Source organism: Lampetra fluviatilis, chromosome 3 (assembly GCF_964198595.1).
Source record: "Lampetra fluviatilis chromosome 3, kcLamFluv1.1, whole genome shotgun sequence".
Classification (NCBI taxonomy): Eukaryota; Metazoa; Chordata; class Hyperoartia; order Petromyzontiformes; family Petromyzontidae; genus Lampetra; species Lampetra fluviatilis.
Window position 1 is genome coordinate 15,197,747 of NC_136277.1, and position 127,500 is coordinate 15,325,246.

A 127,500-nucleotide genomic window follows, 5' to 3' on the forward strand; every position below is an offset into this window, starting at 1 on the left:
GAGAGAGGGGGGGTAGAGAGAGGGGGTAGAGAGAGGGGGGGGGGGTAGACAGAGGGGGTAGAGAGAGGGGGGGGGTAGAGAGAGGGGGTAGAGAGAGAGGGGGGGTAGAGAGAGGGGGGCGGGTAGAGAGAGGGGGTAGAGAGAGAGGGGGTAGAGAGAGGGGGTAGAGAGAGGGGGGGTAGACAGAGGGGGTAGAGAGAGGGGGGGGTAGAGAGAGGGGGTAGATAGAGGGGGGGGGGTAGACAGAGGGGGTAGAGAGAGGGGGGGGGGGGTAGAGAGAGGGGGTAGAGAGAGAGGGGGGGTAGAGAGAGGGGGGCGGGTAGAGAGAGGGGGGTAGAGAGAGAGGGGGTAGAGAGAGGGGGTAGAGAGAGGGGGGGGGGGGTAGACAGAGGGGGTAGAGAGAGGGGGGGTAGAGAGAGGGGGTAGAGAGAGGGGGGGGGTAGACAGAGGGGGTAGAGAGGGGGGGGGGTAGAGAGAGGGGGTAGAGAGAGAGGGGGGGTAGAGAGAGGGGGGCGGGTAGAGAGAGGGGGTAGAGAGAGAGGGGGTAGAGAGAGGGGGTAGAGAGAGGGGGGGGTAGACAGAGGGGGTAGAGAGAGGGGGGGTAGAGAGAGGGGGTAGAGAGAGGGGGGGGGTAGACAGAGGGGGTAGAGAGAGGGGGGGGGTAGAGAGAGGGGGTAGAGAGAGAGGGGGGGTAGAGAGAGGGGGGCGGGTAGAGAGAGGGGGTAGAGAGAGAGGGGGTAGAGAGAGGGGGGGGGTAGAGAGAGGGGGGTAGAGAGAGAGAGGGGGGTAGAGAGAGAGGGGGTAGAGAGAGAGGGGGGGGTAGAGAGAGGGGGGGTAGAGAGAGGGGGGTAGAGAGAGGGGGGGTAGAGAGAGGGGGTAGAGAGAGAGGGGGGGTAAGAGAGGGGGTAGAGAGAGAGGGTAGAGAGAGGGGGTAGAGAGAGAGGGGGGGGTAGAGAGAGGGGGTAGAGAGAGAGGGGTAGAGAGAGGGGGTAGAGAGAGAGGGGGTAGAGAGAGGGGGTAGAGAGAGAGGGGGGTAGAGAGAGAGGGGTAGAGAGAGGGGGTAGAGAGAGAGGGGGTAGAGAGAGGGGGTAGAGAGAGAGGGGGTAGAGAGAGGGGGTAGAGAGAGGGGGTAGAGAGAGAGGGGTAGAGAGAGGGGGTAGAGAGAGGGGGTAGAGAGAGAGGGGGTAGAGAGAGGGGGTAGAGAGAGAGGGGGTAGAGAGAGGGGGTAGAGAGAGAGGGGGGTAGAGAGAGGGGGTAGAGAGAGAGGGGGTAGAGAGAGAGGGGTAGAGAGAGGGGGGTAGAGAGAGAGGGGGTAGAGAGAGGGGGTAGAGAGAGAGGGGGTAGAGAGAGAGAGAGGGGGGGGGTAGAGAGAGAGGGGGTAGAGAGAGAGGGGTAGAGAGAGGGGGGTAGAGAGAGAGGGGGTAGAGAGAGGGGGTAGAGAGAGAGAGGGGGTAGAGAGAGAGGGGTAGAGAGAGGGGGTAGAGAGAGAGGGGGTAGAGAGAGGGGGTAGAGAGAGAGGGGGTAGAGAGAGGGGGTAGAGAGAGAGGGGGTAGAGAGAGAGGGGTAGAGAGAGGGGGGTAGAGAGAGGGGGTAGAGAGAGAGGGGGTAGAGAGAGGGGGTAGAGAGAGAGGGGGTAGAGAGAGGGGGTAGAGAGAGAGGGGGTAGAGAGAGGGGGTAGAGAGAGAGGGGGTAGAGAGAGAGGGGTAGAGAGAGGGGGTAGAGAGAGAGAGGGGGGGGTAGAGAGAGAGGGGGTAGAGAGAGGGGGGGGGAGTAGAGAGAGGGGGTAGAGAGAGAGAGGGGGTAGAGAGAGAGAGAGGGGGTAGAGAGAGAGGGGGGGTAGAGAGAGGGGGTAGAGAGGGGGGGGGTAGAGAGAGGGGGGGGTAGAGAGAGGGGGTAGAGAGAGAGGGGGTGGGGTAGAGAGAGGGGGTAGAGAGAGAGGGGGTAGATAGAGGGGGTAGAGAGAGGGGGTAGAGAGAGAGGGGGTAGATAGAGGGGGTAGAGAGAGGGGGTAGATAGAGGGGGTAGAGAGAGGGGGTAGAGAGAGAGGGGGTAGAGAGAGGGGGTAGTGAGAGAGAGAGGGGGTAGAGAGTGGGGGGGGGTAGAGAGAGATGGGGGGTAGAGAGAGGGGGTAGAGAGAGGGGGTAGAGAGGGAGGGTAGAGAGAGAGGGGGTAGAGAGAGAGGGGGTAGAGAGAGGGGGGTAGAGAGGGGGGGTAGAGAGAGAGGGGGTAGATAGAGGGGGTAGAGAGAGGGGGTAGAGAGGGGGGGTAGAGAGAGAGGGGGTAGATAGAGGGGGTAGAGAGAGGGGGTAGATAGAGGGGGTAGAGAGAGGGGGTAGAGAGAGAGGGGGGTAGAGAGAGGGGGTAGAGAGAGAGAGGGGGTAGAGAGTGGGGGGGGGGGGTAGAGAGAGATGGGGGGTAGAGAGAGGGGGGTAGAGAGAGGGGGTAGAGAGGGAGGGTAGAGAGAGAGAGGGGGTTGTAGAGAGAGAGGGGGTAGAGAGAGGGGGTAGAGAGGGAGGGTAGAGAGAGAGGGGGTAGAGAGAGAGGGGGTAGAGAGAGGGGGTAGAGAGAGGGGTAGAGAGAGGGGGGGTAGAGAGAGAGGGGGGGTAGAGAGAGGGGGTAGAGAGGGGGGGTAGAGAGAGAGGGGGTAGAGAGAGGGGGTAGAGAGAGGGGGTAGAGAGGGAGGGTAGAGAGAGAGGGGGTAGAGAGAGAGGGGGTAGAGAGAGGGGGTAGAGAGGGGGGGTAGAGAGAGAGAGGTAAGGGGTAAGAAGGAGGAGAGTAGAGCGTGAATCTTTTGTGAAATCTTTCATTTAAAAATGGAGGGAGGGGGGGGCACACAAAGCAAAGCATTGAAAAAAAACCGAAATGATGAACGAAGCAAAGTGCCGACTACACCGAGCATCTTCTTGTTTCCTCTGATCGTAATAAAAAATAAAGAAGAAAAGGAGAGGCAGGGAAGGAGAGGAGAGGAGATGGAGCAGAGGAGAGGGGCTTGCGCATGGCTGCTCGTGGCCGAGGGTTTTAAAGAGCTCCTCACGAAACATCCTCCGTGACACGAACCTTCTTGTCGCTGCGCTCGGTATCAAGTCGCGGAGGAGGTCGAAGCGATCATGAACAGTTGAGGTATGAGCGCGCGTTGTGTGTGTGTGTGTGAGTGTTGTGTGTGTGTGCGTGAGTGTTGTGTGTGTGCGAGAGTGAGCGTTGTTGTGTGTGTGAGGTTCCTATGGTGACCAGCGATGTGGCCAGTGGCGTTAGTAGCGCTACGAATCCGTCGATCCGAGTTCTATTCCCCGCTCAGAGGCCACCAAGACCCGTGGCGATTATCTGAACCGGTCCGGGGCCTCCCCTAGGTCGACTCAGCCTCAAATGAGTATACCTGGTGCGGTGTGTTAAAACGTCGCCACTGGGGAGACAAAGGCGGTCGGGCGTGGTTGCTGGCCACCCACCTTCTCGTGAGCCGTGGCGGCCTTCATAGGTGCTCGCTAACAGCACTTGCCCCTACAGTTTGTTAAGGCTATACGGGGATCTTTGTTTTTGTCTCATTCATAGGTGCTGCTGCTGCTACCCGCTCACAGCACTTGCCCCGACAGTCTGTTAGAGGCTACACGGGGGATCTTTGTCTTTGTCTCCTTCATAGGCGCTGCTGCTGCTACTCGCTAACAGCACTTGCCCCGACAGTCTGTTAGAGGCTACACGGGGGATCTTTGTCTTTGTCTCAATCATAGGCGCTGCTACTGCTACCCGCTCACAGCACTTGCCCCGACAGTCTGTTAGAGGCTACACGGGGGACCTTTGTCTTTGTCTCAATCATAGGCGCTGCTGCTGCTGCTACCCGCTCACAGCACTTGCCCCGACAGTCTGTTAGAGGCTACACGGGGGATCTTTGCCTTTGTCTCATTCATAGGCGCTGCTGCTGCTACCCGCTCACAGCACTTGCCCCGACAGTCTGTTAGAGGCTACACGGGGGACCTTTGTCTTTGTCTCAATCATAGGTGCTGCTACTGCTACCTGCTCACAGCACTTGCCCCGACAGTCTGTTAGAGGCTACACGGGGGATCTTTGCCTTTGTCTCAATCATAGGCGCTGCTGCTGCTACCCGCTCACAGCACTTGCCCCGACAGTCTGTTAGAGGCTACACGGGGGACCTTTGTCTTTGTCTCAATCATAGGTGCTGCTACTGCTACCTGCTCACAGCACTTGCCCCGACAGTCTGTTAGAGGCTACACGGGGGACCTTTGCCTTTGTCTCAATCATAGGCGCTGTTGCTGCTGCTACCCGCTCACAGCACTTGCCCCGACAGTCTGTTAGAGGCTACACGGGGGATCTTTGCCTTCGAGGTTGCTATGGCGACCAGGTGTTGGGTGTTTGGCTGCCCGTGGCCCAGTGCGACTTTAAAATCACCAGCAGGATGAAGGCCTCGTCTCGTGGTGAGCGCTGCGCTGCGCTACGAAGCCGGCGACCCGAGTTCGATTCCCGCTCAAGGCCACCACCGGTGACGATTATTTGAACCGGTCCTGGGCCTCCCCCTAGGTCGACTGAGCCTCAAACGAGTAACTGGTGTGGTGTGTGAACATCGCCACTGGGGAGACAAAGGCGGCCGGTGAATCCAAGTCCCCGGGCGAAGCCGGGTACTGAAGCTAGTGGAGGGATACATTTAACACGTTCATATTCACGCGATCTAACGCTCAAAAAAACCTTTATTATGGATAATATTGGTCGCCAAAGCCTCATAGCACGTGTTAAACTTCCTAACTTTGACCCGCGCTTTACCAACATAAACCCTCTTCTAAAAACACATCTTTACCCGAATTTAAATCTACCAAAAATAAACAAAATATTTTTGCAAAACATCTTTACCAAATCTTCTTGGTTCTTTCGGTAAAGTCACGTAGAAGGGAAGTAATAAAATAATAAAAATAAAACATAATAAAACAATTCTCACGACGTTTCGGCCACAACGCAAGCAGCCGTCCTCAGGCGAAGAATGAGAACATTATCAAGCTAGGAGCTTATATAGGTGTAGCGAGGAGGAGCGCCTTAACAAAAGAATGTGCATATGAAGAGGAATTTAGCATACCAATGGGCAATGAGTAGGAGGTGGGCGGAGGGGTTTCAAAGTCCCATTATGCCCATGCATTATGCAGGATCAACAGCACCACGGGGGGGCGCAAGGAACAGCGTTAATAAAGGAAAGGAATGTTAATGATATGTAACTGCATTTACCAAACAACCACGTAGAAAACCAAAGTAAAAACTACATAAAAAACTAAAATATAAACTGATACTTACTATACTCTACAATAAGCTGAGTTACTAACAACAAATAATAAATTACAATTCTACGTCGTAAGAAGTATATAATATACTTCCATCTAAACTTTATTCTCTTAGCATATACAGTACTATATACTGCCATAGATAATCTATAGATAACAGTACTATATACTGCCATAGATAATCTATAGATAATCTATGGCAGTATATAGTACTGTATATGCTAAGAGAATAAAGTTTAGATGGAAGTATATTATATACTTCTTACGACGTAGAATTGTAATTTATTATTTGTTGTTAGTAACTCAGCTTATTGTAGAGTATAGTAAGTATCAGTTTATATTTTAGTTTTTTATGTAGTTTTTACTTTGGTTTTCTACGTGGTTGTTTGGTAAATGCAGTTACATATCATTAACATTCCTTTCCTTTATTAACGCTGTTCCTTGCGCCCCCCCGTGGTGCTGTTGATCCTGCATAATGCATGGGCATAATGGGACTTTGAAACCCCTCCGCCCACCTCCTACTCATTGCCCATTGGTATGCTAAATTCCTCTTCATATGCACATTCTTTTGTTAAGGCGCTCCTCCTCGCTACACCTATATAAGCTCCTAGCTTGATAATGTTCTCATTCTTCGCCTGAGGACGGCTGCTTGCGTTGTGGCCGAAACGTCGTGAGAATTGTTTTATTATGTTTTATTTTTATTATTTTATTACTTCCCTTCTACGTGACTTTACCGAAAGAACCAAGAAGATGAATCCCTGCAGTCACGAAAGCTTTAAATCGAAATTTAAATCTTTACCAAAATAAACAAATTAAACCCTCTTATTCTGCCAAACCCATCCCCACCCGATAATCCCTTCGTGTTGCAAACTCACCCAACCTGCTTTTAAACAATAAGTGTAAGAAGTAAAACAAACTTTAAAGTCCTCGTTCAAGCCGCCATGAAGGAAGGACCTCCCGAAATCGTGAGTCTTCGAGAAGGAGTCGTTAGGTCAGAGGAGCATGGCCAGATATGACAACTGTAGTGCCGTAGATGGGCCACGCTTACCGGCAGTGATAGACGAGGTCCATCTGCAAGGGTGCCCCGTATCGTGATTGAAACCCAGGGTCACTGGGTTTCAATCACGAAGTGGGCTAACCACTGGCACCACCACTCATCCCACAACAGAAAATGATGCCCATGGTTTCAAGTTGCTTTGCATTAGCGTGTAATTCTTGACAATGACCGTCTGTGTTTTCTATTTGTGTCCAGGTCGCTTCTAAAAAAATAAAAGCTCATAGCTCAGTGGGGCTTTACCTGATAACATTTTAAAAGAGTTTAGTTTTGTGTGATTTCGATTTAAAGCTTTCGTGACTGCAGGGATTCATCTTCTCGGTTCTTTCGGTAAAGTCACGTAGAATGGAAATAAAATAAAACATAATAAAATAATTATTTTATTATGTTTTATTTGTGTGATTTGTTTACCCTTTCCTATAATTTGCACTCCGATCGTCTCTGTTGGCACTGCTTCTTGTCGTGACGTCCCGACAAGGAGGCCCCCTTTTCTGGACATCTGTGATATGTGGATTGCACTCTCATGGTGCCAATCTCTCATGAACACTGCTGATGTGCGCACGTGCGGGCATGATACTCTAATGCGACGACGGAAGCTCATTCATGCTAATCTCCCTCCCGAATCCCTCTCTCCCTAATCTCCCCCGTTAACACAACTGACCTGCTTGCGTCTGTGGAAGGAATTCCTTTCCAGCTCGGACCCCGCTTGCTTGCCAATCGCCACTAAATCACATCCTTGCTGTAACAGCTCTCTCGCTGGTTCGGCAGTTCCACTGCTGGATGATATTTTTTCAGCCCGAGGACGACCGCTTGTGTTGCGATGGAAACGTCGTGATTTATTTTATTTTATACCGACGTGACTTTACCGAATTAACCGTAGAGTATGATAAAAAAAAAAGAGCTTTACAGCTCTACGGATTTCTCCACGCCGTCCCGTCCCTCCCCTATGACCCTTCCGTGACCCCCCCCCCCCCCCCCACGTGCCCTCTTGTTACTGCCACTCATTCCTCGGCCCTTGCCGGTGCCCTTGCCGTCGAAATCACTCGGATCTCGATTTAGGTTTTTTTTCGGTCAGCGCTCTGAAAATTTTCGTTTCGTTATTTTGAGCGCCTCGAGTTGAGGCGCCCTCCAAAGACGCAATAAGTACAACCCGTAAAAACAAAGTTTTTCACTATAAATCCTTTATATGCGTGGCATCGGTTTTATTTTATTATTCATTTCTGTTTTTCTTGAGTAATCAGTTTCATTTTTATCACATTGGTATTTTAAATTAAATATGAAATTTTTTTTCCTAAAAAGTGGAAAATTTAGGAAAAAAAATTTCACGAAAATAAATTGTCACGCACAACGAGTCTGTGTGCAAAATGTCAGCTCGATCGGATCACGGGAAGTGGGTTACAAAACGACCGAAAGATTTGCACGGTCGTAAGCGCGCAAGCGAGCAAGCAAGCGAACTTAATATAAAGGATTTAAAAATAAGATTTGACGGCGTGGAACGGTGGCGCAACGCACTCAGCGGAGCGCTGCGCGCACACCCCTCTCGCTCGCACCACCTCGAACCTCCCACGCCCACGCACGCACATCAACAGCCCGCCCCCCCTACCCCACTCAAGGGCAGCTGTGGCTCAGGGAGGCTGGTGCCGTACTGCTGGCGGGGGAGCGGTGCCGGAGCGCGTGCGCTTCCAAACGCCGGCGACACGGCTACGGTGACAGCTCGTGGCCATCGCCGGTGACCGGTGACGATTACCCGGACCGGTGCCTGGCGCCTCCTCCCCTGGGTCGACTCGGGCCACAACATCCGAGCCACTGGGGAGACAAAGGCGGCCGAGGGGGCGCGGGGGCTGGCCACCCAACCCCCTCGTATAACCGTGCCGGCCTTCGTCGGCGCTGCTACTCGCTAGCAGCGCTTGCACCTCCAATTTAGCACGGCTGGCGACGTAGGGTACACGAAAGAAGTTCAACAAACACACGCGCGCATAGGGGCCGCACGGGGGCGGCTTTGTCTTTGCCACATTCACCGAAGGGTCAAGCGACGGAGGGGTGAATGAAACGAAGGGTCAAGCGACGGAGGGGTGAATGAAACGAAGGGTCAAGCGACGGAGGGGTGAATGAAACGAAGGGTCAAGCGACGGAGGGGTGAATGAAACGTAGGGTCAAGCGACGGAGGGGTGAATGAAACAAAGGGTCAAGCGACGGAGGGGCGAATGAAACGACGGGTCAAGCGACGGAGGGGCGAATGAAACGAAGGGTCAAGCGACGAATGGGTGAATGAAATGAAGGGTCAAGCGACGGAGGGGTGAATGAAACGAAGGGTCAAGCGACGGAGGGGCGAATGAAACGAAGGGTCAAGCGACGGAGGGGCGAATGAAACGAAGGGTCAAGCGACGGAGGGGCGAATGAAACGAAGGGTCAAGCGACGGAGGGGCGAATGAAACGAAGGGTCAAGCGACGAATGGGTGAATGAAATGAAGGGTCAAGCGACGGAGGGGCGAATGAAACGAAGGGTCAAGCGACGGAGGGGCGAATGAAACGAAGGGTCAGCGACGGAGGGGCGAATGAAACGAAGGGTCAAGCGACGGAGGGGCGAATGAAACGAAGGGTCAAGCGACGAATGGGTGAATGAAATGAAGGGTCAAGCGACGGAGGGGTGAATTAAACGAAGGGTCAAGCGACGGAGGGGTGAATGAAATGAAGGGTCAAGCGACGGAGGGGTGAATGAAACGAAGGGTCAAGCGACGGAGGGGTGAATGAAACAAAGGTCAAGCGACGAAGGGGTGAATGAAACGAAGGGTCAAGCGACGGAGGGGTGAATGAAACGAAGGGTCAAGCGACGAAGGGGTGAATGAAACGAAGGGTCAAGCGACGGAGGGGTGAATGAAACGAAGGGTCAAGCGACGGAGGGGTGAATGAAACGGAGGGTCAAGCGACGAATGGGTGAATGAAGCGAAGGGTCAAGCGACGGAGGGGTGAATGAAACGAAGGGTCAAGCGACGAAGGGGTGAATGAAACGAAGGGTCAAGCGACGAATGGGTGAATGAAACGAAGGGTCAAGCGACGGAGGGGTGAATGAAACGAAGGGTCAAGCGACGGAGGGGTGAATGAAACGAAGGGTCAAGCGACGGAGGGGTGAATGAAACGAAGGGTCAAGCGACGGAGGGGTGAATGAAACGAAGGGTCAAGCGACGGAGGGGTGAATGAAACGAAGGGTCAAGCGACGGAGGGGTGAATGAAACGAAGGGTCAAGCGACGAAGGGGTGAATGAAGCGAAGGGTCAAGCGACGAATGGGTGAATGAAACGAAGGGTCAAGCGACGGAGGGGTGAATGAAGCGAAGGGTCAAGCGACGGAGGGGTGAATGAAACGAAGGGCCAAGCGACGGAGGGGTGAATGAAACGAAGGGTCAAGCGACGGAGGGGTGAATGAAACGCGAGCGAGCGAACGGAATGAAGGAGGCGGGTGAGGCGCGAGCTGCAAATCCGGGATTTATTTCAACATCCATGAGCAGGGGTGGCGACACAAAAAAACTTCACATCACCCGAGCAATCTTCCGTGGTAAATAAAGCTTTTATCAAAATAACTTTTTCGTTTTTCAAATTAAATTCATTTTTTCTCTCTCTCTCGCCTCACCTTCCCCCCCCCCACCTCCCAAAAAAAAAAAACATCTTACGTATTAATTATTCTTCATTTCTCTCCCTCTCCGTCGGTCGCGATTTCCCCACGACCACCATCCTACACGGACAATTGCAGCCAGCTTAGGGGGGGGGGGGGGTGTTGTAGGGGGTAGATTTCTTCACGAGAAGCGTCCGGCCTGGCAGGAGACGAGCGGTTCGGCCGGCAGGAGGAGCGATGGAGGAGAGACGGGCGAGGTGGAGTACAGGAGGATGGAGAGAGATCGGTAGTCGTGGGGGGGGGGGGGGGGGGCACATCGACAACGCTTCCTCCTCTCCTGGCCTTCTCAAGCCGGACCCCCCCCCCCCACCCCGCTCGATCTCTCTCTCCGGCACGACGAGCACGCAGCACTTCGTATTTTCGGTCCCAAATGTTCGTCTCCACGCGCGAGATTCTTTTTCAAGGTAAAACGGGTTTTTTTTTCTTGTCGTCGTCGTCGATGACGATGACGGTTACTTTTGTTTAAATACGCCTCAAGAGAACGGGAGCGCGCTGGGGGATCGCAACGGGGCAAGTTGCGCGCCACGCGGCGAGTTCCGCTTTGTTGCGTTCCGTTTCTTTCTTGCGTCGTTTTTTTAAATGTTCTCCCCGCTTCAGTCTCCCACCCACCCACCACCTCTCCTCCTCCTCCTCCTCCGACGTCGTCTCTCGCTGGATCTCCCAGCTTTGTCGCCGTGTGAAGAGAGAGACGACAAAAACAATCAAGAACACCTCGCCGCCTCACCCCCCCCCCCACCGCTCTCCCACCTCCGACGCTTAAGTTCACATCCAAACCGATCGGGGGGGGGGGGGGGGGTGGGGGGGCATGCGGAGAGGGGGGCGAGTGGGTGAGAGAAAAAGTTGCGGACAGAAACTCGTCAATTCCCGTGCGCAAACAAAACGGTGGCCGGCGCGCGCGCAGGGCGGGGGGCGAGTAGCAGAAATCGATTTTTTTTTCGCGTTTTCAGTTTGATCATCCCGAGACTTTTGCGAGCGCAGAGACACGGCGCAGTGCGGACGAACGCACGCGCACGCGCAGAGATACCGGTGCAAAATTACACCGCGCCGCGGTGGTGGTGATGGTGGGGGGGGGTGGGGGTGCGGAGATGCAACACGCCACACAAAGAGCATCGATTTGACCAAGGCAGGGCTGGTGACTTTGTTTTATTAATTACACTTCCAATCGCAGCCAGGGGCGAGGGGAGCACGAAGAGATGGGAGGGGGGGGGAAGGGCAAGGGAGGGAGGAGTGGGGGGTGGGACGTGGGGCTTTGCGCCGGGGGAATCACCGGTGACCGCTGACAGATTTTTTTTTTGACACACGAAAACACTAAACTACCCCCCCCCCCCCCCGTAGAAGCGTCAAAATTTTTTTTAAATTTTGATTCCTCACGTTTTATTCGTTTAAAATCCGCAACGGTGAAAACTTTCTTGCATTCACGGCGATGCTGGGGATTTGAAACTCGGCGGGTGGGTGGAGGCGGGGATGAGGGCGGATGGGTGGAAGGAGGGATGGTGGTGGGTGAGTGGGTGGGAGGAGGGAGGGGGGGAGGAGGGGGATGGTGGTGGGTGAGTGAGTGGATGGGTGGACGGAGCGTCGCGACCGGATGATCGCGACCGAGTGACCCTCGCCCACGATAACATCGACACGACGTTTGCCCCACGGACCGTGCCCCCCCCGCCCCTCCCCCCCCAAGGTCCGTGCCCCCCACCCAGATCCCAACCCCCCCAAATCCTTCCTTCACCACCACCACCACAGTTACAGTCAAGTTCTCTGGGCCTATGCTGTGAAGGCGCGTCTGGTTCACAATTGGGGGTTAGCATTCGTGGGAAATATTTTCCGTCGTGGTTTTTTGTTGTTGTGCGTCGTCGTTTCCGTGGTCGTTTTTTTTTCCCGCGTCTCCGCGATGTTCCAGGACGATGCTAACGAGGCGCCCGTGGGCAGATTTGGTGGGCGGCGTTGCGTCCATCGCGGTTTTAGTAGCTCTGTGTTTGTTGGTCGTTTAATTCTTCCAATTCTCTAGGCTTTGTCTCGTGGTATTCTTCATCCGAACAAAATTCCTCTTTTTCTACTATTATTCCACTTCGTTTCAGTTTTCAAAGTTATTTTTGTTGATAGATTGTTTCCTTCTTCTCCTCCTCCTCTGATCTCGGTCTATCTCATTTTTTTTTTTTATCCTTTGCGCTTCCATTTCTCCTCGACGACAGACGCTTTCAACACCTTTGCTCGCGTTCCTGCCGCCCAGGGGGGGTGGGGCAGGGGTGGGGGGGGGGGGCAACGAAGAGAATTTAAAAAAAATTCAGAGAAAAGAGTTGGAAGAGGATGAGACAAACGTGGTGGGGGGGGGGGGGGGAGGGGGGGAGCAAGAAAATAATTGGGGGGCTGCATCGCCGGGGCCTTCGCGGTTGCAGGGGGTGAGGGGAAGGTGGGGGGGGGGAGAAGAGGCAGGGGGGGGGGGGAGGTCGCGGGGTCAAAGGTCGTCGTCGTCGGACGTGTCGGAGGAGGTGCTGTCGCCGTCCCCGCCGCCGCCGCCGCCGCCGTCGCGGGCGAGGAGGTGGTGCCCGTCGCCGTGGGCGACCGCAAGCAGCTCCGGCTCGCTCAGCAGCGCCGCGCCCCAACTCGGGAAACGGAATCCGGGCAAGGGGGCGGCCGACGGGCCGGGCGCCGCCACCTTGGTCACCGTCGCCGGAGCGGAGGAGGACGACGACAACAACGCGGGGGATGTGATGGTGACGGTGGCCGGCGCGTGCTTCAGCAGCCCGTTGCGGCGCAGTCCGTTGCTCTGCAGCTGCGGCGCGTCGTACCGGACGGGGCGGAGAGAGGGGGCGGGGGGCGGGAGCGATGAGACGGGAGTGGTGGTCTCCCCCGTGTCCGTGTCCCCCGCGTATCTCACAAGTGAAACCCCGTGTCTCCCCGCGGTGTCCGTCTCTCTCCCCTCCATGTGTCCGTATCTCCGCCATGTCTACGCATGTCCGTCTCCCCCAACATCCACCCGCGTCTCTGTATATCCCCACGTCTACCCACGTCTGCAATTCCCCCCCCACGTCTTCTCGTGTCATCTCTCCGTGTGCGTACCCCCCCACCCCCCCCCCCCCCACCATGTGCTACCCACGTCTCCCCACAACAGTCGTCTCCACCCGTACCTTCTCGCTGATGCGCTGGAATTCCTTCATCTCGTCCTCGGTGAGGGGCTCGAACGCCTCGTCCTGCTCGCACAGCTCTGTCCAGCCCATCTCCCTCAGGAGCCTGCAGCACGGGGAGGGAGGGGGACCCCCAATCATCAAAAACGCTCTTCCTTGCGAGATGACAAAGCCACTGGAGCTATGCACTTTTACATCTAGATTGACCAACTCTCTCTCTCACACTCCCCTCAGACTCCCTCGCACCCACCCACCTGTGTTCGGCCTCCAGCGAGCTGGACAGCATGTGATCGTCAGGCGATGACGACGCCTCCGGCGACCTCTGACCTCGGTGTTCTGGCCAATCGGATGCCAACTGCGATCCCGAGTCCACGGGCGACTCCGTCTCCTCCAGACGCGTGCCGTTGTTGTTGTTGTTGCTGCTGCCGCCGCCACCACCGTCGCCACCTCCGTTGTTGCTGCTGCTGCTGCTGCTGCTGCCGCCACTGCTGCTGCGTCGATTCTCGCCCTGAAGCCACAAGGCACGATGGCGATCGCAACAGACCTCCCCGACCGCGAGAGCTGACCCTCGAGTCTAAACTATTTTTTATTTCACCGTCTAGAGCTCCACTCGGCTATGTCGCCCTCTTTCAGAAGTGACCTGGCTATCACAAATGATAGCTCAATGAAGTGGCTTATTCATCACGTGGACGTCTATAACAGCGGCCAGACACTCTATAAACACATGACGCCGATTCTAAATGTGGAGGGGAACAAGCAGGGGACCTGGAGAAAAATCCACGTGACCACGGGGAGAGAGAGGGAGACACGTAACTCTAAAAATACAGCAGCGAGCGTCAGGGTTGGGCTCGATCCCACGACCTCCCGTATAGCAGGCGAGATCTTGATCCATGGAGGCATTAGATACACGTCGTAAATGATTGTCGTAAACCGGACGTCCTGGCGAGTCGTATATTTTTGTATCCTCTGGACAGTCGTCCGGTCAGCGAGGATGAGTATAGGTCAAGCACCCTCTTGAGGAGCTCCCGCCATCCCCCCCCTCCTCTCGTGAAGGCCTTTCCCGCCAGCAGTGGCCGGAGCAAGCAATTGCCGGGCTGCACCTTCACATTTTTGCACGCGGCTCATTCGCATAAACCCAGTCGGCATCCCCATTCCCCCACCGCATAAGCGCTAAGAATATTGAAACGCAGACCCCTCCTGTATTCTAATTGTTTTTAAATCCTTTATATTAAGTTCACTTGCTTGCGTGCTTGCTTGCTTAGGACCGTGCAAATCTTTCAGTCGTTTTTTAACCCACTTCCCGTGATCCAATCGAGCTGAAATTTTGCACACAGACTCGTTGTGCTTGACAATTAGTTTTCGTGAAAAAAAATTTCCAAAATTTTTCGGGAAAAAAAAAATGTAATTGCCAATTGCTTAATTGTGGCAGACAATCATCTGACCCATAGGTGGCAGCCATCTCAAGCCAGAGGACGAGAGGACTGTAGCCGCCCAATTCATGATGACGCAAATGTTGACTAACCACATGGCATGAAATCCCTGCCCCCACGCTGTACAATGGAGACTATTTATAGAGCAGTGAAATTGAAGCCGCCAGGTTCTTGAAAGTGGTAAAACGGGTCAACGCTAGTGCCCTCGGGAATATACGGGGCATGTCAAGAGGTGATCTTACATTTTTAGATCCTTTATATTAACTTCACTTGCTTGCTTGCTTACTCAAGAAAAACAGAAATGAATAATAAAATGAAACCGATGCCACGCATATAAAGGATTTATAGTGAAAAACTTTGTTTTTACGAGTTAATTTTTTTAACCGAACGCGCCAGACTACGAGCCCTTGCCGCCGTTGGCACCGGACCACACACCTGCTGAGCGTGGGTGGCGTTGGTGCTGCTGGCGGCGTGAGGACGCCCGCCGGGCTCGCCGTTCCTCGCCTCGCGCTTCAGCGTCTTGAGGAACTCGCTCTTGCCGTTGTTGCGAGCGCGGCCCAGCTTGGTGAGGCGCGGCGCCAGCGACGAACCGGCCACCTCCACCGGGGAGGTGGACGCCGGCCTCAGGGACGACGCCGCCACCACGGCGGCCGTCGTCGTCGCCGCCGCCGGGATCACCGTCGATCCCGGAGACGCCGGCGCCACCGCCCGCCGAGGCCGGCGCCGCCACCGCCGCCGCCGTCGATTCCTTGTGGTTGTGAGCAGGCGCCGACACCACGGAAGCAACGGGGAGCGGTGGAGGCGGCGCCGGCTTGGGGGAGAACGGCGAGTAGAGGCGGAAGGCCGAGTCGCGGGTGAACGAGCCCGACGATCGCGCGTCCTTGGCGCTGCCGGGGTTCTTCCACAGCGAGGGCTGCCGGGGGGTTGAGGGGGAAAGAGGACAGGGGTGGCCGGGAATGGAACTTAGGTCGTCGGGAGTTTAACAGCGGAATACGCCAACTACTACACGACCACCGCTCCAACAACAGCAGCAACCGCCAAGTGGCGGTGACATCACCACGGAGCTCGTGCCAGGCAAGGTGCACTTCGAGGCGACGTGAAATCATCTTCTCGGTTCTTTCGGTAAAGTCACGTAGAATGGAAATAATAAAAATAAGACAGCGTCTGACGCTGTCTTTCCGACAGCCCTGTTCTTCACCTGAGGACGGCTACTTGCGTTGTGGCCGAAACGTCGTGAGAATTGTATTTTATTATGTTTTATTTTTATTATTTTATTATTTCCCTTTTACGTGACTTTACCGAAAGAACCAAGAAGATGAATCCCTGCAGTCACGAAAGCTTTAAATCGCAACGTGAAGTGTCGAAGTGTCACTGGCAGGGGGTCACCGGACAGACCCAGGCACCACGGAGGAAAGGCGTCTAAGACGTCTCCTGGACAAACCCCATTTGGCGGAGCCTGGCGACTGAACCCGTACTTTTGGGCTTCATCAAAAAAGCCACGTGACCACTCCCCACACACACACATACACACCAACAGCACACCTGCATCACATCAACCTCAGGGAGGCCCAGGACCGGTTCAGATAATCGCCACTGGTGTTGGCCGTGAGCGGGAATGGAACTCGGGTGGCCGGGTTTGCAACGCAGCGTAGCGCTAACCGCTACACAACCAACCTCCGTCCCAAAACACACATTTCAACATCGCACGTGCATCACAGCAATACACAAAATAACATACAAAGGACCAACTGCACGCGCGCACATACACACAACACATACGCACACTCACCCCCATGCACAACAGGAACAACCCCCAGAAAACCTGTGCTATAAAAAAAGTCAACCTCTCTCAACTGGGTGAGATCCACACACCAGCAGCGGTGGCCGGCTGCACTTTGCCGAAAGCCACCGCTACAGACGTACGCCAAATCGCACCGATATATATTTTTGAAACCAATTCTCGCCACGGGAATCCTCCCCCTCCCCCGCGCCCACCTTGGCTGGCAGTGCCGCCGGCTTGGGCACCAGGATCTTGTAAATGCTGCTGGTGCCCACCCCAGGCACTCCGCTGCCCGCACCGCTGGAGCCCGCCACCTTCCCCGCTCCGGCCACGCCACCGCCGCTCACCCCCACAGCGCCTCCTCCGATGATCGTCGGAGGCACCACCGCCCCGACTCCCGGCCCCACCACGACGCCGCCGCCGCCGCCCGGCACCCCCGGCACGACAGGAGCGGCTGCTCCCGAAGAGACGGGGGCGGCCGCCACACCGTTGTGCGCGGAGGAGGCCGGGTGGTGGACCCGTGCGGCGGGGCCACCGCTGGCGCCGGAAGAGGCCGCCGCCGACGACGACGACGAGGAGGAGGAGGCGGATGAGGAGGAGGACGAGGGAGAGCAGAGCTGCAGCGGGGTGATGGCGCTGGCGCCCCCGCACGGCGGCGCCAGCGTGGAGGCGAAGGCGGCCGAGAAGCTCTCCTCGCGGCATGACTTCTTGATGACCAGCATCTTGGTGGAGCGCGGGCGGGGGTTCGGGGGGTTCTCTACGGGGGGGGGGCGGGGGGGGGGGGTACAGAGGTTAAGGAGGTCCACGGGAAGAGGTCAAGAGCGGTGGACGACGACGAAGAGGTTTGGTACCGGTAGTCGCTGTGCGCTCGGCGGGGGAGGGCGTTTGATCGGATCGGTGGTGCTGGTCAAGTGTGGTGTAGTGTGCGGTGTGGTTCTATGGAGGAGGCTCGTGAAGGACACACTCCTGGTCAGTTGGAAGCAATCGCACTCCAAAAACAATGGGAGGACAGAGGAGCAACGCTCACAACAATGAGCGGAGAGCCGGGCGGATAAAATGGAGTGTTGGCACAGTAGGGGGTACAGCCGGTGCATCTGCCAGTCATCTCGGTCGGTCAACCCCTGGCACCTGCTGGGTCTGTCCCGTGACCTCCTGCCAGCAGCGAGCCTTCGACACTTCACGTGACGGCCTCAAAGTGCACCTGGCCTGGCACAGGCACCGTGGTGAAGTCACCATCACTTAGTGGCGGGTATTGGTATTGGTTATGCGGTATGGTTTATACGGCAGAGTGCGATTGGCCGCGTGTGATGTGTGCCATGCGGTGCAGTGGTGTGCGGTGCGGTTTGGTTTGTGGCGCGGCGTTGTTTGGCGGTGGGGTGGTTGGGGGTTATGGTGTGCGGTTCGTGGTTTACGTTGAAGTGTGACACAAGCGCACGTTCACTGCAGAGAACGAAGCGATAAAATCGACTCGTGGCGTGCAGCTGCCTAGACAGATGGCTGGCACGCTACGCCAGGTGTTGTGCCGCGTGTAACGCCGCACGGTTGCGGCGGGCTCACCCCAAACGCCGGCCGGCACGTTGGCAGGCTTGCCCTGCCCTGGGTCTCGATCGGCATCTGGGTTCAACGATGGCTGCAACGAACGGAGAAGGAAAACATCCCACGTTGACAACCGCACCAAACGGCACAAAACGCAAATAACGCGAGACAGCCCAAAACGCGCGCCAATGGCGTGCACGCCACACACGCAGCCACGGACACAAAAGACCAAGATCCCCGACCACGTATAGCCTTAACAGACTGTGGGGGCAAGTGCCATTAGCTAGAAGCGCCTATGAAGGCTGGAACGGAAACACGAGGGGGTGGGATGGCCAGCACAACGCCCGGCCGCCTTTGTCTCCCCAGTGGCAATGTTTTTTATACACCACGCACCAGGCACTCATTTGAGGCTGTCGACCTAGGGAAGGCCCATGAACGGTTGAGATATCAACGAATTGACCGCTACACGACCGCTCCTATGGCGCGTACACACACACAACCACGAACACACACACACACACAACCACGAACACACACACTCAGGCAAACGCGGCACACAAAGTCCACAGTTTCAACGGTTTACAGTTTCACTCACAAAGTCCTCCACTTCAAACTGCTTCTCGTCCGTCTTGTCGTCTCCTCCCCGCCGCGGCCCGTCCTCCAGGCCGCCCGGCCCGCCGTCCTCCAGGCCGCCCCGTCGGCCCTTGTGCCCTCCGCCGTGGAATGCTCCATTCCGCGAACGGTGCCCACCCCCGTCCCGGTCCCGGTCCCGGTGGTCTCGATCCCGATCCCGATCCCGGTCGCGATCGCGATCGCGGTAGCCGCGCCGGGGGCCGTCCGAGTCCGGGTGGTACGGCCCGCCGCGCTGGCCGCCCCCTCCCCCGTCGCCGTGGTAGCTCCCGCGGTGGACCCCGCCCCCTCCGCCGCCTCCCCGCCCGTCCCCGTCGTGGTAGGGTCCGCCGCGTTGGCCGCCGCCGCCTTCCCAGTGGTAGGAGCCGCGCGACGCCCCACCGTCCGAGTGGAGGCGCCCGGGCGGGCGGCGGTTGCCGTGGTTACCAGTGCCGCGGACCGGCTCCGTTTCTAGGGAGTTCTGACGCGAGATGGGGCGCGTGCGGACATCTGTGTGTGCGGTGGGGGGGGGGGGGTGCAACGAGGGAGGGATGGAAGTACACAGAGTGTTATGAATAACATCAGCATTATTTTTCGATTTAAAGCTTTCGTGACTGCAGGGATTCATCTTCTTGATTCTTTCGGTAAAGTCACGTAGAAGGGAAGTAGTAAAATAATTAAAATAAAACATAATAAAATAATTATCACGACGTTTCGGCCACAACGCAAGCAGCCGTCCTCAGGTGAAAACCAGGTCTGTCGAGGCGACAGCGTCATTCAGATGCAGTCGCCTCGACAGACGGCTGTTTGCGTTGTGGCCGAAACGTCGTGAGAATTATTTTATTATGTTTTATTTTAATTATTTTATTACTTCCCTTCTACGTGACTTTACCGAAAGAACCAAGAAGATGAATCAGCATTATTGTGTATTCATGTAATTGCCAGATGCAGTTATTTTAGTTGCATGCCTGTAATTCAGCGCTTTCAAGGTGCAGGAGTTCAAAGGTGATACAAAGATCAAGGTATGATCATTGTACGCGAGTGTATGCGTGTGCTTGACTCGGCAATAAGCGAGTAACCTGGTGCCGTGCATAAACATCAGCACCAAGACCTCCGTAGGTGCTATTCGCCAACGGCGCTTGCCCCGAAAGTCTGTTACAGGCTACATCTGTGCGTTATTGTCGTCAAGTTCTCTCACCAGGGTTGCGCCCAAAGCCAGCGTCCAGGAAGGCATCGGACGAGTTGTGTCGGCGTCGGCTGGAGCCGGCACGACCATCGGGCCTCGACACGTGGTCCCCAGGGCGCTCTGGAGTTGGGGGGAGCTACCAGCACAACCACCAGCACCACCACCGTCAACATCGCCACCAACATCAACACTATCATCATCACCACCAACATCAACAACACCATCGGCGTCGTCACCGTCGTCGCCAACACCACCATAAACACCACCATCAACACCACCATCAACACCACCATCAACACCACCATCAACACCACCATCAACACCACCATCAACATCGCCACCAACACCACCGCCACCAACATCATCATCACTGCGACCATCATCACCACCAACACCACCGCCACCAACATCATCATCACTGCGACCATCATCACCACCAACACCACCGCCACCAACATCATCATCACTGCGACCATCATCACCACCAACACCACCGCCACCAACATCATCATCACTGCGACCATCATCACCACCAACACCACCGCCACCAACATCATCATCACTGTGACCATCATCACCACCAACACCACCGCCACCAACATCATCATCACTGCGACCATCATCACCACCAACACCACCGCCACCAACATCATCATCATCATCACTGTGACCATCATCACCACCAACACCACCGCCACCAACATCGCCAGCACCACTATCAACATCATCACCACCACCACCAATTAAAATATGTATGTTGAACTTATTTCGCACCCTATGTAGCCAACCGTGCTAAAACTAGACAATTTTTATTTTACTAGATAAGGCCCACTGACCAATATAACTTTTTCAAAAGTGACCTGGCCATAAATGACAGCTCAAATGAGTGGTTTATCACCTGTAAATGTATAGCGGCAGCCAAATCCTTCAAAAGCATGATTCTAAACGTGGAGGGGAAAACCGGAGAACCCGTAGAAAAATCCACGCGACCACCACGGGGAGAACAACGTAAACTCCAAACGTACAGCAGCAGGCGTCACAGGATCTACATTAAACCTACATTATCTGGATCGGCCACAACCAGGAGTCATACACGATGTCGACTCAGCCTCAAATGAGTACCTAGTGTGGTGTGTAAACATCGCCACCCACTCTTGTTGGCCACCCACCCCCTCATGTGCCGTGCCAGCTCGCTAACAGCACTTGCCCCAACTGTCTTCTATGGCTATACGGGGAATATTTATCTTTGTTGTCTTTCTCCGTGTAAAGTCTTCACTATATGGGAGGCCTCAATATTCTAGCAGGACCCCTGGTGACCCGCTAATAACGGCTTCTGCACAAACAGGGGGCGGTCCACCTTGCTGGAAGGGTCCCCCTTGCGAGGACACTCAAGGGGACCCCCGTCAAGAGGACAGGTGGTGTTCTTCAGTAAGGCAACTACCGCCACGTTAATTAGGCGAACAGACTTGTGCTTACCTTGGCGGTGGAAGGGGGCGGAGTAGGGAAGCTGAGCCAGGCTGGAGCAAAATCATGCTGCGCCATTTAGGTCGGGTGTCGTGCATTCACTGTAGCCAGGCATGAACTCTCATGGCTGGGACCCTGGGGAGGAGGGGGCACGGGTCGTGGGAACCAGAGACACGCACGCAGAGAGAACCGGCGGTGAATCGCGGCCGAGACCGTGTCGATCGTAACGTGGTGGATTGCAATCGAGACTTGGCGCATGCCGCCTTCGGATTGCCCCGGAAAAGTGAAACGCACCCAAAACTTTTTGGAGTTCGTTTTGAACAACAAGTGCTTCACAATCGGGGGGAAAAAATACCTAGCACTGTGATGTTGAACTTTTTTCGCACCGTATGTAGCCAACCATGCTAATCGGAGGTGCGGGGGAAGAACAACAACCTAAACACAACAAGCAGTTCTCAAGAAGTAAGTTATCAATGGAGGGAGGTAGGGATAGAGGGAGGGGAGGCGAGATATTCCCGGCCACTCACAACGCCGCACAAACGGATGCAAGAATCCCCCTTCCGTACTGCCAAGGCACGGCGCGCGAACGGCACGAACAAGCCCGATAGAAGGGAGAAACACAGGGGTAGCGCAGAGTAATTTCTTTACTTTTAGCTAAGAACGCTTCTGTAATTGTAACGAAAACTAACCCAAGTCTGGGAACATGAGACACTCAGGAACAAGTGCATCACACACGGGAACACAAGGGGATGGGAGTCGAAGCAAGGTAACACAAGAAAGACGGGCTGCCAAGCTAAGTTTTGATAAACTCTAGGGTTGCTTGAAGTATATCCTTCGGCGAAGCATATAACGGCACGCGCGTGTTCTGGCGGGTCACGTGACAGCGCGTAACCGATTTGCATGTACGTTGAACTTCTTTCACACCGTACGTGGCCGACCTTGCTAAACGGAGGTGTGGTGAAAGGGCAACCGACTAAATACAAAAAGCAGTGCTAAAGAAAAGAGATTTCAGTCTAGATTTAAAAGTGCTCAGCTCCAGTGGCTTCCTAATATCGGAAGAGCATTCCAGACGGCCGCAGTAGTGCATTTGAAAGCGCACGATGCAGTGACCATCTTTGTTCGATGGTCAGTTAAAAGGCGCCGCTGCTGCTGCTGCTGGTGATGCTGCTGCTGCTGGTGCTGCGAGGATGACCGAAGTTCGCGTGACAAGATCAGCGAAGTCTTGTGGTTCGTTTGTGGCAAGCACTTTATCGCTTTGTCTCAGCAGGGAATAGATCAGCAGGGCTAATCCGTCAGCTTTCGTGGGCTACAACTGTCCTGCGGGCCGCTCATTTAAGAAAAAAAGCTGCGCTAAACTGTTGAAGAAATCTGCTCGGAAGGGACAAGCCCCTGGGACACGCATCAGAGTTGGTATACCGAGGAGTTACTCAAGGTGACCTGCAATTATGCAGCAAAGCGGACAGGGGGAAGTTGCGAGTGCTTTCGGAAAACGGAATTGGATAATGAAAAGCGAGATACCCATGCACTTACATAAGGGGAAAAAAGAATTACTGCCGTAAATTACCTGCTGTGACACGATTACGAAACAAGATACCGACAAAGAAAACGCAAGGGCAGTAAACACGGAGAGAGGTGCAACGATTGGAATTACGTTTAGAAATCAGGAAATGGGGGAAAACCGTATAGACCGGTCGAAGCAAAAGGGGGTGGGGGACTTGGGCAAGAAGGTGTCACTGGAAGGGACGACTAGTTGAGGACAACGATGAGGGGGTGGCGGCCAAAGGAGGGAGCGAGTGGACGAAGAGGAGGTCAACCGCTTAGAGAGAGGCGAGAGGTCAGCTCGTGTGCAGGTGCGGCACGGATTGCAGCATCGCGAGACACCACGGGACAAGAAGTGGGTGGGGGGGGCGGCTTTCATTGAGGAGTGGATAGATCACGGGAAGAACAGATACCCATAATGGCATAAGGCAGGGGACAGCGACCAGCGGCTCTCTAAGTGACCCGCTTCGTGACGGTTTTTATGAACGACCGCCGTCTAGTATTCACATTGCATCGTGCAGCTCTTGAAAGGTTTTATTTGACCGAATTCGAACAAAAATGGCTCTTATTGTTACAAAAAATGTTTTACTAGCTGAGGCCTACGGAGCTGTACAGCTCTTTTTCAGAAACAACCTGGTCACAAATGACAGCTCAACGAAGTGGGCTTATCATCACCAGGTGGAAATTTCCAGCAGCAGCCAACTCAAATGCGTGATGTCGATTCTAAATGTGGAGGGGAAAAATCGGAGGACCCGGAGAAAAATCCACGCGACCAAGGGGAGAGAGTCACACGCAAACTCCAAATACGCAGCAGCAGGTGTCATCAGGGTTGGGATCGAACCCACGACCTCCTGTACACCAGGCGAGGTAGTTAACATCTCCTAGCCACCGTGATGATGATGAGAGAGAGAGACACGCAAACTCCAAATATAAAGCAGGCGTCTTCAGGGTCAGGATTGAACCCACGACCTCCTGAAGACCAGGCGAGGTAGTCAACATCTCCTAGCCACCGTGATGATGATGAGAGAGAGACACGCAAACTCCAAATATAAAGCAGGCGTCTTCAGGGTCAGGATTGAACCCACGACCTCCTGAAGACCAGGCGAGGTAGTCAACATCTCCTAGCCACCGTGATGATGATGAGAGAGAGACACGCAAACTCCAAATATACAGCAGCAGGCGCCGTCGGGATCCTACGCAGGACCTCCGAGTAGCCGGCGAGGGAGTTAACATCTCACCACCGTGGGTTGCCGACCCCACCCAGACGACATCAGGAAACGTGCAGCGTACACAAGCTAAATGCACAGCAACACCACGGAGAGAGTTACGTATCGACGCATGGGGGGGGGGGGGACAAGGGAGTTCGCGTTAGGGGCACAAACGCAGACGCACGCCGACGCAAGGTGACGGCACGGGGACGCACGAGGGGAGACACTACGAAACACGAGAGCACGGGTGAAGAGTGGGGGGGACGAGAAGCACAATGGAGCAACCTGTGCCAACACACACACGTGGACACAAAAGGTGCGCGGCGGTAACAAAGATGAACACAAATCGATACGGGGTGCGCGCACACGCACACTCGAGACAAAAATCCCCCCATATAGCCTTAACAGACCATTGGGACAAGTGCTGTTATAGCGAGTAGCATCTATGACGGCCGGCGGTACACGAGGGGGGTGGGTGGCCAGCACCACGGCCGACCGCCTTTGTCTCCCAAAATGGCGATGTTTACTACACACCGCACCGGGTACTCATTTGAGGCCGTGTCGACCGAGGGGAGGCCCAGGACGGGTTCAGATATTCGTCACCGGTGTTGGTGGCCGTGAGCAGGAATCTAACTTCGTAGCGCAGCACACTAACCGCTGCGCTAACGCTCCCCCCACACACAATCAACTCACGAGCAGAAGATTTCCATATTAAGACTTGACACTTCTGCAATTACAAGTCAAAGCTCGCGAAGGTAAAAATTCAAGGGTGCTTAGCTTTTTTTCCCCCTTTGTTATAACGTATTTGATACTCTTAGCTCTTTCGGTAAAGTCACGTAGGTAAAAAATGAAATTAAAATTAATAAAAATAAAACGATAAAATCACCACGTTTCGGAGGCAACACAAGTCTCCGTCATCAGGTGACTTGTGTTGCCTCCGAAACGTCGTCATATTATTGTTTTCTTTTTATTAATTTTAATTTCCTTTTTTACCTACGTGACTTCACCGAAAGAACTAAGAGTATGAATTCTTGCAGTCACGAAAGCTTCAAATCTAGAAATAACGTATTTGAGTTAAAATGTTAAGATGATATTTTATTTATTATGCTTGTTTACCCAGGAAAGCCTCAGTGGGTCTCGGGACACTTCTTCATTTTCTCTTTTGCAGAAGCGACCTGGCCGTCACAAATTAGAGCTCAACGAAGTGGCTTGTCATCACCGCGTGGAGATTTATAGCAGCAGCCAAATACTGTTAACGCATGGAGGGAAAAACCGGAGGACCCGGAGAAAAATCCACGCGACCATGGGGAGAGAGAGAAACACGCAAACTCCAAATATACAGCAGGCGTTGTCAGGATCGAACCCATGACCCTTCTGCATACCCAGCGAGGCAGATAACATCTCCTAGCCACCGCGGCAACAATGATTGCAATGAAAAGCCAAATTGAGTAATTTGCGGATCATTTTTTATTTTGGCAAACTTATATCGCCGAAGATGAAGTAGCAGAAAACCACAAACACTCCAAACTGTGTCAATACATTTTAGTTAGAATAACATTTTCTAGAATATTTTAAACATCTGCTGGCAACGTGCGCTGTGTGTCCGTGTTGCCAACTCCTCAAAGCGGGAAGAGAAGACGCCGAAGGAAAAGGGGGGAAAAAAAAAGCGGCAGGTAAATCTCGCTAGAAAAACCTTCTAAAAGTTGTCTCTAATTTTGATAGAAAAATGACGGCATTAGAAAGTAGATATGAAAATAAAGTCATCGGTTAAAACTCATACCAGGAGCTGCCGAGGACAAACTCACGTGAAGATAGTGCTTTTCGTTAATCAAGAGCTTTGACCGCATCATCAAACACAGCATTGCAATATTATCCATAATATTGATTAATTACTACCGCCACCTTTTACCGCCAGCGCCGCAGCAAACGCTACCGCCACCAACACCCGCTGGTGCCGTAGCCACCACAAACACACGACTGCTGCTACCAGGGCAAGATGAGATCGGACACCAGACACCCCGTGAGCTTGCCTAGGCAGAGGAGAACTCAAGAGACCAGAGGACAGCCTCATTGCAAGAGCGACCTAGCCAGTTAACGGAGCCAGCGGTTACTATTCTATTCTTACCAGGTAAGGCCCACCGAGCTATTTAACTCTTTTTTTATAAGCGACCTGGTTAGAATTGATAGCTTAACAAAGTGGCTTATCATTATGCGGAAATGTATAGAAGCCAAATACTCCACACGCGTAATGCTAATTCGAAATGTGGAGGGAAAAACCAAAGGGTCTGGAGAAAAATACATGCGACCACGGGGAGAGTGAGAGACGCACGCAAACTACCCCATATACAGCAAGCATCGTCAGGGTCAGCATTGAACCCACGACCTCCTGCATACCATGTGAGGTGGTCAACATCTCCCAGCCACCATGATGATGATGATGAGGACCACAAAGTAAAGCCACCGCCCCCCCCCCCCCCCCAATACTCACCACGGGCAGTGGGTAGGTCTGTCCGGGCTGAGTCGGCGAGGCCGGCGAGACGAAGGCCCTGCCAGCTCCTGCGCTGCTCCTCCGCCGACAGAGGGGGTCTGGCCGGGGCAAGGGAACGCAAGGGGGGCCACAGCGAGGGGAGGTCCCCCCCCCGGCTGGAGACAGCGGGGGGCGCCCTGGCCAGCAAAGATTCCCTTGGAAGGTGGGGGGAGGGCGGTAGATCCTGCGCAGCGTTTCAGTGCCCCGGGCCCGGGCAGCCGACGGTCGAGGTTGGAGGCGTAAGGGGGGCGGAGCTGCGCCGAGACCCCACAGGGTCACCCCGTCGGGCGCCTACTCTCCTCGGCAGCCGCGATGATGTGTCGTCCACCTTCAGTTGCCGATTCTAGTTTGGATTTTAGTCCTGCCGCTCCACCCCCCCCCCTTCCCCCCCCCCGACTCCGGGTGCGTGTGTGTGCGCACACGCACGCGTGTCCTGTTACTAATATGTACAATGTTCGTGTGCCGCTCAACACTTTGCCTGACTAAAACAAGCAAAATTACAAATAAAAAGCATCCAAGCTGCCAAGAGCTTCTCGTAACGATCGGTGATGCTGCTACCCGCTCATCGCGAAGTCATTCCTGAGCCCAGCGCAAATTGAAAAGTGAAAACCCAACCCACAGTATTTCAGTAATAACTACCTAACTTTTTTTGCCGTAATAAAAAAAATACAACACAACAAACAACTAGCACAGTAAGGGAATTACATACGCCTCGCGAATTCACCTCGATGCGCTCGCTCCCATCGTCTATTTACGTCGCAGCCTCATGAAAACAAACCGCGCGATCCGAGGCTACGGACTCCTTCAGCTTGAATCTTATTGCGTACCCACCCCCCCCCCCTCAACCGCTAAGAACGTGACACGAACGCTGGTCCACAACTACCTCATGTCTCCCGAGGAAGCGACTCTCGGGAAACAAATGCGACGGGTCAGCCTCTCGATTGTGCTCCTCCTCCTACTCGCCGTGGCGTCACACTCTAACCTCCACCGCGACCTGGATTGGATATCTCCTTAAATTAAGCGATGTGAGCACGCGACGCAAAATTTTACGAATTTCTCAACTTCTGCCGCGGGACGCGGCGCGTCGAGGGAGGGGTCCCAACTAAAAATGGTGAAAATAAGAAAAAAAATTAAGATTCTAAAAAAATATATGTACAGAAAATATGTATAATATGTACACGCGCCGGCAGCGATCAGATTCAGTAAGCGGGGGTGCGGCTGCCTGCACTTATCAGAAGCAGCAGGATTATTTTTTGTAGTTTTTTTCTTTTAATTAATCATGCATAGTGGGGGGGGGGGAGGGTGGCCGTCGTCATTTTGTCCACAATTCGGAGTCTGTGAAAACGGCCAGCGCTTAACAGGGAACGTGCGTGGAAAACTACTACACGGTGCCAAACGATGAATACTACGATTGTTGCCGTCACTATCGTACTTTATATTACTATGATTCTTCAGCATTGAAACATGCCTGCTTGCCGATGCAACCTATGACATGACCATCGACATTGTTGCTATTATTATTACAATAACATCGGCCAGACGCCGGGTGGTCGCGATACTAAACAGAAACTGAAAACCCTCAACAACGCCGAGACCAAAAGACGCAAGCGCTCCCAATTCCGAAGTAGCGCTCTCTCGATCAACGTGACAGGACTCCCTGGTACTCGCCTAAGAACCCGACCATCAACAACAACTCATCGGAGGCGGGGGGGGATTATGTTCGGTGTGTTTGTCTGCGTGCGCGAGGTCACCCCCGTTGTTTGTGTGTATGCGTGCACGTATGAGGTCGCCCCACTGCTGCCACAGCTGCTGCATTCACAAGATGCACATGGTTGAAGAGCCACACTCATGTGCTGTCATTTGCTACTGCTGCCGTGTTTCTCTGTCGCTCCTCCCGGAAACAGAGATCAGCCTCTTCGTCTCTTCACTCTGAAATCTAAGCGGGGCGCGCAAACACACACAAACAAAAAAACACGTACAACCACACACGGTTACCACAATTGTTAAAAAGTAAATCCGAGACAATTCAAGATGCCTCTGACTTTGCCTTTACGTCTACGACCAAACCAGTGCACCTAATCTGATCAAGAAGCCAAGCAAGTTGGAGTCTGGATCAGTGTTTAATGGGCAACCACCATCCATTACTTGAGCGACAGGCTGTGGGGCCCCAAGTTGTGGGAAGCGAAAGCAAGTGCAGCAAAATAATTCGTGCACTGCGCTTGTATTGCTCCCACTCTACGATTTTGGCAATTCACCGACCCGCACTGACCAGCGTGGTGAAGAACGGTTACAAAACCTCCGCACGACCTGTATGGCGGAGTCATTCATCCAGCAGTGGATGACCACGAGAGCTGAGCGCAAGTCTGCCATGTCTCACTTCGGAGGAAAAGGTTGGTGGATGGCACAGAGATGTGTAAGGTGATGAAAATAGCAGCAAGTGTCCTCCTAAAGCGGTCTTTATGGATAGTCGCAACCGTCATCCCCTCGTACGCATGAAGTAAGTTTTGTTCGGACACTTCTGGAATAAAATTTCCAACTGAATGAAATTTTTTTTACTTTTGGTTTGTAGAGATTTATAAATTATCCATAAGAGATTTTTGTTGGATTGGATCGCGTAAATATAAATGTGTCGTAAAACCCGCCACCACCCCACACAGCCAACTCGTAAGGTTTGTCACGTAAACAAAAACACGCCGATTTATAAACGAATGGAACCAAAATATTCAGATTTAAAAAGTCTTCCGACAGAGACATTTTTAAATTTCATCGTTGTATTCCTAGATAAATAAACGACATTAATGATTACTATTGAAATTCCACAATTCCAATAACGAGAACCGGTTATTTCACAAACAGTGCATCTCCATTGGACGAAAGCTATTACCGCACAATTGATATCATTATCATTAGCGATGTCATTGTGCGACTTAGCATTATAACACCTGCAGTAGTTACTGCTGTTGTGCCAAATACTGCCCAGTATTGTTAACCTTGCAACGTGGGGGTGGCCATGCAGTTCCGTGTGCCACAGCGTCAACCTGCCCGCGCAAACCAAAACTAATCCGCATTGCTGTTACCTTCACGAGCATCGCTATCCCAGTATTAATACTCGCATTACTACTAGTGTAGCAGTAGTAAATACTACAATCGCATCAGCATTATAGGCGCAAGTTAATGTAAGCATCTCAACGTGGGTGACATAGCGATCATTGTGCCATCCCCCCCCCCTCCCCCCGCAACTTCACAAATCAAAACTTTCAAGCGCTGCTGTTAACCCCATGAGCTGTATTACAATCAATACTGTGGTTGTCAGGAGCAGCAGTAGTAGCAGCAGCAGCAGTAGTATCGTTGCGTGAAGCAGCAGCAATCGTCGTCGTTGTTAACGTCGCGGCGCGGATTCGCGCCTGCCCAGTGCGTTTCCGTGATGCTCCCACAAAAAACCTGGCCAACTCTTCGAAGAAAAAAAAAGAAACATCTTCGCTTCGAAAACAAAACGGAACGCGGTCTATGCCTGCGTGCGATCTCGACGCAAACCCAAACACGACTCGACGAAGCGTTGACTTTATCGCATCTATTGTTATCTTACCTCGGCGAATTTAAACCGAGGTGGTGCTGGTGGTGGCGGTCCCACACGCAACCAAAACAAACCCAGCCGAGCCGAGCGACACACGAAGGCGTCGCTTTCGCCCTCCGTCGGCCGACACAACGAAGTCCCAGGCCGTCGTTTAGCCGCTTTATTGTAACAACGCGCTCCTTAGCGATCGAAATAAACAATTTAGCAGCGAGGTTAAGCAGCAGCAGCGTCGGTGGAGAGGGGTTGGGGGTGAGGGGGGGTCCCCACACTGAACTAGGCCCGAAGCCTGAGGCCTATCGACAACAGCAGCGCGCGCGCGTTCTCACCTCGTCTGTGTGGGGATATTCGCGCGTCTCTCTCTCCGCGTGAGATGGCGCCGTTGTGTGCGCGCGTGCGTGCGCCTGCCTGCTGCTGTTGTTGTTGTTTAGCCTGTGGTGGTGGTGGTGTTTGTTTGTTTGTTGTTGTTGTTGTTTGCTGGTAGCGAAACGCAGCTCAGGGGGGAGGGGGGGGCGGGTGTTCTTTTCAAAATGGCGGTCGCGGGGGATCCCGGCGTGCACCGCGCGCGCGCGCGCCCCCAACCCCCCACCCCCAACCCCCCCCCCCCACCTCTCGCGAGATTTGGGTTCATTGTTCGATATAATATTATACATTTATTTTATATTATTTCTATTGTAAATTCTCATTTTCGGCGACGCATTATTCCACGATTGAACAAGTAAATGTTTATTTTTTTGGTATTAGCCGTCGGTGTAAAAAAAAAAATACTTATTAAGATGTAAAAAAATCAACTTATGATGAATAAAATCACAATAAAGTCACATAATGTGTGTTGATGTCGTGGTTTATTTTTAACCGTGGGTGCTATTCAACAAAATTACGTTTGCAGATATTTTATTTAACCTCATGTTCGAGAAAGTAAACGTGGCTTGATGTCTCGACTTCGACAAGCGGCGGTGTTATATTTTTGATGGTGTTATTTTTTTATGGTGTTATATTTTTTATGGTGTTATTTTTTTATGGTGTTATATTTTTTTATGGTGTTATTTTTTTTATGATGTAATTTTTTTTTGCCAAGTGTGTCGATATACAGGTTTTCAAAATAAAGTAAACAATTACAGTCGCGTACTTATTAACCTAATGATTAATAATAAAATATATTTTGATGATATCCTTTGTGAGTTGCCTTTGTATTTACTCTACATAGTAAACCAAAATTATGTTTGCTTTATTTGTTCACACCGGTAAAGTTCTGCAGCACTATCATTCGTTATTGTTGAGATTTTAGTAGAAGTTAGTACACATTTTACCTCTTGATTAATACACTGGTAACACACCGCACGCTGTTTGTTGGTGCATGATCTGGTTGTTGATCAGAGGTTGTTGCTGCACAGAGGCAGCTGCCACTGGGGGTGCCCCTAGGCAAGACCGCGGAACGACATCGCCCCCCTTGTTTACCCCGCTACTGGTGAGATGTTAACTACCTCGCCTGGTGTACAGGAGGTCGTGGGTTCGATCCCAACTCTGACGACGCCTGCTGTTTATTTGGAGTTTGCGTGTCTCTCATCATTATCACGGTGGCTAGGAGATGTTAACTACCTCGCGTGGTGTACAGGAGGTCGTGGGTTCGATCCCGACACTGACGATGCCAGCTGTTGTATATTTGGAGTTTGCGTGTCTCTCTCTCTCATCATCATCACGGTGGCTAGGAGATGTTAATTACCTCGCCTGGTGTACAGGAGGTCGTGGGTTCGATCCCGACCCTGACGTCGCCTGCTGTTTATTTGGAGTTTGCGTCTCTCATCATCACGGTGGCTAGGAGATGTTGACTACCTCGCCTGGTGTACAGGAGGTCGTGGGTTCGATCCCGACCCTGGTGACGCCTGCTGCTGTATATTTGGAGTTTGCGTGTCTCCCCGCGGTCACTGCGTGGATTTTTCTCCGGGTCCCTCCCGTTTTTCCCCGTTGACATTTAGAATCAACGTCACGCGTTTAGAGTATTTGCTGCTATAAATGTCCACACAGCAAGCCACTTGAGTTATCATTTGTTACAATCAGGTCGGTTCTGGAAAAAAGCTTCATAGCTAAGTGGGGCCCTGTCCTGGTAAAATAAAAATAGTTTATTTGGGTCTTTAATACCCACTTGGCTCGGCTGCTGATGCATTGACATTGTTGCTGCACAGGGACAGCTGCCACTAGAAAGGGGGCCACTCCCCTAGGCTCAACATTGTCAAAAACGCGATCTGATAATCCTTAACTCGTGACCTGACATAAGAACGATTCAGACGGACAAAGACACACACACGCACGCAGGCGACTTATAAATGATGACATCTTGGGCAAAAAAAATCCATAATTTATTTTCATCACTGCAGTGATTCGATCACTTCACAGCTTAAAAAAACAACTTCATAACCCACGGATCGGCGCAGTCGTGATGCGTTGTGCGGTCTCCATTCTGGGGTGACGACTCCACAAGTCCACGCCACTACCGCAGAGTTTAACATTATCCATTTGTGCCCCAAGTAATCTGCCGCATCAGCTGCTGCCCTTTATATATAGTAGTAGCAAAATATAGTAGTAGGTTTTTACCCTTTAAACTGGTACAAAACTGACACCTTTATACAAGGCATCATGTTTGCAATAACCACAACACAAGTAGTCAAATGCAAACAAAAATAAACAACTCTGATAATGATAATAATATGCACTGTCCTTGAAGTTGATTGGTCCTCTGATAGTGCGCTGTTTTTGAGTTGTACGCCTTTTGGCGTCATCTGGTCCAAAACCAATGGAGACTAGGCTCTAAGGAAAGCTGTCTCAGGTGTGGACCAATCAACTTCAAGGACAGTGCATATCATTATCATCATCAGAGTTGTTTCTTTTTGTTTGCATTTTGACTACTTGTGTTGTGGTTATTGCAAACATGATGCCTTGTATAAAGGTGTCAGTTTTGTACCAGTTTAAAGGGTAAAAACCTACTACTACAACACAAGTTTCAAGTTTCATTTATTAGGTAGAGCCCTGTGAGCCATGCGGCTCTTGAGTCGGGTGCAACCGCAACAAACAAAATATGAACACAGAACATCTTAAAGCGACGACACGTAACAGAAACATCCTGGAAAAATTCTAGATTTGAAGCTTTCGTGACTGCAAGGATCCATATTCTTAGGTTTTTTCGGTAAAGTCACGTAGGTAAAAAATTAAAATTAATACAAGTAAAATAAAATAAAAAATAAAAATCACGACGTTTCGGAGGCAACACAAGCTTCCGTCTTCAGGTGGAACCGTCACAGCCACGACAGCTGTATCAAGTAAATAAGAGATTACAAGAGCTACCACTCCGTATATATATTAATATTAATAAAAAGTGTGCCGTACTTGGCCCTTCCCCTCTTCAACCATTATATATACGGAGTGGTAGCTCTTGTAATCTCTCATTTACTTGATACAGCTGTCGTGGCTGTGACGGTTCCGCCTGAAGACGGAAGCTTGTGTTGCCTCCGAAACGTCGTGATTTTTATTTTTTATTTTATTTTTATTGATTTTAATTTTTTACCTACGTGACTTTACCGAAAAAACCTAAGAATATGAATCCTAGAATAAACCAGCAAATATTACACTCAAAAAAACGTATTTAAACGCTGTGTGCAGAAATCCCAAATGCGGTGCAAGTCAACAATTACGCGGTGTGCCGTCGTACCGATTACTAACGAGGCATCAAGATCAGTGCCTTTAATTCTAGATTTGAAGCTTTCGTGACTGCAAGGAATCATCTTCTTAGGTTTTTTCGGTAAAGTCACGTAGAAAGTAAAATAAAATAAAAACAAAAATCACGACGTTTCGGAGGCAACACATCAGGTGGGACCGTCACAGCCAGATTAGCTGTATCACTTGATACAGCTAATCTGGCTGTGACGGTCCCACCTGATGACGGAGACTTGTGTTGCCTCCGAAACGTCGTGATTTTTATTTTTATTTTATTTTACTTTCTACGTGACTTTACCGAAAAAACCTAAGAAGAAGATCAGTGCCGGATAATTATCCCAGTAGATCTGAAGCTTTCGTGACTGCAAGGATTCATACTCTTAGGTTTCTTCGGTAAAGCCACGTAGGTAAAAATAAATAAATAATAAAGATTACTAATTTAAGTAATAAAATAAATAATAGGGGTACGGCCACTTTATTTCTATTATTTTTACTATTTATTTTTATTTATTTATTTATTTTTACCTACGTTACTTTACCGAAAAAAACCTTAGAGTATAATTATCCCAGTAGCACAAGTAGTAGCTACGCATGCTACGGGGACCCGCACTTTCAAGGCCCCCCTCCCGCGCTAAATGCTTTCAAGCTATCAATTTCGGTTCGGTGATTCTGCACTTGCTCTATCACTATAGTACTATACCGCCTTCGACTTTTACGAACGACCGTGCGTTTAAGGTGAACGATTTGTCGTATTATCTGGCTGTGTAGCAAATGAAAAAATACAATTACTTTACTGTGCAAGTTAAAAATGTGTGTTTTAATGTGTTTTTTTAAATTTAGGGACCATTTATAACATCTGCTACAGGCCCCGCACTAGCTTAGTTCCGGCACTGATAAAGATCCCCTTCCGACAGACAGCCCGCGGATGCCGTAGGGCAAAGTGCTGTTAGCGAGCACCTATTAGGGCCGGCACGACACACGAAGGGGGCGGAGGAGGGCGGTGAGCACCACGCCAGGCCGTCTTTGTCTTCCCTCCCCTCTCCCACAGCGCTGAAGTTGTACACACCGCACCAAGTGCTCATTTAAGGCTGAGTCGACCTAGGGGGGAGGCAAAGACTCAAGACCAGTTCGTACAACTGTTTTTATTTTTCTTCTTGGTTCTTTCGGTAAAGTCACGTAGAAGGGAAATAATAACATAATAAAAATAAAACAGAATAAAATAATTATTGTTTTTTTTTTCCCTTCTACGTGACTTTACCGAAAGAACCAAGATAATAAAATAATTAAAAAGTTTTATTTTTTTTATTTTATTATTTCCCTTCTACGTGACTTTACCGAAAGAACCAAGAAGATGAATCCCTGCAGTCACGAAAGCTTTAAATCGAAATGTTTTAATTTTTTGACAAAGTGTTTAAGTCCCCACTTAGGCGACGTATCTCTTTTGCGGAAGCGACCTGGCCACAAAAATGATAGCGCGACGAAGTGGGCTCATCGTCATCGTCGTCTTCGTCCTCGTGTCACGGAGAAAAATCCACGCGACCACGTGGAGAGAAAGAGAGATACGCAAGACTCCAAACAGGTCCCTGATGCGGGGTGGGCTGGTAGGAACGAACAAATGAATGGCTATAATAAAATGAAATGGCGGGGGTACGATACGAAGGGAGAGTTTGAGGCCTAGTTCTAGGCTTTAGGCCTAGCTGTAGGCTTTAGGGCGCTGTGAGTTAATTTTTAATTTAAATGTTTTAATTAAAAACTATCTCAGGGAATTATTATAAGGGAATGTTACACTTGTTTAGCCAGGAAAGCCTCACTGAGTCTAAAGGTTTTTGTAGGGTCCTGCCAAGTGTTTGCAGTAGGGGGCGATGTTGCTACACCTAATCGGACATCGGACGGACGGACGGACGATATAATCTATTGTAGGCTGGTTCACTTCGTTCCTACCAGTAATATATGTTGTGTCTATAACTAACGACACGGAGACGTCTGCTGGAGGCAACGCGTTTATTATAACAACTCTCTTCTTGGTTCTTTCGGTAAAGTCACGTAGAAGGTAAATAATAAAATAATTAAACATAATAAAATCATTCTCACGACGTTACGGCCACAACGCAAGCAGCCGTCCCTCAGGTGAAGAACAGGTCTGTCGGAAAGACAGCGTCTGAATACGTGACTTTACCGAAAGAACCAAGAAGATGAATCCCTGCAGTCACGAAAGCTTTCAATCGAAATATAACAACTCTGTTAATCGCAACCGTAACACGAAGGGGTACGGTCCCCCTTCAACCCGATAGCCTAAGGGAGGTAACAGCCTCCCTTCGAGCGCGTCCTACACACTCCGGGCTACTCTACACACCCAGGTCCCTTGCCACGGCGGCTAAGGGAAGACAGGACCGGCCCGTCCCAGGCAGGGTACGGGGCCTCACCTCTGGTCCGCTACACCCCGGCTCTCACCAGAGACTCTGGGAGGGTCCCAGGGGATTCGAGCTCACCCCTGGTCCGCTACACCCCGGCTCTGACCAGAGACTCTGGGAGGGTCTCAGGGGATTCGAGCTCACCCCTGGTCCGCTACACCCCGGCTCTGACCAGAGACTCTGGGAGGGTCTCAGGGGATTCGAGCTCACCCCTAGTCCGCTACACCTGGGCTCTGACCAGAGCCTCAGCTTGAGGGTTTCCCGGGTGCCGGTCCAGTCTTCAGATGTCTTCAAGCTTGAGTTGGCGAACACTGCCGGACCCATCTTCTTGGTTCTTTCGGTAAAGTCATGTAGAATGGAAATAATAAAATAATAAAAAGAAAAAATAATTCTCACGACGTTTCGGCCACAACGCAAGCATCCGTCGTCAGGTGGAGAACAGGTCTGTCGAGAAGACATGTTCTTCACCTGAGGACGGCTGCTTGCGTTGTGGCCGAAACGTCGTGAGAATAATTGTATTATGTTTAATTTTTATTATTTTATTATTTCCATTCTACGTGACTTTACCGAAAGAACCAATAAGATGAATCCCTGCAGTCACGAAAGTTTTAAATCGAAAAAAAACTGCCGGACAGGTTCAGAGGGTCGGCTTTTTATCACCAGGTCGGGCTTACCCCTCCCCCCTCATGACCCCCCCCCCCCCCTCCAGAACCTTCTGGAAGGTCTTAAATCTGAAGGGGTATTAGGAAGGGGTGGTGGAGGGGGGAGCCCACCCCCCTCAGCCCCCAGCTCCTGGGGGGTCTGGGGTGTCAACCTTCGGTCACGGGCCCCCCAGGGGGGCGGGGGTTTGACCTTCGGTGAACCCCGAAACACCTCGCTCGCTCTCGGCTGCCCCCTGTCGGCCCGTGAGCGTGGTGGCAGGTCAGCTGCTTACAGCGCCTTACTCTTTGGCTCTTTCGGTAAAGTCACGTAGGTATAAAATAAAAGAAAAACTTTTTAAATAAAACAATGTAAAAGAAAAAAAATAATCAAAAACATTTCAATCGCGACGTTTCGGAAGCAACACGAGCTTCCGTCATCAGGTGGGAAACCCACAGCAAGAAATAGCATTACTGTAGTGGACAATAGGCGTTCGTAACAAGATAATACTGGTAGGAACCTCCTGGTTACACCAGCCCACAGGGGATTATTGTGTCCGTCGTGCAAGGAGGGGCTGGGTGGGGACGGAGGGGCTGGGTGGGGAGGGTGGGGAGGGGCCGGGTGGGGAGGGGAGGGGCTGAGTGGGGAGGGTGGGGCTGGGTAGGAGAGGTGGGGCTGGGTGGGGGGTGGGAGGGGTGGGGCTGGGTGGGGAGGGGCTGGTCACCCCGTGGTGCCCTTATAAAACTCAACGTTTAACCTACTCACGCCGGCTTGTGCTCGCCCTCACAGTCGGCCATATTTGCGGAATACACCACGCCCTGGCCGTTGACTCTGGCCATTGACCGAGCAACCCAACGTTCCTACCAGCTCCCTCCGCAGGAATGTGTTTTATACGAAAAGAGGTGGGGGGGGGATAAGGAGGAGAAGCAGGGGGCGGGCGGGGGGTGCGGGGTGTGATGGTGGTAGAGGAGTGAATGTTCGACATTTCCAACGAGTGGACTGTGCGACTCACAGACGCTGGTATAGACCCAGTACCTGAGCTGGGCAATTTTTATTTTTATAAGAAAGTTATTTTATTTTATACCTACGCGACTTTACCGAAAGAACCAACGAGTATGAAACACTGCAGTCACGAAAACTTAAGATCTAAACTTACAGCGCCTTGTTATGGCGCAACATATACAACAGGCATCGTCAGGGGTCGGGATCGAACCCGCAACCTCCTGTACACCAGGCGAGGTAGTCAACATCTCCTAGCCACCGTGATAATGATGAGAGAGAGACACGCAAACTCCAAATATACAGCAGCAGGCATCGTCAGGGTTGGGATAGAAACCAGGACCTCCTGCATACCAGACGAGGTAGTTAACATCTCCTAGCCACCGTGATGATGATGAGAGAGAGAGACACGCAAACTCCAAATATACAGCAGCAGGCATCGTCAGGGTTGGGATAGAAACCAGGACCTCCTGCATACCAGACGAGGTAGTTAACATCTCCTAGCCACCGTGATGATGATGAGAGAGACACGCAGACTCCAAATATACAGCAGGCGGTCAGGGTCGGAATGAAACCCACGACCTCCTGCATACCAGGCGAGGTAGTTAACATCTCTTAGCCACCGCGATGATGATGAGAGAAAGAGAGGGAGACACGCAAACTCCAAATGTACAACAGGCATCGTAATTGACCGATCCGTTTCCAAGTTCACCATTCCAGTTGTGTTTCCCGCGAAAAGTAAAATATAGACACGTTTAAAAAACGTTTTTTAAAATATATACAGTCTTTGAAATGTAAATGAACGCGCCCATAACATCAGTCCCATGAACGGTGAGAGCCGCCAAAAAATTATCGACTTATCCCGCCGGGCCCCCGATTATATATATTTTAACTTTAAAATGTATTAATAACACTTCCCGTAAGCGTCGAGGGACTTTTTGTTGTTGTCTTTTGAAAAAAAAATCACCGATAATTCCCCCCGATTTTAAAGAATGAAAAAAAATCGCCGTTGACTCACGAACGTCAAAGCTCCCATCGTGTCACGGCAACTCTCCCCCCACCACCACCGCCGCCTCTCTTGAAAATGAACCATTCGCTCTCGGCACTGCTTGCTAGCCGAGTGGGCGGTGGGGTAAAGTGTGAGGTCGACTCAGCCTCAAACGACTACCCCTGGTGTGGTGTTAACATCGCCACTGGGGAGACAAAGGCGGCCGGGACGTGGTACAGGCCACCCACCCCCCTCGTGTGCCGTGCCGACCTTCATAGGTGCTCGCTAACAGCACTTGCCCCAACAGTCTGTTCAGACTATACGGGGGATCTTTGTCCTTGTGTGTGATTGTGTGGCACAGTTGGGGGTACAGCTGGTGGTGCATCATGCCCAGCCATCTCAGTCAGTCGACCCCATGGCACCTGCTGGGTCTGTCCCCTGATCTCATGCCAGCGGGCGCGTCGGCACTTCACGTGGCCTTAAAGTGCACCTAGCCTGGCACAAGCGCCGTGGTGACACCGCCGCCACTTAGTGGCGAATGGCGGTCGTTGTGTGTGTGTGTGCGCGCGCGAGTCTGCGAAACCCGGCGGCCCGAGTTCGATTCCCGCTCACGGTCACCAACAACCGGTGACGATCATCTGAACTGATCCTGGGCCTCCTCCTAGGTCGACTCAGCCTACAACTGAAGGAACCGGAGAGGAGAGAGGAAGGACCTCGACCAGAGAACGGCTTGACGACATCGTGAGAGAGAGAGATCGGTGCCAGACAAGATGTGGCCACTGATTGACGCATACTGACACTGCAAGATACAGAGAGAGAGTGGAAAAAAGAAATGTCAACATGTGCCGCGGACACCACCACCACCACCGCCGCCGCCTGCTACTAACTACGGTTCCATCTGCCCCACGGATCGTGGCGACGATGATTATAAGCAGGGTTGGCTACGTACGGTGCGAAAGAAGTTCAACATACATGCAGACATACATACAGACGTATACACAGACGCACAGACAGACACACAGACATACACACAGACAGACACACAGACATACAGACATACAGACACACAGACAGACATACATACAGACAGACACACAGACAGACATACATACAGACAGACACACAGACAGACAGACATACAGACATACACACAGACAGACAGACATACAGACATACACACAGACAGACAGACATACAGACATACACACAGACAGACAGACACACACAGACACACAGCCAGACACACAGACAGACATACACACAGACATAGACACAGACAGACACACAGACACACAGACACACACACAGACAGACAGACATACAGACAGACACACAGACAGACACACACACACAGACATATATACAGACATACATACAGACATACAGAAATACACACACACACAGACACACAGACATACACACACAGACATACACACAGACATAGACACACAGACAGACACACACAGACACACACACAGACACACACACAGACACAAAGAGGAAGACTCGAACAGACAACGGCTTGACGACATCGTGAGAGAGATCGGTGCCTGACAAGCAGTGGCCACTGCTTGACGCGCACTGGCACCGCAAGATACGGAGAGAGAGGGAAGTGGAAACTCCACGTGACGAAATGTGCAGCATGGCGCACACCCACCTACGACTCGGGTGCTATCTGATGATGACGACGATGACGACGATCGTGAAACTCCGCCGGCAACATCGCAGGGGCAACATCGCAGCGGCAACATCATCACAGCGGCAACATCATCGCAGCGGCCCGTTGCGTCAGCACGGTCACCCACACAGCCGCATCACCCGCGATCGACAGCAGGAACATTTGAAAAAAGTGGCGTTTTTTTCAAATTTAAAATTCTCACGACGTTTCGACTGCAACACAAGCAATCATCATCGAGCAATCCTTACCCGTACCCGTACCCGGCCGCACCAGGGTCGCAAATGGGTACCCGTACCCGGCCAGGTACGGGTAGCCGTTCCCTACCCGTACCCTACCCGAAATGAGTGACAAACGGTTACTCACCGGTGACTCACGGCCTACCCGTACCCGTACCCGTACACACCAGGGTCGCAAACGGCTACCCGTACCGGGTAGCCGGGTATCGGGTAGGGTACGGGTATCGGGTACCCGGTCGCGACCTCTGCCGCTCAGCTGTAAAAATAAAAACGAAAAATGTTTTTTTTTGCTTGAACACTTTTTCTTTTCTACTCCCCGCCGTGTAGGCCGAAAGCCTGCAGCGGGCACCCCCCGCGGAGGTGGCCCAGCAGGCGCTGGCGCAGGCGGCCCACGTGGGCGCGCAGCTCGCGGGCCTGGCCCGCCAGCCCCGAGTTGGCGGCCCGCAGCGACGCCGCCCGCTCCTGCAGGCGCCCGATGCGCTCCAGCTTGCGCCGGCGGCAACGCGACGCCGCCTGCCGGTTCCGCAGGCGCTTCCTCTCGGCGCGGTCCGCCTCCGAGTCTCCTTCCCTCTCCCCACCGTCCTCCTCCTCGTCCTCCTCCTCCACCTCCTCCGGCAGCGCCTCCGCCCGTGCCGACGACGGCGCCGCCGCCGCATTTCTCTTCCAACTCGTCACCGCCGCCATCACGTCATCGTCGTCGTCGTCATCGCGACCGTAGAATTCCCCTCCGCCGATGCCGCTGCCGCCACCGCCGCCGGTACCGCCGCCGCCACCGCCGGCGGTGACCCCTTCCGCCCTCGAGTCATCCCACGGCTCCGAGCGCCGGTGCTGCCGGAACGGAGTCGCGTGACCGGGATTGTGCACCACGTGGTAGCGGTGGAGGCTCTGCTGCAGCAGGAGGTCCATAATGGCTGGCTGCTGCTGCTGCTGTGTGACCAGGTGCTCTTGTTGGTACTGCTGCTGTTGCTGGTGGTATAGTTGCTGCTGCTGTTGTTGTTGTTGGTAGTGGTGGTGGTGCAGTGGTTGGTGGTGTGGTGGTAGTCCGAGGTGGTGGTGGTGCTGGGAGAGCTGAGCGGCGGTGAGGCGTGACGTCAGAGGGAGGTGGAGGAATCCGTGAGGGTCCCGGTAAGGGTCCCGGTGATGGTCCCGGTGATCGTCCCCATGAGGGTCCTCGTGAGGTTCTCGGTGATGGTCCCCATCCCGCTGTGAGGGACTGCAAGGGGACCGCCCCGGTCGTGCGGTAGCCGTCGCGAACGGTCCCCAGGGATCCTGGTAGAATATGGAGGCCTCCATAGAAGTGAACACTGCACACAGAGAGACAACAAAAGACAAAGATGCCCCGTGTGGCCTTTAACAGGACTGTTGGGGCAAGTGCTGTTAGCGAGGAGCAGCACCTATGAAGACCGGCACGGCTCCTGCCGCGTTATGTCATTATCTCTCTCTGGCTCTCTCTGGCTCATTTCCTGCGGTGCAAGGGAGGATCTGCCCCGCCGGTACTTACGCTGCCAGCGGCTCAAACCAATGTTCCGCCTTTTGGGGGACATCTTCAGGAAACTAGGGGTGCCCTTCTACAACAGCAGCTTCGTATATGGGGTGGTGCCTTACCTGGCTAACAAGCGCCATGACCTCGCCAACTTCGCCTGAGCACAGGCGAATAGGGCGGTGTACAGAACGAGGAAGAAGATGCTGCAAGGTGACACTGACGGCTGCTCTGTGCTGCTTCCAGTGTTCAGGGGCCTGCTCAAGGCGCGGCTCCGGCTGGAGCACGCCATGTACCACACGCATGTTGGTGATGTGCACGTCTTCTTCGAACGCTGGGGAGCCGGACAAGCCCCTCTCTGCACCAGCGTGGACGGCACCCTCGTGGTGTTCACCTTCTGAAGCGCTCGCTCGTCACTGTGGCGTGCGCGATGACCACCATCACCACCACCACGTGACTTTTCTTTCGTGTTGTGCACGTTGCATTTAGCGCCACAGCGCGTGGATTTATAGCGATTATTTGTGTTGCTGGTGACTTTGTGTTTCATATCAGAATCGCCTTCAGTGCTGTTGCTGCTGGCGGCAATAAAAGTTGTTTAAAAGTCACAAGTCTCTCTGGCTCTCTCTCTCTCTCTGGCTCCCTCTCTCTCTCTGGCTTTCCAGCGGCACGTTGGGTGCGTCTTACGGCATGCGCAAGGGGTCGGGTGCGGACCCACGGACCTCCTGTACACCAGGCGAGGGAGTTCACATCTCCTTTCCACCGTGATGATGATGAGAGAGAGAGACACGCAGACTCCAAATATACAGCAGCAGCAGCAGGCGTCGTCAGGGGTCAGGATCGAACCCACGGCCTCCTGTATACCAGGCGAGGGCGTTAACATCTCACCACCATATATAAAGATAAAGACCCCCCGTATAGCCTTTTACAGACGGTTAGGGCAAGTGCTGTTCGCGAGCACCTACGAAGGCCGGAACGGCACACGAAGGGGTGGTTGGCCAGCACCACGCCCTGCCGCCGTGGCAATGTTTACACACCACACCAGGTACTCATTTGAGGCCGAGTTGATCTAGAGGAGTCCCAGGACCGGTTCAGGTATCTCTCGCCACTGGCGTTCTGGTGTTCCGGCCCAGGTTTAAACAAAGTGAATGCACTAACACACACACACACACGCGCGCATACTTGCGTTCAAATTCATACGCATGCACACACACATGCAGTGTACATTAACACACGCGCAGCGAACACGCATTGCGGGTTCACTCCGTGTCCTCCGGATGATAAGACGCTCCGTAAAGTCGAAGGCACCCTGACAAATTCCGTAACCCCGTGTGTCAGGGAGATGTGGAGTCTCGCACGCAGATCACTCAAACGTTACGTGCTGGATTATAAGGCGCACTTACCGAACATTTGTTTAATACGTATAGCAGAAGTCCGGAGAATACGGTAATTATATGAACACGCAAATTATCACACACACACACACACGTGTGCTCTTTAGTCAGGATAATACGGTAATTACATTAACACGGAAATTATCTCACACGAGCATTCGTCAGGAGAATACGGTAATTATATTAACGCGCAAATTATATCACGCACGCACGCACACACACGTGCACACACACGTGTGCGTGCGTGCGTGCGCCCTGCAAGAGTAACGTTATCACACAGTGGCTTAATCTGACACACACACACGCACGCACATTGTGACGATACAAAGACAAAGATCCCCCGTGTAGCCCAGGCTGGTCCCGACGACAAGCAGCCCTGAGCAAAGTGGCGGAAATTCCACATTCCTATGAACGAGGCCGAGTCCCACGGGCCAGAGGGACTGCCGCCGTTCCCCCACAAAGCGGTAGCTATTTTACAGACCCCTCGACGACGGGATGATGATGATGGGCTGAGTCTAACTAACCAGGATTGGAACTCGCAAAGTACGAATCGTGCACCTTGATATCCCGCAGAATACTGTACCCTAAACAGTGCGGTGTTTGGACCGGTCCTGGGCTTCCCCTAGGTCGACTCAGCCTCAAACGAGTAACTGGTGTGGTGTGTGAACATCGCCACTGGGGAGACAAAGGCGGCCGGGCGTGGTGAATCTAAGTCCCGGGCGAAGCCGGGTAGTACAGCTAGTTAATAATAATAATATATAATAATAAATAACATTTCTGTTAATCTTAATTTGAAGCTTTCGTTACTGCAGAAAATCCATACTCCAAAGCGTATTTATGTTAATGTTGTGTTTTCCTAACGCGTGAACAAATAAGTAACTTATACGTGAGTATTATTATCATTCAGTAAATGTTTTATATATACACGGTATACATGTAAAAAGTGAAAGTTTTTCTTGGTTCTTTCGGTAAAGTCACGTAGAAAGGAAGCAATAAAATAATAAAACATAATAAAATAATTCTCACGACGTTTCGGCCACAACGCAAGCAGCATTATTTTTATTATTTTATTACTTCCCTTCTACGTGATGACTTTACCGAAAGAACCAAGAAGATGAATCCCTGCAGTCACGAAAGCTTTAAATCGAAATTTAAAGTGAAAGTTGTCGTTCAAATCAATAACTCACCCCACGGAGCCAGTGGCGAACGAACCCGTCAGAAGCGACCACGCGGATCGATGGACCGCGGTTTTATCCCGAAGGAGGCGGGGACTGTGAAATCGATTAATATTGATTAGCTTCCTCGAAGGGGGCGGTGACTGTGAAATCGATGAATATTCATGAGCTATTTTCTTGGTTCTTTCGGTAAAGTCACGTAGAAGGGAAGTAATAAAATAATAAAAATAAAACATAATAAAATACAATTCTCACGACGTTTCGGCCACAACGCAAGCAGCCGTCTTCAGACCTGGTCTTCACCTGAGGACGGCTGCTTGCGTTGTGGCCGAAACGTCGTGAGCATTGTATTTGATTATGTTATATTTTTATTATTTTACTATTTCCCTTTTACGTGACTTTACCGAAAGAACCAAGAAGATGAATCCCTGCAGTCACGAAAGCTTTAAATCGAAATTCATGAGCTTGCTCAAAGGGGGCGGGGACTGAAATCGCTAATTAATGTTCATGAGTTTCCACTAAAACCATCCACCCATCTAATAAATATTCATGAAAATTTACAGAAACCCCGCCTTACCCCCCCCCCATCGCGAATTAATGTTCATGAGTTTCCACTAAAACCATCCACCCATCTAATTAATATTCATGAAAATCTACAGAAACCCCGCCTTACCACCCCCATCGCTAATTCATATTCATGAGTTTCCACGAAAACCATCCACCCATCTAATAAATATTCATGAAAATTTACAGAAACCCCGCCTTACCCCCCCCCCCCCCCCCCCATCGCTAATTCATATTCATGATTTAAAGCTTTCGTGACTGCAGGGATTCATCTTCTTGGTTCTTTCGGTAAAGTCACGTAGAAGGGAAGTAATACAATAATAAATAGTGAGAATTGTTTTATTATGTTTTATTTTTATTATTTTATTACTTCCCTTCTACGTGACTTTACCGAAAGAACCAAGAAGATGATATTCATGAGTTTCCACTAAAACCATCCACCCATCTAATTAATATTCATGAGTTTCCACTAAAACCATCCACCCATCTAATTAATATTCATGCAAATTTACAGAAGCCCCGCCTTACCCCCCCCCCCCCCCTATCGCTAATTCATATTAATGAGATGATTTACAGGAAACCAGGGGGCACCCCCCCCCCCGCGTCCATCCTCAACTCATTAAATATTCATGACGCACGGCGGCCGGAAACGGAACGATGAATATTCATGAGCGGGTCGTGACGTCACCGCGTCGGAACACTCCGTTGGGGGGGGGGAGGGTGGAGAGGGTTTCCGGTGGCAGGGAAGTCGTCGTGCGTCACGACGTTGCGGCTCTCTGATTGGCTGAGCCCCCGAGATAATAAACACCCCGAGGTCCGACACCACGTGGCCCGCCATTGGAGTGGCAACCGATAAGAGGCCCCCCAAATTCGTGATTTCTCTGAAACGTTTTAAAGTGCCGAGTTTTTTTTTTGGTGTTCAACACCAAAACCCTCAGCGGTCTTTATTTTATTTTTTGACAGGCAAAGGACGTTGATCTTTTGGATTTATGAGAAATGCCAACGCATCGATCTCGTTTCCATTGCTCCTGTGAACGTGATTGTTTACAGTTTACGTATAAATTTTTTCCCATTCGCCAAAGCGAACGAGACTTCCCTGAAATTCTCACGTTTCAGATGCCCCTCCCCCCCCCACCCCCTAAATTGCTTTAATGTCGCGTGACCGTGGACACGTGATGAAAAAAGAGCTTTATATCTCATCGGATTCCTCCAACAAGCATTCCCATTTTACGATGCCCGGGTCTTGGCGCAGAGGTTTTCATTCAGCAGTAGATCGATCACGGTCGGACTACCGCTTACACCTCGCACTGTAGCTCGCCGCTGTTCTTTGGTCGTGAGCGGGAATCGAACTCGGGCCGCGGGGTTCGTAGGCGCAGCGCCTCCCTCACCCGTTACCCACCGCCACCACTCCCGGTGACACACATCGAGTCATGAGGAGGTCCCCCGGGTAGCCTTGCCAGACTGCTGGGGCAAGTGCCGTTCGCGAGTAAGTGGCACGGAATGAAGGGGACAAAGGTCCCCCGTGTAGCCTTGACAGACTGCTGGGGCAAGTGCTGTTGGTGAGCGCCTATGAAGGCCGGAACGGTCGACGAGGGGGTGGGTGGCCAGCACCACGCCCGACCGCCGTCGTCTCCCCAGTAGCGATGTTTACTACACACCACACCAGCTACTCATTTGAGGCTGAGCCGACCTAGGGGATGCCCAAGGACCGGCTCAAATAATCGCCACCGGTGTTGTCCGTGAGCGGGAATCGAATTCGGGCCGCAGAGTTCGTAGCGAAGCGCTAACCGCTACACCACCACTCCACACACACACCACTCCACACACACACAACAGACACACGGTGACACAAAAAGGCTTACAGCAAAGAATGTATTTCGTCACGGTTTTGTCTGGAAAATGTCTATCGCGCGTGAACTTTTATTTCCAAGGTCGTATCGTAGCTCGCCCTTGCAAGTGCCAAGTGGAATTAAGTTCGAGGTCGACACGAAGCTCGCCCTCGGAGCGAACGCCGTTTGCGTAAAAGAGAGATTTGTCGGGTTTACATGGCGGAGATAGAAATGCGTCTGTCAAACCCGCCACCAACGACCGACACAGACAATTTAAGGGAGTTTTGTTTACGTAAACAAAACGTGGCCCAATTCGTGACTAGTTCGGCACTCATCGGTTGTGTGTTGGAGAGTAAAATCCACTGCAACATCGACAATTGGAGTACTGTGACGTTTCGTCGGTAAAAATTTTTTTTGCATTATGACTGCAGGTATTGTGGTCTATGTAAACATGACTCCTTGTAAAAAAAGGTGTCAGTTTTGTTGCCAGATAGAAGGGTAAAAAAACCAATTATCAATTGCAACCAGCATCATCAGGCGACAGCCAATGCCAGTAATGACAACCAGCATCATCAGGCGACTGCCAACGCCGGTAATGACAACCAGCATCATCAGGCGACTGTCAACGCCGGTAATGACAACCAGCATCATCAGGCGACTGTCAACGCCGGTAATGACAACCAGCATCATCAGGCGACTGTCAACGCCGGTAATGACAACCAGCATCATCAGGCGACTGTCAACGCCGGTAATGACAACCAGCATCATCAGGCGACTGTCAACGCCGGTAATGACAACCAGCATCATCAGGCGACTGTCAACGCCAGTAATGACAACCAGCATCATCAGGCGACTGTCAATGCCGGTAATGACAACCAGCATCATCAGGCGACTGTCAACGCCGGTAATGACAACCAGCATCATCAGGCGACTGTCAACGCCGGTAATGACAACCAGCATCATCAGGCGACTGTCAACGCCGGTAATGACAACCAGCATCATCAGGCGACTGTCAACGCCGGTAATGACAACCAGCATCATCAGGCGACTGTCAACGCCGGTAATGACAACCAGCATCATCAGGCGACTGTCAACGCCGGTAATGACAACCAGCATCATCAGGCGACTGTCAACGCCGGTAATGACAACCAGCATCATCAGGCGACTGTCAACGCCGGTAATGACAACCAGCATCATCAGGCGACTGTCAACGCCGGTAATGACAACCAGCATCATCAGGCGACTGTCAACGCCGGTAATGACAACCAGCATCATCAGGCGACTGTCAACGCCGGCAATGACAACCAGCATCATCAGGCGACTGTCAACGCCGGTAATGACAACCAGCATCATCAGGCGACTGTCAACGCCAGTAATGACAACCAGCATCATCAGGCGACTGTCAACGCCGGTAATGACAACCAGCATCATCAGGCGACTGTCAACGCCGGCAATGACAACCAGCATCATCAGGCGACTGTCAACGCCGGTAATGACAACCAGCATCATCAGGCGACTGTCAACGCCGGCAATGACAACCAGCATCATCAGGCGACTGTCAACGCCGGTAATGACAACCAGCATCATCAGGCGACTGTCAACGCCGGCAATGACAACCAGCATCATCAGGCGACTGTCAACGCCGGTAATGACAACCAGCATCATCAGGCGACTGTCAACGCCAGTAATGACAACCAGCATCATCAGGCGACTGTCAACGCCGGTAATGACAACCAGCTGTAATTGCCGGTGAAACGTCACGCCAACTCAAATTGTAAATGTTGTAGCGGCTTTACTCTCGAACACACAAGCGGTGCTGTGCCGACCTCGTAACGAATTGTGTCACGCTTTGTTTACGCGACAAACTCCCTTACTAATTGGCCACGTCTTCTTGGTTCTTTCGGTAAAGTCACGTAGAAAGGAAATAAAATAATAAAACAATAAAAATACAATTAGTTGTATTTTTTATTATTTTATTACTTCCCTTCTACGTGACTTTACCGAAAGAACCAAGGAGCTGAATCCCTGCAGTCACGAAAGCTTTAAATCGAAATTTAATTGGCCACGGTCGGGTGGTGCGGGACACGTTTGACGACACACTGTTACACAAAACCCAGAAAGCTCTCTTGGTGACAGCGTTGGTCGTGAACGCCTCCTGCGTGTTAAAAATGAACACGCCGTTCGGGAAGTGGGGGGAGGGGGCACTTTTAATTTGAAGGTTCGGACCGCTGGCTGCAGTATACAACACACGTGGTTATTTTCGCTCAAATGTCAAAGGTACATTTTTTTGTTGCCGAGGGTCGTTAAGATTACTTTGCCCTTATCCAAAAAACAAAAACAACGACAAGATACTTTTTCTTCTTAAACGGACCCGAAACGGGCCCTTGTTATTAAGACGCTCGCGAATAATTGCACAGATATTGTGGACATTGCGGAGGCTACGTAATCGCACAAATAATAACGACCGAATGATGATGACGACATGGTTATCGTGGTGGTGGTGGTGATAATAACAACTCTATAATAAATGGTACAACTAAATATAACGAAAACTCACACGCACACACTCGCACTTAACACTGGCGCGGTTCGGGTTAATGCAACCGATTAAAAATCAAATTCTAAAATAAAAGCTCAAATAGATGTCGATGAAGATTAAGCTTTTTTTTTTCTAAACAAAATATAATAACGGAAAATATGTTGTGACAACACGCAGCGCTCTTTGCTCCATCTGCCCTCCCTCTGCCAAGGAAACGTGTTCAATCACCAAAAATGTTTTGGAAAATCCTTGATAATATTGATAAAGGGGTGCGCGCGACTGAAAATGTTTGCTTGTTTACACCAACTGCCCGGAAGTGATTGGCGTCTTCATCATCATCCTCCTCCACCAACAAAGAGAGAGGAGAGAGACGGCTACCTATACCGTAGAGCAGGGATGGGGAAACTTGTTTCTGCCAAGGGCCATTTGGATATTTACAACATCATTCGCGGGCCATACAAAATGATCAACTTAAAAAATTAGCCTGCTATATTTGGTCAAACATTTAATTAACTCGCCCCTAATGCGATGGGCTGGAACCGCTTCTCTTCGGCGAGGCGTGGTGATGATGTTAGCTGCTGCTATTGATGATGTTGCTGCTGCTATTGATGATGTTAGCTGCTGCTATTGATGATGTTAGCTGCTGCTATTGATGATGTTAGCTGCTGCTATTGATGATGTTAGCTGCTGCTATTGATGATGTTGCTGCTGCTACTCGCAACTGCTTTGCCAGGTTAGCTCCTGAGATTTATTGAATTTCCAGTCCCGCCTGCGGTTGCCTTGGCAGGGCCAGACCCAAATGATGTCGCGGGCCTCATACGGCCCGCGGGCCGGTCGTTCCCCACCCCTGCCGAAGACGCACCGTTCTTCACTGCCTTAGCCCCCCTCCCCCCGGTGCCCCCCCCCACCCTCTCAGACAATACACAAATGTAAAAACCCAGCCCCCCATAATCATCGTCATCGTCGTGCTGCTATTACACAACCCCCGACAATGATTTCACAAACGCGTGAGGTGGTTCTTCCTCCCACCTCACACACACACACCGATGAATGCGTTAACCCCCCCCCACCCCAAACCCCTTCGCTGGTACTCGCATCGCCTTGACTGGCTCACAAGTGACATCGAGTCACATTTACCACCGCCCCCCCCACCCCCCGTCTATTTAAGAGCGAAACAAGGGAGGAGGAATTCTCCACACCTCTGTGCCGTCCGCCTGACGAGGCTGGTTGTTGTTGATGATGTTGTTGTTAATCACCGGCGAAACGTCACACAGCAACTCCACCGCCAGCCACCACGTCTCCTGTGAAGGTTTCTCCAAAATCCGGCGAAATGTTCGGGATTGTGGCCTGGGGTTACGGAGACCGAACAGATTTAGTGATTTATAAAAAATACATTTTCTCTGCGATGTTTTTGTTTTCTCACGTGCATTTTTTTCTCTTCTCTCTCTATATTTATATCTTCATCTTTTTTTAGTTTCTGATTTGTGAAGTAGTGGGGAGCCGTTTTGTTTTTTGTATCGTCTGCGGCGTAAGGGGACCGGGCCAATTGATGTCGCAGCGTTGTGGGATGGCAATTGCATTAATGACGCTAAAATGACATGACTATCATCATGATGAGTGCGTGTCGTGGGTGCTGCTCTCCAACACACACGAGCAGTGTTGCTGAACGAGTAACGAATTGGCCACGTTTCCTTCAGGTGACAAGAACCCCCCTTCGATGATCGGCTGTGTCGGGTGGTGGCGGGTTTAACGACACATTTACGAGTGTTCCATACTCTTTAGTTCTTTCGGTAAAGTCACGTGGGTAGAAAATATTTTTTTTTTATTTAAAAAATAAATTTTATTTTATACCTACGTGACTTTACCGAAAGAACTAAAGGCTATGGAACATTGCAGTCACGAAAACTTAAGATCTAAACCATTTTCAGCGTGTCATCGACGAAAGCGCCACCCTCTGTGAAAATGCGTTAAGAACCACTGCTGTAAATGTCGATTTAAAGCTTTCGTGACTGGATTCATATTCTTGGTTCTTTCGGTAAAGTCTCGTAGAAGGGAAATAATAAAAATATAACATAAGATTAAATTCTCACGACGTTTCGGCCACAACGCAAAGCAGCCGTCCTCAGGTGAAGAACAGAGCTGTCGGGAAGACCGCGTCCTAATGAACACTAAAGCTTGGCAGCGTATTTTTAAGCTGGCGATTTTCAAGCTTAAAAATACACTGCCAAGCTTAGCAGTGTTCATTTGAGCGCTGTCTTTCCGACAGCCCTGTTCGTCACCTGAGGACGGCTGCTTGCGTTGTGGCCGAAACGTCGTGAGAATTTTATCTTATTATGTTTTATTTTTATTATTTTATTATTTCCCTTCTAGGTGACTTTACCGAAAGAACCAAGAAAGAGGAACCACTGCTGTGTCGTGTACATTGGCCTACGAGTGCCGAAGACTTGAGACCCACCACCGCACGCGACCTGTCATCGCACTACGGTGAACAACGCACACGTGCGTATGCGGACAGCTATTCATTGGGTGGACGGGTCGGTGCGTGGGTGCCGGGGTGCATTTCAACACTTTCCCCGATCGCACAGAGCCGGCAAGCGGTACCAGTTAAACATACAGGGAATGTAAATCGTTAGACCGGACAGGCATAGGAGGAGGAGGGGGTACGGAACACACATCCACACAACACGTGGACAGTTTTTGGTTGACGGGATAGGGGGGGGCAGTCCGGTGGAATGTTTTGCGATGGAGCGGTGACTTCTTCCGCTGGGGAACACTTTTCGCACAAACGCAGTACGCGCACACGACCGTCGTAACGCGGGAACGCGCACCGTCACGGCGCGGTACGTGCAGCGTTATAACGAGAGCACCACCGTTATAACGCGCGCACCGGCATAGTGCTGAACGCGAGCACCACCGTTATATCGCGAGCACCACCGTTATAACGTGAGCGACACCGTTATAACGCTGAGCACGCGAGCACCACCGTTATAACGTGAGCACCACCGTTATAACGCGAGTGCCACCGTTATAACGCGGAGCACGCGAGCACCACCGTTATAACGCGGAACGAGCGAGTTTCCGAGCGGTCGACGACCAACTACTTTCTTGACCTTGCGCGGCCGAGCGGTACGGCGATACGGTAACGCGGTGGCGGTGGCGTGCCCTCGGTCATTTATCCCGCCGGTGTGCGTAGTAGTGGTGGTGGTGCACCGTGTCACGCCAGACTTCACCGTGACCGCATTATTTACGGGGAGAAACCGTTTCCGCTGGACACGGCGCTCCTCACGAACGCGTCTACCGCCGCCGCCGCCGCGTTAAACGAGGACTTGCCGTTCACCGCTCCTGTTATTATTGCCCCATGCCGATACATCTTCACGCAACGCCTCACTTCCTCCGATTCGGGGAGTTCTCTTTGCGCTAAAGACCCCTTCGCGAGTCTCAACTTTGTTCGGAAAACCTTCAGAACTCGAGAGGGCCATCGTCTGGCCCTGTGAGACGGCGGTGAGGGTGAAACTTCAGGACCCCATTGCTCAACCTCAACTGCAACCAAGCTACATCGCCTTGTCAATCCACTGCTAGATGATGCACCCACACCCCCCCCCCCACTCCCCACCAATCCTCCAACGAGATCAGCGGCGTAGGAAATATTTGAATTTGATTACAACAAAGACCAAGGTGAGCGGGGAGGCTCGCGATTCGGTGATGGGGTCACCGGCAAGGAAGGAGTTTGGGAATTGTTAAGAGCAGCGGAGAGGCTGGTACGATTGGTTACGATTGGTTAAGGTTTTCAGCAATTGTACCGTATGTTGAACTGATTTCGCACCACCATACATAGCTAACCGTGCTCATCGGAGGTGCGGGGGACGACAACAAATTTAAGACAAAAAACAGTTTTGAAGAAATGGGTCTATGTAAGTCTATGGGTCCTCTGTGCGAGTCTATGGGTCTCTGTGTGAGTCTATGGATGTCTCTGTGTGTGAGTCTGTGGGGGTATGTGCGAGTCTGTGGGTCTCTTGTGTGCGAGTCTGTGGGGGTCTGTGCGAGTTTATGGGTCTCTGTGTGTGAGTCTATGGGTCCTGTGTGAGTCTATGGGGGTCTCTGTGCGAGTTTATGGGGGTCTGTGCGAGTCTATGGGTCTCTGTGCGAGTTTATCTGTGTATGTAGAACCCGTACGTAGCCAACCGCGTTTATCGGAGGTGTGGGATGACCGGCGATTGATTGAGGCCTAAAGCGCACGAGAGCGCAGCTGGGCTTGAAATGTGTTGAAGACCTCTCTGGGGTGGGGGGGGGGCAATAACCCCCCCCCCACCCCATCCCACTCACCCCCCAGGCACCAAAGAGGGTTCTCTCCCAGGAAGCCATCACGCAATGCAAAGGAATGTGTATCACCGTCACGCGGAGATTATAGCTTTATCAGCCACGTTCCCCGCCCGCCGCCTTCTCTCCGTATAACCAGCAGAAAACTGTCAGTGGGGGGGAAAGTGCTGTCAGCGAGCACCTATTAAGGGCCGGCACGGCGCACGAGTTGAATTGGCGTGGCCAGCACCACACGCACGCGCCTCGACCGGTGGCATTCGTGCCCCAACCGCCGCCGCTGCCGCCACCCCTCGGTGCTGACATTTTACACCCACACAGCGCCGGGTACGGAGTCTCATTTTCGGCTGAGCGGACCTGAAAGTGAGAGTCGCGGGAAACCGGTTGGGACGACCGCCACTGCTCCCTGCGACGACGACGACGACAACAGCAGCCCGTGCCAGGCCAGGTGCACTTCGAGGCCGTCACGCGACGCGTCGGGAGCCGACAGATATTGCGATGCCGAGGCAAGACGCCGTCTGGAGGCGCGTCGCGGTCTGTGGTGTCGAGCTTTGTGGGCGGGCGGGCGAGAAAAGTGGAAGCAAAGTTTCGCGTCCTGCTGGACGCCGCGGAGAGAGAGGCGAGGAGGAGGAGTGTACAACAACAAGGGGGTCACAGAGTACCACAGAGGGGAGGGCGGGCGGGCGGGAGGGCGGGCGGAGAACAAATGAGCGGGCGGCAGAACGGTCCGATTTATGTGCTGGCCGTGGAAAAACACGGCACGAGCCGGGCGTTCAAAGGAAGGACAGATCGTCTAGTTGACAAGCAGCAACGGCAGGAACGTGTTCCTCGGGATATGGTAACCCTTGCTAACACCCCCACCCCTCCTCAAACCCCCTAACTGGACACCTGTTACGGAAAAAAGCTTCGTAGCTCATCGGATTCCTCCAAGATGAATATCCCTCCAGGATGCAGCAAAGATTTCTGAAAACAACCGAAGCAACTCGTCGCCGCCCGACTTGCCTCGCTGTGAACGACTGGCCAAGTGAAGTTCCACCCGAGGAGATCGCTAGACCTCAGTGGGCTGCTCGCCTCGGTACTGTTAGTCAAGGACGACGATATTGATGACGATATTGATGACGATATTGACGATGATGATACCGCCAACAAAATTGACGTTGACAATGATATTGACAATGATATTGACGATGACGATACCGCCAACAAAATTGACGATGACAATGATATTGACAATGATATTGATGACGACGATGATACTGACAATGATATTGATGACGACGATGATATTGACGATGATATTGACAATGATATTGATGACGTTGATACTGATGGACGAGAGTGATGAAATTGATGACGGTGATGTTGATGACGACGATGAAGGTGATCAGTATTGTTAGCTATTTTTTTTAGTATTTAATACTTGCGCTGGTTAATAATTGCTAAGTCGATTACCGTTCAGAGCGGTACCTTTTGGCTGAATTTATTTCGAAAAATATATATGCGTGCTTTTGCTCGCGAAAGGTTATTCCCGTTAATGTAACATGTTCTTAATGTGCATTGGCCACCGTTTAATGCTTTCGTTGCAACCTTACTTTGTAGAAATATATATTTAATTTTTTGTCTCGCTCAACTCTCTTGCCGCTTTAGTCGTGACGCGCGCTGGCGTTCCTCGATTGGGAATCGTACTCGCAACTTAGTTTTTTTTTATTTTCTCCCTCTGTTATTTAAAATATATTTATATGCGTTTACCCGTTCAGCAATGGGCACCACTCCGACGATATTGCAACTTCCGACGCAGCGATTCCTTTTGTTTTTTTTTCTTTCTTCAAAATCAATTTTTCCCATTATTGCGTTTAAACACGTCACGACGTCTCGGTTACGCCAACCAAACGCTTCCCCGTCGCCGTCGGCAGCGGGCGTCTCAATCGGTTTTGTTATTGCCGCCGTCGTCGGAACTCCACCCGAGGAGTTCTGTAGACGTCAGTGGGCCGCTGCTCACCCGGTACCATTAATCGAGGACGATGTTATCGATGACGATATTGGGGGGTGTGTCAACCGTGACCGGCGATCCAGAAACTCGCACCGGCAGGAACGCAATAAGCCACGCTCGGTAGATCCCGAGCTGGGTCCTACGTCCGCCCGATCGATCTATGGGTTGCGAAACCGATCGGACCCTCGACAAATCATCGCGCAACTCACAACCACCACCACCCCCCGCATCCGAGCGAGCTGTCGCACAGCAGCAAGGAAAATCCTAAAACGGCGCTTTCCTGCCCTGGGGTACGAACTTACGTCGAAGGACAAAAAAAAAGCCTCCGCTGGCTGCAAATCGCCGGGGAGACGGATCGGCGCTCTGGTCGTAGAGGCCGTCTCAAACCGCTCGGCAACCGGTTGCGAAGACGTCCGGCATATAAGCACAAACCCCGGTTGCGCGTGCGCGCAACCGATTGCTCGGGTGCGGAGGCAGCTTGATACTGCCCCCCCCCCTCCCCCGCCCGCTCACATTCGCTCATACGGGGGCATCACAGGAAGTGATGTCGCACGGAGTGATGCGCAACAACAAATCGGGTTTCGTTCCCGGGCTGCGACGATCGGGGGCCGTTGTCCGACCTTTGGCGGGGCCGGCACGGTAGGCCGGAATCGCCGTGGGTGCACCGGAGTTTCAATCGACGCGGTGGCGTGGATGTTAACTCCCTCGCCTGGTATGGAGGAGGTTCGTGGATTCGATCCCGACCCCGAAGAAGCCTGCTGTATATTTAGAGTCTGCGTGTCTCTCTCTCATCATCATCATTACGGTGACGAGGAGATGTTAACTACCTCGCCTGGTATATAGGAGGTCGTGGGTTCGATCCCTGCTGTATATTTGGAGTCGGTGTGTCTCTCTCTCCCCGTGGTGGTCGCGTGGATTTTTCTCCGGGGTCCTCCCGCTTTCTTTCTCCCTCATTTAGCAGCGACGTCACGCGTTTTAGAGTATTTGGCTGCCGCTTTGAATTTCCACGCGATGACGGATAAGCCACTTCTCGTTGAGCAATCAATTTGCGGCCAGCTCGCTCGGTGGACTTCACCCGGTAAAATAAAACATCGTTTCGTTTTTAAATCACACAGACGGCCACAAAAACCAAACCGTTCTCAAGCGAACGTGACCGGAACGCTTTGCCACGCGCAACCCGAGTGCGAGCATCGCGATTGGTCAGAGCATTTCTAGTCACATGCTCGCTTCTAGACCAATGGCGTGGATTCACGACAACGAGGGAGCGATGGGGGCGGGGGGGAGGGGACGCACAAATCTGCAGCAGTTCTCCGCCACACGCTCCATTCCCACCGCTTCAGGAAGATCGCGCGATCGATGACGACGCTCGCGTGCGGCTGGCCAGTTCCCTCGTCTGTCTGCCGGCGTGCACGTTCGCCGGACAAAAAAAACCTCGGCTCCGCTCAGCTTATTTTAATTGCATCGTTCCGCGACACACACACACACAGTCTCGCACGAGGACCGCCGTCGCTTGGACCGCCGCAGTCGGATGAAACACTTCGGAGGTGAGAAAAAAATCGAGACCCCCCTCCCCCCCCACTTCCCGAAGTCTCCGCACGGGTGGCTCAGCAGAGACGCTAACACATCCGTGGCCACGGTGAGGAGGCGTAGGACGTCGGACGTCGTCGTCGCGACCACCGTCTTTCCTCGTCGTGTCTCTCTCGCAGGCGTCGTCCCGGTGGTTGGTGCGGGGGGGGAGACCTCCGCCCCACCTGTCCCCCCCCACCTCGACCGCTTCACGCGATGCGGCAGGCGTACTCCTCCGCCTCGCCGCCCTTCGCCGTCCCGTCGTCCTCCGTCCCGGCTTCCGCCGCCGTCTCCGCGCTCGCCCCGGCGACGGCGCCCGCCGGGTCCTCGGCACCCTCCGGGGGGAACAACGACGACGGGGAGGAGGAGGAGGCGGCGAAGGAGGAGGAAGACGACAGCGACATCAACGGCGGCGAGGGAGAGCACGGCGAGACGGGGGACGCGGCGGCCGTGGCGTCCCTGTCCACGCCGTCGCCGCCGCCGCCGCTCCCCGCCGTGGCGATCGTCGCCGGGGCGCTCGAGGCGGCACCGGCATCGCGTGGGCGCGAGGGGGCCGGCGCGGGCACGGCGGCGGCGGCGTTGCCGGCGCGGCCGCCCGACCCTCGCGGTCCCTCGTGGTATGGGCTCCGTGCGGCGTTGCACGCGTCCGACGCCGCCGTCGACGACGCCGGCGAGCCGAATCCAGCCGCGACGCCGGACGCCGCGGCGGCGATGCTGCCGCCCCCCCAGGAATCGGCGAGCGCCGACAGAGCCTGCAGCTCGGGCTGCAGCTGCGAGAGGAAGGCCTTGTAGCCGGGGCTGTGCCAACAGAGAGAGGGGGGTGGGTCAGCGGGTCGCTGGGTCGGTGGGTCAGTGGGTCAGTGGGTCGCTGGGTCGGTGGGTTGCTTGGTCAGTGGGTCACTGGGTCGCTTGGTCAGTGGGTCGGTGGGTCGGTTGGTCGGTGGGTCGCGGTGCCGAGCGATGCAGGGGGCACTTCCAACGCGGTGTTCAACATCGCAAGCGATTCGTCCGCGTGAAATATTTCCAGGAATAATTTGCTGTTGTTCAAGGAATAACAACTCCCCCCTCCACTCACTTGGCTCACCAAAGGCAAAGATCCCCCGTGTAGCCTTAACAGACTCTTGGGGCAAGTGGTGTTAGCGATCACCTATGAAGGCTGGCACGGTACACGAGGGTGTAGGTGGACAGCACCGCGCCCGACCGCCTTTGTTTCCCTAGTGCCAGCGTTTACACATCGCACCAGGTACTCATTTGGGGCCGAGTCGACCTAGGGGAGGCCCAAGACCGGTTAACATGAATCGTCACCGGCGTTGGCTGTGAGCGGGAATTGAATATCGGGTCTATGACGGGTTTGTAGCGCGGCGTGCTAACCGGTGCACCACCGCTCTACCCAACGTCACCACGGGACCGCTCTCACCAGCACTGCGCCGCCCATCGCTCCACGCTTGCCACCACCTCCGCCAGTCTGGCCGCCGCGTCGGAAGGCCCCCCACCGCCCGGCCCCCCCCCTCCCGGCTCCCCCACTCCAGGCGCCCCCCCCCCGCGCCACCGCCGCCACCGCCGCCCGGACGGCGCCGGCGTCGCGCAGCACCAGAGCCAGCAGCAGGCACCACTCGGGGCAGCCGGCCTCGGCAAACACGTGCAGCAGGTACCTGGTATGTGGCGGGTGGGTGGGAGTCGGGAGGAAAGGGAGGAGAGGAAGAAGAGGGAGGGAGAAGAGGGGGGGAGGGAGGGAAAGTAGTTCAACACGAGATGTTTTTTTAATACACAAACTAAACAGTTTTTCATCTTCTTGGTTCTTTCGGTAAAAGTCACGTAGAATGGAAACAAACAAAAACATAATAAAATAAAATATAATAAAATATTATGTTTTATTTTATTATTTTTATTGTTTCCATTCTACGTGACTTTACCGAAAGAACCAAGAAGATGAATCCCTGCAGTCACGAAAGCTTTAAATCGAAATTAAAGTTTTTTTTTTACCAGGTAAGGCCCAATGAACTATAGACCTGGCTATCGCAAATGGTAGACCATCGAAGTGGCGTACCATCACTTTTATAGCAGCCTAATACTCTCAACGCGTGATGCGGGTTCTAAATGTGGAGGGGAAAACCGGAGGATCCGGAAAACAATCTCAACAACCACAGAGAGAGCGACACGCAAACTCCAAATATACAGCAGCAGGCATTGTCACAGGGTCAGGATCGAACCCACGACCTCCTGAATACCAGGCGAGGTAGTTAACATCTCACCACAGGGAGAGAGAGAGAGACACGCAGACTCCAAATATACAGCAGCAGGCATTGTCACAGGGTCAGGATCGAACCCACGACCTCCTGTATACCAGGCGAGGTAGTTAACATCTCACCACAGGGAGAGAGAGAGAGACACGCAGACTCCAAATATACAGCAGCAGGCATTGTCACAGGGTCAGGATCGAACCCACGACCTCCTGTATACCAGGCGAGGTAGTTAACATCTCACCACAGGGAGAGAGAGAGAGACACGCAAACTCCAAATATACAGCAGCAGGCATTGTCACAGGGTCAGGATCGAACCCAGGACCTCCTGTATACCAGGCGAGGTAGTTAACATCTCACCACAGGGAGAGAGAGAGAGACACGCAGACTCCAAATATACAGCAGCAGGCATTGTCACAGGGTCAGGATCGAACCCACGACCTCCTGAATACCAGGCGAGGGAGTCAACATCTCAGATTCTGATTCTGCAATAAATCAACTGGACGGATTCACCGAAGCCGCCGGCGTCGACCACGCACTCACCGCAGCTGCGTGGCCGCCCTCTCCGCCGCTCTGCCCGTCGGTTCGGGGGGCGCCCCTCCGCCGCCACTGTTCAAGCGGGGGTCGGAGGTGGTCTCGGCTCCCGACTCGTCCAGGAGGCCCCACTCGGCGTCTCCCAGGGAGCTGCTCTCCGTGGCGTCTGTGGCAGAGCCCAGGCTGCACTCGTCCCCTGCGCACAAAAAGCAGAAAAAAAAAAAAACAATCACCAACCCATCCCGGGGGGGTTGCGCGCAACCTGGATTGCCAGTTGCGAGCGGCCGCGCAACCGGTTGCGTGCGTGTGCCGATAATAGATATTTGTTACTCGGCTTGCCGGGTTCGTAACGCGGTGTGCTAACCACTGCCCCACCACTCCCTACTACAGAGACAAAAATTCCCCCCCCCCCCCCCCCCATCATAGCCTGAACAAATTATTGGGACAAGTGCTGTTAAGCGAGAAAGTGGGCGACCAGCACCAACGCTCGGCCGCCTTTGTCTCTCTAGTGGCGACGATTACATTCCCCGCCAGATGCTCATTTTTAATGCCGAGTCGACCTAGGACCGCTTGGAATATATGTACGTACAACTTCTTTCGCACCGTACGTAGCCAACCGTGCTAAATCAGAGGGTTACGGAGGAAGGGCGACAAACTGAAAAAAAAAATCAGTTCTAAAGAAGTGACTTTTCAATCTAGATGATTTAAAAGTGCTTAGCTCCCAGTTGCTTCCTAACATCGGACGAGCGTAGAAGTGCATCTGAAGGATTGCGATGCAGTGACCGTCTTTGACGAAGGGCGGTGACAGTCTCGCGGTTGGAGTCCAGTGGCCGCACTGGTTAATATTACGGTACGAGTGAATGAGCGAGTGAGTTGGCTGGGTAATTGGGCGTGCAATGGAGCTGACGATTGAGCGAGCTGTAGATTGGGCGGCCGGGCGAGTTTAAACTAAAAACTATTTAGACTATTTTTCTTTACTCTTCGGTTAAAATAAATCACGACGTTTCGGGCGCAACACAAGCGTCCGTCATCAGGTGGGAAGGCGTGGTCTGCTGCTGAGGCAGACTACTTTAGCAGGTAAGGCCCACCGCGGAGCGACCTCAACAAAGCGGCTCATCGTCATCGCGTGGAAATTTATAGCAGCCAAATAATGCGTGACGTCGATTCGAAATGTGGAGGGAAAAACCGGAGGACCCGGAGAAAAAGCCACGCGACCACCTCGGGCAAAGAGAGAGACACGCAAACTACAAATAGGCAGCCAGCGTCAGGGTTAATCCGGTGAGCGAGCAAACGAGCAGACGATCGCGCGAGCGGGCGACTCCGTGAGTTGCCCGATTGCGGCGCGGGCAAGCGAGCAACTGAGCGCACGGATGCATTGTGGGTAAACCATGAGCAGAAGGATTGTGGGCAACCGTTAAAGCGACGCTGCCACACAAAGGGTGACGGGAGGAACAAAGTCAAAAACCTTTCTTGGGGAGAGGATGCAGCACGGCCTCGTGGGTAAACGTGGGGCCGTGCGGCGGAGAGGGGGCGGCCCGGAGCAGTGCATCGTGGGTGACGGCGGGGTCATCGGCAGGCAGGAAGAGGGGTGACGGGGGATTGGCGAGCCAGGCGGCAGCATCGGATGACGTTGGCCCTGCGCGGAGGCACAGACACCGTCACCACGCTAACCACGGCCAACAACAACAGCAACAGCCGCCATTCGCTACATTTAGAAACCACAACCGCAACCGACACCGACACCCCCCTCACTACCACAACCACCGCAACAGACACCCCCCTAACCACCACAACCGACACCACCCTCACCACCATAACCACCACCGACACCCCCCTCACCACTACAACCACCACAACCGACACCCCGCTCACCACCACAACCAGCACCACCACCACAACCGACACCACCCTCACTACCATAACCACCACCGACACCCCCATCACCACCACCGCCGCCGCAACCGACACCACCCTCGACATCACCACCACCACCACCGCAACCGACACCACCCTCGCCATCACCACCACCACCACCCACCACCGCAACTGACATCACCTTCACCACCACAACCGACACCCCCCTCACCACTACAACCACCACAACCGACACCCCGCTCACCACCACAACCAGCACCACCACCACAACCGACACCACCCTCACTACCATAACCACCACCGACACCCCCATCACCACCGCCGCCGCAACCGACACCACCCTCGACATCACCACCACCACCACCACCGCCGCAACCGACACCACCCTCGCCATCACCACCACTACCACCACCACCACCACCCACCACCGCAACTGACATCACCTTCACCACCACAACCGACACCACCTTCACCACCACAACCACCACCGCAACTGACACCACCTTCACCACCACAGCCACCACAACGACTACCACCACACAAACGTTGACATCAGCTGCCATGGGCCAATACCGGATGGCGCTGCGTGGTGCCCAGGCTTCACGGCGGTCCCGTGGCGCGACGGCCTCGAGTCCGTCGGCACGCTGGCGCCCGGCACAACCGGCGTCGTCGTCGGCGTCGGCGGCAGAGGGCGCCGGAAGTCCCGGTGGAGGCCGCGAAGCGCCGACACGGGGTCGGCGGGCCGGGCGGCGCGATGGCGCTCCTTGCGGAGCCACGCCACCAGCGGGAAGGAGAGGCGGGCGGCGAAGCGGCCCAGCTGGCGCACGCGGGCGCCCTCCAGCAGGCGGCGGGCGTGGCGCGCCAACATGGCGTCCAGGAAGACGTCCTCCGGGGAGCACCCGGCGCCCGGCAACACCGCCGAAGCCTCCGCCCGCGCCGCGGCGGCGCTGCCCGGTGAAGAGGGGGTGGGGGGGGGGGGCGAGGTGACGAACGGCGCGTGTGAGACAGAGAGACTCTTCTGCGGTTGTGTGTGTGGTTGGTGACGTGTGTACGAGAGACTGGGTATGGTTGCGTGCGTACAGTTGTGGTTGCATGCGAGCGAATGTGTGCAGTTGCGTTTGTGCGGTTGCATGCGGTTGCATGCGGTTGTGTGCGTGCGTGTGTATAGAGGGGCCGTACCGTTTGGGGACGTGGCCGTCCGGCACGCTCAGGGCCTTGTGCAGCGGCCCGCCCCGCGTGCCCGAGGCTGCGCTGCCCCCGCTGGCGCTGCCCTCCCTGGCCGCTGCCCCACCCGCGGCCGATCCCACCGGCGCAGCGAACAGCGCTCCGTCGGGCGGCTGCGAGAGGCTGATGCTGCGATGGCGGAAGAACTCGAAGCCGGACGAGGAGGTGGCGCCGGACTCCTGCGTGCACGAGAGCGAGCGAGCGAGAGAGAGCAGGGCGACGAGATGGAGCGTGAGAGCGAGCGAGAGAGAGCGAGAGAGTGAGAGAAAGAGAGCGAGCGAGAGAGAGAGCGAGCGAACGAGCGAGCGAGAGAGAGAGAGCGAGCGAGAGAGAGCAGGGCGACGAGATGGAGCGTGAGAGCGAGCGAGAGAGAGCGAGAGAGTGAGAGAAAGAGAGCGAGCGAGAGAGAGAGCGAGCGAACGAGCGAGCGAGAGAGAGAGAGCGAGCGAGAGAGCGAGAGCGAGCGAGCGTGAGAGAGCGAGCAAGAGAGAGTGAGAGCGAGCGAGCGTGAGAGAGCGAGCGTGAGAGCGAGCGTGAGAGAGCGAGCGTGAGAGAGCGAGCGTGAGAGAGCGAGCGTGAGAGAGCGAGCGTGAGAGAGCGAGCGTGAGAGAGCGAGCGTGAGAGAGAGAGAGCGAGCGAGAGAGAGCGGGACGGGACGACGAGAGGGAGCGTGAGAGAGCGAGCGAGAGAGCGAGAGTGAGCAAGAGAGCGAGCGTGAGAGAGCGAGCGTGAGAGAACGAGCGTGAGAGAGCGAGCGTGAGAGAGCGAGCGTGAGAGAGCGAGCGTGAGAGAGCGAGCGTGAGAGAGCGAGCGTGAGAGAGAGAGAGAGCGAGCGAGAGAGAGCGGGACGGGACGAGGAGAGGGAGCGTGAGAGAGCGAAGGAGGAGTGCGGACGCTCGTCCGATTGGTGACCGCGGCCGTGTGCTCTCCGACGAGCTCGCCAACGGGCGGGATGACGGGGGGGCGGGATGACGTGGGGGCGGGATGACGTGGGGGCGTGCGTGCGTGGCCGGACGACTCACGGATCCGGGCGGCGTGACCGGCGCCGCGCCGCCCCCGCCGGCCCCCCCTCCTCCTCCTCCCCCGGCGCCACCGCCACCGGCGCCGCCGTCGTCGTCTCCGCCGGTGCCGATGGCGCGCAGGAAGCGGATCATGTTGCGGCACAGGTCCCAGCGGCCCTCGTCCAGCGCCGAGTTGAACAGCAGCGTCGCGTGCTGGCGGCTCAACGCCGGAGCCTCCATGTTCTGCCGGGGCGAAGGCGGGGGGGCGGAGTCAGGCAAGAGGGTGGGCGTGGTCAGGTAGGGGGGGGGCGGAGTCAGGCAGGAGGGTGGGCGTGGTCAGGCAGAGGGGTGGGCGGAGTGAGGCAGGATGGTGGGCGTGGTCAGGTAGAGGGGTGGGCGTAGTCGGGTGGAGGGTGGGCGTGGTCAGGTGGAAGAGTGGGCGGAGTCAGGCAGGAGGGTGGGCGTGATCAGGTAGAGGGGTGGGCGGAGTCAGGCAGGAGGGTGGGCGTGGTCAGGCAGAGGGATGGGCGGAGTCAGGCAAGAGGGTGGGCGTGGTCAGGTAGAGGGTGGGCGGAGTCAGGCAGGAGGGTGGGCGTGGTCAGGTAGAGGGGTGGGCGGAGTCAGGCAGGAGGGTGGGCGTGGTCAGGCAGAGGGATGGGCGGAGTCAGGCAAGAGGGTGGGCGTGGTCAGGTAGAGGGTGGGCGGAGTCAGGCAGGAGGGTGGGCGTGGTCAGGTAGGGGGTGGGCGGAGTCAGGCAGGAGGGTGGGCGTGGTCAGGTAGAGGGTGGGCGGAGTCAGGCAGGAGGGTGGGCGTGGTCAGGTAGAGGGTGGGCGTGGTCAGGTGGAGGGGTGGGTGGAGTGAGGCAGGAGGGTGGGCGTGGTCAGGTAGAGGGGTGGGTGTGGTTAGGTAGCAGGGTGGGCGGAGTCAGGCAGGAGGGTGGGCGGAGTCAGGCAGGAGGGTGGGCGTGGTCAGGTAGAGGGGTGGGTGTGGTTAGGTAGCAGGGTGGGCGGAGTCAGGCAGGAGGGTGGGCGGAGTCAGGCAGGAGGGTGGGCGTGGTCAGGTAAAGATATGCAGACTACTGTTGAGGCAAGTGATGTTCGCGAGCACCTGGCCACAAATGATAGCTCAACAAAAGTGGCTTATCATCACGTGGATATTGCAGCCGAAAACTCGAAACGCGTGACGTTAATTCTAAAATGTGGAGGACCCGGAGAAAAAAATTCTCGGGGAGAAAGAGAGAGACACGCGAACTCTAAATATGCAGCAGGTGTCAGGGGTTGGGATCGAACCCATGACCCTGCATACCAGGCGAGGTAGAACTCAAAACTTATTTCGCACCGCACGTCGACAACTGATTGGAGATGAAGTTAACATCTCGCCACCGTTACGAACCTCCCCCATCCCCACCCCCCCCACGGCATGAGTCTCTCGTTGCCCCCAGCCCCCCCCCCCCCCACCACCTGCAGGATGATGAGGTAGGAAGCGGCGGTCTCGAGATCTCGCGCCACCAGACACTCCTCGAACAGCTGCTTGGGGCTGCCCACGGCGGCGAACAGGCAGGGCCACAGCGCCACCTCGGACTTGCGTGCGCAGTGAGCGACCGTGCGCAGGAAGCCCGGGAAGGCCGCCGCAAACTTGGCGAGCGCCGGCAGCAGGGGGTCCGGCACGGGGGAGCGCGCCATCGCCTCCTCCTCCAGCACCGCGTGCAGCGCCGACTCCAGCGCGTGCCGGAAGTACGGCAGCGAGGAGCAGCCGCGCGCCAGCCACACCGCCGCGTCGCCTGCACGCGCACGCAGCGGGGGGGGGGGGGACGATGGCGCGGTAAGCGTCGTGCGGTGAACGTCGCGGTGTACGGCGCCGCACGGCATGCGTGGCGCGGCAGTGCCAGGTGATAAACACCGCAATGTTCCGCACGTGCAGGGAGCCAGCCACACCGCCACTCTCGGCTGCACCCTCTGCCCCCCTCTCTGCCCCACGCCCCCTCTACCCCCTACTCACGCCCCCACTCAGGACCCCTCTGCCCCCCCACCGCCCCTCCCGCGCAACCCCTCCCCCACCCCCCGGCTCTCTCACCGAGATTCCGCGCCAGTAGTCCCCGCAGCACGGCCGGGAGGTAGAGCTGCGACGCTCGCTCCGCCACGCAGAACGGCAGCAGGTCGGCCACGCTGCCGCCGCCGCCACCGCCCCCCCGCGGCCGACGAGGACCCCGGCAGCGTCTCGGTGGTGACCCCCAGTACCAGGCCGTGCTCGGCGAGCACCGTGAGCGGGTAGAGCGCCGGCACGGGGAACGGCAGCATGATGCGGCGCGACATGAACGCGTGCTGGAACACGCTGCCCGCGTGATGCTGCTGCTGCTGCTGCTGCTGGTGGTGGTGGTGCTGCTCCTGGTGGTGGTGGTGGCCGTGGTTGAGGTTGTGGTTGTAGCCGTGAAGGGGGCCGGCGGGCCAGCCGCCGTCCGAGGCGGCCGGCGAGAGGGGGAGCCACACCTTCATGCCGGAACGGCCGCAGCCTAACCACAGCACCTCTGTGGCCGGGCCATGCTGCTGCTGTTGCTGCGGTTGATGCGGCGTGGATTGCGGATGTGCTTGTGGCCTGGGAGCGGAGTGCCCGGTCGTCCACGTGATCTCCACGCACTCGGCGAGAACCACCGGCGCGCAGAACGACGGCTACGTGGGCGGCAAACGGGGGACGAGACACCGGCGACACACGGAGACAAGAGTCAATGGCGGGATTGGGGCGACGCCTATCGATGGGGAGGTACGCGTAAGGAGTCAGGAGGGGTAAGGATCAGTGACCGGTTGGGGGCAGGTTAGGGATGGATTAGGGTATTGTTAGTGAGCGGTTGGGGGCAGGTTAGGGATGGATTAGGGTATTGTTAGTGAGCGGTTAGGGGTAGGGTAAGGAATGTGTAGAGGGAGGACGTGCATTAGTAACGGTGGGTTAGAGATTAGAGCGAGCGTTACCAGGAGTGTCAGGGTGGGAAAGGCAGCTTTGTTCGGGGGCGGAAGTCGGCGGGGGAGGGGGGGGTGGTGGGAGGGACGGGGAGGGCGGGATATGGCGGCTGGGGGGGGGGGGTGATTCGCCAGCGGGTGCGTGCGATGCCATGGTGGATGATTCGCCAGCGGGTACGTACGTTCTTGCGTGCGAGCGACGCTGCCGAGGAGGTGGATGAGGAGGTGGAGGTGGGATCTTCGCTCACGTCCAGGGGCTGCGGCCCCGAGCGATCTCTCTGCAGCATGAGCAGCTGCCCGGCGACGTTCAGCAGCACGCTGTCTCCCGCACACGCCTACAGAGACAAAGATTACCCCCCCTTGTAGCTGTTGAGTCTGTTGGGGCAAGTGCTGTTAGCGAGTAGCAAAACCTACGACGGCCGACGCTACGCACGAGGGGGGCGGGGGGTGAGTGGCCAGCACCACATTCGGGCCGCGTTTGTGTCCCCGATGTTTACACGCTGCACCAAGTACTCATTTGAGGCCTAGCCGACTTGGGGAAGGCCCAGGAACGGTTAAAACAATAGTCACTGGTGTCGGCCGCGAGCTTGGGGCAGCCGGGTTCGTAGCGCAGCGTCGCGCTAACCGCTACACTACCGCTTCCCACACACACACAGACACACGGACACGCACAGACGCACAGACACACACAGGGGCGACACGCGCGCGGGACACGGGGACTCCACCACACCCACCTGCTGTGCGGGCCTCAGGGAGGAGAGCGTCTTCTCAGAGCGCATGCTGGTGAGGGCCACCGACACCACGAGGCCCGGGTGGGGCACGTGGGCCTGCAGGGAGACCCTCTGCAGGGCGCGCAGCGTCACGCCGGGGTGCGGCCTGCAGCCACGCGCAACCCACGAGCAACCACACGCAACCCACGAGCACCACATGCAACCCACGAGCAACCACACGCAACCCACGAGCACCACATGCAACCCACGAGCACCACACGCAACCCACGAGCACCACACGCAACCCACGAGCAACCACGCGCAACCCACGAGCAACCACACGCAACCCACGAGCAACCACACGCAACCCACGAGCAACCACGCGCAACCCACGAGCACCACATGCAACCCACGAGCACCACACGCAACCCACGAGCAACCACACGCAACCCACGAGCAACCACATGCAACCCACGAGCAACCACACGCAACCCACGAGCACCACACGCAACCCACGAGCACCACACGCAACCCACGAGCAACCACACGCAACCCACGAGCAACCACGCGCAACCCACGAGCAACCACGCGCAACCCACGAGCACCACATGCAACCCACGAGCACCACACGCAACCCACGAGCAACCACACGCAACCCACGAGCAACCACGCGCAACCCACGAGCAACCACGCGCAACCCACGAGCACCACATGCAACCCACGAGCACCACACGCAACCCACGAGCAACCACGCGCAACCCACGAGCACCACATGCAACCCACGAGCACCACACGCAACCCACGAGCAACCACACGCAACCCACGAGCAACCACGCGCAACCCACGAGCAACCACGCGCAACCCACGAGCAACCACGCGCAACCCACGAGCAACCATGAGATGCAGTAAATAACCGCCGTCACGCTTTGGCGTGCCGCCTGCAGCCACAACCCAAGCGCAGCCCAAGCGCAGCCCACGCACGGACCAGAGCAAACAATCCGCCCCCCCCACCTCCCCGCCCGCCCCCCCCACCTCCCCGCCCCCCCCCCACCTCCCCGCCCGCCCCCCCCACCTCCCCGCCCGCCCCCCCACCTCCCCGCCCGCCCCCCCACCTCCCCGCCCGCCCCCCCACCTCCCCGCCCGCCCCCCCACCTCCCCGCCCGCCCCCCCACCTCCCCGCCCGCCCCCCCACCTCCCCGCCCGCCCCCCCACCTCCCCGCCCGCCCCCCCCCCCACCTCCCCGCCCGCCCCCCCACCTCCCCGCCCGCCCCCCCACCTCCCCGCCCGCCCCCCCACCTCCCCGCCCGCCCCCCGCTCACACGTCGAGGGGGCTGCGCTCCACGCTGTAGACGTGGAGCTGGCGGTCGGAGCAGAAGAGGAGGAGGCGCCCGCGGGAGCCGCCCAGCAGCAGCGGCGGCGCCGGCAGTCGCTGCACGTGGGCGTGCGCGTTGTCCAGGTTGGAGGCGCGCGGATACACACGCAGCTGGGAGGGGGCGGAGGGGGTAGTGGTGAGGGTGGGGCGAGGGGCGGGCGGGTCAAATGCAGGGGTCAGACAGTGTAGGTGTTGGCGTGCTGCGCTGCAGAACCCGACGACCCCGAGTTCCATTCCCACTCGCGGCCACTAACACCGGTGACGATTATCTGAACCGGCGCTGGGCCTCCCCCTAGGTCGACTCGGCCTCAAATAAGTACCTGGCACGGTGCGTTACAAAGATCCGCACTTGGGCGTGGTGCCAGCCACCCATCCACCCCCTCGTGTGGCCACATTGTCCTTCATAGGTGCTGCTATTGCTCGCTAACAGCACTTGCCCACTCAGTGCGTGTGTACAGAGGTGGGTGTGCGTCGTGGTGACGTCACCGCCACTTAGTGGCAAATGGCTGTTGTTGTTGTTGTTGTGTGCGCATGTGTAGAGGTTCGTGTGTGCGTGTGTATAGAGGTGTCGGTGCGTGGTGCCACCCACCCCCTCGCGTGGCCGCATTGTCCTTCATAGGTGCCTGCTACTCGCGAAAAGCACTTGCCCCCAACGGTCTGTTAAGGCTACACGGGGGGAACTTTTGCCTTTGTGGAGGCTCACCTCGTCCTGCCCCTCGGCAAGGTTGTGGCAGGCGGCCACGATGAAGTCCTCCCACCACACCAGGCCGCCCGTCACCGCCATGCTTTGCTCCTACAGGAGGAACCGCGACCCATCACCGCCCGCACCATCGCCACAGCCACCACCACCATCGCCACAGCCACCGCCACCATCACCACAGCCACCGCCACCATCACCACAGCCACCGCCACCATCACCACAGCCACCGCCACCATCACCACAGCCACCGCCACCATCACCACAGCCACCGCCACCATCACCACAGCCACCGCCACCATCACCACAGCCACCGCCACCATCACCACAGCCACCGCCACCATCACCACAGCTACCACCACCATCACCACAGCCACCGCCACCATCACCACAGCCACCGCCACCATCACCACAGCCACCGCCACCATCACCACAGCTACCACCACCATCACCACAGCCACCGCCACCATCACCACAGCCACCGCCACCATCACCACAGCCACCGCCACCATCACCACAGCTACCACCACCATCACCACAGCCACCGCCACCATCACCACAGCCACCGCCACCATCACCACAGCCACCGCCACCATCACCACAGCTACCGCCACCACCACCCGCACCACCACCACCTGCACCACAACCACCACCACACTATCATCACCATCTGCACCACCACTAGGACTACCACTAACTACCAACAGCAGCAACAGCCGCCAGTCGGCACTAAGTGGTGGTGACGTCACCGCGGCGAACGTGCCAAGCTAGGTGCACTCCGAGGCTATCGCGTGAAGTGTCGAAGGCTCGCTGGCTAGTAGGACGTCTCGGGACAGACCCAGCAGGTGCCATGGGCTGACCGACTGAGATGACCGGCAGATGGACCACCACCTGCGCCCCCTTACTGTGCCAACAGGAGTCCAACTACCACCACCAGCAGCACTCGCTAGCACTATACCACCAACAGCAATATTACCACCATCAATACTAGCACACAACCACCACCACCACCACCACCACGAACGCCATCATCTTTACCAGCACCGCCAGCACTTGGGCAGACGACGCGTGGACTCCCGGCGACGCGTTACCCCGGCGGGCGCGGTTACCGTGGCAGCGAGGCTAACCTGGGTGATGTTGCCGAAGAGCTTCCACTTGCGGGTGTAGAGCGAGTAGTGGGCGAGGCCGGCACGGCCCGACACGGCCACGCACTGGCCCTGGGCGTCCATAGCGGCGTGCTGTCACCACGGCACGGCGTTACCACACGGCACCGACGCAGTCTCACGGCATAGAAAATCTTGCGGCATAGCACAACAGAGATGTGGTGCGTGTGTGTGTGTGGTGCGCGTGGATTGTGTGGTCTGGTGTGTGGTGCGCGTGGACAGTGTGGTGTGGTGGTGCGCGTGTGTGGTGCGTGTGTGTGTGTGTGGTGCGCGTGGATTGTGTGGTGTGGTGCGTGTGTGGTGCGCGTGGACAGTGTGGTGCACGTGTGTGGTGCGCGTGGACAGTGTGGTGCGTGTGTGTGGTGCACGTGGACAGTGTGGTGCGTGTGTGTGGTGCGTGTGTGTGTGTGGTGCGCGTGTGTGGTGCGTGTGTGTGTGTGGTGCGCGTGGACAGTGTGGTGCGTGTGTGTGGTGCGCGTGGACAGTGTGGTGCGTGTGTGTGGTGCGTGTGTGTGTGTGGTGCGCGTGTGTGGTGCGTGTGTGTGTGTGGTGCGCGTGGACAGTGTGGTGGTGCGCGTGTGTGGTGCGTGTGCCGATGGCGTTCACAAGTGCTGCTCGCTAACAACAGTCTGTTAAGGAAGGCAATACGGGGGACCCTGCGGTGCGTTTGCGGTGCGTGTGGTGTATGCGGTGCACATGTGTGGTGTGTGTAGTGTGTGGTGTGTGGTGTGTGCGGTTCGTGTGGTGTATGCGGTGCACATGTGTGGTGTGTGTAGTGTATGGTGTGTGTGGTGCATGTGGTGTATGCGGTGCACATGTGTGGTGTGTGTAGTGTATGGTGTGTGGTGCGTGGTGTGTATGCGGTGCACATGTGTGGTGTGTGTAGTGTATGGTGCGTGGTGTGTATGCGGTGCACATGTGTGGTGTGTGTAGTGTATGGTGTGTGGTGCGTGGTGTGTATGCGGTGCACATGTGTGGTGTGTGTAGTGTGTGGTGTGTGTAGTGTGGTGTGTGTAGTGTGTGGTGCGTGTGGTGTATGCGGTGCGTTGGTGCATGTGGTGTTGGTGTGGTGTGTGTGTGTGGTGTGTATGCGGTGTGTGTATGCGGTGCGAGTGTGTGGGGTGTGTGTAGTGCGTGGTGCATGCTTATAGTAGCCACTCACCCGAATGGGCCAGTTGTTGTCCAGGTAAGAGTTGTGGATCTGAGAGGCGACACGCACGCACAGACAAGAAGGGTCGCCCGTTACAGCCTTCAAACAGACGGTTGTGGGGTCTGTGTGCGTGTGGAACTTCGTTCACGAGAGGCAGAGCGTCGTGAAAGGTGGTGCATCGTAGTGGTCCACGTTCATGTAGATTGGATTGTGGTGGTTCACGTGGAGTATGGTGGATCATGGTGGAGCGTGGTTGAAAGGTGTTGGATCATGGTGGGGTGTCATGGTTCACGGTGGAGCATGGTGGAGCGACGTGAAAGTTGGAGCATCATTGTGTAGCATGGTGGATCACGGTGGAGCGACGTGAAAGGTGGAGCGTAGTGGCGGTGTAGTGGATGGCGTCCACCCCCCCTCACCTGCACTATGTGCCAGTGTCTGTGTCCCAGCAGGAAGGGGGGGCTCGGAGTGTGAGGCCTGGACGTGGGGGGCTCTCCACAGCTCAGGTAGAGCCGATCGTCGCCCTGCAGCAACACCTGCTCCTGATTGCTCTTTGGTGGGGGGAGGGGAATGGGGGAAGAAAGGTGGGGGGTGGGGAGAGGTGGGTTGTGGATAGGTAGGGGAGGGGGCAGAATTTCAACTATTTAAAACACATTTTTTTTTTTTACCAGGTAAGGTCTCTCTCTCTCTCCCCGTGGTCGCGCGGATTTTTTTCCCTCCGAGATCCTCCCGTGTTTCCCCCCTCCACATTTACAGAATCAACGCGTTTTTGAGTTACGAGGCCGCTGATATAAATTCCCACGAGATGATGATGATGATAATGATATAGTTAAAAAAAAGTTTTGGCTTATGACGACAATGACGACAGCGACAAGGTGACGACTGTGACTCACCACACACGGGTGCAGGGCCAGCGCACTCTTCACAAAGTGCAGGATCAGCAGCTCCGCCTGGTACCCACAATCCTCTTTACTTCCTGCCCCGTCGCTGACGTCACTTCCTGCGTCAGGGGGCGGCGTGAGCACCCACAGGGTGTAACCCTCAGGGCCCCAGCTCTGCAAGATCGCCGTCATCGGCAACATCGTCATCATCATCAGCAACATCATCATCAGCAACATCATCATCAGCAACATCATCATCAGCAACATCATCATCAGCAACATCATCATCAGCAACATCATCATCAGCAACATCATCATCAGCAACATCATCATCATCATTTTTAACAGATAAGGCCTACTGAGCTATAATAGCTCTTTTTCAGAAGCGATCTGGCTATCACAAATGATATCTCCACGAAGCGGCTCATCGTCACGTGGAAATTTATAGCAGCCAAATACTCTGAGCGCGCGTCAATTCTAAATGTGGAGGGAAAAATCCACGCGACCACAGGAAGAGAGACACGCAAACTCCAAATATACAGCAGCAGCAGGCATTGTCAGGGTCGGGATCGAACCCATGACCTCCTGTATACCAGGCGAGGTAGTTAACATCTCCTAGCCACCGTGATTATGATAAGAGACACGCAAACTCCAAATATACAGCAGCAGGCATTGTCAGGGTCGGGATCGAACCCACGACCTCCTGTATACCAGGCGAAGTAGTTAACATCTCCTAGCCACCGTGATTATGATAAGAGACACGCAAACTCCAAATATACAGCAGCAGGCATTGTCAGGGTCGGGATCGAACCCATGACCTCCTGTATACCAGGCGAGGTAGTTAACATCTCCTAGCCACCGTGATTATGATAAGAGACACGCAAACTCCAAATATACAGCAGCAGGCATTGTCAGGGTCGGGATCGAACCCACGACCTCCTGTATACCAGGCGAGGTAGTTAACATCTCCTAGCCACTGTGATGATGATGATAAGAGACACGCAAACTCCAAATATGCAGCAGCAGCAGGCATTGTCAGGGTCGGGATCGAACCCATGACCTCCTGTATACCAGGCGAGGTAGTTAACATCTCCTAGCCACTGTGATGATGATGATAAGAGACACGCAAACTCCAAATATACAGCAGCAGCAGGCATTGTCAGGGTCGGGATCGAACCCATGACCTCCTGTACACCAGGCGAGGTAGTTAACATCTCCTAGCCACTGTGATGATGATGATAAGAGACATGCAAACTCCAAATATACAGCAGCAGCAGGCATTGTCAGGGTCGGGATCGAACCCATGACCTCCTGTACACCAGGCGAGGTAGTTAACATCTCCTAGCCACCGTGATTATGATAAGAGACACGCAAACTCCAAATATACAGTAGGCATTGTCAGGGTCGGGATCGAACCCATGACCTCCTGTATACCACGCGAGGTAGTTAACATCTCCTAGCCACCGTGATGATGATGATGAGAGACACGCAAACTCCAAATATACAGCAGCAGGCATTGTCAGGGTCGGGATCGAACCCATGACCTCCTGTAGACCACGCGAGGTATTTAACATCTTGCCACCAGGGAGCCCTAAAGTTGTTGTGGCTTGCGTTGACCATGTCTAAAGACTCACCATAGAGCTGATTTTTAATGGTTCTTTCCGGCTTCCATCGGGATGGAATCTACCAGACACAAACACGAGCATCATCACCACCACCACCACCACCAAAGATGAAGACAAAGATCCCCCGTGTAGCATTAACAGACTGTTGGGGCAAGTGTTGTTAGCGAGTCGCACTGATGAAGGCTGGTACGGCGCCAGAGGGGGTGGGTGGCCAGCACCACAACAGGTACTCATTTTAGGCTGAGTTGACCTAGGGGAGGCCCAGGACCGGTTCAGATAATCGTCACCCGTGTTGGCCATGAGCGGGAACCAATTTCGGGTCGCTGTGTTCGTAGCACAGCGCGCTAACCGCTGCACCACCACTCCCCACATCACCACAACCAGGACCACCATTATCAACATCGCAAACACCATGAACATTGCTATCGTCAAAAGCAGTGACTTTGTCAGTATTGCCGATGGATTTAATTGTGATGGTAGTGCTGGTGGTACTGGTAATGGTAACAGTGCTGTTAATGCTGGTGGAGGTGCTGCTGGTAGTGCTGGTGGTGGTGCTGGTAATGATAACAGTGCTAGTAGTGCTGCTGGTGGTGCTGGTTGTGGTGCTGGAGGTGGTGCTGGTAGTGGTGTTGGTAATGGTAACAGTGCTGGTAGTGCTATTGGTAGTGCTAGTTGTGATGGTAGTGATGCTGGTGCTGCTGGTGATGGTAACAGTGCTGGTAGTGCTGTTGGTAGTGCTGGTAGTGCTGCTGGTGGTGCTGCTGGTGGTGCTGCTGGTAGTGCTGGCGGTGCGGGAAGTGATGCCGGGAAGCCCACCCGAAGTCGGCAGCGAGGGTGCACAGCAGCGGCGCTCCAAAGGCGCTCCACGCCGAGAGGCCTCCGCGCTCCCAGCTCAGCACGAGCACCGTCCAGTCGGGACTCCAGCGCACGTTCTGCACGGCGCCCGTCCGCTTGCACATGTCTGTTCCGTCCGCCACCACCGCCACCACCACCACCGCCACCACCGCCACCACCGCCACCACCACCGCCACCACAGCCGCACAAAGACAAAGATTCCCCCCCCCCCCGTATAGCTTTAACAGGCTGTTGGGGGCAAGTGCTGTTAAAGCGAGCAGCAGCAGCAGCTAGGTTGGCACTGTGGCACACGAGAGGCTGTGGGTGGTCAGCACCACGCCCGGCCGCAGTGGCCTCATCTGAGGCAGCCATCGCCACAACCGCACAAAGACAAAGATCCCCTGTAGAGTCTTAACAGATTGTTCGAGCGAGTGCTGTGAGCGAGCGGCAGCAGCTGTGAAGGCCGGCACGGCACACGAGGGCGTAGGTGGATGGGTGGCACAATGGCCGACCGGCTGCCTTGGTCTCCCCCAGTGGCAATGTTCTACTATGCACTGCACCAGGTTACTCATTCGAGGCCGATTCGTCCCAGGGGAGGCCCAGGACCGGTTTAGGTGTTGGCCTAGAGCGGGAACTCGAACTCGGGTCTACGATGACTTAAGGGCTTTATTAGCGCATCGGATTCCACCTCTGGTTTCCAGTTTCAGTTTTTTAAAAATCTGATTCTTGATTCCATGGCCCCAAGTGGACCCACAGGCCGTCAGGCACGGTTCAAGTTGAAGTTCATTTATTAGGTATAGCCCTGTGAGCCATTCGGCTCTTGAATCGGGTGCAACCGCAACAAACAAAAAACTAAAACATGAACAAGAAAACATCTTAAAGTGACTATGTGACTAAGTGCAAACAGAAAATCCAAGAAAAGACAGAAAAATATTGCAGAAAAAAATCACCGTACACCAACGCTGTGTGCAAAAATCTTAGTGGGATGCAAGTCAAACAACAACAACAACAACCACCACAAGACAGCTTAGATTAAGGCCATCAGTCTAACTCTGTACTACAACAAACAAACATGGCTAAACCAATACACTTTTCGCCCCCTTTCTCACCGGGGTAGTCTTTGGCCGTGAGCTCCAGCCGATGGGACAGTTGCAGCGCCCCGGCGACCGTGTCCATGGCGTAGACCAGCACGCAGCCACTGCAGCACGCACATACACAAAAGTGACCCCCCCCACCAACCTTCCATATAATCAAGGTTTTTGTTTTTGGGGTCAGATTGCGTAAATATATGAATGCGTCGTACAAAACCAACCACCGCCACCACCACCACCACTCAACACTCAAGTAAGGTTGGTTTAACACGTCGGTTGTTGCGACCAATATCCACAGCATAGGTTTTTTTTGGGTGAGATCGTACTCAGACTGTAAATGTTGTGTAAAAATTGCTCTCCAACACACTAGTGCTGTACTAGTAACGAATTGGCACGTTCCGTTCACGTGACAAACCTTACTAATTGGCCGTGTCGGGTGGTGGTGGGTTTAACGACACTTTATACATTTACGCGATCTAACCCAAAAAAACCTGTATCATGGATAAGTAATGTTGAATCGAGGTTTTTTTGGGTTCGACCGCGTAAGCTATAAATACGTCATTCAAACCACCACCAACTCAAGGATCTTCCGCGCTGGGTCTTTCCAACAAGGTGAACGACCCTTGGGACCACGAGCTTCGTGGACGATCGAACCCCAAGGTGACAGACCCGACGCAGAATCGGAGGTTGGCTGCTGCCAGAGGTCGCAAACGGATTTTGATTCCTTACCCGTACCCGGCCGCACCAGGGTCGCAAATGGGTACCCGTACCCGGCCGGGTTCAGGTACTCGTTCCCTACCCGTACCCGTAACCTACCCGTACCCTACCCAAAATGAGTGTCAAACGGTGACTCACCAGTGACTCACGGCCTTCCCGTACCCGGCTGCACCAGAGTCGCAAATGGCTACCCGTACGCGTACCCGGCCGGGTACGGGTAGCCGGGTATCGGGTAGGGTACGGGTATCGGGTATCTGGTTGTGACCTCTGGCTGCTGCTATGACGACGACGACTACGCCTCCAGGGGGCGGCACGAGACCAGGCCGAGGGCCGTGACGTCACCTGCGGCAGCCGAAGGCGAGCAGGCGGTACTTGTTGTTGGCGGCCACACAGCTCCCGTCCGCCACGTCGGGCGCCCACACGCCCAGCACCTGCTGCTCGCACGGGACAGTCGACGGGAGAGTTGACGGGACAGTTGACGGGAGAGTCGACGGGAGAGTCGACGGGAGAGTCGACGGGAGAGTCGACGGGAGAGTCGACGGGAGAGTCGACGAGAGAGTCGACGGGAGAGTCGACGGGAGAGTCGACGGGACAGTTGACGGGAGAGTGAGCGAGCGGACCAAGCGGACGAAGCAAACGATCGCAGCGGCGGACAAAGCGAGCAGTTGAGCGCACGCGCAAGCGATTTGGGGTAAAGTGAGCCGGCGGGGCAGGGACGGGGGCAGGTGGGCGAGCGGGCGACAACGACCGGGCGAGCGGGCGATAATCAATCGGGTCAAGCGAACGCGGACGGACAACCGAGCGGATGGGCGAGCGGATGGGCGAGCGATGCCTCACGTCTGTGCAGGAGTCGGCGGCGGTGATGAAGCCGGCGCGGCCGTCGGAGAGGACCACCGCGAAGCCACCGAGCGTCTGGCAGAAGGCCATGTCCCGCACGCTCACCGGGCGCGGCGGCAGCGGCGCTCCTGGTTGCGGAAGAGACAAAGACGAGGGGGGGGTGTCCCACCACCGTGTAGCCTGAACAGACCTTTCACGTTGCTCCACTGTGATCCATCACACTCCTCCATGATCCACCACGATCCACCATCAACCACCACACGCCACCATGATCCACGTTACTCCACCACGCTCCACCACAATCCACCATGATCCACCATGAACCACCATGATCCACCACACTCCACCAAGATCCACCACACTCCACCATTATCCACCACACTCCACCATACTCCAACATGATCCACCATGATCCACCACACTTCACCACTATCCACCATGAACCACCATGGATCCACCGCACTCCACCATACTCCACCACGCTCCACCATGATCCACCATAATCCACCCAACAAGACCCTAGACCACTACGCTCCACCACGATGCACACCACCTTTCACGACGCTCCGCCTCTCGTGAACAATGCTCCACACGCACACACACACACACACGGGCGACCCTTCTGTCTGTGTGTGCGTGTCGCCTCTCAGATCCACGACTCTCACCTGGACAACAACTCGCTACTACAAGCACACACCACACACTACACACGCACCGCATACACGGCACATACTCCACGCGCACACCAAATACAAATGTAATAACAGCCATAGAGGGTTCACGTGGGGATTGGCTTGCCGGTCCTGCTTGTAGCCAATAAGGGTTGAGATAGGGACCATGGCCCATGCGTCATCACGACAGGTCATCAGGAGTGATTGGCCTAGCCATTCGGGGCCCCAGCCAATGGGGAGCCGGATGAGGGGCGTGGTCCCGGGATTGACAGGGAACCATCGAGAATGGTCGAAGCTGTCCATGAACGATTGGCTGGGGGAACCACGTGACGAAGGGATTAAGAGCGAGTGGAGGTGAACGATCGAGAGCAGACTGAAACTGACAAGAGCAGGGTCACGCGCGGACGGGGGCTGGGGTTGCCACGTGCGCGGTGGGGACTTAGTGCGTGGTCTGTCCTCTCTCCGTTGTCTGCCAGCAACGGAGAGTGAGTGAGCAAAGTGTATTGTGGAGTGGAAATAAAAGGACCGATTCCGAAGCCGTCTCTTGAAGGATTATTACACAAAGATCCCCCATGTAGCCTTAACAGACAGTTTGGGCAAATGCTGTTAGCGAGTAGCAGCAGCACCTATGAAGGAGACAAAGACAAAGGTCCCCCGTGTAGCCTCTAACAGACTGTCGGGGCAAGTGCTGTTAGCGAGTAGCAGCAGCGCCAATGAAGGCCGGTACCGTGGCACACGAGGGGGTGGGTCGCCAGTACCACGCCCGGCCGTCTGTGTCTCCCCAGTGGCGATGTTTACTCCACACGTCACGCATTCATGAGCCTCTTTAAAGGCCATCTTGTGACATGGCCATCATGAGCCCGTTGATGGAGAGGAGGACACCCAGACCCAGGGCTCGAACTCGGTCTCTCAACTGTGCTGGTTTCAGCGACGATGCCAGTAAGCAGGCGACCCCGTGACCCCGCGAACCACCGCAACCCTGCATCATCGCCGAGCTCACCGGCAGCCGACTGGAGGTCGACCGCAAAGGGCACAGTGCAAAGGTCGAGCGCCTTCCTCCCATTGGTCAACCCGTCCCAGCGCAGATGGTGCAGCTTGCCATCCGTTGTCGTGGCAATGATGTCATCCGGCAGTGAGATGAGGCTATGAGGAGGGGAAGAGAGGGAGGAGAGGAGGGTAGGTAGGTGAGGGGGGTAGATGAGGGAGGAAGGGAGAAGGGTTATAGAAGAGATAGGAGACATCTGGGCAGTGTGGAAGAGTAGGCCAAATACCCTCGAAGAAGAAAGGCTCTCTCTCTCTCGTACAGGCTTATCTGCCAGCAGGGGCGCAAGCGAGCAATTGCAGTGCCGTGTCCGTACCTTCACCTGCGCGTGCGCGCAGAGACATTTGTAACACACAGGGGTGCGTTAACAAACTAAAGCTGTTGATCTTCTTGGTTCTTTCGGTAAAGTCACGTAGAAGGGAAATAATTAAATAATAAATATTCAACATAATAAAATTATTCTCACGACGTTTCGGCCACAACGCAAGCAGCCGTCCCTCAGGTGAAGAACAGGTCTGTCGGAAAGACAGCGTCTGAATGAACACCACCAGGCTTGGCAGTGTATATTTAAGCTGGGTTGGAGGGGGAAGAGCGCCTTGACAAAGGAATTTGCATATCAAGAGGAATTTATCATATTTATGGGAAATGCAGATATGGGATTAGTCACTACTTGTGGAATGCGTGTTCATTCAGACGCTGTCTTTCCGACAGACCTGTGCTTCACCTGAGGACGGCTGCTTGCGTCGTGAGAATTATTTTATTATGTTTTATTTTTATTATTTTATTATTTCCCTTCTACGTGACTTTACCGAAAGAACCAAGAAGATGAATCCCTGCAGTCACGAAAGCTTTAAATCGAAATTTAAAGCTGTTGAGTTGTTGTTGTTGTCGTGATCGGAAAGGCCGGGCGGAGTGCAACCCGCCGAACCCGGACGCCCGCGCCGCGTGAAGCGGCAGCTGTGGCCGGAGGGTGAAGCCACTTCAGTCGAGAGAGAGCCTCTCAATCACTCACCCACTGCACGATCCCCCGCCACTCTTGTGTACGCATGTATGTTGAACTTCGTAGGGTGCGAACAAAGTTCACACCCTACGTAGCCAACTGTGCTAATCAGAGGAGCAGTGTTGAGTCTGTGGGCAGTGTTGAGTCTATGGTGCAGTGTTGAGTCTATGGGCAGTGTTGAGTCTACGGGCAGTGTTGAGTCTATGGGCAGTGTTGAGTCTATGGTGCAGTGTTGAGTCTATGGTGCAGTGTTGAGTCTATGGGCAGTGTTGAGTCTATGGTGCAGTGTTGAGTCTACGGGCAGTGTTGAGTCTACGGGCAGTGTTGAGTCTACGGGCAGTGTTGAGTCTATGGGCAGTGTTGAGTCTATGGTGCAGTGTTGAGTCTATGGGCAGTGTTGAGTCTGTGGTGCAGTGTTGAGTCTATGGTGCAGTGTTGAGTCTATGGGCAGTGTTGAGTCTACGGGCAGTGTTGAGTCTACGGGCAGTGTTGAGTCTATGGGCAGTGTTGAGTCTATGGTGCAGTGTTGAGTCTATGGTGCAGTGTTGAGTCTATGGGCAGTGTTGAGTCTACAGGCAGTGTTGAGTCTATGGTGCAGTGTTGAGTCTATGGGCAGTGTTGAGTCTATGGGCAGTGTTGAGTCTATGGTGCAGTGTTGAGTCTGTGGTGCAGTGTTGAGTCTATGGTGCAGTGTTGAGTCTATGGTGCAGTGTTGAGTCTATGGTGCAGTGTTGAGTCTACAGGCAGTGTTGAGTCTACGGGCAGTGTTGAGTCTATGGGCAGTGTTGAGTCTATGGTGCAGTGTTGAGTCTATGGGCAGTGTTGAGTCTATGGTGCAGTGTTGAGTCTATGGTGCAGTGTTGAGTCTATGGGCAGTGCTGAGTCTATGGGCAGTGTTGAGTCTATGGTGCAGTGTTGAGTCTATGGGCAGTGTTGAGTCTACGGGCAGTGTTGAGTCTACGGGCAGTGTTGAGTCTACGGGTAGTATGTATGTTGAACTTTTTTCGCATCATACGTAGCCAACCGTGCCGATCGGAGGTGCGGGGAAAGGACGACAAACTAAAGACAAAAAGTAGTGAAAATAAATTAGTTTAACACGTAGACTTTCGCGACCAATATCATTCATAATACAGAATTTTTTGGGTTAGATCGCGTAAATATATAGATGTGTCATTAAACCCGCCACCATCCGACACAGCCAACTAGTAAGGTTTGTCACGTAAACAGCACGTGCCACACCGGTGTGTTGGAGAGCCAAGCCACAATATCTATTTACAATGAGTACGACGTTTTGACAAGAATTACAACTGGCTTCATGAGGCGACAGCCAGATTCGTCGCTTGATGAAGCTACAGTAATACCTTGGATTGCGAGCATAATTCGTTCTGGAAACGTGTTTGTAATCCAAAGCACTCGTATATCAAAGCACTCGTATATCAGTTATGACCACGTGACGCTCGGCGGACAAAGCGTATACTGTACGTACTACTCGTATTGCAAGACCTCGCTCGTTTATCAAATCAATATTTACTTAAAAAATTTGCTCGTCTTGCAAAACACTCGCAGACCAAGTTACTCGCAATCCAAGGTTTTACTGTAGTTGTAATTACTGGCACGTTCTGTTCACGTAACAAACCTTGCTAATTGGCTGTGTCGGGTGGTGGCGGGTTGAACAACGCATTTAAGCATTTACGCGATCTAACCCAAAACAGCTGTGTTATGAATAAAGAAATGAGTTTGTCAATCTAGATGGTTTAAAAGTGCATCACAGCTCCAGTGGCTTCCTAATCAGAAGGAAGAGCGTTCCAGACGGCCGCAGAAGCGCATCTGATAACGCGCTATGCAGTGACCATCTCTGTTCGATGGTCAGCCAAAGGCCAATGCTGCTACGAGGATGAACGGCGTGCGCGTGATGATGGCTGATGCTCCTTGATGAGACCAGCAAGATACTGCGACTCATTTGTGGCAGGCAAATGATGAAAGGGGCTTTGATGTTGAAGGTGAGGCACATCTTGCGTTGATGGGTGTTTATGCCAATGGTGGCCTTGTTGCAATTGGTATTGGCAGGTGGTGGTAAGTGTTGATGTTGTTGCTGGTGATGGTAATGACGGTGGCGGTGTTGTCGATGGCGACGGTGGCGGTGTTGATGATGACGGTGGCGGTGTTGATGATGACGGTGGCGGTGTTGATGAGGACGGTGCTGACGACGGTGTTGATGAGGATGGTGGCGGTATGATGAGGACGGTGCTGACGACGGTGTTGATGAGGACGGTGCTGACGACGGTGTTGATGAGGACGGTGCTGACGACGGTGTTGATGATGACGGTGGCGGTGTTGATGATGACGGTGGCGGTGTTGATGATGACGGTGCTGACGACGGTGTTGATGATGACGGTGGCGGTGTTGATGATGACGGTGCTGACGACGGTGTTGACGGCGGCGGTGGACGCACCAGGAGATGGAGGCCTGGATGTCGAGCACACGGCCGAGCTCCAGGGACAGCGCCGGCACGCGCTGCTCGTCCTTGTAGCCCGGGACGCCCCTCCGCACCGGGCTGCCCCTGCCGGAATCACAAAGACAAAGGTTCCCACCGTATAGCCTTGAACAGACTGTTGGGGCAAGTGCTGTTAGCGAGTAGCACCTATGGAGGCCGACACGGCACACGACGGGGTGGGTGGCCAGCACCACGTCCGGCAACCCTATGTCTCCCCCCCCGCCATGGCGATGTTTACACATCACATCAGGTACTCATTGAGGCCGAGTCGACCTAGGGGAGGCTCCAGGTTCGGAAAATGTATCGTCACCGATGTTGGCCGTGAGCGGGAATCAGACTCGGGTCACCGGATTGGTAGTGAAGTCTGCTAACCACTGTGTCACCGCTCCCCACACTCACAGACAGATACACAAACACACACTCAGGGCACACAACAACAAGACAAAGAACCCCTGCTTAGCAGACTGTTGGGGCAAGTGCTGTTCGCGAATAGCACCTATGAAGAACGGCACGGCACACGAGGAGGTGGGTGACCAGTACCACGCCCGGCCGTCATTGTCTCTCTCGTGGTAATGCTTTTTACACTGCACCACACACACACAATCAGCTCACACACATGCCTACACACACACACTCAGCTCACACACACGCCTACACACACACACACACGCCTACACACACACACACACTCAGCTCACACACACGCCTACACACACACACACACAGACCTGTGGTCGACAGCCAGGTAGAGGCTGTTCTCCTCCCCTCCCACCAGCAGCACGTCGAACAGCAGCACATAGCCCCGTCCCGTCTGCAGCAGAGCGCACAGAGCACACACACAGCGCACACACACAGCACACAGCACACAGACCACACACACAGCACACAGACCACACACACAGCGCACACACACAGCACACACAGCGCACACACACAGCACACAGACCACACACACAAGACGGCATACGGGCACAGCACACACACAGCACACAAGAGACGGCAATACGATTACAATGTGGATCGCAGGGCAACCTAAACGCGATGCTCGGGTACAATAGAAGAGCGAGCATATTTACTTCAGAGGTATTTCGCCTGGGGCACTGGCACATGATCGTCATCGCAACTCAGTGGGGGGTAGGGGGTGTGGGCAGGGGGTGGGAGCGGGGAGGTGGGCGGCGAGATGCAGGGAGCAGCGGTGGCTAGGAGATGTTCACTACCTCGCCTGGTATGAAGGAGGTCGTGGGTTCGTTCCCGACACTGACGATGCCTGCTGCTGTTTACTTGGAGTTTGCGTGTCTCTCTCTCTCATCATCATCACGGTGGCTAGGAGATGTTAACTACCTCGCTTGGTATGCAGGAGGTCGTGGGTCAGATCCCGACCCTGACGATGCCTGCTGCTGTATACTTGGAGTCTGCGTGTCTCTCTCTCTCATCATCATCACGGTGGCTAGGAGATGTTAACTACCTCGCTTGGTATGAAGGAGGTCGTGGGTTCGATCCAGACCCTGACGATGCCTGCTGCTGTTTACTTGGAGTTTGCGTGTCTCTCTCTCTCATCATCATCACGGTGGCTAGGAGATGTTCACTACCTCGCTTGGTATGAAGGAGGTCGTGGGTTCGATCCCGACCCTGACAATGCCTGCTGCTGTATACTTCGAGTTTGTGGTGTCTCTCTCTCTCTCTCATCATCATCACGGTGGATAGGAGATGTTCACTACCTCGCCTGGTATACAGGAGGTCGTGGGTTCGATCCCGACCCTGACGATGCCTGCTGCTGTATACTTCGAGTTTGTGGTGTCTCTCTCTCTCTCTCATCATTATCACGGTGGATAGGAGATGTTCACTACCTCGCCTGGTATACAGGAGGTCGTGGGTTCGATCCCGACCCTGACGATGCCTGCTGCTGTATACTTCGAGTTTGTGGTGTCTCTCTCTCTCTCTCATCATTATCACGGTGGATAGGAGATGTTCACTACCTCGCCTGGTATACAGGAGGTCGTGGGTTCGATCCCGACCCTGACGATGCCTGCTGCTGCTGTATATTTGGAGTTTGCGTGTGTCTCTCGCTTCCCGTGGTCGCACGGATATTTTTTTTCCTCCGGGTCCTCCAGTGTTTCCCCTCCACGTTTAGACTCGACGGCATGCGTTTAGAGTATTTGGCTGCTGCTATGAATTTCAGAATCAGAATATGTATTTATAGTGGAGGAATCCGATGAGCCCATGAAGCTCTATTTCACACATCTCCAATAGGTGCATGGGGTCAAAAAGTAACAAATTCCACGTGATAAGCCACTTCGTTGAGCTCTCATTTGTGATGGTGAGGTCACTTATAAAAAAGAGCTCTATGCAGCGAACCCCTCTTAACGACGAATCCCTTAACGACGTGCCTCCATGGAGCCCAATGTGTAGTGTATAGTGTAGTGTATAGTGGTGTAGTGTGTAGTGTATAGTGTAGTGTATCGTAGTGTAGTGTATAGTGTAATGTATAGTGGTGTAGTGTGTAGTGTAGTGTATAGTGTAGTGTATCGTAGTGTAGTGTATAGTGTAGTGTACCGTAGTGTAGTGTATAGTGTAGTGTATCGTGGTGTAGTGTATAGTGTAGTGTATAGTGTAGTGTATAGTGTTGTAGTGTGTAGTGTAGTGTATAGTGTAGTGTATCGTAGTGTAGTGTATAGTGTAGTGTATCGTGGTGTAGTGTATAGTGTAGTGTATAGTGTAGTGTATAGTGTTGTAGTGTGTAGTGTAGTGTATAGTGTAGTGTATCGTAGTGTAGTGTATAGTGTAGTGTATCGTGGTGTAGTGTATAGTGTAGTGTATCGTGGTGTAGTGTATAGTGTAGTGTATCGTGTAGTGTATAGTGTAGTGTATCGTAGTGTAGTGTATAGTGTAGTGTATCGTAGTGTAGTGTATAGTGTAGTGTATCGTGGTGTAGTGTATAGTGTAGTGTATCGTAGTGTAGTGTATAGTGTAGTGTATAGTGGTGTAGTGTATAGTGTAGTGTATCGTAGTGTAGTGTATAGTGTAGTGTATAATAGTGTAGTGTATAGTGTAGTGTATAGTGTAGTGTATAGTGGTGTAGTGTATAGTGGTGTAGTGTATAGTGGTGTAGTGTATAGTGGTGTAGTGTATAGTGGTGTAGTGTATAGTGTAGTGTATAGTGTAGTGTATAGTAGTGTAGTGTATAGTGTAGTGTATAGTAGTGGTGTATAGTATAGTGTATAGTAGTGGTGTATAGTATAGTATATAGTGTAGTGTATAGTGTAGTGTATAGTAGTGTAGTGCCCCCATAGAGCACAATGTGTTCGCTTACAGACCATTCCCCTGTTAACGACGGGCTGTTGTAGGTACAGTAAATATGAATTAATGCATCGATGAACCACGTTTCTTTTAATAGTATGTGTGTATAATGTTGCTAGTATCTTTATCTATTAATATCCATTGCTTAAATATTATAAATCACGTGTTTCTGGGTGAAAAATGGGTCACTTTCGATGCTATCGGAACGAATTAAGCCTTTAACGCGTATTTCCTATTCTCGCTTAACGACCAAATCGCTTAACGACCGGTATCGTGGAACCAATTACCGTCGTTAAGAGGGTGTTCTCTACTGTATAGCTCGGCGAGCCTTTACCTGATAACAAAAATCCATAAAATAAAGTTTTACTTTCAATAGCTCATAGTTTGTCCCCGCAGTGCCAACCACGCTACGTCCACCAGGCTCCAATAGCCAGCCGGCGGGGCAGGCAATCAAGCGGGCGGAGGGAATCCCGGGGAACGCTTCTCTCACGCGATCAACATCTGCGTGCCACACGGCCGTGTTGGCGTTGCCACGATAGGGGTATGGGGGGTGGGGGGCGAGGGGGGTACACCGGGGCATGGCAATAACAGTGGACGTGTCACAGCGGAGGAGAAAACCGGGCGCAGGGATTTTGCCGAGGCGTTGAGGGGAATTGCCGCGGAATTTATCCAGCAGTGGATAGATGACGGTCGGCGACGACGGAGGAGGGGGGGGGGGCGCGTGACCTCACCGTCACAGCGATGCAGCTGCTGTCCACCTTCCACGCCGCCCGCTCGTACGCGCCCAGCTGAGCGAGCGCCTTGAGGGACGAGCGCCGGCTCACGACCAACACGCTGGGCTGCGGGGCAAGGGGGGGGCACGTGGCGGGGACGGGAAGGAGAGCAACGTCGTTAGGGACATCAGCAGACAATATCGGCATACAATAGGGCGCCACGGTGGCGAGATGTTAACTACCTCGCCTGGTAAGTAGGAGGTTGTGGGTACGATCCCAACCGTGCCTCCTGCAGTATATTCTGAAGGTGTCTCTCTCTCCCCGTGGCCACGTGGATTTTTCTCCGGCTCCTCCGATTATCCCTCCACGTTTAGAATCAACGTCACGCACTTACAGTATTTGGCTGCTGTAATTTTCCACTTGATAAGCCACTTTATTGAGCTATCATTTGCGATAGCCAAGTGGCTTCCGAAAAAAAATAGTTTAGTTTAGTTTATATCGACGTGGCGCAACGATATTGCAGCGACCAGATGTGACCCACGATGTCGTCTAAAACTTTAACCAAGTTCCAGGCGAAGTGTGTGACAAGGCCATCATGAACCCCACAAGACAAGAGATGCCCCTGTGAACACGACCACCATGAACCCCACAAGGGACCCCCCCTGTGAACACGACCACCATGAACCCCACAAGGGACCCCCCCCCCCTGTGAACACGACATTCATGAACCCCACAACGGACTCCCCCCTGTGAACACGACATTCATGAACCCCACAAGGGACCCCCCCCCCTGTGAACACGACCACCATGAACCCCACAAGGGACCCCCCCCCCCCCTGTGAACACGACCACCATGAACCCCACAAGGGACCCCCCCTGTGAACACGACCATCATGAACCCCACAAGGGACCCCCCTGTGAACACGACCACCATGAACCCCACAAGGGACCCCCCCCCCCTGTGAACACGACCATCATGAACCCCACAAGGGACCCCCCCTGTGAACACGACCACCATGAACCCCACAAGGGACCCCCCCCCCCCCCCTGTGAACACGACCATCATGAACCCCACAAGGGACCCCCCCTGTGAACACGACCACCATGAACCCCACAAGGGACCCCCCTGTGAACACGACCACCATGAACCCCACAAGGGACCCCCCCTGTGAACACGACCACCATGAACCCTACAAGGGACCCCCCCCTGTGAACACGACCACCATGAACCCCACAAGGGACCCCCCCCCCCCCCTGTGAACACGACCATCATGAACCCCACAAGGGACCCCCCCTGTGAACACGACCACCATGAACCCCACAAGGGACCCCCCCCCCCCCCTGTGAACACGACCATCATGAACCCCACAAGGGACCCCCCCTGTGAACACGACCACCATGAACCCCACAAGGGACCCCCCCTGTGAACACGACCACCATGAACCCCACAAGGGACCCCCCCCCCCCCTGTGAACACGACCACCATGAACCCCACAAGAGACCCCCCCCCCCCCCTGTGAACACGACCACCATGAACCCCACAAGGGACCCCCCCTGCGAACACGACCATCATGAACCCCACAAGGGACCCCCCTGTGAACACGACCACCATGAACCCCACAAGGGACCCCCCCCCCTGTGAACACGACCATCATGAACCCCACAAGGGACCCCCCCTGTGAACACGACCACCATGAACCCCACAAGGGACCCCACCTGCGAACACGACCACCATGAACCCCACAAGGGACCCCCCCCCCCCCTGTGAACACGACCATCATGAACCCCACAAGGGACCCCCCCCTGTGAACACGACCACCATGAACCCCACAAGGGACCCCCCCCTGTGAACACGACCATCATGAACCCCACAAGGGACCCCCCCTGTGAACACGACCACCATGAACCCCACAAGGGACCCCCCCCTGTGAACACGACCATCATGAACCCCACAAGGGACCCCCCCCCTGTGAACACGAGCATCATGAACCCCACAAGGGACCCCCCCCCTGTGAACACGACCATCATGAACCCCACAAGGGACCCCCCCCCTGTGAACACGACCACCATGAACCCCACAAGGGACCCCCCCCCTGTGAACACGAGCACCATGAACCCCACAAGGGACCCCCCCTGTGAACACGAGCACCATGAACCCCACAAGGGACCCCCCCCTGTGAACACGACCATCATGAACCCCACAAGGGACCCCCCTCCCTGTGAACACGACCATCATGAACCCCACAAGGGACCCCCCCCCCTGTGAACACGACCACCATGAACCCCACAAGGGACCCCCCCCCTGTGAACACGACCATCATGAACTCCACAACAGACACCCCCGTACGAGCACACCACCAGCACTCCTCCCCAAGTCTCCCTGGGCAGGCCTCTGCAATCAGCGACTTAATCAACGTCAACCACCGTGGCTATCGTCGCGATCGTCGGAAAAACATTTTTCAAGTAAATTTTTGTTGTCCCAAACACAGCAGTTTCCCGTACGCAACGCCGGGGAGAGGGAGGGTGAAGAGTGGAGGCAGGGAGACACATGAAAGCACGCGCACGCACAGACACGCACAGACACACAGGCACGTACACAAACATCCGCAAACGTAACGTACGCATGTCTGTCTGTGGAACTTCTTCCGCACCGTGCGTGGCCAACCGTGCTAATCGGAGAGGTGCGGCGGGGGGGACAGGACACAACAACAAACTAAAACACAAAACGCGCTAGGGGTAGCTCACGGACACACATCCGCACAGGTACACGTTGTCACGCGGGCGCGGATGGGCACAAACGCACGCAAGGTCGCTTGTAGATGGGCACGCACACGCAAGTAGACTGCCAAAACATACGCAGGCAAGGATCTCCCCCCCCACCCCGTATAGCCTTTCACAGACTGTTTGGGCAAGTGCTCTTAGCACGCCATGTCCGGTGCCGATGTTTACACACCGCACCAGATAGTCATTTAGGGTTAAGTCGAGCTGTTATTGGCCGTGGGCAGGAATCGAACTCGGGTTGCCGGGATTAGTAGTGCAGTGTGCGCTAACCACGGCACTACCGCTCTCCATGTGCACAAACACGCAACGGCAAAGATCCCCCGTATAGCCTTTAAGAGGCTGTCGGAGCAAGTGCTGTTCGCGAGTAACATCTTTAAAGGCCGGCACGGCACACAAGGGGGTGGTTGGCCAGCATCACGCCCGGCCGCCTTTGTCTCCCCAGTAGCGATGCTTACACATTGCACTAGGTACTCATTTGAGGCTGAGTCGACCTAGGGTAGTCGGCCCAGGACCGGTTCGGGTAATCGTCACTGGTGTTGGCCGTGAGCAGGAATCGAACTCGTGTTGCCGGCTTCATAGTGCAGGGCGCTAACCGCTGCTCCACCACTCCCCATGGTCTTCGTGTCACGCACTCACTCACACACTCTCTCACAGACACGCACATGCCACGTACTCACTCACAGACACACGCACGTTCCACGTACTCACACAGATGTACAAACGCTCTCTCGCACATTCCCACACAATAACACACACACAACACACACAACACATGCACTCACGCGCGCACACACCCACTCACACAAAGACAAAGATCCCTTGTAGACACTCCAGACTGTTGGGGCAAGGGCTGTTAGCGAACACCAATTAAGGCCGGCACGGCACACGAGGGGGTGGGGTGGCCGCAACCACGCCCGGCCGCCTTTGTCTCCCCAGTGGCGATGTTTTTACATATTGCACCAGGTACCCATTTGAGGTTGAGTCGATCTAGGGGAAGCCCAAGTCTGGTTCAGATAAGCATCACTGGTGTTGGCCGTAAGCGGGAATCGAACTCGACGCCGGGTCGGTAGAGAAGTCTGCTAACCCCTGTGTCACCGCTCCTCAGACACAGCCACACACACACAGATACAAATATCCCCCGTACAGCCTTTAACAGACTGTAGGGGCAAGTCCAGTTCGCGACAACCTACGCAGTCTGGCACGGCGCACGAAGGGTTGGGTGGCTGGCACCAACGCACGACCGTGAGCGAGAATCGAACATCGGGTCACCGGGTTCGTAGCGCAGCACGCCAACTGCTGCGCTACCGCTCACCCATGGTTGGCAGTACACACACGCACGCACACTCGTACGCACGCACACACACACTACCGCGCACACACACACTACCGCGCACACACACACTACCGCGCACACACACACTACCGCGCACACACACACACTACCGCGCACACACACACACTACCGCGCACACACACACTACCGCGCACACACACACACTACCGCGCACACACACACACTACCGCGCACACACACACACTACCGCGCACACACACACACTACCGCGCACACACACACACACTACCGCGCACACACACACACACTACCGCGCACACACACACACACTACCGCGCACACACACACACTACCGCGCACACACACACACTACCGCGCACACACACACACACTACCGCGCACACACACACTACCGCGCACACACACACTACCGCGCACACACACACTACCGCGCACACACACACACTACCGCGCACACACACACACTACCGCGCACACACACACACTACCGCGCACACACACACACTACCGCGCACACACACACACACTACCGCGCACACACACACACTACCGCGCACACACACACACTACCGCGCACACACACACACTACCGCGCACACACACACACTACCGCGCACACACACACACTACCGCGCACACACACACTACCGCGCACACACACACTACCGCGCACACACACACTACCGCGCACACACACACACTACCGCGCACACACACACACTACCGCGCACACACACACACTACCGCGCACACACACACACTACCGCGCACACACACACACTACCGCGCACACACACACACTACCGCGCACACACACACACTACCGCGCACACACACACACTACCGCGCACACACACACACTACCGCGCACACACACACACTACCGCGCACACACACACTACCGCGCACACACACACTACCGCGCACACACACACTACCGCGCACACACACACTACCGCGCACACACACACTACCGCGCACACACACACTACCGCGCACACACACACTACCGCGCACACACACACTACCGCGCGCACACACACTACCGCGCGCACACACACACTACCGCGCGCACACACACACTACCGCGCACACACACACTACCGCGCACACACACACTACCGCGCACACACACACTACCGCGCACACACACACTACCGCACACACACACACTACCGCACACACACACACTACCGCACACACACACACTACCGCACACACACACACTACAGCACACACACACACTACCGCACACACGCACGCACGCACACACACTGGTACGTACGCGAGTGCGCCACGCAGCTCACCGGTGCGTTCTTTCCGCTCGTGAATTTTTCACGCGGCGCGACACGCGATCCAATCCACAGCGGCGCACACAGCAAAGGCCCCCCCCGCCCCCCCCCCCCGTGTAGACTTAACGGACTGTCGGGCCAAGTGCTGTTAGCGCTGCACCTACAAAGGCCGGGCACTGTGGCACGCGAGCAGGGTGGGTGGGTGCGTGGCTAGCACCAAGCCCGGCCACGTTTGTCTCCCCTGTGGCGATGTTAACACAACCGTTCCAGGTTCACATGCACACGTTCACACGCACACACAAATAAGTTCACACGCGCGCACAAACAAATTCAAACGCGGACACAAACAAGTTCACACGCACACACGCACACAACAACAACCGCCATTCGCCACTAAGTGGCGGTGACGTCACCACGGCGCTTGTGCCAGGCTATGTGCACATTGAGGCCACGTGGAGTTTCGTGTGCATGCGCGTGCACACACACACACAAGTTCACGCACGCATGGTGCTTGCCAATTTGGGGGGGGGGGGGGGGATTGTTTTTTTTTCTCTCTTGCCGCGCATACTTTCCGCGCGCCTTCGAACCCGCTTGGCCGGGCCGAGCGTTCTTTTTTCGTTTTTTGCCGGCGCTGGGATTTGGGGAGTCGCCGCTTTGGAAACAAAGAACAGGCGCGGGCGGAGACCCCCTGCTAAAAAACACACACACACACACACAACGTTTAGCGTGTGTTGAACGCGCGCGTGTAAATGTGCGCGCATGCATGCGCGTGTGGTTGGAGCACCGGGCGGCTAAAACACAGCAAGTTGGCACAGCAGTGGGGGGCACAGGTGGTGCATCGGCCAGTCATCTCAGTAGGGAGACAAAGGCGGCCAGGCGTGGGGTTGGCCACCCAACCCCCTCGTGTGCCACAGTGCCGTTATTCATAGGTGCTCACTAACAGCACTTGCTCCAACGGTCTATTAAGGCTATATGGGGGATCTTTGTCTTTGGTGGGGTACAGTGGTGCATTTTCCAGTCATCTCAGTCAGTCAACCAATGGTACCTGGGTCTGCCCTGTGACCTCCTGCCAGTGGGCGTTCCGACACTTCACGTGCCTTAAAGTGCACTTAGCCTGGCACAGGCGCCGTGGTGACGTCACGGCCACCTAGTGGCGAATGGAGGTTGTTATTGTGTGGGGGAGTGGCGGCGCAGTGGTTAGCGCTACGCTGCACTACGAACCCGGCATCGACCCGAGTTCGATTCCCGCTCACGGCCAACGCCAACGACGATTATCCGAATCGGTCCTGGGGCCCTCCTAGGTCGACTCAGCCTCAAATGACTGCCTGGTACGGTGTGTAGTAAACATCGCCTCTGGGAAGACAAAGGTGGATGTGTGTGGTGCTGGCCACCCACCCCCGCGTGTGCCACAGTGCCGGCCTTCAAAGCTGCTGCTCGCTAACAGCACTTGGCCCAACAGTCTGTTAAGGTTATAAGGGGGGACTTTGTCTTTGCACGCGTGCGTGAATGGTGAGGGGCGGCGGCGTGGCGACTGGCGCCGCTACGCTACGAACCCGACAAACCGTGGCCACCAACCGATCCTGGGCCTCCCCTAGGTCGACTCAGCCTTGAATGAGTACCTCTGGTTCGATGCGCTACGAACCCGACATAAACCGTGGGTCTGTATGCGACCACTAAACAGTGGCGGTTATCTGAACCGATCCTGGGCCTCCCCTAGGTCGACTCAGCCTTGAATGAGTACCCCTGGTTCGATGCGCACACACACACTGGGGAGACAAAGGCAGTCGGGAGTGACGCTGGCCACATCGCCCGCTTGTTGCGTGCCGTGTCGCGGCCTTGAAATGCCACTCGCGAACAACATCTGTGTGTCTGCGATGCACCACGGAGAGGTCAGGGGTTCAGTGTGCGTGCGGTGGTTTAGACAAAGGGGGAAGGAAATTCCTGGGGAACCCGCGTTGAACTCGTCACAGATGCACGCTCAGCAGACAGCAGCAAGAACAAACACACGCATGGACAATCACACTTAAGCTCGCACACAAATCAACGAGAGAGACACCCACCGCCCACGCATAGCCTTAACAGACTGTTGGTGCAAGTGCAGCAGGTACTCATTTGAGGCCGAGTCGACCTAGGCGAGGCACAGGAGCGGTTCAGACACTGGCCACTGTTTTGTTGGCCGTGAGCGGGAATCAAACTCGGGTACATGCTGGCGAGGCGACACTAACCGCTGCGCCACCGCTCCCCACAATACCAACCGAAAACGACAAAGCTGCCCCGTATAGCTGTTACAGACTGTCGGGGCAAGTGCTGTTAGTGAGTAGCAGCAGCGCCTATGAAGGAGATAAAGACAAAGATCCCCCGTGTAGCCTCTAACAGACTGTCGGGGCAAGTGCTGTTAGTGAGTAGCAGCAGCGCCTATGAAGGAGACAAAGACAAAGATCCCCCGTGTAGCCTCTAACAGACTGTCGGGGCAAGTGCTGTTAGCGAGTAGCAGCAGCGCCTATGAAGGAGACAAAGACAAAGATCCCCCGTGTAGCCTCGAACAGACTGTTGGGGCAAGTGCTGTTAGCGAGTAGCAGCAGCGCCTATGAAGGAGACAAAGACAAAGATCCCCCGTGTAGCCTCGAACAGACTGTCGGGGCAAGTGCTGTTAGCGAGTAGCAGCAGCGCCTATGAAGGAGACAAAGACAAAGATCCCCCGTGTAGCCTCTAACAGACTGTTGGGGCAAGTGCTGTTAGTGAGTAGCAGCAGCGCCTATTAAGGAGACAAAGACAAAGATCCCCCGTGTAGCCTCTTTAACAGGACTGTTGGGGCAAGTGCTGTTGGCGAGATACAGCGCCTATGAAGGCCGGCACGGCACACGAAGGGGTGGGTGGCCAGCACCGCACACGCTCCGGCAACTGCGCGACCGGCCGCGGCTCGCCGATGAGCAGCCGCGCGACGGCGAAACCGGCTCGCGCGACGAGACGGAGGGGGGGGGAGTGGGGGGGACGACGACGTAGGAATGGCAACCTTGTTGCCACGTGTCGGGGAAAAAAAACCGGGGAAAGGAACCGCTTCTGAATTCCAATCTCGGAACCACAGCGAGAGCTCCTCTTGCACTCTCGCCACGCGTCGTGCTGTAGAGGCTGTTTGTCGCCTGTCAATCAAACCAATCGTTTTTGTATTGAATCACAACTCGGGTCTCTATGCGAGTCCGTGGATCTCTATGCGAGTCCGTGGGTCTCCATGCGAGTCCGTGGGTCTCCATGCGAGTCCGTGGGTCTCCATGCGAGTCCGTGGGTCTCAATGCGAGTCCGTGAGTCTCAATGCAAGTCCGCGGGTCTCAATGCGAGTCCGCGGGTCTCAATGCGAGTCTGTGGGTCTCAATGCGGGTCCGTGAGTCTCTATGTGAGTCCGTGGGTCTCAATGCGAGTCCGTGAGTCTCTATGCGAGTCCGTGAGTCTCTATGCGAGTCACTGGTGACCGGGCAGTCGCTCTACCGGACTCGAACGGCCCCGGCGCAGATTTAAATTCTCATACTGGAAACGGCCACACTTCCGTTATGTGATTACACAAACCTCAAATCACAAATTTGCATCCGGTCTGTTGTTGCTAGGTGGCTCAAAGCTGCCCTGACCCACCCTTCCCACCACTAACTTTGTTAACTATCACGCCTGGTGTACAGGAGGTCGTGGGTTCGATCGCAACCCTGACACCTGCTGTATATTTGGAGCCTGCGTGTCTCTCTCTCTCTCCCCGTGGTCGCGTGGATATTTCTCCGTGTCCTCTGGTCTTTCCCTCCCCATTTGGCTGCTGCTATAAATGATAAGCCCACTTCGTTGGACTATAATTTGCGATAGTCATATCGCCAAAACTAGTACAGCCCCACCGGCATGTTGGAGAGTAAACCCACACAATTTACAATTCGAGTACCGTGACGTTTCGCCGGTAATTACAACTGAGGAGGATTTCACCACAACTCTGGCTGCCGTGATCTAACCCAAAAAAAAACTATATTTTGGACAATATTGGTCGCGAAAGCCTACGTGTTAAACCAAAAAACAAAACGTCATGACGAGGACTCGCCACATTGACCCGCCGACAGACGATAAGCCAAGCCAAGCCCCAACCAGGATTTGAACTCCAACCCTTCCAAAGCATGAGCCACTTGCTCGCTCGACCGCTAAGCCAGCCATCTGGGGGGGTGAGAGGGCCAACACAATGGAGTCAACAGTCTCGGCAATGTTACGATTTCTTTTCCGTAACTTTCTTTTCTATTTTAAACCGAGGTCATCTGGCGAGGTTGTCACGCTTGCAAATAAAACTCACGCGAGCCTACAGGATTCTTAAACCCGGAGTCCACGAATAACATCAGTCGATCAATCAAACGGAAGGTTTCCCGACGGATAGACTCGCAGCACCCGCCGTAGGAACGTGGAATCTGCATCGCCGGCTCGATGTGCATCGCATCTGGAGGGCACTCTGACTTTGTCCGAGATGGCAAGAGACACACCGATCCTGGGGGGGGGGGGGGACTCAATCCAGGTTCTTAGCAGTGCCAGCTCCGTGTCTCCGGTAGAGTAAACCTCCCCACACCTCCTTAACGACGGTAATTGGTTCCACAAAACCGGTCGTAAAGTGATTCGGTCGTTAAGCGAGTATAGGAAATACGCGTTAAAGGCTTAATTCGTTTCAATAGCAACGAAGATTACCCTTTTTCACCCAATAAACGTAATTTATTATATCTAAACAATGGATATCAATACATAAAGATAAACATTATAAAACACAATATTAAAATAAACGTGGTTAATCAATGCATTAATCAATATTTACCGTACCTACAACAGCCCGCCATTAACAGGGGAATGGTTGATAAGCAAACACATTGGTCTCTACGGAGGCACTACACTACTATACACTATACACTACTATACACTACACACGACACTAGTATACACTATACACTACACTATACTCTAGACTACACATTGGGCTCTATGGAGGCCCGTCGTTATGAGGCGTGATCGTGAAGAGGGGTTCTGCTGTATAGATGTTGTGCGTATGTATGCACGTTCAACTTCTTTCGCATCGTACGTAGCCAACCGCGCTAATTGGGAAATCATCTGAACCTGTCCTGGGGCCTCCTCCACTTTGTCGTTCTGTCGGTTTGTGAGGGCCTCCATATGTACGTGTTATATGCGTGTGCGCACGTACGTGTTCACGACATAATGTGCGTGCATGTGTGAACAGCCCTTGACCCCCCCCCCCATAGAGCCTACACGTGCGAGACATGGAGGCGACACCTTTGTCTTTGCGAGTGCGCTTCTTTCACGCCGGCACGGTTGACAAAAAAATCTCGCACGCCGGTGCCGTACCCTGGACTTTTGCTTTGATCGCCGGTGCTCCCTTTTAAAAAAGCGGGGAACAGGAGGCCGCCAATAAAAGGTAGCCAACCGATCGGGGACGTTGAAGAGAGAGAGCAGAGCAGAGCAGCTCTGGCGATCGCGTGGTGCCAATCGCGTTGAAAAACCACGGCAGACTCTGAACCCCTCCGCCACGCGTCGAGTGACGTCTGTTCGGAAGAGTGGCACGAGCACTGTGGCAGCAATTTCGCGAGCGTTGTGGCAGCCCGTTTTTTAAATGAGCTCACTAAACCCTCGCACGTTTCGGAGACGTCCGTAAGTTTGCCGGTTGTGTGTTGGGGGGGGGGTCCGGCAAAGCGGAGTACGGCTCGCCGTTAATTTTATTTGGAGAGGTGCAGAAGTAGTAGTAACAGCGCCCGTTGTTTTTGTTTAAAGACGTCGTACACTCGCCGCAGAAGAAGTTAAACACATGGTACAAGTATTCCCGGTAAGGCCCACTGAGCTACAGAGCTCCTTTTCAGAAGCGCACCGAATGATAGCACGAAAGAAAGTGTGCTTATCATCACGTGGAAATGTATTGCAGCAGCCACATACGTCGTCAGGGTCAGGATCAAACCGACTACGTCCTGTACACCAGGCGAGGTAGTTAACATCTCCTAGCCACCGTGATGATGAAGAGAGGGAGAGACACATGCAAACTTCAAATATACAGCAGGCGTCATCAGGCGAGGTAGTTAACATCTCCAAGGCACCGCGATGATGATGAGAGAGGCACGCAATCTGCCAATATACAGCAGCAGGTATCGTCAGGGGTTGGGATCTAACCAACGACCTCCTGTATACCAGGCGAGGTAGTTAACATCTCCTAGCCACCGTGATGATGACGAGAGAGACACGTAGACTCCAAATACACAGCAAGGCATCAGGGTCGGGATCGAACTCACGACCTCCTGTATACCAGACGAGGTAGTTAACATCTCCTAGCCACCGTGGTTTTATTTTCACGAAACGGCGTACGCACCGCTCTGCCAAAATGCCGAACTGTGCGTGCAGCTAGACGCGGGAGACTTTTTTTTGTCGTCCACCCTACGAGGCCAAAACTTTACAAAAAATCCAGTCACTCCGTCACAAGCCACCCCCCCCCCCACCAATCACACCAGTAACCTTTACGTGCCCCACACTCCCCCACCCCCACAAGACCTTCTTGATAAAAAAAAATACATATTTGCTCAATAGGTCCTCCCTCAACGGGTACAGTCGAACGCGCATGCACTGTACGCACCTCCGATTTGGCACGGCTGGGTTCAACATACTGTACGTGTGCACACGCCCAATCGTGATTGACGGATGGCGCACAGCTTGGAGAGGCATTCATCCAGCAGTGAATGAAACATGGCTGCTGCTGCTGCTGCCGACGACGATCTAATAACAGCCTTTGTGCAAATGTGTTGAAAACGCCACGTTGTCCTGCTGCTCCTGCCACAGGAATGTGGAACTTCCACCCGCTGGCTCAGTGCCAGCAACGGGGGGCGAGGAGGGCGATGTTACCGACGCTCACATTTGAGCCGAGCGGGAATATGAGGGGGTGAGGGGGTGAGGGGGGGGGAGGGAAAACCATAGAACTCTTCTTCATGGGATCCAAGATCCGTGCCGGGTAGTAAACATCTGCGCGCCGCCGTAGGACTGCCCGTGTAAACAATAGATCCTTGAAGCTCATTTGGGCCCTTGCTGCTGAAAATTATTTAACTAAAAAATCGTATCTGTCTAGCGAGCGATGATCCAGGAAAAGGCCTCGCAAACTCCTTTATTCGGAAGCCACTGGAGCTATGCACTTTTAAATAATCTACAATTGAAAATTCATTCGTCGAAATATGCTGTTTGTGTTTAGTTTGTTGTCCCTCCGCGCCTCTGATTAAGCATGTTTGTCTACGTACGGTGCGAAAGAAGTTCAACATACGGTACACTCACACAGAGATCCACAGACTCACGGAGAGACCTACAGACTCACACAGAGACCAATCCACTCACACAGAGACCCAATTCTTTAGAACTGCTTTTTGCGCTTAGTTTGTTGTCCTTCCCCCACGCCTCCGACTAAGCACAGCTGGCTACGAACGGTGTGAAAGAAGTTGACCATACGCTACATACACACAAGGAGGCCCTGCTTGCGATGCTCGGGGCTGAAAAGCAGCCACTGCCTCAAACGTTGCCTCGGGGGTTCGTCGCCCACGTTCAGCACCACCAGCAGCCCGAAAAACACAACTAGAGTTACGAAGGCCGCAATATACAGAAGAGATCACATGTCCACCACTGCTGTGATTGTCGAGGCATGTGTTTCACGCCGTGCGCTACTCCGATTTGAGTGAGCAAAAGCAACGCGTTTCACGTTGTGCGTTAGCGTGTCTGGCGTTAGTTAGTAAGACGATTGCTTCATGCTGTGTATTAGCGCGTCTTTTGTTAGCAAGGCATTCATTTCACGTTGTGTATTGGTGTGTTAGGAAGGAATGTTTTTCACGTTGTGCGTTAGCGCGTCTTGCGTTAGTAAGGGGATTGTGCTTAATGCTGTGTATTAGTTTCTTTTGTTAGCAAGGCATTCATTTCACGTTTTGTATTGGGGTGTTTTGCGTTAGCGAGGCATTTGTTTCAGGTCGTGTGCTCGTGCGTTTTGTCGCTGCAACGTGGCGCTGACGTTCCCCCTGAGACCCATTGAAAATTTCTCCTGCACAGTATCCACGCCGAAGTCTATGGACCCCCCCCCCCACCCTCCACCTACCCTCCGAAAAACCCCACAGCTTTGAGAACCGCCGTGTTGATTATTACATTTATATTTTTCCGTGATAAAGAAAAATTGCTGACGGATATGGTAAGTTTTCTTTCTACACGCTTTCATTTAACTCACTCTGTCTGTTGTTGTTGTATCCTCAAATCTTGTAACTCAATTTTAACCCACTTCCAAATGTGGCATCGACTGCAAACGTGGTATACTTATGTCATACTGATGACAATACTATATTCTATCATAAAAATATATATTTTTTTAAACATTCTTTTTAATGTTATGTTTCGGCTTGGGTCTAATTGTCCACGGTAAACTGACGTTGGCTGTAATTGACCACGATCCCTGACGTTATGGCAAGCTTCGGGGCCACTTCTTGGAGTCGTGGAGTTCTGCCATTTCATAAAAGAGTGTTAAAAAAAAGTATTTTCAAATATTACTTATTAATGTACGGTAAGACCTAGCTTACCGCACATTCACACAACGCGCTTTTGCTGTAACGGCGTTCTTCCATAAATGAACACTTTTCGTGCAACGCGGGATGCGCTCCACTGTCACAACGGGGAACGCGCACCGCCATTATAAAGCGGTTTCCGATCGGTCGACGACTAACTACTTCCTCGAGCTGCACGGCCGAGCAGTACGGCGATAAGGTAACGAGCAGAGGTCACAAACGGGTTTTGATTCCTTACTCGTACCCGTACCCGGCCGCACCAGGGTCGCAAACGGGTACCCGTACCCGGCCGTACCCGGGTACGGGTATCGGGTACCTGATTGCGACCTCTGGGATGAAGCCATTTTGCAGGCGCGGGTGGATTGATTCTAGGAACTTGAATTGTGAAAAGAGACAAGACATTGGGAAATGAGTGACAAACAGTTACTCACTAGTGACTCACGGCCTACCCGTACCCGGCCGCACCAGGGTCGCAAACGGGTACCCGTACCCGGCCGGATACGGGCAGCCGGGTATCAGGTACCCGGTTGCAACCTCTGGTAACGTGGAGTGATACGCGGCAACGCGGCGGCGGTGGCGCCGTACCTTCGGTTATCTTGGCCCGCTGCCGCACTGCACGGTCAGCGTAGTGGTAGTGCGTCGTATCTCGCAAACCTTAATCGTGACGACACATTATTCATGGTTTTCGCTGAAGGCGTTTTTCGCTTTACACGGTACTTTTCAGGAACGCATCCACTACTACTACCAGCGGCGATAAACGGCTACTCGCTGTGTATATATTAGCGTTTGTGCCAATGGTTGACAAGAGGCACCTGGTTTCAAAGAACGAATTGAGGACCCCCCCCACCCTCTGTCCAATGTCTCCCCTCACCCGCTCTCTCTCGGTAGCTCGATGCCTGGGGGTCCCGGTCCCTACAGCCCCGCAGGAACCGTTGAAAGTTACACCACCAGCCTGAACATGCGACAGTCTACGCCAACGAAGAATATGCAACGCTGCTACGGCATTCCCGAAATAACTGGTGCCGATCTGCTTTCAGGGGTTTCCGGGGTCGACTCAAGACTATGAATTGGTTGTTGTTGTAGTAATATAGTCGTACACAGCCATTTGTCAATCCACTGCTGGGCAATGGCATCCCCTACACCTTGCGAATAAGAGGCTTTTTTCCTTGATCATACTTCACCGTGCTGCACGGTTACGGGGGTTGGCGAAAGCAGGGAGCATAGAAGCACGATGGATTTTACGCCTCTGCACACCGCTGCCCACAACGTAGCCCACAACGTAGCCCTCCCCGTAGCTGTCCTAAAACCACCTGTTGTGTGTGGCCGCCTATCCGAGGGCTATCCGGGGCACGACCCTGCTTAGCTTCAGAGATGTGCCGAGATCAGGGGGCGCGTCCAGAGCGAGTTGGTCAAAGGCGTGTGCAGCACAGAGGCACTGGGTTTGAAGGGACACGTGTTTGTGTTGCTAGCTGCGTCAAATACAAAGATCACCCGTGTAGCCTGTAACAGGACTGTTAGCGAGAACCTCTGAATTCTGGCACGGTACACAAGGGGGTCGGGTGGCCAGCACCACGCCCGGCCGCCTTTGTCTCCCCAGTGGCGATGTTTACACACCGCCCCAGGTACTCATTTGAAATTAAGTCGACCTTGGGGAGGGCCCAGGATCTGTTCAGACAATCGTCACTGGCGTTGGCCGTGAGCGGGAATCGAACTCGGGTCGAGGGGTTGGTAGCGCAGCTGTGCGAACCGCAGCGCCACCGCCACCCCCCACGCTGTGACACCTCTTGCCGCATCACACCACCTCTTATACAAACACACGCACACAATCACCGCAGTTGTGTTAAAGAACAGCCCACGGAAATATCACAGGAAGGAAGACCTCTGTCTTGTTGTGTTGACACGGAGCATCATTGACACATGCAAATATTATCCAGAACGTCATGCTGTGCCTGCACAAGTATATTTTAATTCCATCATGCCGATGGGCTTTCCAGACCAATATATTCAATGGCACGTGTTGTCTAAGAGAGAAAACGCCGGACCGGTTTCAACCTTCTGGGTCTCATTACTAGATTTAAAACTATTTTCTTTACAACCCGCTGTTTTGTGTTTAGTTGTTGTCCTCGCCAGCACACCTCCGGTGAGAACGGTTGGATACGTACGGTGCGATAAAAGTTCAACATACATCCGTCAGCTGATGTATCAGACTTGCTGGATTATCAGATGTTATTGGCAAGAGCACTGCCCACCCGCCCCCCCTAACACAGACTTATGGCTCGTGCCTCACTTAAATAGGTGCCACGGTGGTGAGATGTTAACTACCTCGCCTGGCATGCAAGAGGTCGTGGGTTCGATCGCGACCCTGATGCCTGCTGTATATTGGGTATCTGCATCCCTCTCCCCGTGGTCGCGTGGATTCTTCTCCGGGTCCTCCGGTTTTTCCCCTCCACATTGACAATCAACATCATGCGCTTAAGAGTATATGGCTGCTATACATTTCCACGTGATGATAATAAGCCACTTGGTTGAGCTATCAATTGTGAAGGCCAGGTAGCTCCTGAATAAATAGCTTTGTAGCTCAGTGGGCCTTACACCTGGTTAAATAAAAATATATATATTTTATAGGTGCTTTCTGACAACACTGCGTATCTGCGTTTGCCCACACTGGACCGACGAACAATATGTGTGTGTTATGCTTTCAGATATGGGGAGTAGTAGCGTAGCGGTTAGCGCGCTGCGCTACAAACACGGCGACCCGAGTTAGATTCCCGCTCACGGCCACCAACACCGGTGATGATGATCCAACCCGGTCCCGGGCCTCCCCTAGGTCGACTCGGCCTCAAATGAGTACCTGGTGCGGTGTGTAGTAAACATCGCCACTTGGGAGGCTAAGGCGGCCGGGCGTGGTGCTGGCCACCCACCCCTTCGTGTGCCGTGGCGGCCTTCATAGGCGCTCGCTAACAGCACTTGCCCCGACAGTCTGTTGAGGCTACACGGGAGATCTTTGTATGCTGTCGGTGAATCTGTAACTAAGTGTGTACATAACCTTGTCAAACTAAACCAAGGCAAACGACGAATCAGAGCCTTCTAATTACAGCGATCGATTGCAACGTACATCTATCATCAGGAGGACGCAATGGTTCGTATCCACGCGACCTGAGTTCGATCCCCGGCCACAGCCAACACGATGAGTGAGTGGGTTGGTGGGTGACCATATCTCCTTGCCTTTTCAAATCCGTTTACAAACCCGCGTTTCCCAGTGCGGTGAAGTATGGTCAAACACAACTTGCCCTTTGGCCAAACACAGCGTGCGGCGGGGCAGGGCAGGCCTTCATCTAGCAGTGGATTGACGACATGACATGGGCGTTGTAGATGCACATCTAATTATCATACCGGAGCTTACGCTAACCCTGCCGGCCCCATTAGAGAGAATTAGCATGTTAAATCAACGTTAATCGCGTGGTGAAGTAGCTTTACACGTCACGGGAGTAAAGTACAACACCATCATTATCGCAGGGTTGTCAACGTTGTTGGTAGATCGTCAAAAAAAATATCTGTCTAAAGTCTCTGCCTCGTAAAAACCACGGAGAAGGGGGGGGGGTAGTCAATTAAAGCCTCCGTCAGCAGTCGTCGGCCAGCGATTGACATTCCACATTATCGTGGCGGGTACCTGTACGTCCACATTGACAGCCGCCTTAGACATCATCGTCGTCGTCAAATCCACTGCTGGATGGAGGCGGGGGGCCCTCCTAAACTGCTGTGGATCTCTCGCGATTTTTAGACTCTTTCAACGTCTGATACCGCGGTCGACTCGATTAATGTAGCAATTCTAGATTTGAAGCTTTCGTGACTGCAAGGATTCATATTCTTAGTTTTTGTTCGGTAAAGTCACGTAGGTAAATCATTAATTAATAACCATTATATAAACGGAGTGGTAGCTCCTGCAATCTCTCATTTACTTGATACAGCTGTCGTGGCTGTGACGGTTCCACCTGAAGACGGAAGCTTGTGTTGCCTCCGAAACGTCGTGATTTTTTTTTTACTTTTATTAATTGTAATGTTTTACCTACGTGACTTTACCGAAAAAACCTAATGTGCAGCCCTGTCAATCCACTGCTGGATGAAGGGCTACCCACGCCTCGTTGGTCATGGGAGAGACGGGGGGAGAGGGGGGCGAGGTGTTTGACCATACTTCACCACGCTGGTCACAAGGGTCACTCCGAACAATATTTGCGCCACCGATGATGTGGCCGGAATCGAACGCAGTTTCTACCCGGGTGTGCGTAGTGCAGTGTTGTTACACAACAACAACACCACCACCACCACAAACAAAACGATCGAAATCACGCAAAGTTTGACGTAAGCTTATCGTAATATGACGTTTATCGTCATTCCCCCACGCAAAACTCCACCACAACGCAAACACCCGCGAAAATACACGGCTGCCACCCCCCCCCCCCTTTTGATTCGCGTTATAATTATAAATCGTTTACATTACGTTACATAAACCGCTTAAACAACAACAACATCCCCCATCGACATAATAACAACAATAAGAAACAGCAACAATCGACTTTTAGGCCGAGTGCGGCCTAGCGAAAAAAAAATCCCTCCCTCCCGACGTCTACCGCCGCTCGGATAGTTTCCCCTACCGACGAAGGCGACTCCGACCCGGCGCGTCCGAGTGGGACCGGCGCGGGGTGAGCGAGTGAGGTAAAATGTTAAATAAAAACCAATCAAACTCACCCTGGCGAACCACACGGACAGCTGCGACCGTGACAACGCGGCCAGCAGCAGCCGCTCGCGGTCGGCCGCCACGAAGTGAGGACTCTCGTCGCTGGCGAACGGGAACAGAAGCCGCCGTGGTTTGCCGACGGCGAAGTACATGGCTGGTGGGGGAGCGCTCGCGCCGTCATGGAGGCCCGGCGCGAGCGGGGGTCGTGGTGGGTGGGTGGGGGTGTGGTGGGGGGTGGGGGGTGGATGGTGGGTGGTGGATGGGTGGTGGTGGGGGTGGTGGGTGGGTAGGGGGGGTGGTGGTGGGTGGGGGTGGTGGTGGGTGGGGGTGGTGGTGGGGGGGGTGGTGGGTGGGGGGGGTAGGGGGTGGTGGGGGTGGTGGTGGTGGGGGTGAGTGGGGGGTGGGTGAGTGGGGGGTGGTGGGTGGGTGTGAGTGGGGGGTGGTGGTGGGTGGGTGGGGGGTGGGGGGGTGGTGGGGTGGGGGGGGCGAGGCTGGATGGTGGGGGGATGGTGTGGGGGAGATGGTGGGGGGTGGGTGGGGGTGGTGGGGGTGGTGGTGGGTGGGGGTGGGGGGTGGATGGTGGGGGGTATGGTGGGGGTGGATGGAATGGTGAGGGTGGATGGTGAGGGGATGGTGTGGGGGGATGGTGGGGGGTTTGGTGGGGGGATGGTGTGGGGGGGATGGTGGGGGTGGATGGTGGGGGTTTGGTGGGGGGATGGTGTGGGGGAGATGGTGGGGGTGGGTGGGGGTGGTGGGGGTGGTGGTGGGTGGGGGGTGGATGGTGGGGGGTATGGTGGGGGTGGATGGAATGGTGAGGGTGGATGGTGAGGGGATGGTGTGGGGGGATGGTGGGGGGTTTGGTGGGGGGATGGTGTGGGGGGGATGGTGGGGGTGGATGGTGGGGGGTTTGGTGGGGGGGATGGTGTGGGGGGGATGGTGGGGGTGGTGGGGATGGATGGTGAGGGGTATGGTGGGGGTGGATGGAATGGTGAGGGTGGATGGTGGGGGGATGGTGTGTGGGGGTGGGTGGAATGGTGAGAGTGGGTGGTGGGGGGATGGTGTGGGGGGATGGTGGGGGTGTTGGGGGTGGATGGTGGGGGGTTTGGTGGGGGGGTTTGGTGGGGGGATGGTGTGGGGGGATGGTGGGGTTGGTGGGGGTGGATGGTGGGGGTTTGGTGGGGGGTTTGGTGGGGGGATGGTGTGGGGGGATGGTGGGGGGTGGTGGGGGTGGATGGTGAGGGGTATGGTGGGGGTGGATGGAATGGTGAGGGTGGATGGTGGGGGGATGGTGTGGGGGGATGGTGGGGGTGGTGGGGGTGGATGGTGGGAGGTTTGGTGGGGGGGTTTGGTGGGGGGATGGTGAGGGGTATGGTGGGGGTGGATGGATGGAATGGTGAGAGTGGATGGTGGGGGGGATGGTGTGTGGGGGTGGGTGGAATGGTGAGAGTGGATGGTGGGGGGATGGTGTGGGGGGGTGGTGGGGGTGTTGGGGGTGGATGGTGGGGGGGTGGTGGGGGGGGGATGGTTGTGGGGATGGTGGGGGGTGGATGGTCGGGGGGGGTGCAGGGTGGTGGGGGGGGTCGATCTCCAGCAGCCTTCACATTCCATAGTCCGGATACGCACGCACGGGCACGAGCTCGGGCATCCCCCCCCCTCCAGCGACCAATGGGGAAGCGACGTTGACGAACGCCGTTAGCCAATGGCGGCGCGAGAGTGAGGGGCGGTTGTGTATCCGCGTGAGGAGATGTAAAGCGAGGGGCGGGGCTAGTGTGAAACTGGGGGGAGTGAGGGGCGGGGGAGAGGTGGAGGCCATCTTGGAGAGTCGTGGCTGTCCCCCTCCCCTCTCCCCAAACAGCCCCGCCCCCCCCTTGGTTAGCCCCGCCCCCTACACCATTAGCTCCGCCCCCTCTCACTCTAGCCCCGCCGCCCACCCCATCGCATGCATTCCATCATGTTAAGCGTGAAGACGTAATGATACGATAACCCTACCATCCCAGTCAAGCCCTTATCAGTGCCCTACCTTATTACAGACCAAATCAGAAACGTATCGTTCACCCCGTGCCCCGTATACATTTCAACGTTCATCCTAACAAAACTCCACGACGGGGGAAAAAACCCCATAAAACAAATGGACACATTTCGATTTAAAGCTTTCGTGACTGCAGGGATTCATCTTCTTGGTTCTTTCGGTAAAGTCACGTAGAATGGAAATAATAAAATAATAAAAATAAAACATAATAAAATAATTCTCACGACGTTTCGGCCACAACGCAAGCAGCCGTCCTCAGGTGAAGAACAGGTCTGTCGATAAGACGGAGTCTGAATGACACGTCCTGGGCTTGCAGCGTCTATTTAAGCTGGGAGGGAGGAGGAAGAGCGCCTTGACAAAATCATTTGCATATCAAGAGGAATTTTAGCATATTTATGGGAAATGCAGATATGCGACTAGTACTACTTGTGAAATGCGTAGGAGGTTTGGCGGGGGGTTTAAAGTCATGTTTTGCCCGTGCATTATGCAGGACCAGCAGCATCAAAGGGAGGGGACAGGGGGAAGCATTAATAAAGGGAAGGAATGTTAACAGTATGTAGCTGCAGCAACCAAACCACCACGTAAACAACCAAAGTATAAACTGCATAGTATCATCAGTATACTAAAAAATACTCTCCAATAAGCTGAGCTACCAACAGTAAGTAATACACCACCATTCTACGTCGCGAAAAATATAACACGCCTCCAGCCAAACTTTATTTTCCCACATCACACGGGTATACCCCGTACTACATACTGCCACAGACAAACCCAACATTAAACCACATTCTGTATTACTATACACCAGAGGTGGGACAAAGTCATTGTTATGCAAGTCCAAGTCGAGTCGCAAGTCATCAAATTCATGACTCGAGTCTGACTCGAGTCCAAGTCACATGACTCGAGTCCACATCTCATAGGTGGGACAAAGTCATTGTTATGCAAGTCCAAGTCGAGTCGCAAGTCATCAAATTCATGACTCGAGTCTGACTCGAGTCCAAGTCACATGACTCGAGTCCACACCTCTGCTATACACCACCCTATACCATAAACATTGTAATATTACACTATGTATTATTCTACCCACCCTACTGCACACCACACTGCTGCATATTCACCATACAACTACGAATTTTTGCATATTTATGGGAAATGCAGATATGCGACCAGTTCTAGTAAAATGCGTAGGAGGTTTGGCACACCTGATGATGATTGCTTGTGTTGCAGTCGAAACGTCGTGAGAATTTAATTGTTTTATATTTATTTTATTGTTTTATTATTTTATTGTTTGCCTTCTCCGTGACTTTACCGAAAGAACCAAGAATATGAATCCCTGCAATCACGAACGCTTTAAATAAACAAAAATCCCCACTTCGTTGAGCTATAATTTGTGATAGCCAGGTCGCTCCTGAAAAGGAGCTGCGATATTTCGCAGTTCAGTTGGGGCCTTACACGTAGGTGAGATTAAATGCAAAGGGGCCGTCCATAAATGACGTCACGCGATTTTGGACGATTTTTTACCCACCCCCCCCCTCGTCACACGGCGTCACAAAAAGTCAGACCCCCCCCCCCCCCCTCAAATATATTTCCATTTTGAAAATAAACATGCTTCAAATCGTTAAATTTCGATTTAAAGCTTTCGTGACTGCGGGGATTCATCTTCTTGGTTCTTTCGGTAAAGTCACGTAGAAGGGAAATAATAAAATAAGAAAAATTAAACATAATAAAATACAATATTATAATAAAATAATAATAAAACATAATAAAATACAATATTATGGTTTTTTTTTTATTATTGTATTATTTCCCTTCTACGTGACTTTACCGAAAGAACCAAAACCATATTTCCATTTTGAAAATAAAAGATGCTTCAAATCGCTTTAAACTATTGTCATTGTAGTACGTATTTCATGTGGCGCTGCACTCTGACGTTGTAGGAGTGTTGTATTAACATTTAGTGTTGTTATAACAATTCTATATTTATCTAAAGTTGCGCATTTTTACGTGACGTCACATTTTTCAACCCCCCCCCCACCTCGTCACACATGGTCACAAATGTCTGACCCCCCCCCCCCCCTAGGTGCGTGACGTCATTTATGGACGGCCCCTAAAAGTTTGGTGGCAGGGCGAGCGCGAGAAATCGACCGCCCAGCGCCCCCTCCTGGCGGAGCCCGGTGAACTGCACCAGCCCCCCAAACCCCCACCCCTGCTTTGATATTCGTTGGTCTATACTGGTAGGAACGAAGTGAACCTGCCTACAATAGATTATATCGTCCGTCCGTCTATCCGTGTAGCAACATCGCCCCCTACTGCAAACACTTGGTAGGACCCTACAAAAACCTTTAGACTCAGTGACGCTTTCCTGGCTAAACAAGTGTAACATTCCCTTATTTTATAATTCCCTGAGATAGCTTTTGATTAAAAAACCTTTAGACTCAGTGACGCTTTCCTGGCTAAACAAGTGTAACATTCCCTTATAATTCCCTGAGATAGTTTTTAATTAAAACATTTAAATTAAAAATTAACTCACAGCGGCCTAAAGCCTACAGCTAGGCCTAAAGCCTAGAACTAGGCCTCAAATTCTCCCTTCGTATCGTACCCCCGCCATTTCATTTTATTATAGCCATTCATTTGTTCGTTCCTACCAGCCCACCCCGCATCAGGGACCTGTTTCGGTAAAGTCACGTCGGTAAAAAAAAATGAAATAAATTAAATCACGACGTTTCGGGCGCAACACAAGCGTCCTTCTCCAGGTGGGGACAACTTAGCGCCCGAAACGTCGTGATTTAATTTATTTTAATTTTTGTACCGACGTGACTTTACCGAAAAAAAACAAAGAGTATGAATCCTTGCAGTCACGAAAACTTCAAATCTAGAATCCCTGCTATGCTGTACAGCAAGTGGAAAGGCAGAGAGTTACATGCCGTGTCCACCCATACGGTGTATACCCCGTAGTCTCGCACGGGGACATTGAGTTTTTCATGTCCATGCGGCGGCGTTGCAGACGTTTCAATACGGGCAAAACAATGTCTGTCTGTTTGTGTTTCTCCCTTGTGATGGGACTTTGTAGGATGAACGTTGAAATTTATAAGGGCACGGGGTGACCAAATACGATCTGAGTTGGTCTGTAATAAGGTAGGCACTGATAAGGGATTGACAGGTATTTAGTAGTGTAGTGTATAGTGTAGTGTATAGTAGTGTAGTGTATAGTGTAGTGTATAGTAGTGTAGTGTATAGTGTAGTGTATAGTAGTGTAGTGTATAGTGTAGTGTATAGTAGTGTAGTGTATAGTGTAGTGTATAGTAGTGTAGTGTATAGTGTAGTGTATAGTAGTGTAGTGTATAGTGTAGTGTATAGTAGTGTAGTGTATAGTGTAGTGTATAGTAGTGTAGTGTATAGTGTAGTGTATAGTAGTGTAGTGTATAGTGTAGTGTATAGTAGTGTAGTGTATAGTGTAGTGTATAGTAGTGTAGTGTATAGTGTAGTGTATAGTAGTGTAGTGTATAGTGTAGTGTATAGTAGTGTAATGTATAGTGTAGTGTATAGTAGTGTAGTGTATAGTGTAGTGTATAGTAGTGTAGTGTATAGTGTAGTGTATAGTAGTGTAGTGTATAGTGTAGTGTATAGTGTGTATAGTAGTGTAGTGTATAGTGTAGTGTATAGTGTATAGTGTAGTGTATAGTGTAGTGTATAGTGGTGTAGTGTATAGTGTAGTGTATAGTAGTGTAGTGTATAGTGTAGTGTATAGTAGTGTATAGTGTAGTGGAAAGGATGGACGTTGAGATTTAACACATTCCTGCTGCGGAGGGAGCTGGTAGGAACGTCGGGTTGCTCGGTCAATGGCCAGGGTCAACGGCGGCGTGGTGTATTCCGCAAATATGCCCGACTGTGAGGGCGGGCACAAGCCGGCGTGAGTAGGTTAAACGTTGAGTTTTATAAGGGCACCACGGGGTGACCAGCACCTCCCCACCCAGCCCCACCCCTCCACCCCCCACCCAGCCCCTCCCCACCCTCCCCACCCAGCCTCTCCCTGCACGACGGACGGACGGACACAATAATCCCTTGTGGGCTGGTGTAACCAGGAGGTTCCTACCAGTATTAATGTAGTGTATAGTAGTGTAGTGTATAGTGTAGACGTTTAAATTTATAAGGAGCACGGGGCGACCAATAAGGTCTGAATTGGTCTGTCCTAAGGTAGGGCACTGATAAGGGGTTGACAGGTGTGAGAGTACGCGTACCGCGTTGGTTAAGTGGGGGTATCGTACGGGCCTGTCGGTAGTGGTATAGCGGCGACAGCGCGCCGCGCTACGAACCCGGCGGACCCGAGTTCGATTCCCGCTCGCGGCCAACACCAGTGACAAATTATCTGAACATGTCATGGACCTCACCTAGGTCGACTCAGCCTCAATTGAGTACCTGGTGCGATGTGTAAACATCGCCACTGGGCAGACAAAGACGGTCAGGCGTGGTGCTGGCCACCCACCCCCTCGTGTGCCACAGCGCCGGCCTTCATAGGTGCTCGCTAACAGCACTTGCCCCTACAGTCTGTTAGAGGCTACATGGGGGATATTTGTCTTTGTCTCCTTCACAGCTGCTGCTGCTACTCGCTAACAGCACTTGCCCCAACAGTCTGTTAGAGGCTACACGGGGGAATTTTTATTTTAGTTTTTGTACCACCGATACCGTTACACGTCATCGTGTCACGCGAAGTGCACTTTAAGGCCACGTGAAGTGTTGAACGCCCGCTGTCGGCAGGAGGTCACGGGTCAGACCCAGGTGCCATGGGGTTGACTGACTGAGATGGCTTTGCTGTTTATTCCTGAATTTTTCTGTTGCGCGTAGTCACTTTAAGATGTTCCTTGTTCATGTTTTTGTTTGTTGCGGTCGCACCCGAGTCAAGAGCCGCATGGCTCACAGGGCTACACCTAATACCTGAAATTAAATAAATGAAAAGATGCACCACTTTGCCCCACCAACGACAAAGACAAAGATCCTCCCCCCCCTGTATAGCCTCAATAGACTGTTGGGGCAAGTGCTGTTAGCGAGCACCTGTGAATGCCGGCACTGTGGCACACGCCCGGCCGCCTGTGTCTCCCGAGTGGCGATGTTTTACTACACACCGCACCAGGTACTCATTTGAGGCTGAGCCGACCTAGGAGAGGCCCGGGACCGGTTCGGATAATCGCCACTGGGTGTTGGCCGTAAGCGGGAATCGAACTCGGGTCGCCGCAGTGCTGACCCGCTACGGTAACACAAAAAAAACACAAAGATCCCCCGTGTAGCCTCAATAGACTGTAGGGGCAAGTGCTGTTAGCGAGCACCTATGAAGGCCGGAACGGTACACGAGGGGGTGGGTGGCCAGCACCACGCTCGACTATCTTTGTCTCCCCAGTGGCTATGTTGAAACACCGCGCCAGGTACTCATTTGAGGCTGAGTCGACCTAGGGGAGACCCGGGACCGGTTCGGACAATCGTCACTGGGTGTTGGCCGTGAGCGGGAATCGAACCCGGGTCTCCGTAGCGCAGCGTAGCGCAGAGCGCTACACACGCGCGCGTAGAACCAAACTTGATTCCTCCTTACTTAGGCATAAAATAAAATAAATCGTGATTCATTTTATTTTCTACCCACGTGACTTTGCCGAAAGAACCTAAGAGTATGGATCCCTGCAGTCACGAAAGCTTCAAATCACTCAACCTGATTCCTCCTTACCACGTTCGCACGAAAGTGAGCACGCAGCTCTAAAGAACGCGAAGAGTGGACGATTGCGTGGGGGGTTTTTAATTGATTTATTCACTCATGACCATATCCATTGTTTTTGTTGAGCAACAAAGCGGACACCGACCGACCCTGGCGAAGTGCAGCAGGACTCGAGGTTTCGCTGCGAGCAGAAAGAAGCCAGAGGAGGAGGATGAGACGTCTACGAAGGGATGAGACGGTGACCATGATTCATGGGGTGGGTGGGGGTCTGCCCCCCACCCAGAGCCCCCCACCCTCTGCCCCCCCCCCCCGCCCGCCGAGCCCCGCACCCGGCACACCACATCAAGCGCGTGGAGAGAGTTCCTCGCCTGCGTTCGTGCTCCCAACGCGTCTTCGACACGACGCGCTTCCGCCACCTAGAGGACACTTTTCGCACCGCGCGGAAACTCGATGCCCCCCCCCACCCCGTTATAACGCGGCCCACCCCCTCCCCCTCCACCGTTATAACGCGGAACGCACCCCCCCCCCCCCACCCCGTTATAACGCGGCCCACCCCCACCCCGTTATAACGCGGCCACCCCCCCACCCCGTTATAACGCGGCCCACCCCCTCCCCCTCCACCGTTATAACGCGGAACGCACCCCCCCCCCCCCCCCCCCCACCGTTATAGACTGATGGCCTTAATCTAAGTTGTTTTATGGTTGTTGTTGTTGTTGTTTGACTTGCATCTCACTGGGATTTTTGCACACAGCGTTGGTGTACCGTGTTTTTTCTGCAATATTTTTGCTGTCTTTTCTTGGATTTTCTGTTTGCACTCAGTCACTTATTCACTACAAGATGTTTTTTTGTTCGTGTTTTAGTTTTTTGTTTGTTGCGGTTGCACCCGATTCAAGAGCCGAATGGCTCACAGGGCTATAGCTAATAAATGAACTTGAACTTGAACTATAACGCGGCCCGCCCCACCCTCCGTTATAACGCGGCCCACCCCCCACCCCCCCCGTTATAACGCGGCCTGCCCCACCCTCCGTTATAACGCGGCCCACCCCCCACCCCCCCGTTATAACGCGGCCCGCCCCACCCTCCGTTATAACGCGGCCTGCCCCACCCTCCGTTATAACGCGGCCTGCCCCACCCTCCGTTATAACGCGGCCCACCCCCCGCCCCCCCCGTTATAACGCGGCCTGCCCCACCCTCCGTTATAACGCGGCCCACCCCCCCCCCCCCCCCGTTATAACGCGGCCTGCCCCACCCTCCGTTATAACGCGGCCCACCCCCCGCCCCCCACCGTTATAACGCGGCCCGCCCCACCCTCCGTTATAACGCGGCCTGCCCCACCCTCCGTTATAACGCGGCCCACCCCCCGCCCCCCCGTTATAACGCGGCCTGCCCCACCCTCCGTTATAACGCGGCCCACCCCCCCACCCCCCCGTTATAACGCGGCCCGCCCCACCCTCCGTTATAACGCGGCCCACCCCCCCACCCCCCCCGTTATAACGCGGCCTGCCCCACCCTCCGTTATAACGCGGCCCACCCCCCCACCCCCCCGTTATAACGCGGCCCGCCCCACCCTCCGTTATAACGCGGCCTGCCCCACCCTCCGTTATAACGCGGCCCACCCCCCGCCCCCCCCGTTATAACGCGGCCTGCCCCACCCTCCGTTATAACGCGGCCCACCCCCCCACCCCCCCGTTATAACGCGGCCCGCCCCACCCTCCGTTATAACGCGGCCTGCCCCACCCTCCGTTATAACGCGGCCCACCCCCCGCCCCCCCGTTATAACGCGGCCTGCCCCACCCTCCGTTATAACGCGGCCCACCCCCCCGCCCCCCCGTTATAACGCGGCCTGCCCCACCCTCCGTTATAACGCGGCCCACCCCCCGCCCCCCCGTTATAACGCGGCCTGCCCCACCCTCCGTTATAACGCGGCCCACCCCCCGCCCCCCCGTTATAACGCGGCCTGCCCCACCCTCCGTTATAACGCGGCCCACCCCCCACCCCCCCGTTATAACGCGGCCTGCCCCACCCTCCGTTATAACGCGGCCCACCCCCCACCCCCCCGTTATAACGCGGCCTGCCCCACCCTCCGTTATAACGCGGCTTTACGAGCTCCTCGACGACGAACTACTTTCTCGAGCTGCGCCGCTGACACGGTGACGCGGAGTGATACGCGGTGACGTGGCGACGGTGGTGGTGGTAGTGATGGGAGTAGTAGTGGTGGTGGTAGTGGTAGTGGTGGTTGTAGTGGTGGTGGTAGTGGTGGTGGTAGTGGTGGTAGTGGTGTTGGTAGTGGTGGTAGTTGCGGTAGTGGTGGTGGAAGTAGTGGTGGTAGTGATGGTGATAGTGGTGGTAGTGATGGTGATAGTGGTGGTAGTGCTCCGTGTCTTGACAAACTTTGCATTGTCACTTACATGATGTATTTGTGGGGAAATAGTTTTCGCCGAACGCGCCAATTTTCAGGAACCCGTCTACCGCGAGGACTTCACTGAGCACCAGCATCAGCAACGCGCAACTCTTGTACCGTCTGCGTGTCTCTCTCCCTGTGGTGAGATGTTAACCACCTCGCCTGGTGTACAGGAGGTCGTGGGTTCTATCCCGACCCTGACGCCTGCTGCTGTAAGTGTGGAGTCTGCGTGTCTCTCTCTCTCATCATCATCACGGTGGCTAGGGAGATGTTAACGTCCTCGCCTGGTGTACAGGAGGTCGTGGGTTCGATCCCGACCCTGACGACGCCCGCTGTATATGTGGTGGAGTCTGCGTGTCTCTCTCATCATCATCACGGTGGCTATGAGATGTTAACTACCTCGCCTGGTACACAGGAGGTCGTGGGTTCTATCCCGACCCTGACGCCTGCTGCTGTAAGTGTGGAGTCTGCGTGTCTCTCTCTCTCATCATCATCACGGTGGCTATGAGATGTTAACTACCTCGCCTGGTACACAGGAGGTCGTGGGTTCTATCCCGACCCTGACGCCTGCTGCTGTAAGTGTGGAGTCTGCGTGTCTCTCTCGTCATCATCACGGTGGCTAGGGAGGTGTTAACTACCTCGCCTGGTACACAGGAGGTCGTGGGTTCTATCACCACCCTGACGCCTGCTGCTCTAAGTGTGGAGTCTGCGTGTCTCTCTCTCTCATCATCATCACGGTGGCTAGGATATGTTAACTACCTCGCCTGGTGTACAGGAGGTCGTGGGTTCTATCCCCACCCTGACGCCTGCTGCTCTAAGTGTGGAGTCTGCGTGTCTCTCTCGCCCCGTGGATTTTTACCCGGGGTCCTCCCCGTGTTTTTTCCCTTCCACGCTGAGAATGAACGTGTACGTGTGGAGTTATTTGGCCGCCGATATAAACAGCCACACGACGACGACGATGAGCCGCCAATTATCTCCGATCTATCATTCGTGATATCCAGATCGCTTCTGAACTAGAGCTACTCCCTACAACAGGCATGTCCAAAGTCCGGCCCGCGGGCAGATTTCATACGGCCCGCAGCTTCGGTCTTATAATATGTTAGTTATGGCTCGCCAGCTCTGTCAGAATAAATACATCATAAAACTCATGGAAATGTAAGGTATTCTATGCAGTTTTTTCAATGTTATCTGACCGAATGAAAGGCAGAATTGCGTTTGTAGAGTTGTTCCCGTCTGCCTGAGTGGCTTATATTTGGTTACATTGTCATTTGAAAAAGAAAGGTAATTGTGACAATGAAAATTGTTTTATAACAGTGTGTGTTTCCACGTAACTTTTGTGGTTAAAACAATGTCAGAAGGAACTATTGGCCCCCGGGCATCTCCACTTTATCAAATGTGGCCCTCTTTGCAAAAAGTTTGGACACCCCTGCCCTACAGGTAATCGGCTCAGTGGTGGGGCGGTCACTTGGTGAAGTAAAAATAAAAGTTGTAGTTTTAAAAAAACTTGATTCGGAGCTTTCGTGACTGCAGGAATTACTCGTTGGTTCTTTCGGTGACGTCGCGTGGAAAGAAAAAAAATAATTAAATAATAGCATGCGACGTTTCGATTGCAACACGAGCAATCAGCATCAGCATCATCAGCAGCATCATCAGCAGGTACGAATGAAAGAGAAACTAAGCTAGTGAACTTGGAAATATAATGTCGTCTTAGTTGATGCGGACCGTGCATGGCTCCCTCAGTCTCGGCTATCGCCTGCTGCAGAGCCGAATGATTGCTACGTCCATATTCCCGGCACACCACATCACCTGTGTGTGTGTAAATCAAGGTCGTAGCCATGGAGTCAACATTGGGGGGGGGGGGCCCAAATCTTCCACGGGGTCTGGGGGGTTCCACCCAGAAAAATATCTAAATTTGAAAACTAATTTCCTGCCTAAAATTTTAAAAAATTCACTAACACACAGGATTGACTTGTTATTTATTTTAAACAATAATGTCTAATAGTGTATTGTATTACATTGCTCTGTTTTTTCTTTTTTTTACCTTTTCTTGTTTCATTGTATGTAATGGCAGAGATTAGGGATTTATAAAGTACAACCATAACCACAATCATATAAACAGAAATTTATTTTATAGCAACATATTGGGGGGGGGGGGGGGGCATTTTGAGCATATTTGAATATTGGAGGGGAATGTGTCGCTCCCAAAATATATTATAATTACGGCCTTGGATTTTATTTTTCGATTTAAAGCGTTCGTGACTGCAGGGATTCATCTTCTTGGTTCTTTCGGTAAAGTCACGTGGAAGGGAAATAACAAAATAATAAAAATACAACATTAAATAATTCTCACGACGTTTCGGCCACAACGCAAGCAGCCGTCCTCAGGTGAAGAACAGGTCTGTCGGAAAGACAGCGTCTGAATGAACATTCACAGACCTGTTCTTCATTCACAGACCTGTTCTTCATTCAGGTATGTCGGAAAGACAGCGTCTGAATGAACATTCACAGACCTGTTCTTCATTCACAGACCTGTTCTTCATTCAGGTCTGTCGGAAAGACAGCGTCTGAATGAACATTCACAGACCTGTTCTTCATTCACAGACCTGTTCTTCATTCAGGTCTGTCGGAAAGACAGCGTCTGAATGAACATTCACAGACCTGTTCTTCATTCACAGACCTGTTCTTCATTCAGGTCTGTCGGAAAGACAGCGTCTGAATGAACATTCACAGACCTGGTCTTCATTCACAGACCTGTTCTTCATTCAGGTCTGTCGGAAAGACAGCGTCTGAATGAACATTCACAGACCTGTTCTTCATTCACAGACCTGTTCTTCATTCAGGTCTGTCGGAAAGACAGCGTCTGAATGAACATTCACAGACCTGGTCTTCATTCACAGACCTGTTCTTCATTCAGGTCTGTCGGAAAGACAGCGTCTGAATGAACATTCACAGACCTGTTCTTCATTCACAGACCTGTTCTTCATTCAGGTCTGTCGGAAAGACAGCGTCTGAATGAACATTCACAGACCTGTTCTTCATTCACAGACCTGTTCTTCATTCAGGTCTGTCGGAAAGACAGCGTCTGAATGAACATTCACAGACCTGTTCTTCATTCACAGACCTGTTCTTCATTCAGGTCTGTCGGAAAGACAGCGTCTGAATGAACATTCACAGACCTGTTCTTCATTCACAGACCTGTTCTTCATTCAGACGCTGTCATTCCGACAGACCTGTTCTTCACCTGAGGACGGCTGCTTGCGTTGTGGCCGAAACGTCGTGAGAATTATTTCATTATGTTTTATTTTTATTATTTCATTATTTCCCTTCTACGTGACTTTACCGAAACAACCAAGAAGATGCGACCTTGGTGTCAATAAATATATATGCCGTGGCCTGCGGTAGTGTAGAGGTCAGCGCTGCGCTGTGAAACTGGCTACGACCCGGGTTCGATTCCCGCTCACGGCCGCCCACACCACGGTGACGATTATTTGGATCCGGTTCCTGGGCCCTGCTCCCCTAGGTCGACTCAGCCTCAAATGAGTAACCTGTTGCGGTGTGGAGTGAACGTCGCCGCTAGGGGAGACAAAGGCGGCCGGGCGTGCTGCTGGCCACTCGTGTGCCGTGCCGGCCTTCATAGGCGCTGCTGCTACTCGCTAACAGCACTTGCCCCGACAGTCTGTTAAGGCTATACGTAGGATCTGTGTCTTTGTTTATATATATACACGCAAACTCCACATATACAGCAGCAGGCGTCGTCAGTGTCGAGATCGAACCCACGACCTCCTGTACACCAGGCGAGGTAGTCAACATCTCCTAGCCACCGTGATGATGATGAGAGAGAGACACGCAAACTCCAAATAAACAGCAGCAGGCGTCGTCAGTGTCGGGATCGAACCCACGACCTCCTGTGTACCAGGCGAGGTAGTCAACATCTCCTAGCCACCATGATGATGATGATGAGAGAGACACGCAAACTCCACATACACAGCAGCAGGCGTCGTCAGTGTCGGGATCGAACCCACGACCTCCTGTATACCAGGCGAGGTAGTCAACATCTCCTAGCCACCGTGATGATGATGAGAGAGAGACACGCAAACTCCACATACACAGCAGCAGGCGTCGTCAGTGTCGGGATCGAACCCACGACCTCCTGTATACCAGGCGAGGTAGTCAACATCTCCTAGCCACCGTGATGATGATGAGAGAGAGACACGCAAACTCCAAATATACAGCAGCAGGCGTCGTCAGTGTCGGGATCGAACCCACGACCTCCTGTACACCAGGCGAGGTAGTCAACATCTCCTAGCCACCATGATGATGATGATGATGAGAGAGACACGCAAACTCCACATACACAGCAGCAGGCATCGTCAGTGTCGGGATCGAACCCACGACCTCCTGTACACCAGGCGAGGTAGTCAACATCTCCCAGCCACCCGATTCCAGCCGGGGTGAAGAGTCCACACCGATGTTCCCGCAAGGCCCACGCACCCCCACCTTGTAGCTTTGTTTTTTAATCCTCAGAATGTTTTATTTGAACCCAAAAAAAAAATAAACCCGGCCAAAACTTCTTCTTCACAGGATCATAGCTCACGGGGACCGGGTGAAGCGCGTGGAGGAGGCTGCGGGGAGAACGACAGTGAATGGACCTCATGGCGGGACCCCGGGGTCCCCAATAAACGGAAGTCAAGATCGCAATTGAAGTAATTTATTTGTTGTTGGCGCCTCCGTCTCACAGCGCAACATCAACGCCGCGACCCACCAGAAATCGACCCCCTCCCGTTCCTCACCGAGCACACGCCGTAGGCCAAACATTTGCCGTCGTCATGAACAGAACTTTGAAACGTTTAGTCAGCGCATCGTGTCGAGCTCGTCGAGAAGAACAGATCGCCGTGTCGTTCGCCTTTAAAAGACGTGAAACGAAGTCACAACGCAGTTTATGCGAGAGCCGGGGGGGAGGGGGGGGGCGCTTATGGGACCCCGGGGTCCTGCCGTAAGGTTCATTTTTATTCGTTCGAGGAGTGTCCACGGACTCAACCGCGTGACCTCCTCGCTCGTACGCTCGCGGCTTTGAGTGCACGACGCCGGCAGCCGATTAAAGACCCCCCCCCCCCCCCGGCTCTCTAAGCGCAGCCGACAAATAGCGAGTGATAACGACGACGAGCAGGAGGATGATGATGATGATGGTGGTCATCATCAGGGAGACGGCGAATCGAGGCGACTGCCCTGGGCCCCGCGCTTTGGGGGGTGGGGGGGCGGTTTAGTTTGAAGGCCCCTACTATGGACGACCCTAATGATGATGACGATGATGATGGTGGTGGTGGTAGCAATGATGATGACGATGTCCATGGTGATGACGATGATGTCTATGGTGATGATGATGTCCCTGGTGATGATGATGATCCTGGCGATGATGATGATGATGGTCCATGGTGATGATGTCCCGTGCGGTGATGATGTCCCTGGCAATGATGATGATGTCCATGGTGATGATGACGATGTCCATGGTGATGATGACGATGTTCATGGGGATGATGATGTCCATGGTGATGATGATGGTGTCCCTGTCGATGATGATGATGTCCATGGCAATGATGATGTCCCTGTCGATGGTGCCGATGTTCAGCAGAGGGTGCTGATGTCCCCCTTGGAGCACCCCCACTTGCAGCAGAGGCCCGCCAGCCCCATGGCTTGAGGGACCCCCCCGGGCCCCCCCCCCATGCCGCCAGCCGAGTCTCGCCTCTGTCGACTCATCGACGGCGCCGAGATCCACCACGGGGGGGGTTCGGGGGGGGCCCCCGCGATGGCAGCCCCCTCCAATTCTCTGGCCACTCCCTCGTCCTGGTCCAGCTCGGAGTCGGACAGCCCTGGAACAAACACGCGACAAAGAGACACCCCCCCCCCACTCGTGTGATGATGATGACGATGATGATTTCATTTTCGACAGCGTCGTTCGTGCAGATGCCGTCCCACAACGCCGAGTTCTCCATGCGCAGACGATACACAAATAAACGCCCCTCCTGCATACCAGGCGAGGTAGTCAACATCTCCTAGCCACCGTGATGATGATGAGAGAGAGAGACGGAGACTCCACATATACAGCAGGCGTTAGGGTCGGGATCGAACCCACGACCTCCTGAATACCAGGCGAGGGAGTTAACATCTCCTAGCCACAATGATGATCAGAGAGAGAGAGAGAGACGCAATCTCCAAATATACACCAGCAGGCGTCAGGGTCGGCATGGAGCCCACGCACCTCCTGCACACCAGGCGAGGTAGTCAACATCTCCTGGCCACCGCGGACGCCACGATGGAACCACACGTGTTCGAATAAGAGCCAGCCAGAGAGAGAGAGAGCCAGGGCCTTGACGGCTGTCGGCGGTGTTGGCCCTTCGCGTCTCTCCCGCCGCGGCTCATCAAGGAGCCCACGCACGGCCAAGCCGAGGCGAGGCTTGGACACGGAGCGTGACAACCTCGCTGGCCACCGTTTGACTCTGCGTGAGTCACTCGCCAGCCTCTGACCCTGACCTAAAACAGTTGATTAATGTTAAGCCACGCGTGAATGTCCGTGCGCCGGTGTGTGTGGTGTGTGTGTGTGTGGTGTGTGTGTGTGTACGTGGGAGGTGGGTGTGTGTGTGGGTGGGGGGAGCGGTGGCGCAGCGGTTAGCGCAGCTGCGCTACCAACCCAGCGGCCCGAGTTCGATTCCCGCTCACGGCCAACACCGGTGACGATTGTGTGAACCGGTACCTGGGCCTCCCCTAGGTCGACTCAGCCTCAAATGAGTACCTGGTGCGGTGTGTAGTAAACATCGCCGCTGGGGAGACAAAGGCGGTCGGGCGTGGTGCTGGCCACCCACCCCCTCGTGTGTCGTTCCGGCTTACGTACGTGCTGCTGCTCGCTAACAGCACTTGCCCCAACAGTCTGTTAAGGCTATACGGGGGATCTTTGTACGTGGGGGGTGGGTGGGGGGAGCGGTGTCCCAGTGGTTAGCGCACTGAGCTAAGAGCCCGGCGACCCCAGTTCGATTCCCGATCACGACCAAGAACAGCGGTGAATATTTGAACCGGTCCAGGGCATCCCCTAAATCGACTCAGCCTGGTGCGGTGCGGAGGAAACATCAGCACTGGGGAGACAAAGGCGGCCGGGCGTGGTGTTGGCCACACTTACTCACATCACACACTCTGTAGAACAGGGGGTAGAACACACAAACTCCACGCAACAAAGACAAATATCCCCTGTGTAGCCTCTAACAGACTTTTTGGGGCAAGTGCTGTAAGCGAGTAGCACCTATGAAGGCCGACACCGTGGCACACGAGGGGGTGGGTGGCCAACACCCGGCCCGGCCGCCTTTGTCTTCCCAGTGGCGATGTTCAGACAATCGTCAGCGATGTTGACAGAGGCGTAGCTAGGGGGGGGGGGGGCAAGGGGGTACATATGTCCCCGGGCGCCAAGGTAAAGGGGCGCCAACATGAGGCTTACAACGTTACATCATAACTTATTGCGGCGGGCGCGGCAGCCTGAAACTAGCGCACAAGTCTACACCTCAACCTAAAAGTGTATATATCCCGCCACACACAGCCTACATGTCATGTAATTACATTTTGGTATGTGATTAAACGGGGGGGGGGGGGGCGCCAATTTTATAGTTCGTCCCCGGGCGCAAAATATCTTAGCTACGCCACTGGATGTTGACCGTGAGCGGGAATCCAACTCTGGTGGCCGGGTTGGTAGCGCAACGCGCTCATCGCTACTATACTACCCTACCGCTCCCCACCACACTCACTCACACCACACTCACACCACGCTCTGCAGAACAGGGGGGGAGAACACGCAAACTCCACGCAACAAAAACAAATATCCCCCGTGTAGCCTCTAGCAGACTGTCGGGGCAAGTGCTATTAGCGAGTAGCTGCAGCGCCTATGAAGGAGACAAAGACAAAGATCCCCCGTGTAGCCTCTAGCAGACTGTTGGGGCAAGTGCTGTTAGCGAGTAGCAGCAGCACCTATGAAGGAGACAAAGATAAAGATCCCCCGTGTAGCCTCTAACAGACTGCAAGGGCAAGTGCCCTTAGCGAGTAGCAGCAGCGCCTATGAAGGAGACAAAGACAAAGATCCCCCGTGTAGCCTCTAACAGACTGTCGGGGCAAGTGCTGTTAGCGAGTAGCAGCAGCACCTATGAAGGAGACAAAGACAAAGACCCCCCGTGTAGCCTCTAACAGACTGTCGGGGCAAGTGCTGTTAGCGAGTAGCAGCAGCGCCTATGAAGGAGAGTGAGTGTGTTGTGAGTTGCACTCACAACAGAACAGGGTGTGGGGATAACCCCCCAACTCCACACTCACACTCAGTCTCTCATTCACTCTCTCACCCTCTCTCACTCTCTCCCACTGTCTCCCCCTTTCTCACCCTCTCCCTTCTCGCACTCCCACACACTCCCCCCCCTCTCTCTCAGCGCGTGGACTGCAAGGGTCCATACTCTTTGTTTTTTCGGTAAAGTCACGTAGGTAAAAAATGAAATGAAAATAAATGAAATCACGACGTTTCGGAGGCAACACAAGCTTCCGTCTTCAGGTGGCACCGTCACAGCAAAATTACTGTATCATTGATTACCGTATCAATTGATTACTGTATCATTACTGTATCAATTGATTACTGTATCAATGATATCAATGATACAGTAATCAATTGATTACTGTATTATTGATATCATTGATACAGTAAGCAATTGATACAGTAATCAATGATACAGTCATTTTGCTGTGACGGTGCCACCTGAATACGGAAGCTTGTGTTGCCTCCGAAACGTCGTGATTTAATTTATTTCTATTTTATTTTTTTACCTACGTGACTTTAGCGTTTGTTTATTTGCGTTGGCTGGCGCCTTTGTGCATTTCACATCGGAATCGCCTCCAGCGCTGTTACTGCCGGCGCCAATCAAAGTTGTTTAAAAAGTCAAAAGTCTCTCTCACCGTCCCAGCGCTCAGCCGCACCGACCCACGGCTGCCTGGCCCTCCTCCACCGAGACCCTCCGCACGTGTAGATCACAGCGCGGATGAACTCTCGGCCACACAGCTTGACCCCGTAGTCGCTGTGTTGTTGTTGTTGTTGCTGCTGTTGCTGCTGCTGTTCCGTCGGGTTCCCGGGGCCAGCCATCAGCTCCAGCGTGCCTGCCAGGGAGCCCTCCAGCTCCGCCACCAGCTGCCTCGCCCGCTGCTGCTGCTGCTGCTGGAGCGAGGCGAAGGACGCTTCCACGACACCGCTCATCAGCAGCATCGCAGTCATCAGCAGGGCGGTCATCAGCCGAGGAGGAGCAGGAGGCTGCGGCTGGCTCTGAGCTCGCATCGGGAGTCGAACCTGGGTTCGCATGCTTGGTGGTTGGTTGGTGGTGGGGTGGTGGTGGTGGTGGCTATGGGTTGTGGTGAAAGGTGGGCTGCGCGCGCGCGTGTGTGTGTGTGTGTCTGGAGGCGTGCGTGCGTGTGTACGCATGTGTGAATGTGCGTGAGTGTGCGCGTGTGTGTACGCGTGTGTGTGTGTACGCCTGTGTGAATGTGTGAGTGTGTGAGAGAGTACGTGTGTGAGTGTACGAGTGTGTGAGTGTACGTGCGAGTACGTGCGTAGGTATGGGTGTGAATGTGTGTGAGTGTACGTGTGTGAGAGTGTGTACGTATGTGAGTGTGTACGTGTGTGTGTACGCGTGTGTGTGTACGCGTGTGCGAGTGTGTACGTGTGTGAGAGTGTACGTGTGTGTGTACGCGTGTGTGAGTGTGTGCGTGTGAGTGTGTACGTGTGTGAGTGTGTACGTGTGTGAGTGTACGTGCGAGTGCGTGTGTGGGTGTGAGTGTGAATGTGTGAGTATACGTGTGTGAGTGTGTACGTGTGAGTGTGTACGTGTGTGTGAGTGTACGTGCGAGTGCGCGTGTGGGTGTGCGTGTCTGAGTGTGTACGTGTGTGTGAGTGTACGTGTGTGTGAGTGTGTGCGTGTGAGTGTGTACGTGTGTGTGAGTGTGTACGTGTGTGAGTGTGTACGTGTGTGTGAGTGTACGTGTGTGAGTGTGTACGTGTGAGTGTGTACGTGTGTGTGAGTGTGTACGTGTGTGAGTGTGTACGTGTGTGTGAGTGTACGTGTGTGAGTGTGTACGTGTGAGTGTGTACGTGTGTGTGAGTGTGTACGTGTGTGAGTGTGTACGTGTGTGTGAGTGTACGTGTGTGAGTGTGTACGTGTGAGTGTGTACGTGTGTGTGAGTGTACGTGCGAGTGCGTGTGTGGGTGTGCGTGTGAATGTGTGAGTGTACGTGTGCGAGTGCGTGTGTGGGTGTGCGTGCGAGTGCGCGTGTGTGTACGTGTGCGAGTGCGTGTGTGGGTGTGCGTGCGAGTGCGCGTGTGTGTACGTGTGTGTGAGTGTGTACGTGTGTGTGAGTGTGTACGTGTGTGTGAGTGTGTACGTGTGTGCGTGTGAATGAGGAGTAGGAGGATAAGAGAAAGAGCGGTGGCGCAGTGATTAGCACACCACCACGTCGTGAACCGGGCCACCCGAGTTTGATTCCCGGCACCCGCTTTGCGTCAGCGGAAACATCTCAACAGAGGCGCTTGACCCTCCCTTAGGTCGACTCAGCCTTAACACGAGCATTACCGGATTATAAGACGCGCCCCCCCCTCTCCAACAGGAGAAGGCGGTACAGCAAGCTGGACTAATCGCCATCTGTTTCCCATCTGTACGGGGATGGAGTGTTTTCTCTGTCGCACGAAACGTGAGGTTTAGGACACGCGACTCGTCGTCATCAATTGGCTGAAAACATGTCACGAATTGAAAAAAATTTACCCGTAAAAACAAAGTTTTTCACTATAAATCCTTTATATGCGTGGCGGCTAGAGTCCTCTCGTCCTCTGGCTTGAGATGGCTGCCACCTATGGGTCAGATGATTGTCTGCCACCATTAAGCAATTGGTAATTACATATTTAATTATTTTTCCCTAAACAGTGTAAAATTTTGGAAAAAAAATTTCAGGAAAATTAATTGTCACGCACAACGAGTCTGTGTGCAAAATGTCAGCTCGATTGGATCACGGGAAGTGGGTTTAAAAAACG

The 127,500-nt window shown here is 54.0% G+C and overlaps 3 protein-coding genes across 6 annotated transcripts in view; all 3 read right to left on the reverse strand.

Moving 5' to 3' along the window:
* The window catches only part of LOC144949084 (uncharacterized), a 23,766-nt gene extending 20,564 nt beyond the window's left edge, over nucleotides 1–3,202 (reverse strand). For both annotated transcript variants that reach the window (XM_078878921.1, XM_078878927.1), the window contains exon 1: nucleotides 3,058–3,202. The gene's annotated coding sequence lies outside the window, so the exon portion shown is untranslated. The remainder of the gene's footprint in view (nucleotides 1–3,057) is intronic.
* A 9,171-nt stretch (nucleotides 3,203–12,373) lies between these two features.
* LOC144953240 (uncharacterized) lies at nucleotides 12,374–30,465 on the reverse strand. 3 transcript variants are annotated; one of them, XM_078883819.1, is made up of 9 exons: nucleotides 30,294–30,465; nucleotides 26,355–28,329; nucleotides 21,132–21,254; nucleotides 19,668–19,791; nucleotides 18,456–18,979; nucleotides 17,882–17,954; nucleotides 16,672–17,081; nucleotides 14,980–15,457; nucleotides 13,396–13,622 (listed from the first exon to the last, which is right to left on the reverse strand). In XM_078883819.1, exons 3-9 carry the CDS (start codon nucleotides 21,195–21,197, stop codon nucleotides 13,408–13,410), a joined length of 1,890 nt encoding a protein of 629 aa, XP_078739945.1. In that variant the 5' UTR covers nucleotides 21,198–21,254; nucleotides 26,355–28,329; nucleotides 30,294–30,465; the 3' UTR covers nucleotides 13,396–13,407. The 3 variants fall into 3 exon arrangements, with proteins under 3 accessions (XP_078739951.1, XP_078739945.1, XP_078739936.1); XM_078883810.1 differs by having other exon boundaries at nucleotides 16,540–17,081; XM_078883825.1 differs by lacking the exons at nucleotides 19,668–19,791; nucleotides 21,132–21,254; nucleotides 26,355–28,329; nucleotides 30,294–30,465 and adding exons at nucleotides 12,374–12,762; nucleotides 13,118–13,220 and having other exon boundaries at nucleotides 13,369–13,622; nucleotides 18,456–18,596.
* A 21,412-nt stretch (nucleotides 30,466–51,877) lies between these two features.
* On the reverse strand, nucleotides 51,878–106,480 carry RIC1 (RIC1 partner of RAB6A GEF complex). The gene is given in 29 exon segments (XM_078883800.1): nucleotides 51,878–58,269; nucleotides 58,889–59,010; nucleotides 59,012–59,123; nucleotides 60,255–60,441; nucleotides 61,711–61,881; nucleotides 62,694–63,067; nucleotides 63,300–63,523; nucleotides 64,367–64,588; nucleotides 65,806–66,125; nucleotides 66,419–66,534; nucleotides 66,536–67,011; nucleotides 67,479–67,631; nucleotides 68,031–68,172; nucleotides 69,326–69,489; nucleotides 70,082–70,171; nucleotides 71,203–71,313; nucleotides 72,401–72,439; nucleotides 72,805–72,936; nucleotides 73,279–73,440; nucleotides 74,901–74,949; nucleotides 75,708–75,852; nucleotides 76,835–76,923; nucleotides 77,876–77,967; nucleotides 78,371–78,498; nucleotides 80,042–80,184; nucleotides 83,536–83,643; nucleotides 84,306–84,388; nucleotides 87,606–87,713; nucleotides 106,301–106,480. Coding segments are annotated over 29 exon segments (4,992 nt in total). The 5' UTR covers nucleotides 106,442–106,480; the 3' UTR covers nucleotides 51,878–57,680.
* Between the last annotated feature and the right edge of the window lie 21,020 nt (nucleotides 106,481–127,500).

Coding starts and splice junctions, on each gene's coding strand:
- LOC144953240 (XM_078883810.1), bottom strand. CDS start 21,197: ATGGCGCAGCATGATTTTGCTCCAGCCTGGCTCAGCTTCCCTACTCCG. Junction 17,955..18,455: donor AGTTTGAAGTGGAGGACTTT/GTGAGTGAAACT, acceptor CGTTCGTTGCAG/CCATCGTTGAACCCAGATGC. Junction 13,623..14,979: donor ACGCCACCCACGCTCAGCAG/GTGTGTGGTCCG, acceptor TTGTGGCTTCAG/GGCGAGAATCGACGCAGCAG.